The sequence below is a fragment of the Pan troglodytes genome, chromosome 1 (assembly GCF_028858775.2).
Source record: "Pan troglodytes isolate AG18354 chromosome 1, NHGRI_mPanTro3-v2.0_pri, whole genome shotgun sequence".
In the NCBI taxonomy this organism is placed as follows: Eukaryota; Metazoa; Chordata; class Mammalia; order Primates; family Hominidae; genus Pan; species Pan troglodytes.
In genome coordinates this window covers 157,215,252-157,359,430 of record NC_072398.2, presented here as the reverse complement: position 1 = coordinate 157,359,430, position 144,179 = coordinate 157,215,252, and the positions used below count along the sequence as shown (strand labels likewise).

Sequence of the window (144,179 nt, the reverse complement as noted above, 5' to 3'; positions counted from 1 at the left end):
GCAACCTATAATGTTACCTCTGAAAAATAATAATCTATTTCAGGTTCTTGATGACAACTGGCATGATGCTTTTTCTTATAATGATCCCTCATGACAATTGTTTTTGGTAATATCTGTTGGCTTAGGTGTTCTGCCAGTAGGAAACATCTAATTGACTAAAAATAAGTAAATAAATAAACAAACAGATAGTCATGTAATTTAAGATTACAATGACATAAATATATATGGCTGTTTGGTAAATTGTGAGCTACTTTTTTTCAGGAGCCAATAAAAGTGTGCTCTTGAGTAACCCGCAACCCAATAAGACTGCTTTAAAAGTCTCTCATGCTGTCCCTGTTGGTATGCTTTCAATCTTCTGTCCTAAAGATTTCAAGGACACAAGAAAATAAAATATAATACTGTGTCACATAGAGTTCTCGAAGCCACTGAGTCTGAAAGACAGTTTGTCATTGGTGCTCAGGATAAGATGATGATATGTCTAGTGCCTCTGACCTGATAATAGTTTTATAATCAGTGATATAGCTGTTTGCTCTGCTAAGTCAAAAATCTGTCTAAAATATCTGTATAATGCTTTTGTTTGTTTTTTGTTCATTTTGAAATTGTCATTACATTTATCAGATATTTGCTCCATAGTAAAAAGAAAGGAATCCAGCAATGTAGTTAGCTCTCAAAAGGCGCAATAAAATCTCTTCACAACCACTGTGCTGACCTTAGAGTGTCAGGAAAACCAAAGGGGGAGAGATTTTGATGAAAATAGCAGTGATGGCTCTTGAATAAATTTAAAAATTATGAGATATGGACAAGAACAAGCCTTTCCAGTAATCAAGCACATGCCTTATTATTTCTTAGTCCCAGAGTGATACAAGTTCAATGTATTCAATTTTAGAAATATAATTGCAGCAAATTCAAGAAAATACGTATTTTACTAAGCAATAAATAGAGCCATTTCTTTTTCTTTCTCTGAATGATAAAAGGATCAGTGCTAGAAAACAGCTGCAACTCCAAAAAGATAAGCTTAGCATCTCAGAATACATGGTTTGGATTTTTCTAAGTGGTCTAAAGGAATAGCCAGTTCCATTTCTCTACCCCCCGGAAAAGGATGCGAATGAAGGGTCCTTTCAGACAGCTGCAAATGTGAATGATTAAAGTGGCTCAGACAATGGAAGAATGAAACCTGCATTTGCAGATGTCACCTTCAAAATAGTGTGGAGTTGACAGCATTGTTTTTATCTGCTCCTAGCACCTAAGAACAAGCAAATTGATTTTAAAATGAGGAACCAATATGTTCATTTTCATGAAAAATACCAGCCAAGTCTGGACTCTGTATTTTTGTTGCTTATCCAGAGGCTGATGCACAGCAACAGTATTATTTTCTATAACCATAGAGTTGATTTTATCTTTTGCAGTCAATTGAATGCAAAGATATGTAAACAAAGAGATTTTGATTCTCATGTAATTTCATAAGGTTTTAGTATCTTTCCAAGATTTTTTGTTTAAATGCACTTTTCTGATCTTCAAATTTATTTGGAATATTTTTCTTTTTAGATTTCTGCATGTCTACTATGCCAACGGCAGCCCTTACTAATGAATGAGTAGGGATCCTCTGATTTTACAAATTTTAATTCTCACTGTTTCTAGGACAAACAGAGGTATTTTGTGGGGTGGAGGGTGAGATAGCTGTAGCAGAAGGTATTTTCACCTTGCTTCTTAAGGTATAGGCAACACTGTCTGGAACTACGTTTTCTGTGAATTCCTCATGTTTCATTATCTTACCTCAGTTCTATTTCTGTTAGTCTCTGTTTTATATCCTACAGCTGGTTTTGTTATCTCCAGGCCCACATCACATCAAAATAGCATTCAACACAGGCAACTGTATGTAACACAGTTTTAATGGAAACTAAGGTGTAATAGGTATATGGCACCAATTAGAACAGAAAGTTGAAAATTAAACATTAAATCTTTCAGTTTTTCAAAAGACCCCAGGTTTTTCCATTAGCTTGATTCCAGCATTCTATAATGTCTCTCCGTCCTCACTTTCTCCTCTCTTCTCTGCTCTTCTTCACCTTTCTTCCAAATTCTTGTTTATTCCTTATGCAGAGGTGTTCGGCTGTTTGTTCTTGGCCTTTCTCCAGAACACTCTGAAGTTCTCACCTTATCTTTCTAAGAAGATGAATAGATATTGTCGTGGGTTTTTTTTTTTTTCTTTTTTTTTGAGACAAAGTCTCACTCCATTACCCAGGCTGGAGTGAAGTGATGTAATCTTGGTTCACTGCAACCTCTGCCCCAAGACTCAAGCAATCCTTCCACCTCAGCCTCCCAAGTAGCTGGGAACACAGGCATGTGCCACCACACCAAGTTAATTTTTGTACTTTTTGGAGAGATAAGGTTCTGCCATGTTGACCCGGCTAGTCTCGAACTCCTGAGTTCCAGTGACCTGCCCACCTCAGGCCTCCCAGAGTTCTGGGATTACAGGTGGCAGCCATCATGCAAGGCTGGACTATTGTTAATACAAAAATTTTCCTCATATCACACAACGAATAAGCTCTACCTCATACCATTCTGCTTCACTCTTATTATGGATTGGCCTTTTTTTTTCATCCCTAAATGTCAGCAAACTGATTTGCTTCTTAGAGTCTTTGCAGTTACCATGTCTTCCATTTGATCATTCAACCCTAAATTATGTTCATGTCTTACATCATCTTGCCATCTAAATCTCACCTCAAAAATATATTTTGAGAGATCAGTCACTGATACGCTATTTAAGTTACACTCACATCACATACTCATACTTGATTTTTAGGATATAATGCTGTGTTTGTAGCACTTATTCTTACATAAAATTATTTTGGATGTAAGGCAGCAGAAACAATACAGAAAAGGTTCCAATGTTACCACCACTACTAAAGTACTCCAAAGTCTCTGCTGTAGCACATGTGGCATCATCATGTCACCACCACGTGTTTCCATGTGTGAAACCCAACCACTCCTTCATACCCACATCAGACACTCCAGACCCAAATTCCTGTATGGGATTTCAGATTATCTTGGCTTTAGATCACGGGCCTTCACCTTGGCTGCCATGAGAAAATTCTCACTGGGTATCCCTTCTTCATTTTCAGTAGATGATAGCAGAGTACTATATCTCAATAACAAGCTGTACAGTAAGGGACTTCTCCCACAAAATAGCAATGATATTTAGATGCTGAGAAGCCAAAAAATGATCAAATATCAAGAGGGGATATTGTAAGCAATATACAATGTAAAACAACATTCCTAAAATGCAAATAACTAATATACATATATATGTAATATAGATACGGTATATTGCTTTGTCCCTGAAGTTTCCTCTGGAAATAGTGAAGTTAGCATAGCAAATTTTCTTTTAATGCCTATTACATTATTAGAGGTGGAATAAGCAAAAAATAAAGCTAATTGTCCATATTTCTCTGCTAAAAATACTTAAGTGACTTCTGTCCTCATAGAATTATTACCTTTGGACACAGAATTAATTTCCTACATATAAAATTCAAAAGTAGAGGGCATTCTTCTTATTTTTTTAAAAAATTTGCCTTTTCTGTACCATCAAACAGAGAAAAATGGAACAAAGTCACTTTTAGAGTTTCAGGACAGTTTTTAGATGAAATTAGGCAAAGCTCTTTCAAAATCTAAATTACAAAATCTACCAGCTCATATACATTATACACTGATGAAATTTGAATTTGTGGATCAGAGCTATGCAAAAATGTTTAGTTCCTGATAAGTTTGCTGCAGTTACCTATTATGGAAATTCCACCTGAATAGTTCATTTGTATTCACAGAAGTTATAGAAGGAAAGAACTACACAATTACTAGGTCATTTAATCTGTTTCCTAAGCAAGAGAAGGCTATTCCCTACACTGTGTTTTCCAGAATTTTGTGATGAGTATGTGATTGGGCCTAATTCTTGCCATTTTTCTGCAAATCTCTAAAGTTGTTTCTCATTCTTAAGCTTTGGAAAGATGAAAGAAATGTTTAAGCATGCACAAAGGAAATGATTCTCATTTGAGTCTCCTTGGTTTGTGATTTAATAAATCTATGCTGTCTAAAGTTAGATTATATGTATTTGAACAAAGATATCTGGTGTGTTATTATTATACCTAGTTAAAGCTACCATTCTCTGTACTACAAAAGGAGGAGAAAATGGCTTCATTATTAGAAGTCCATTTTACTTATGTTGTAAAACCAGTTAACATTTATCTATTCAGAATATTTTGTAATTTTTGTTGTTGTTGTTATTGCTGTTGTTTTTCCAATACAGACTCTTGCTGTTGCCCAGGCTGGAGTGCAGTGGCTCAATCTCAACTCACTGCAACCTCTGCCTCCCAGGTTCAAGCAATTCTCCTGCCTCAGCCTCCTGAGTAGCTGAGATTACAGGCACGTGCCACCATGCCTGGATAGTTTTTGTATTTCTAGTAGAGATGGGGTTTTACCACGTTGGCCAGGCTGGCCTTGAACTTCTGACCTCGTGATCCACACAACTCAGCCTCCCAAAGTGCTGGGATTACAGCCGTGAGCCACCACGCTTAGCGTAGTTGTTAATACTGATAACATATTTAATCCTCACAACAAACCTAAAAGTTTGGTGTTTCTCTTACCATTTTAGAACAAATAAAGTTTAAAAGTCAAATTATTTATTTAAGATTATACCACTAGAAAGTGGCAGAACTGAAATTCGGACCCAGCCTCATTGTTTTCAGAGCCCATGTAACAGTCTATTAAATTGATTTATTTTCAATAATATAATAAATATCTGGTATCTGGAGTTTCCATTCAGTTGGTGCCAAATCTATAGGTCTTTCTTTAGAATTTTCTAGCTCATTAAAAGAGTGTCAAATTTATCAGACAGTAGGGAAATCATAAAGGTAATAAAAAATAAGCAGCTCCTCCTTTTTGTGTTACAGACTCTGTAAACCATCAGTGTATTCCTGAGGATTCCTACAGCAGAACCTCCTATAGTTTTTTGCACCACATAGAAGTTAAAAGTGACCCTACCATGTGTTGTATAAAGTCTAATCATTTCATAAATAAATTCCACCTTACCAACCAACCTAGTAGTACTTCTTGAATAATCCTTTATACTAGGCAATATGACCATGTCTCAGCCCCCTTTTTTTTGGTCAAGTATTAAGGAAAAGAGTGAAGAAAAGGTGAGGAATAAGGGCAACAGTTCCACAAACATCTCTTTGTGAAAAATCCACAGCCAGACTTTCTAATAATGACTTTAAGTATTTAGGTCATGTAAGGGGAGATTCTGAGTATATATACCTAGATGCCAAATAGGTATCTCAAAATAAATATATCCAGAAATTTCTGATGACACTCCTTCTCCCCGCACCAAACTTCCATCTTTGACTTTGTTCCATTTTAGTTGATGACTACTCCATCCTCCCAGTTGCTCTGGACAAAATCCTTTGGTATACCTGGAACTATTCTCTTTTCTCCCATACCTTACATCCAGTCTGTTGTAAGCTCTGGAGTGTGTACCTTTAAAATATACAAAGTTGCTTCAAAGTAACTCAAGAATTGGGAAGGAGGTTGAAAGTCAATGGGGTATAGATAAACAAGTTTATGTATGACTTGATAATTGAGCTGAGTGACAGCTACATTGGAGTACTTCCACTTAACTTTTTACTATCTGATTTTTTGATAATGTATACGTATATAGAAGTGTATGCATATTCTCTTTCAGAGAGACAGAAACAGAGATATAGTAAGAAACAGAGATAGTTCAATCTGAATCACCAATAGCATTTTGGGGACTAATTGCAACAGCCCCCTATGTAGTCCCTTTGTTCCCTAAAGTTTATTTTAAATAAAACAGTCAGAGTAATATTTTTAAATGTAATTTTCTGCTGAAAAGCCTGCAACTGCTCCTCATTTTACTCAAAGTGAAAGTCAAAGTCTTTACCATGCTCTTGTTCTTGTCTTTCTCACACATTCCTTTCCCCTTTCCCATCCTACTTCAGCCATACTAGCCTGCTTGCTCGTGCTTGCTCATAACAGCTCCTTACTTAGAGCCCCTGATTGACAGTTCTTTGCCCCAGAGAAGCTTAGCCTCTGTATCCTCAAGGCTCTCTCCTTTGCTTCATCCAATGAGATCTACCTAAATCCGCATACTGCATGCCACTTCTACCTCTGACGCCTTCAATCCCCGTTACCCTGCTCTATATTTTCTCTTTGCCGTAGCAATAACCATATTGTAACTTACTATATGTAATGATGTAGTTATATAGTATATATTTATGTTTATAGCTTTTCTCCCCCCTTCTAGAGTATAACTTCTATGAAGACAGAAACCTTTGGATCATCCTTGTACCCTAAGTACAAGGATGCACTTGATAATTTTTGTCAAATGAAAAGCTAAATGAATGATCCATGGAGAAAGTTTGGTTGCTTAAAAGCACCACTTAAAAGAAAAATTTGAAAAGTCACCTGAAAGAAAGTTAGCGTTAGCTTAAACCTTCCCTTAAATAAATCAAATAATTTACCCAATGCTCTTCTTGATTTTACAAGAAGTGATGTTTGAAAAAAACGGAATCTTTAATTAAACTTTATGATGGCTAAATAATTTGGGGTCCAACATTTGATCATATTGTTTTATATTCTGCATAACATCATAAAATAAAAATGAAGCCCCAAACATGAGGTACAATACTACTTAAATATTTATGTCTATTTTATAGTTGAAATATAGTTTTATTATTTTTCAGTAATTGAAGAAGATTATGAATATTTTATATTTGTTTTTTATCATATATTGTTGAGTATGCCTCTGGCTTGTTTTATGGTTAATACTTAGAAATTAACTCTTTCTTTTTTAATTTTGTAACATTGATTTCATGGGAGTCTGTATTTGCCTTCTGGTGACCTGATTCATAACAATGTTACAGGATGTATGATTATATAAACCAGGCGCTTTTGAACCATGTTTTTTTTTTCTACCATTTAATTTTAGCATTTGCTGTGATTTTGGAGATACAAATTACATATCTTTTTGATAAAGTTATCTGAATCGTCAAGCACATGAAAGCAATTTTACCCCATATTCTCATTATGCACTGTGTTTTTCTTTGTCACTAAAAACCATACTGTTTTATTATTATGTAACTCTATTGTGTAATGATCTCTAAACCAAGTCTAAGAATGTGCTTAAGATGGAAAAATTTAGGCTGGAGAATAAAATAGTAGTAACTTATGTTTCTTATTATTACATTTAACTAATTTTTTAAGTTTTTTTGAATCTAGATAACATAATAACATAATTTATTGCCACTGGAATTGTTAATATTATTTACAACAAACTAAAACAAATAAGAGAGACATGTAGAACTTTTAATGGTGATGTGCAACAGTCTAATTGTTTTGAAGGCCTCCAATTTAAAATACTTAAGAATATATTAGTAACTGTGGGTTCCAGTTATCTATTCTGAGGTTGCAGCAAACCAATGCAAAATTTAGTGGCTTAATACAATTTTTTTCTTACAGTCTGTGAATCAACTGGACTCAGTAGGGTGGTTCTTATGAGATTACTGTTGTAATATGGCTGTCTTGTATTATTAAACTGAATTAGACTGAATTATCTGAAGGATAGACTGGAAGGACTCCCATCATGACCTCTTACCTCACATGTCTGGTACCATACCACTCCTCCTGCTGCCTTTGTCTCCAGTAGGTAAGCATGAACTTCTTACCTGGTGTATGCATCTTCCAGAAGCAGGTAGCAGAAACTGCCAGGGCCCTTAGAGGCTCTTAGAGAAAAGACTCAGAACATGCACTGATATGGTTTGGCTCTGTGTCCCCACCCAAATCTCATCTTGAATTTTAAACCCCATATGTAGAGGGAGAGACCTAGTGAGGGTGATTGGATCCTGAGGGCAGATTTCCCCTTTGCTGTTCTCATGACAGTGGGTGAGTTCTCACGAGATCTGGTGGTTTGATAAGTGTCTGGTGCTTTCCCCCTGCTCTCTCTCCCTCTCCTCCCACCTTGTGAAGAAGGTGCCTGCTTCCCATTCTCTTTCTGTCATGATTGTATGTTTCCTGAGGCCTCTCCAGCCATGAGGAACTGTGGGTCAAATAAACCTCTTTCCTTTATAAATTACCCAGTCTCAGGCTGTTCTTTATAGCAGTGTGAGAATGAACTAATACATATACAGAAGTGACAGGACAGGCCACATTTAAGGGCTTGGAGAAATAGACTTCACCTCCCATTTGGGGAGTTACAAATGCACTGTGAGTCACAGGATTGATGGCAGACTTATTGTAAATAAGCTTTGTAAATAAGCCACAATTTATACTTGTGAAATTCACTTCTTCATAAATCAATTTTTCTCAATTGTAGAGTGGGAACAATAATAAAGTCTACTTCTAGCATAGTTATGAGGGCTAAATGAGATAATGCTTGTGAAGTCCCTAGCACTGTGCCCATAATAGAAGCTCTAAACAAATTCTAGCTAACATTACCATCCTTTCCTATGGAACTGAGACTTCCTTAAGGACAGATATTGCCTGTTTTCATCTATATATCTGGACATAATATAGTATCTGATAAATTGCAGACCATTAATAATCATGAAATTAATTAATATATAAATAAATGAATGTTAACCTAAATATTTCTGGATTATAGTGCCACAGGGTCTGTGTACTGGCATCAAGTGGAAAAACCTTAAGCAATCTGGGTCCAAAATTGTATGTTCAGGATTGTCTTTCCTAAATTAACAATACTTAATAGAATGGTTTACTATTGCTTTGTTTCTTATAGACACAGTCTCAGGGTGACAGATTAAAATATCCTCCCATACAGTGAAAAATATCTGAAGCTGGAAAATAAATATGGGCACACCTTGTTTTTGTTGGTAGACTAAGCAAAAGAGCAGTACGCTGATGTAAAATGCTTTCAAACAACTCAAATACAGGTTATATAAATGATCAAGAGGAACAGAATTGCAAAGCATCATGGGCTGCAAAGCACAAAGCTCTTCAAATTATTTCTTATTCATTTATAAAAGTATGGATAATAGACCATATCCAGTAAGCAATAGCTTTTCAGATATAGATAGACAATCTCTTAAAAACCAGTTTACGATTGAGAGGAGGACAATGAGAGAGGAGCTTGAAACATCACCTCCTCCGCCCACAGAGTATTCTGCGACATTTATGGCTCTGTTCTCAGATCAAACCTGAGTCTCTTGCTATATCCTGGCTGTAGGATCTACAACACTTCCCAAGTATCCAACCCCTTATTATCTCAACCTCTCTTTGCCAAAGTATATTAAATGTATCAGAACTTAGCACATGGTCCTTCCAAGCCTTTAAGCTCAGGTTATGACCTTGTAGTTATCTGGAAAAAAATACAGTTATAAATATTTTGGGATCCTTAAAGATCCAATAAACTGATTTTGAAACTATGGTAACCACTATGTGTACCTTTGTTATCATCAGGGAATATGATCTATATTCTAATCATTTTTCTTACCAACTTACGGAATATATATATATATATGAATACACCCTCTCCAACACACAAATGTTTTAAAGTAAGCAATGCCTTTTTTAAGCACCTATATTTCCTCATAATAGTTTATCTCCTTGATTGGCAATAAAATAAAAAGTACAGTCATGCATTTCTTAACAGAAGAACATGTCTCTGACTTCCTTTTTAAAGATTATTATAAAAATGCCTTATTTTAAGTTCTTTACTTTTGTATTGGTATACTTACACCAAAATGATATTTTTGATTATTTTTTGTGGTATTTAAATATGAAAAACACTTTAGAATATATATGTTTTCTAACAGTTGTCTTAATGATCAACAATGTGTATCTAAACAAAGGTTTAATCAAATGACAGTATAGTCGGCATTAAATAAAATGGGTAGAAGTAGCAACATCTTAAAAAATATATGGATAGTTTTTACCTGGTAAATAATGATAATCAGAATATTTTGTTTTCCTTAATGTAAAGTTAAAGGGATATAATTCTGAGGCACTGGATCTTGTGGGATTTCTCAGCTCTGGATTGTTTATACTTACTGCCAGGCAATCTCACCAGATAAAAGTAAGGGTGTGAAAGGCCAAGTATCTGGGAGAAGTATTATTCAAGAGCTCAAGCCACTTGACCTACTGACTTATAAAACAATAATAATTTGAGTATATTGACAATCTGTACTTCATTAAGAGAATAATGTTGTTTCAACTCCATTTAACTTTTGCATCTCTGAATGTTATGCTTTTCTACAAGAAAATGGGCTGCCATGGGAGCCTTCGTAGGTCCTGACTGAATGAGTAACTCCTCTCATTTATACTTGTCGTTAAGGGTCAGAGAATCTTTTCAACATAGACTAACCCACCAGGACACATAATTAGAGCCATAACATGGTTTGTGTCAAAATTAATCATACTTAGTGTTTAAAACAATCCGTCCTGAAGGAGGAGATTATATCGGCTTACTTTGTGATAATTTTGAGGATGCACTTGATAAATACTAATAAACTCTTTTTCAGAGGAAGACTTACAGATAATTGTACTTGGCCAAAGAAGGGTTGACATATGTCATTTATGTCATAGAAAAAAAAATAGGCCTAATTCTAAACAACATTGAATGTAGACTTCATTATGTGCTTTGGGCAAGTGTCCAATTTGACACCATTTTTTCCCCTATTAAGAGTAGATTTTCTTATTGAAAGAAACATTTTTTAGAAATGTGAATGGTTATAGAGTATTACTCATAGGAATTAAAAATGTCTTTTCTGCCCAAGGCAAAATGACATTGCCCATCCCATCATAACTCTAAGCAATTATAATATAATAGTAATTGTGTGCATGAAGATGAGTGTGATAAGTAAAGGATACAATGGTTGTTTAGAAATACACACACACACAGGCATCCACTATTTTCTTTGAAATATTACAAATTATTAAATATTTCTCTTGTAGTCCTTAAGGACTATATGGTACCATATTTGGCTTCCAATGCTGTCAATAAGTCACTGTTCTTTCACTGCCTATAGAATGGCAGAGTACAGAGTGATCATTTTTAAGGAGATTACCCAGAAGCTACACAGATCACCTCTCTTCACACACTGCCTTTTCTCAAACTTAAATAAATAATCCCTTATAGATTTAAGAGAGACTAGAAAATACAGCCTGTACCTAGGGGAATAAATTAATATGTGTGGTTAATATTCAAAGGGTCCTATTACCAAATAAAATAAGAGATATTCGATACTGAGGCACGTTTGTAGTTTATACCTTATGGAAGTTAGAAGATTTTTTGGCTGCTAAGTATCTGTCCTTTTTTCAGCACTCCAAATTTCCTGTGTGGAACCATGCTTTTTCCACTTTTTCTCTGGAAGATTTCATTTGATTTTCATTACCTGATTGCAGGAGTGGAGCATTTTACCTAGGTCTATCAATTAGAATGATTTTATCTTGAGGGCCATAGTGATTGATTCTGCACTGGGTGTTAAACTGACCTAGGTTCAAATAAATACTCTTTCATTGTTGACAGGAACTAAATTCTTTTCCATTTGATGTGACTATAAAGCATGATTGCTTTGATGCTATTAGGGGCCATTTAGCCATAACATGGAGCCTAACAATGAAGCCAATACAGAGCAAACCCAAACCAAACAATAGAGATAGACAAGGTTTTAATTACCTTCTATGAGCCCTGTAACCAATCCTTTTTAAACTGGTATTTATCTGCAGACATTTCAGCTATATAAGTCAAAACATACTTGTCAAGACTTAATTGATAAAAAGCATTATAAGGAAGCACGTAAGTGAGAAGAGAATTAATTTTTTGGTAAGTTTTTAGATGATAACTCTAAAATACAATGGAGTAAACTAAGTGTTTACCCCGTAAGCACTTTCTTCAATTATGCAGAATTTTGAAATTTTTTTCATGGGTTAGCTTAGTTCATCTGGGCTGCTATAACAAAATACCATAAACTGGCTAGCTTACAAACAACACAAATTTATTTCTCACGGTTCTAGAGGCTGGGATCTCCAAGATCAAAGCATCAGTAGGTCTGGTGAAGGTCTGCTTTCAGCTTCACAGGGAGGATTTTCTCTGTGCATCCTCCCATGGTGGAAGGGGCAAAACAACTCTCTGAGGCCTCTTTTTTAAAATAATTAGATTTTATTTTATTTTTTATTCTTCTAACCTTTATTTTAGGTTCAAGGGTACACATATGTGTTTGTTACAGGGTAAATTGCATGTCGTGGGGGTTTGTTGTACAGATTATTTTGTTACCCAGGTAATAGGTAGTTTTTCAATCCTCACCCTCTTCCCACCCTCCACCCTTAAGTAGGGCCCGGTGTGTGTTGTTCCCTTTTTGTGTCCATGTGTACTCAATGTTTATGTTTCACTTATAAGTGAGACGTGTAGTATTTGGTTTTCTGTTCCTGTGTTAATTCGCTTAGGATAATAGCCTTCAGCTCCAATCATGTTACTGCAAAAGACATGATCTCATTCTTTTCTATGGCTGTGTACTATTTGATGGTGTATATTTACCACATTTCCTTTATCCAGTCCACCATTGATGGGCATTTACGTTGATTCTATGTCTTTGTTATGGTGAATAGTGCTGCAATGAACATAATGCATGTGTCTTTATGGTAGAATAATTTATATTCCTTTCATTGTCTACCCAGTAATGAGATTGCTGCGTCGAATAGGAGTTTTTGTTTTATCTTCTCTGAGAAATTGCCAAACTGCCTTCCCCAGTAGCTGAAGTAGTTTACACTCCCACCAGCAGTATATAAGTGTATCACATAAATCTAACTAAAAATGAAAAACATATGATTATCTCAATAGATATCTATGGAGATATCTATTGAAATATTATCTCAATATTTCATGCATGAAAAGCTTTCAATAAAATTCAACAACATTTCATGTTAAAAACCCTAAACAAACTAGGCATTGAGAGAATATACCATTGAATAGGCAAAAGCTTAAAGCATTCCTCTTGAGAATTGTAACAAGACAAGAATGCACACTCTCAACATTCCAATTCAACATGTTACTGAAAGTCCTAGCCAGAGCAATCAGGCAAGAGAAAGAAATAATATACATCCAAATAGGAAGAGAGTAAGTCAAACTCTTTGCAGATCTTATACTTAGAAAGCCCCACAGTCTCTGTCCAAAAGCTCCCAGAGCTGATAAACAACTTCAGCAAAGTTTCAGGATACAAAATCAGTGCACAAACATTAGTAGCATTTCTGTATGTCAACAACATCCAAGCTGAGAGCCAAATTAACAATGCAATATCATCACAATAGCCACAAAAAGAATAAATATCTAGGATTACAGCTAACCAGAAGGTAAAAGCTCTCTACAGTGATAGTTACAAAATACTGCTGAAATAAATCAGAGATGGCACAAACAAATGGAAACACATTCCATGCTCATGAATGAGAAGAATCAATATTGTTAAAATGGCCATACTGGCCAAAGCAATTTACAGATTCAATGCTATTTCTATCAAACTACCAATGACATTTTTCACAGAATTAGAAAAAGAAGATTCTAAAATTTATATGAAACCAAAAAAGAGCCACAACAGTGAAATCAAACCTATGAAAAAAGAACAAAGCAGGATCCATCACACTACCCAACTTCAAACTATGCTACAAGGCTACAGTAACCAAAAAAGCATGGCACTGGTACAAAACAAACAAATAGACCAATGGAACAGAATAGAGAACCCAGAAATAAAGTCATACACCTACAACCATCTGATTTTTGACAAAGTTAACAAAAACAAGCAATGGGGAAAAGAATCCCTATTCAATAAATGGTGCTGGGATAAGTGACTAGCCACATGCGTAAGATTGAAAACGGACCCCTTCTTTTCACCATATATAAAAATCAAATTAAGATGAATGAAAGACTTAAAGATAAAACCTTAAACTATAAAATTCATAGAAGATAACATTGGAAATGACATTTGATGAATAAAAGACTTAAAGATGAAACCTTAAACTATAAAAACCGTAGAAGATAACATTGGAAATGACATTTTGGACCTAGGTCCTGGCAAAGATTACATGATGATGATACCAAAAGCGATTGCAACACAAATAAAAATTGACAAATAGAAACTGATTGCAGAGCTCCTGGAAGGCAAAATAAAACAAAACAAAACAAAAACAAAATTAAAAAAAACCCAAACCAACAACCAAGAACAACACAACAAAACCCTATTAAGAGAGTAAATGGGCAACCTACAGAATTGGAGAAAATATTTGCAAACTATGCATCCAACAAAGGCCTAATGTCTACAATCTAAAAGGAACTTAAATCAACAAGCAAAAAGCAAACCTCATTAAAAATGGGCAAATAATGTGAACAGACACTTCCAAAAAGGAGACATACAGGCATACAACAAGCACATGAAAAAATATTCAACATCACTAATCATTACAGGAACACAAATCAAAACCAAAATGAGATACCATCTTACACCAATCAGAATGACTATTATTAAAAAGTCAAAAAATAACAGATGCTGCCAAGGTTGTGAAGAGAAGGTGAGCCTCTTTTTTAAGAGCACTAATTCCAATCATGAGGGTTTCAACCTCACGACATATAATCACCTCTCAAAGGTTTCATGTCCCAATTCCATCACTTTGGGTGTTAGAATTTTAATATATAAATTTGGATGGTGGGATCAAAACACAAATAGATCATAGCATGGGTAAAAAAAACATTTTCAACAAAGACACTTCTAGCTCACCTTATATGAACTTACAATATTAAAATAGTATTTTTCTAAAGTGCTTAAATAAAATGATTCTTTTTTTCTCATATTAGTAACAATTCTACACTGTTGCAGCATGTAATACAATTATTTTAAGATTTAGCTCAAACAGAAAAGTAAAATCTCTTCCAAGAAGTTTCATTTGGCTTTTCTTGTTACTTAGTTCTCTTATCTTTTCTATGCTGTATGTATACCACTGTATTGTCACTCAATTATATTGAAATTACTTGTTTAATTGCCTGTTTTTATCACTTCCATGTGCTTAATACATCTTCATACTCTCAAGGCCAATAATAACGCCTGGCACATAGCAGGAATTCAATTTTTTTAACATAAACTGTTTTTGAAGCTGCTTTAGTTTCACAGTATAAAAAACTGAGCAGAATATACAGACAGTGCCCATACATATACTCCCTGCCCTCACGTACCTACAGCCTCCCTCACTGTCAATTTCCTGACACTCCCATAGTGTTATTTGTTAATAATGAACCTACTTTGTCACATCAGGATCACTCAAACTCCATACTAGGCATTAATTAGGGTTCATTCTTGGTTTTGTACATTCTATGGGTTTTGACAAATGTATAATGACATATATTCACCATTATAATATCATATGGAATAGTTTCACTGACCTGAAAATCAGTGCACTGCTTCTTGATTTCTTCCTCCTCCCAACACCTGGCAATGACTGATATTTTTAGTGTCCCATAGTTTTGTGTTTTCCAAAATGTTATATATTTGGAATAATATAGTATGTAGCCTTTTCAAATTGGCTTTTTTCATTATGTTATACTTATTTAAGATTCTTCCATGTCTTTTCTAGACTAGATAGCTCATTTTGTTTTAGCACTGAATAAAATAATTCATTGTTAGGATGTACCAGTTTCTTTATCCATTCATCCATTCACCTACTGAAGACATCTTAGTTTATTCCAAGTTTGGGCCTTTATGAATAAAGTTGCTATTAACATCCATATACAGGTGTTTGTGCAGATACAAGTTTGCAACTCCTTTGGGGAAAAATTGAGGGGTGTGATTGCTGGATCATATATAAAGAGTATGTTTTACTTTGCAAGAAACTTGCAACCTGTCTTTCAAGCGGCTGTTTGCACTACCACCAGCAATAAGTAAAAGTCTCTCTTGTTCTACATCCTTCCCAGCATTTGGTGTTGACGGTGTTTTGGATTTTAGCCATTTTAACAGGTGTTAGTGGCATCTCATTCTTGTTTTTGTTTGCAGTTCCCCAATGACATGGTACTGTGCATCTTTTCATATGCATATTTGCTATCTTCTTTAGTGAGCCGCGGTCTGTTCAAACCTTTTGCTCATCTCATTTTTAATTCAGTTTGTTTGCTTTTGCATTGCTTTAAGTGTTCTTTATGTATTTTAGATAAGAGTTCTTTATCAGATATGTCCTTTGCAAAGATTTTTCTCCACCCGCAACTTGTCTTATTATTCTCATGACAGTGTTTTTCACAGAGCGTAAGTTTTTATTTATTTTAATAAAGTCCAGTTTTTCCATGATTTTATTTATGACATGATATCTAAAAAGTATTCAGCATACCCAAGGTCATCTAGATTTTCCTGTATGCTATCTTCTAGAATTCTTATAGTTTTACATTTTACACTTAGGCATATGACCTTTTCTGAGTTTATTTTTGTGAAGGATTTTGCTCCAGCACCATTTGTTGAAAAGACTATATTTTCTAATGTTTTGTTGTTGATGGCTGAATTATCAATATTTTTTAACTTTTAAGTTCAAGAGTATATGTGTAGCCTTATTACATAGGTAAAATTTTGTTGTGGGGGTTCGTGGTACAGATTATTTCATCATGCAGGTATTAAGCCTAATACCAATTAGTTATTTTTCCTGATCTTCTCCTCCCTTCTTCCCTCCACCCTTTGATAGGCCCCAGTTTGTGTTGTTCTTCTCTGTGTGTCTACGTGTTCTCATCATTTAGCTCTCACCCATAAGTGAGAACATACCACACACCTACAACTATCTGATCTTTGACAAACCTGGCAAAAACAAGAAATGGGAAAATGATTCCTTATTCAATAAATGATGCTGGGATAACTGGCTAGCCATATGCAGAGGATTGAAATTAGACTCCTTCCTTATACCATATACAAAAATTAACTCAGAATGGATTAAAAACTTAAATATAAAACTCAAAACTATAAAAACCCTGGAAGACAATCTAGCCAATACTATTCTGGATATAGGAACAGGCAAAGATTTCATGATGAAGACAACAAAAGCAATTACGACAAAAGCAAAAACTGACTAATCATATCTAATTAAACTAAAGAGCCTCTGTGTATCAAAAGAAACTATCAACAAAGTGAACAGACAGCCTACAGAATGGGAGAAAAGTTTTGCAAACTACACATGTGATAAAGGCCTAATATCCAACAACTGTATTTTCTCTATTGTAATGCCTTCACTCCTTGTCAAAGATAAGTTGACTATATTTATGTGGGTCTATTTCTGAGCCTTCTATTCTTTTTATTGTCATTGTCTATTTGTCTGTTTTATGGCCAATACTAAATTGTCTTGATTATTGTAGATTTATAGTGGGTCTGAATTTAAATATTGTCTTTGCTATTTTTCATTATTGTGTTGGCTATTCTGGATCTTTTGCCTTTCCACATAAACTGAGGTCAATAAATTGTGAATAAGTGGAATTAAGCATTTGCATGTACTTATCTCACCGATTCTAAAGTCTTTGTAATAGAGATGGGCTTTCCCTCATGGAAAATACAATAATCCTGATTCATCATCAATGGGATATAGGAGTTAAAATTTCATGACCACTTTGTCAATAACAATAAAACAAGTGTCCTATTATCTCTCATTTAATAGTCTTGTATCTTATTTTGAGTTAGCTGGCTGAGCTAGACTTAGAGCTTAATTTATGTCTGTGCAAAGTAAAGGAATGGACAAAAATATGGATTGTAGCCTTATATATTGATAGAAGTGATTATATTTCAACTTTAATTTTGTATGCTTGAAGATAGCTCTGGTAAATGAACTGGAATAGAGTCCTGCACTTCCATTTAGAAAATCTGGTCCAGTCCTGCTATTTGCTGTATAATTAACTGTTTAATCTTAGAAAACTCCTTACCTACCCACACCCAGTTCAACCAAAAGCAAACTTTGTTTTATAGCCTGGAACAATGTTTTTTCCATAAAACAGAAGTTGTTTCTAACATTAGAATATCTAATACATGTGAAACTGTATCCTTTGGGTATAAGGGAGGTATACATAGGTAGTGATTTTTATTTGATTGGTTGCACAGTAGTATTCCTCAATCCCTTTGTTTTTAAATAGTACTGTTTCTGTGATGAGATAATATAGCCTCTTAGTAAAAATCTGTTCCTAAATGTCCCAAACTCTACCAAATATATGAAGAGTGGGAAGAACAGGCATCTTGAAACAGAGAGGCAGCTTTCTGCATTTACTATCATTTTGAACATTAAATTCCTGAGGAAAGCAAAAATCTGTATAATAGGTGACATGGTTTGGCTGTGTCCCCACTAAATCTCAACTTGAATTATATCTCCCAGAATTCCTACATGTAGTGGGAGGGAGCCAGGGGGAAGTAATGAAATCATGGGGGCCAGTCTTTCCTGTGCTATTCTCATGACATGAATAAGTCTCACGAGATCTGATGGGTTTAGCAAGTTTCTCCTTTTACTTTCTCCTCATTTTTCTCTTGCCATTGCCATATAAGAAGAGCCTTTCACCACCCGCCATGATTCTGAGGACTGGCCAAGCTATGTGGAACTGTAAGTCCCATTAAACCTCTTTTTCTTCCCAGTCTTGGGTATGTTTTTATCAGTAGCATGAAAATGGACTAATACAGTAAATTGGTACCAGTAGAGTGGGGCACTGCAGAAAAGATACCCAAAAAATGTGAAAGTGACAAATGGAACTGGGTAACAGGCTGAGGCTGGAACAGTCTGGGGGGATCAGAAAAAGACAGGAAAAAGTGGGACATTTTAGAACTTCCTAAAGACTTGTTGAATGGCTTTCACCAAAAGCCTGATAATGATATAAACAATAAGGTCCAACTGAGGTGGTCTCAGATGGAGATGAGGAACTTGGGAACTGGAGCAAAGGTGACTTTTGTTATATTTTAGCAAAGATACTCGTGGCATTTTGCCCCTGCCCTAGAGATTTGTGGAACTTAGAACTTGAGAGAGATGATTTAGGGTATCTGGTGGAAAGGATTTCTAAACAGCAAAACATTCAGGAGGTGACTTGGGTACTCTTAAAGGCATTCAGTTTTAAAAGGGAAACAGAGCATAAAAATTCAGAAAACTTGCAGCCTCACTATGTGAGAGAAAAGAAAAATCCATTTTCTGGGGAGAAATTCAAGCCAGCTGCAGAAATTTGCAAAAGTAGCAATGAGCCAAATGTTAATCCCCAATACCATGGGGAAAATGTCTCCAGGCCTTGTCAGAGACCTTCACGGCAGCCCCTCACATCACAGACCCAGAGGCCCAGGAGGAAAATGTGGTTTAGTGGGCCGGGCCCGGTGTCCCTGTGCTGTGTGCAGCCTAGGGACTTGATGCCCTGTGTCCCAGATGCTCCAGCTGTGGCTGAAAGGGGCCAAAGAGCTTAGGCTGTCACTTCAGAGGGTGGAAGCCCCAAGCCTTGGCAGCTTCCATGTGTTGTTGAGCCTGTGGATGCACAGAAGTCAAGAATTGAGGTTTGGGAATGTCCCCTAGATTTCAGAAGATGTATGGAAACACCTGATGCCCAGGCAAAAGTTTGCTGCAGGGGCAGGGTCCTCATGGAGAACCTCTGCTAGAGCAGTGTGGAAGGGAAAAGTGGGGTCAGAGCCCCCACACAGAGTTCCTACTGGGGCATGGCATAGTAGAACTGTGAGAAGAGGGCCACCGTCCTTCAGACCCCAGAATGGTAGATCCACCAACAGCTTGTACCATGTGCCTGGAAAAGCTGCAGGCACTCAATGCCATCCCATGAAAGCAGCCAAGAGGGAGGCTGTCCCCTGCAAAGCCACAGGGTCAGAGCTGCCCAAGTCCATGGGAACCCAGCTCTTGCATCAGTGTGACCTGGACGTGAGACCTGGAGTCAAAAGAGATCATTTTGGAGTTTTAAAATTTGCCCCGCTGGATTTCAGACTTGCATGGGCCCTGTAACCCTTTTGTTTTGGCCAATTTCTCCCATTTGGAATGGCTGTATTTACCCAATACCTGTACCCCCATTGTATCTAGGAAGTAACAAGGTTGCTTTTGATTTTACAGGCTCATAGGCAAAAGGGACTTGCCTTGTCTCAGATGAGACTTTGGATCATGGACTTTTGGGTTAATGCTGAAATGAGTTAAGACTTTCGAGACTTTTGGGAAGGCATGATTGGTATTGAAATGTGAGGACATGAGATTTGGAGGGGCCAGGGGTGGAAGGATATGGTTTGGCGGTGTCCCCACGAAATCTCAACTTGAATTGTATCTCCCAGAATTCCCACGTATTGTGAGAGGGACTCAGAGGGAGGCAATTAAATCATGAGGGCTGGTCTTTCCTGTGCTATTCTCATGATAGTGAATAAATCTCATGAGATCTGATGGGTTTATGAGGGATTTCGCTTTTGCTTCTTTCTCATTTTTCTCTTGCTGCCACCATGTAAGAAGTGACTTTCGCCTTCTGCCCATGTTTCTGAGGCCTCCCCAGCCATGTGGAATTGTGGAATCTCACTTCATTTCATTCATTTGATCTTCAATCACTGATGCCCTTTCTTCCAGTTGATCGAATTGGCTACTGAAGCTTGTGCATTCGTCACATAGTTCTCGTGCCATGGTTTTCAGCTCCATCAGGTCCTTTAAGGACTCTCTGCATTGGTTATTCTAGTTAGCCATTCATGTAATCTTTTTTCAAGGTTTTTAACTTCTTTGCGATGGGTTCGAACTTCCGTTAGCTCAGAGAAGTTTGATCGTCTGAAGCCTTCTTCTCTCAACTCGTCAAAGTCATTCTCCATCCAGCTTTGTTCCATTGCTGGTGAGGAGCTGCGTTCCTTTGGAGGAGGAGAGGCACTCTGATTTTGAGAATTTTCAGTTTTTCTGTTCTGTTTTTTCCCCATCTTTGTGTTTTTATCTACCTTTGGTCTTTGATGATGGTGACATACAGATGGGGTTTTGGTGTGGATGTCCTTTCTGTTTGTTAGTTTTCTTTTTAATGGTCAGGACCCTCAGCTGCAGGTCTGTTGGAGTTTGCCGGAGGTCCACTCCAGACCCTGCTTGCTTAGGTATCAGCAGCAGAGGCTGCAGAACAGTGAATATTTTGCTGAACAGCATATGTTGCTGTCTGATGGTTCCTCTGGAGGTTTCATCCCAGTGGGGTACCCGGCCTTGTGAGGTGTCAGTCTGCCCCTACTGGGGGGTGCCTCCCAGATAGGCTACTTGGGGGTCAGGGACTCACTTGAGGGGGCAGTCTGTCCGTTCTCAGATCTCAAACTCCATGCTGGGAGAACCACTACTCTCTTCAAAGCTGTCAGACAGGGATATTTAAGTCTGCAGAGGTTTCTGCTGCCTTTTGTTCGGCTATGCCTTGCCCCAAGGCAGGCAGGCCTCCTTGAGCTGTGGTGGGCTCCACCCAGTTCCAGCTTCCTGACCGCTTTGTTTACCTACTCAAGCCTCGGCAATGGAGGGTGCCCCTCCCCCAGCCTCACTGCTGCCTTGCAGTTTGATCTCAGACTGCTGTGCTAGCAGTGAGCAGGGCTCTGTGGGTTTGGGACCCTCCAAGCCAGGCACAGGATATAATCTCCTGGTGTGCCATTTGCTAAGACCATTGGAAAAGCGCAGTATTAGGGTGGGAGTGACCCAATTTTCCAGGTGCCGTCTGTCACCGCTTTGCTTGGCTATGAAAGGGAATTCCCTGACCCCTTGCACTTCCCGGGTGAGGTGATAGCTCACATTGCTTCAGCTCATGCTCGGTGCACTGCACCCACTGTCCTGCACCCACTGTCCAACAAGCCCCAGTGAGATGAACCCGGTACCTCAGTTGGAAATGCAGAAATCACATGTCTTCTGCGTCACTCACACTGGGAGCTGTAGACTGGAGCTGTTCCTATTTGGCCATCTTGGAACCTGCCAAGTGTTTTTTCTAAAGAAGTGGTATTTGTATGTCTTTTTATAAGCATTTGTACAGTTTTTTATATAAGTGATTTTAAAATGATCAATTTGGCACCTTTTCCTCTACAGTCATTTATTATTAATACCATTGATGATTTTAAGCCAAGAGTTCTTTACACTAGGTGTTATTTTATTTATTTGCACAAAGACTGTAGGAAAAGGCTAAAAAGAAAGATAATGAGCAAAGTTAACTACTGTATGTTTGGGGGTTGGAAATGCAAGCTTTTTCATAAGTTAATATAAAATGATGTATTTTATTATTTTATTTCTGAAAAGACAAGTAATAAATTTAAAATTATTCATCCAAAATACCCAATAAAAAGCATTTCTCTATCTTAGTGCATTGATATTATATACTCAATCTTTTAATACATTTCATGTCATTATTTAGAAAATTGCATTATTCCTTTCGACCAAAGGGAGAGTCAGAATAGCTTTAAAAAACTGATAATAAGAAATGGATGGTTTAGAAATAACCTTCCAATATTCAGATAATCTGTCACCAAAAATAAAATAATATGTGACAATTGTTGAGCTCTTACTTAATTTGGAGCAATGTGTTAAGCACTTTCTAGGTGAAAATAGGTGTTAAAAATCAGATCTGGAAGTACAAAAGAATATTTCTGCCTGTGGAGATATGATAAAAAAATCTTTTTGGAGGGTTTCTTTTTTTTTTTTTCCCAGGGACAAAAACATGGAAAATAGGGGTATATCAGATAAAGTAAAAAATGGACCTGAGGCTGAAAAAAACATAGGGGTCAGAAGTTTGAACTTGATCTTAAATGGAACAGGGAGACTCTGCAACTGTGGATGCATACACACAAATTTGTATTTGGAGATGACAATTCGTTATATTGCAACATTCTGAGTATATAGTAATATAATCCAGAATTAAAGCACTAGCCATAATAACTGAAAGAAGAGGGTATATATATATTTTTAAATCTCAAAGTAGAAGTGCAATTATTTGGTGACAAAATGGATATAGATGATCATGAACAACAACAACAAAAAGATGACTCTGGAGATTCTAATTTGTCAAACTAGAATTTCTTATTATTGAAAAATTATTAAAATCAAGTGTATTGATGGCAAAATAGTTTCATCTGAGATGTTTTAAACCTCTCAAATGTTAGAATTTCACATAGACTAGATCAAACGCAGCAGTAATTAGTAATGTTACTAAAGCATAAATGATTCCTCTGATTTGCCCTTGTGAATTATGAAATAGTAGCTCTCAGAATATAACTTTTCTCCTAGCAACTTAGTGATATTATAAGAATTATAAAGGGAAGATTTAAAAAATACACAAGTTCTAAATTATGCCCAGATTTTGTTATACCATGAGGGGCTGTGGAGTAGGAGGCGATGAGTGGTGATATTTGTCTGTATTTCTCTTCCTCACCTCCAGCTGGAAATTAATGTATTATAACAATAACAAATAAAATATAACAAAATGATGTGTATTCATCATGCAAAGTAGAGATATGAGTGTGTGTTTTAATGATCTAGTCAACTTCTGAATTTGGAACATATGGTGAAGATAGGAAAAAAATATGATCTGACTATAAATTTGCTGATCAGTTGGTACTATGCATATATTGCTCTACACATCTTGGGCACTTGAGAAATGTTCATTTAAAAAATGAAATTGAAAACCTGTGTTTTCAAATGTTCCCTTATCACATTCATACAATTTTGGTCATAGAGTATGCATATTAACAATTGCAAAGAAGAAATTTAATTATGAGAAGACACTGATGTGCTGAAAAGATCACTGGCTTGAAGTCGGATAGCTCTGGATTCCAGTGCTGGCTTTTTTACTAGAGTTATGTGACCTTGAAAAAATATGTATTGAAAGTCATTTTCTTCATTTAAAATGCTAGGATAGTACAATATAACTCATTGTCATTGGGTTCTTGGAAGGATTAGCTTAGATATCACACATAAAAAACACTTAGAAAAAATCTGTGCCAGATGTGGTGGCACACACCTGTAATCCCAGCTACTTGGGAGGCTGAGGCAGGAGAATCACTTGAACCTGGGAGGTGGAGGTTGCAGTGAGCCAAGATTGCACCATTGTACTCCAGCCTGGGCAACAAGAGCAAAACTCGGTCTCAAAAAAAAAAAAAACACCCAAATCCGTGCCCTCTAAATTAAAATAAAACATTACAAAAACATAGGTCTGAAATAACTTGTCAATAATGTAGCCATTAATATTGAATATTTACTATTAACATAATCAGAATGAATCTGATACGGTTCGACTGTGTGCCCGTGCAAATCTCATTTTGAATTGTAGCTCTCATAATTCCCACCTGTTGTGAGAGAGACCCTGTGGGAGATAATTGAATCATGGAGGCGGTTTCCTTCATGTTGTTCTCATGGTAGTGAATAAATCTCATGAAATCTGATGGTTTTATTAAGGGGAAATCCCTTTCACTCGGCTCTCTCTTTTCACCTGCCACCATGTAAGACATGCCTTTTGCTTTCTGCCATGATTGTGAGGCCTCCCCACCTACGCGGAACTGTGACTACATTAAACCTATTTTTCTTTATAAATTACCCAGTTTCAGGTATGCCTTTATCATTAGTGTGAGAACAGGCTAATACAAAATCATCTGTGTGACTATGGGTTTTTTGTTTGTTTGTTTGTTTTTTGAGATGCAGTTTCACTCTGTTGCCCAAGCTGGAGTACAGTGGTGCAATCCTGGCTTACTGCAACCTCTGCCTCTCAGGTTCAAGTGATTCTCCTGCCTCAGACTCCTGAGTAACTGGACTTACAGGTGCATGCCAAGATGCTCAGCTAATTTTTTGTATTATTAGTAGAGACTGGGTTTCACCATGTTGGCTAGGCTGGTCTCAAACTCCTGACCTCAAGTGATCCACCCACCTCAGCCCCCAAAATGCTGGGATTACAGGTGTGAGCCACCATGCTCAGCCTTCTGTGTGATCATATTTAAAACAAACATGGAAACACAAAGCAAAATTAAAATAAACAAACAAAAACAACAGCAACACCAAAAGAATGACCTCATCAGTTTTAATAAGCTCAAGAGATGGTTTCCATAATTCTATACTAAGACCACAAGTATCACTGGAAATATGTTGTTGAATATGTACAAAACACCAATAATAATTATGCCATTCTTCTTCTTCAGCTGTTCAGTTTGAAATAATGTTGGGTTTACTGAAAAGTCACAAAAAATATTAGGGAGAAATTCCATATACCATACACTCAGATACACCTATTTTTATTTTACTACATTTGCTTTATAATTCATATAAATATATATACATCACACTTATACATAAACACGTCAATGTATGACCATTTTATTTATCTATATATATAAATAGTTGTTCAAGTTTATTTTTTATTTTTGCGCCGCTTGAGAATAGATTACAAACGTCGTATAACCTTATCCATTAATACTGTAGTATATATTTCCAAGGAAGAAAGGTATGTTTTGTATTTCAAAATAAATTAATTTAACATTGATATGTTTACCTTATCTATAACCCACATTCTAATTTTCTCAATAACTTCTTTAGATTAACTGAATAAGTCTCCATGAGCACAGGTAATAATAAATAAATGCATAACCAACTAACTAAAGTAGTTAATTAACAATGAAGAAAGGAATGTGGATAAATTGTAGAATTAGATAAGCAACATTTTGCAACCAACATAGTAATAATTGATTTGGGCAAGAATTTAAACAGAAATTTGATAATCGCATGGGGAAAAAAGTCAAGCAAATTGAGCAAAATTGACATTACCAGAGAGACATCACGTACCTCCAGATAAAGTACCCTAAAAAAAGGACACAACAAAGTTTTTGTGGTATTTCTACTGGGGAAGCATAACTCAAACTTAATCATAAAATAATATTAAATCATTTATTTTTTTAAAAGAAACTTGTAGCAACATCAATTCAGCTGTTATCATCCTATTTTCTAGGCCTAGCACCAGAGACACTTTCCAGAGAAGAATTTGACTTTTCTTTTGCCCCAGACTGGAAAGCATTTAGCATCACGCTGGATGCAGATTATGACTGAGCTCTGGAAGAATTCTTTAAGGAATCAGAGTGGTAGTTGCTTATAATACTCAAGGTCTGTGACTTGTAGGCCTTTTCCTCAACTTGGAGAACGTAAACTAGAAAATAGGAAATCAATAGTTCCTAAAAATAGGCATATATTGCTAGCCATTTTCTCATTAATAATTGTTCCAGAGACAAAAATTTCAACCAAAATTTGCTCAAGCAGCATGTTGTATAGATGGAGAATGTATATGATTCTACCCGTCTGTCAAATTCATAAGCAAAACGACACTCTGCCATGCGAATTAAAACAAACATGCAATGCAGAGAGTGGTTAACTATATTCTCCCCTTCGAGTATATCATAGTCTTATGCACTTGAAAGGAGGATATCACTAAAATTATTTTGAAAATAAAAGTAGATCTTTCCAAATCAACATTCTTGTGTATTTATTGAACACCTGCTTACCTGTCAGAGGACTGTAAACTGTACTGACATCACTATTTAAACCAATTACAGAGATTACCGTTGGAAGTGGACAATCAGTTCTCACCAAATACTCTGAGTTAATATTCAAGTCAGCTCATACTTTCTAAGATTATTAAACTAACATCTTCCTACAAATAGCTTATTCTCATCTTTCATTAGGAGGAAAATTAGTCCTGAGTCCTCCTACCTCCCGGTACCTATCACTCACCTCTTAGTACAATGTTAGATCCTGGGTCCTTCTATCTTTCTGTACCTGTCACACTTATTTGTCATGGTTTGGTAGCGCTTAAGAAAATAATAGAATACAGGTTGCCTCTGTTTTATATTTATAATGAAAACTGCATTGTGAGTCTGGTCACCTGTCAGTTGTACAATACCGCCTTCCTATATGATTTGGGGGATCTAAATACTGACTATGACCTGCTGAGATTTGGGGTTGTGTAATTTTTTTTTCTGCTTCTTTGGCTCTCTCTGGGTCTATTATGACTTGTTTGTTCTCTGTCTGTCCTCTGCCTGTCACTCAAGACTGAAACGACACCTCTTATGCTAAACTGATAACATCAGTATGTGCACCTTTCCTGAAGTTTAAATATAGACCTCATGGCTATACTGTATTTTTAATAGATAAAAATTATTCATTCACTGTAATTACTAAGTGAACTTTTAATACAGGCCATTTCCCTTCTTACCCTCACAGCAATTACCCGCTGTACATGACTGAAAACAATAGCATCCTTTTAAAACCAAAATGGCGATTGATACATATTAGATGCAGAACTATATTGTTTGCAGGTTAGTAACTGTGGGAAGACTGTATTCTTATCTGTTTAATTAATGATGTAGGCTTTTATATTTGGTTTTCATAAGAAATCTGTTGCCTGGTAACAGATTTGCCTGTGGGCTCCCAGAAGAAGCTGGGCTTTCTAAGCAAAGCACCCTGTTGTCTTATAAATAGGGCAGTAAAGCTTGCTCAGACATGCCTTAGGCATTCAGCAGTTCTTTTCCTGTACAAGTATCTGATTCCAGCTGGGAGGTTTCCTTCACCAGACACACTCAAGTGGACAAAGAAAAAGAATAGCCCCAATTTCCATTTTAGCCTAATACTATGAAGAAGGAGAAGAGACCAGAGAGATATTTGTTCTCATTTCCCAAACTGGCAAAATAAACTACTTTAGAGAAGTATTAATTAGCTGAAAATAAAAATCAATTATAATTCCTGGACAATTTAGCTTTAGGACAAACTAAAGCACAGTGGGACAATGGCAAGCAGTGTAATCAAAACAGAAACACTGAAAAAAATCCTATTTATAAAAATGGATTCTATAAGTTATGTATCTCTGAGCACAAGAAAAGGTTTTGTTCAGTCGGGGTAACTATCCCCTAAGCTACCTTTTATCACTTGTATGAAATTACCTTCTATTTTTTTCTGTACAACTATTGGTTGGTTTGCTTGTTCTCTATGCCAATACAAGTTCCAAGAGTGTAGGATGCTTTCCCTGTTTTTCTTCATCTATGCTCACAATACCTAGAACAGAAGATGACACAGGTATGTGCCCAGTAAGTGCTTTCTGAATAAAAGTACTTTAAATAGTCTATGAGCTCTTTAAGGACAGAGGCAATGTAAAATTCCAAGGTTTTTTAAATTGGTTTTAGTTTTGTTTTATTTTTAAATTTTCACTGCCCAGCACATGATTGTTTTTCAATTAAGTTCTATTAAATGAATGGTAGCATGAGTGAATGGATGGATAGCTGAGTGGGTGGAGGGATGGATGGATGGATGGATGAATGGATGGATGGGATGAATGAATAAATGAAGAAATAAATGAGTGAATGAAGAAAAGAAAGAAGGAAGGAATAATGAAACCTCTTTCCTGGTGAAAACTGAGTTAAAAGCTACTAACATAAAAGGACACCATCTAGTGGTGACTAAATAACAACAGGTGAAAGTAGAAAGCAGACAGTACTGAGGACGTGCTCGAGAAACCAATTTTGACATAATCACTAAATGACTGTGGGTGGGTGGAAGGATCAAAATTGTTGCCATATATTCTAAGAATTTACTATAATTCATATAATCACTAAAATCTGTTTCAAATACGTATTTTTACCATTTTAAATTTAGCTACTACTTACTGAGTGCTTAATATATTCTAGGTACTATTTTCAAATTATTTCTAATCTTTAACATATATCTTCTTTCATTCACACTGAGAAAATTAAGACAGGCAAAGACTAAGAGATTTGCAAAGCCTCCATATAAACTAAGTAAAATATACCTGTGCTATGTAAAATATACCCATGTTTTGCAAAATAAATTGAGGAGAAGCATTCTATATATATATGTATTTAAATGATATCAAAATCCAAGTAAATGTTAAGGGTCTAAAGTAAATTTAATATTTAGAATTTACCTGCAACATTGAAAAAATATTGACCATAAAAATGCTAAATCTTTCTTTATCTTAATACCCTGGAATATTTACTTAAGAAGGCAGAAAAATCTTACAAGAATTATATACTAGGTAAGCATGTGTGATGTTTTGTTACTGTTGTTATTGTTATTTTTGTTTTTTGGTATAAATAGTAAAGATTTGATGTCTACATGAAGTACACATAAAAAGTTTAGTCAAATTTTTGGCAAATTAGAGCATTTATTAAGAATGGTTAAAGTCTCAATTATAGAGTATCGAATTTTGGGGGTACTATTAAATATTTCAATACTACCTTCAATTCCTATAATTACTGCTTAGAGATTTACTAGCAGTTATTTTGTAAAGGGGAGGAGCTTTATAAACAAATGTAAATGACTTTAATGTATCCTATGCTAGCACCACAGCAATGATTTATATTAATATCACTTGTGTCTCAAAGTAAATAATACCTTCTTTTTCTTAAGGCAAGAGTTATTTCTTAAAGTACATTTGTATTTCTAAGCTATATAATTGGCTCTGTTAAAACAGTGGAATAGAAAGAAGTGAAAAATTAAACTCATTTAATAGAAAATATTTTCTCTGTTCTTGAAAATATCTAATCACATCATATATACTAGTGTTGCAACCTGCATGAAGTAGCAAGTAAAATACCCATCTTTCTTTCTATACATTTATAATAGTTCACTCCCAAAATAGCCATTTTGTTGCAGCTGTCATGTTGGAAGCACATCAACTTACTAGCAAGTCTAGGAGGGGATAGTAAGAAACGATGGCAAAGCAATGGTTTCAGAAATATAATGTCACAGATTGAGCCACGTGAAACAGAGCAACCCAACTCATTTAATGTAGTATAAGTAAAACTGTTTTATATAAATTTATTTCTTGAAATTCAACTCTTGATTTTGAAGCAAAGCCCATAATCTAAAACTCAGTACCCTCTAAAATGTTATAATACTTTATCATTTATACCATCTGGCCCTTCTGAAAATAGGAGTCTTTCTTATTCCTGGAACTCATAAATCTGTTCATTCAAATATATATCATCATTAATAAGTAATTAATAAATATATATCTATCAAATAAGACTGAAAGTCTTCATTTGCTTTTATTATGCCCTTAGTGATACATCTTTGTAATGCTAAATAAGCTGCCACAGTAGTAGTAGCACTAAGTCATGGTGGTTAAGCATGCAGACTAGAATCAGGCTGCCCCAGTTCTAGCACTTGTTAATATTGTGACCTTAGCATTACCATTTTGCATTTTCACAGGCTCATAAAATTAAGATAATAAAAATATATCTGTCTTATGGGATTGCTCTAGAGATTAAGTAAGACCAATGATGTGAGGTATCATTATTAGCTAATTTCAATAGAATAAAAGTAGCATATAAAATATTTTTGGTATATTCTACAGAAAATAAACTTACTCAATTTAATCTAACTGAAATTTTACAAAAGTCATGGGCCTTGTAGTTTACTTCTCATGTAGATACCAATCAAGAAGCAATTTGTCAAGAAAATAGCATGAGCTAGTTCTCTTAGAATCTAGATACCATATAAGTGCATATATGAGTTCAATAACAAAAAGTACCAATACTCAATTTTATTATGATTGAGCTAGAATTGTGAGCCCATTTTTCACAGAACAAAAACAGAAGTCAGATAGGAAGAGTAATTGTAAATGAAATAAGCATTTCACAGAGATCACTTAGATCAAGGACAAAACAAAATTCTAATACCTGGTACCAATTTTCTGAACTTTAAATAAAACCAATTTTTTATACTGGGCCATGAATATTTCTTCCAAAGCATATTTCCTCCAAAAATATTTTCTCTGAAACAATAATAAAAGGCAGGGAGCCAGGCATAGTTGTGCATTTTTAAAACTGTCAAGTTGTAACTTAAAAGAGTAATCCAAATTAAAAAGAGCATTTCAGAAAAAATAGTTTATCAATCCATAGTTAAGTCTCTTCTCTAGTCATCTACAGATGAATATTTTGGAAAATATCAATTCTTTTCAGTTATCAGATCCTTGATTTTAGACAATACTTAGTATTTGCAGACATTTATGCCAGTTCACTTGTTCGACACAGAAGGCTAACAGACCACCAATATTCATGGTCTTCTACAGTACAACATTTGCTGTCTCTCTTGTATCTAGATGGTGCTATGTGACTAATTCTGGTTAATGAAACATGATCAGAAGTGATAAGTGTCAATTACAGACTGTCATTATTAAGTATACGTGCTCTGCTCTCATTTTTAATCAATTTAAAAACCTAGTTTTACAGATGGTAGCTTCACAAAATGAATGAAGCCTGAATTAGTGAGAGACATCATGTGAAAGAGAGCCACCCTGTTGAGCTACTTGATAAGAACATCAGCATTGGAATTTATATAAACAAAAAATAAAATTTATCATGGTAAACACTTTAATTTGCAGCTTGCTTCTTTAAAAAAGTTAGTCTACCTGAATAATAAAGATGTCTAGACATTTCAGAGACTTTGGAGTCAATTTTCATATAAAATTGATCAATTATTAACAAGAAAGTTGTTCCTAAGGAACATCATAGGAATAAAAGACCTGTTCTTTGATATGAATTTCTCTAGCATCTTTCCTCCTTTGTATGTCAGGCTTCATTTCATAAAAGTTTTGAAAATTTATGTCTTCGTTACTAAGTATATATATTCAGACTCTATCTTTTAGGAGCTCAGAGACATGTTAAAGAGATGCTGGAAGTACACACAAAGGGCATAGAAGAACAGAAGAGTTGAAATTTCAACCTTCTTTGGTGTATCAGGGAAGTTTTCATCTGATAGTTAATTTTTAAGCTAAAATCTATGAACAGGAGTTTGACAGATGGCCAAGAGGAGTGATAGATATTTCAGACAGATGGAACCATATGAAAAATGACAGAAAATTAGAAAAGGAATGGCATGGAGATAAGTTCAATAAGGATAAAGTCTGGAGTTCTGGTGGGTAGTACTGGGGAGGGGAAATAGAGAGGTAGAGAAGTGAAGGTATGGTTATCAAATTAACTGGCTAGATTGGAGTCAGGGTTGTAAGATGGCATAAGTCTTACTAAAAAATTTATTTCCACAGACCTTATATAAGTTTCTTTTATAGTTCATGAAAGGTACTTCTGTAGCTACTTGGTCCATTTGTCTGTCTTCCAATATGAGATAATTCACATTAAAGGCTCTGAAATTATCACTTGTGTATTCATAATGATATACACAATGGTCAGTTGCTCAGTAGATTAAAAATGTTGAATAACTATTTCTTCAAAAAATGGATTTGATGTGTCATACAACTGGATTTTGAAATAGTCTAAGTGATTATAGGAGTTGGAAAAGAGGGAAAACTGTTCAAATATGTACCCAAGTCCTCTTCAAAAGAAGGTGAAAACACTAGAGGCCTATCTACATGACCTAAGATGATGGAAAGTAGGAGGGAACATGGTCATAAAGTATATTTACAGAGGAAAGGCTATTTTAGGAAAAAATAAATACAAACCACAAAATTTCAGTGGAGCACTGGAAGACAACTGCTTTTCCTGTTGTACTAGGAAATGTTGGGAGAAGAAAGGGCAGATTGGAAGGAAGAGGAGGATGGCCAACTCCTAACTGCTAGTTAAAAGTGAAGAGAGGTTCTGTGGACTTTTTGAGGTCACAGGCTAGATGAGTGTTCTAGGAAAAGAATGATATGTGAGAGAAACTCTTGTAAATAGGACAGGAATTCCAGAGGATACAGTGGAAAATGTTAGTTAAAGGACAGTACAAGGAGTTAAAGCAAAGTACAGGGAGTGATAAAGTTCGATCCAATGGCAATGAGCATATTCTAGCAACACTTCTTGACTTTTCAAGAATAAATCATTTTGAAACCAACTGCATAACATATTACATCAAATGTCACCCTTGATCAGTGTGGAAACTTTGAAAACTTAATTGAAGACGGATTTGGTACATGATCCTCCATTATGTATATTGTTTTATTGTTTTGTGTGATTCTGGAAGATCAATGTTTCACTTTATCTCTGTGGTTATGCTAGCACACTTGCACACCACAATGTGACTACTATGTCTTCACCATTAAACATGAGGCCCTTTGAAGACAAGGCATGTACTTCACTCACCATTACCTACTTTTCACATGAATAATGAAAGTTGATTCCTTAGGATTACTGATATTAAGAAAAGTTATGATTAAAAAGTAAACTCACACTTACTTCAAGTCTCTGTGTCATTTATACAATGGAGATTAAAAAATTGAAGTATTTCAATTAATTTTATTGAAACGGAAATTTGAAATAATTTTTTAAAAAGATTCCTTGTTCATTTGTCTATAAATATCATTTTCTGCACAGTGCTTGAAAATTTAGCCATGTTTATGAAATAATCACCATGAAATGAAACACCTGCTGCATTTTTTCTAAAGTACAGGGGAATGATAAGTCAACCAGATAATTCAATTGACCAATTTTTTTGACATCAGCAATGATAGATTCTTTTTTTCCCATGATGTTAGAAAGATGCTGATGAAGTATATATTTCTTTTGAAAATTTAAGACATGAAGTTCTTATAATCAACTAATATTATGAAAAGTGCATTTTCCTGTATTGCAAAGGCTCTTAAATTCAAAATTCGAGATAGCATGGTTAATAAGAGAACTAATTGTGAATTTAGCCATGTCTTTTCAGAACTGACAGCTTTGCCTCTTCTAATCAAGTACTTGGTTTCGCTACACTGTCAATCCAAAAAAAAAAAAAGATAAATAAAAGAGACAGTGTCCAGTTTCTATATTATTAATTTACAATACATGGCTAAAAGTTTTATATAAGAATCTTAAACAAAGGCAAAAAAAACTCTGATTAAGCAGATTAGAAATAATTTATGGCAGATTATAATAAAATTGTATGATAACAACTGACAATATTATGGAATTGATAGTGTTTTGTTATAAGTGAAAGTAGCCATAGATTCTCTCTCTTTTAAAGGCTGCAATGAGATCATTTAAATCAGATTGTCATGTGGCCAACTCACCATCTACAAGACTATAATCCTATCTAAATGTGCCACAATAGATATCACCATGTAATTATTAAATCAATAAACTAATTTCCCCCTCAAAAATAGAAATTATGTTAATTCTTATGATATAGTGCCAACAAATGTAAGTTTCTGCCTTAAATAATAAGTAATAGACAAATGATTAAATTATTTTATTATTTTATTATTTTTACATTTACTCCTATAGTTCAGCAATTATATAGTACTGAATCTTGTTTCTAAGAAAGGAACAATTACAATTTAACTGCCTAATTAAATGTTGATTCAGAGATTTTAGATTTGATAAATTATTATTACTATTTGTAGAATATAAGTAGTTCCTATATTTTTAAGTGTCAGTTTTATTCATTAACTCTTATTAAATAAGTACTTACTAAGTATCTACAAAAAATTTATTAAAATATATGGAAATAATAAATTGGCAGATAAATGTATTTCATTTTATGATTATTTCATAAACATGGCTAAATTTTCATGCACTGTGCAGAAAATGATAATATATTTATAGACAAATGAACAACATACTAAAATATGGTGAGATTCACTATATTTGATTGTGTTATAGGAATCAAATATTTAAATATTTTTTTATGTTAAAAAAGAAGATATAAAGCAAGTGGCAACTTTTAAAACCTTTTTTAGATTTAGCATATATTTATACAATCATCTAGATCAAGATTTTGAACATATTCAGCACCTCAGAATATTTTCTGGTGTCCCCTGGTGTCCTACTCATTAATTACCTACAAAGGTAGCTACTATTCTGATTTATTTTTACGGTATATTAGTTTTGCTTATTCTTGAACTTCATGTACATGAATTTATGTGATATGTACTCTTGTATCTGGCTTTTTTTCAACATAATGTTTATGGGATTTCTCTTGTTGTTGCATATGGTAATAATTTATTCATGTCATTGTTCCATAATTTTCTGTTTTATTAATATGTCACATTTTATTTGTCAAGTTTGCTGGCATCAGGCATTTGCTATTTGCAATTTGTCTTTAGCTATTACGAAAATAAGTAGTCATGCGTATTCTCACACTTTTTTTTTTATAGACAGAATTTTACTTTGTCACCCAGTTGGGAGTACAAAAAAATGATCACAGCTCATCACCATGTCTGGTTAATTTATCTATGTTTTTTGTAGAGGTGGGGTCTCACCATGTTGTCCAGGCTGACATTGAACTCCCGGCCTCAGGTCATCCTTCTGCCTTGTCCTCCTAAAGGTTTGAAATTATAGGTGCAAGCCACTGTCCCTGGCCTCTTGTACCTATTTTTGATGAAGATATACACTTATTTCTGTTAAAAATACACCAGGCAGTACAATTCCTGGGTCAGTTCATAACATAAACCTATGATCAAGTTTTAGGTACTATGAAGTGATTTTCCAAAGTAGTTTCGCCAATTTATACTCTCACCACCTATATATAAAAGTTCCACTTATACCATCCTCTTGTTATTTCTTGTTATTATTAATCTTGTTTTAAAAAAATTTTTAACTTTTATTTTAGGTTTAAGAGTACATGTGCAGGTTTCTTATTTAGGTAAATTTGTGACTTAGGGATTTGGTGTACAAATTATTTTGTCATCCAGGTACTAAGTATAGTACCCAATAGTTTTTACTTCTTGTTTGTTTGTTTTTTTCCTGAACCACTACCTCCTCCCGCTCTCCACCCTCTGGTAGGCCTCAGTGTCTGTTGTTCTGTTCACCTTTGTGTCCATGTGTTGTCATTGTTTAGCTTCCATTTATGAGTGACATCATAGGGTATTTGGTTTTCTCTTCCTGCATTAGTTTGCTAAGAATAATGGCCTCCAGTTCCATCCATGTTCCTGCAAAGGACATAATCTCATTCATTTTTATGGCCACATAGTATTCCATGTTGTAGACATACCACATTTTGTTTATCTATTCTACCACTGGTAGGCATTTATGTTAATTCCATGTCTTCGCTATTGTCAATAGTGCTGCAATAAACATGTGTATGCATGTGTCTTTATGGTAGAATGATTTATAGTTCTTTGGGTATATGCTCAGTAGTGGGACTGCTGGGTCAAATGGTAGTTCTGTTTTTAGTTCTTTAAAGAATCGCCACAGAGCTTTCACTAATAGTTGACTAATTTAAACTTCCACCACAGTGTATACACGTTCCCTTTTCTCTGCAACCTTGTCAGCATCTGTTATCTGTTGGCTTTTCAATAATAGCCATTCTGACTTGCTTGAGATGGTATCCTGTTGTGGTTTTGATTTGCAACTCTCTAATGATCAGCGATATTGAGCTTTTTTTCATATGCTTGTTGGCTACATTTTTGTCCTCTTTTAAAAAGTGTCTGTTCATGTAATTTGACCACTTTTTAATAGAGTTGTTTGTTTTCTGCTTGTACATTTGTTTAAATTCCTTATAGATTCTGAATATTAAGCCTTTCTCAGATGTATAATCTGCAAATATTCTCTCCCATTCTGCAGGTTGCCTGTTTACTCTGTTGACAGCTTCTTTTGCTATGCAGAAGTTCTTCAGTTTAATTCAGTACCATTTGCCAATTTTGGCTTTTGTTGCAATTGCTTTTGGCATTTTCATAATGCAATCTTGGCCAATTTGTACATCCAAGATGTTATTCCTAGGTTATATTCCAAGGTTTTTATAGTTTTAAGATCGACATTTAGGTCTTTAATCCATCTGGAGTTGATTTTTTTATATGGTGTAAAAACGGAGTCCAGTTTCTTCTAATTGTATACTGATATCTCATTGACAATTATTTTTACACAGGAAAAGTAAGCCTCAGGAAAAAAAAAGTAATCTGAGAAAAATGACAATTTATGTTTTTATAATATCATAATTGTTTTAAAATATCCCAATGAGTGTAGGCAGCAAAATCATAAACTATACATATTATTTATATTTTGAATGCAAAAACAAAATATTTTCTATTGAGTTTTTTTAATTATACTTTAAGTTCTGGGATACATGTGCAGAATGTACAGGTTTGTTACATAAGTATACATGTGCCATGGTGGTTTGCTGTACCCATCAACCTGTCATCTACATTAGGTATTTCTCCTAATGCTATCCCTCCCCTAGCCCCCCAACCCTGACAGGCCCTGGTATGTGATGTTCCCCTCCTTCTGTCCATGTGTTCTCATTGTTCAACTCTCACTTATGAGTGAGAACATGTGGCGTTTGGTTTTCTGTTCCTGTGTCAGTTTGCTGGGAATGATGGTTTCCAGCTTCACCCATGTCCCTGCAAAGGACGTGAACTCATTCTTTTTTATGGCTGCATAGTAGTCCATGGTATATATGTGCCACATTTTCTTTATCCATTCTATCACTGATGGACATTTGGGTTGGTTCCAAGTCTTTGCTATTGTGAATAGTGCCACAATAAACATACGTGTGCATGTGTGTTTATAGTAGAATGATTTATAATCCTTTGGGTATATACCCAGTAATGGGATTACTGGGTCAAATGGTATTTCTGGTTCTAGATCCTTGAGGAATCATCACACTGACTTCCACAATGGTTGAACTAATTTACACTCTCACCAACAGTGTAAAAGCATTTTTGTTTCTCCACATTCTCTCCAGCATCTATTGTTTCCTGACTTTTTAATGATCGTCATTCTAACTGGCATGAGATGGTATCTCATTGTGGTTTTGATTTGCATTTCTCTAATGACCAGTGACAATGGGCTTTTTTTCATATGTTTGTTGGTCACATAAATGTACTACTACCCCTTTTGTACTCCTTGTTTGAAACTGCTTGAGAAATAAAATCCAAGATACAGACAATTAAAAAAGTAATTGTCATTTTATCATATGGCTAAAGCTATTTGAACACTATGGCTCTAGATTTGCAACCACATCCCTCACCATATTTAGACAGTTATGCCCATTGATGTAGATGATCACATATCTCTCTAAGAGACAGAATCTGCCCACCTCTCTGCCTGAAAGAAAGCTGATTAAATACATTCTCACTTCAGGATACTTTTTCAGCAGGCCCTGAACAAGAACAAGAAATAAAACAAAAAACAAAAAGGAATGGGCTCAGCATACTCTTTACTTCTTCCAAGAGTAACAATTGGATAATTACAAAGAAGTGGAGAGAGTAGAGAGTGGAAAATTTTTCTGGGAGTATTGGGAGTACTAGCGTATATGAAGTCTCACCACACGGCTACACAAAGCCAGAGAAATTTCTTTCTCCTATAATTTCCTAAAAGGGCTACTTCTTCATAATACAGCATTATTTAAACAACTGCTCTTTGCATTATCAAAGTACGTTCTTATGTGTACACTTTTGATAAAGATAAGCCTTTGCAAGATAAATTGTCATTTTTTAAGTTGGCAGACTGATCATTATACCTACTTCTTTTCTTGCAGAAAATAAGAGGTTTATTATTTGAAGAGATTCAATCAGAGAGAACTTGGACCCAAGGGCCCAAGACACAGTTGAGGTAGAAATATCATATCAAAAGTAGTAGTATTAAATAAAAGACTACATATTAAATAAAGAAATCTCTAGCATTTTAACTTCATTCAATGCACAGCAAGCCAGGCTTCTCCCTTTTATATAGAAGGTTGGTGCCTATGTAGGAAAATGGAGAACCAAGAGTAAAGGCCTACAGCCATTTCATTCTGTAATGAACTTCATGACTCAACAAGTCCAGCCAATATAAACCTAGATTCCCATTAGGTTTTTACTTATTCTGACAATCTCCTTTAAGCTATTTAAGTTTAACATGTTGTTATGATTGGATTTAGGCTTATTGTTTGTTTCTTGTTTAGACTTTCTTTTTTGCTCTTTTGCTATCTTCAGGTTAAATAACTATTCTTTTTAAGTAATTTCATTATAATTTATGTATTGGCTTTTTGCTGCAACTTTCTGCAGACTTTTTTCTTTAGTGTTTGCTGTAGGATTATAATGTATAGCTTTTATAGCCCACTTAGTGTTGCTATTACATTATTGAAAATAAATTGTAAGAATTTCACAAATCAGTAAGTATATTTACCACCACCACCATCATTTATGATCTAGTTTTTATTTGTATTATATCTATATTTGTTGTAAACCTCATAAAACAAATAGTTTTTCTTTAATCATATGCATTTTAAATAAATTAAGAGGAAAAAGTATTTTATATCTATTTATATAATTACAATTTCTGGTTATCTTCATTCTTTCCTGAGGATGTTTCCACCTGGTATCAGATCCCTACAGAATGAAGAATCTCTTTTCATTTCTTATTTATTTATGTATTTATTTATTTTTATTATACTTTCAGTTCTGAGATAAATGTGCAGTACCTGCAGGTTTGTTACATAAGTATACATGTGCCATGCTGGTTTGCTTCACCTATCAACCCGTCATCTAGGTTTTAAACTCCGCATGCATTAGATATTTGTCCTAATGGTCTCCATCCCTTTGCCCCCCATCCACTGACAGGCCCCAGTGTGTGCTGGCCATGTGTTCTCATTGTTCAAATCCCACTTTTGACTGAGAACATGCGGTGTTTGGTTTTCTGTTCCTGTGTTAGTTTGTTGAGAATGATGGCTTCCAGGTTCATCCATGTCCCTGCAAAAAACACGAACTCACTCTGTTTTATGGCTGCATATATTCCATGGTATATATGTGCCACATTTTCTTTATCCAGTCTATCATTGATGGGCATTTGGGTTGGCTCCAAGTCTTTGCCATAGTAAATAGTGCTGCAATAAACATATGTGTGCATGTGTCTTTATAGTAGGATGATTTATAATCCTTTGAGTATATACCCAGTAATCGGATTGCTGGGTCAAATGGTTTTTCTGGTTCTAGATCCTTGAGGAATTGCCACACTGTCTTCCACAATGGTTGAATTAAATTACACTCTCATCAACAGTGTAAAAGTGTTCCTATTTCTCCACAGCCTCACCAGCATCTGTTGTTTCCTGACTTTTTAGTGGTCACCGTGCTAACTGGTATGAGATGGTATCTCATTGTGGTTTTGATTTGCATTTCTCTAATGACCAGTGATGATGAGCTTTTTTTCATATGTTTGTTGGCTGCATAAATGTCTTCTTTGGAGAAGTGTCTGTTCATAGACTTTGTGCACGTTTTGATGGAGTTGATTGTTTTTTCTTTTAAATTTGTTTAAGTTCTTTATAGATTCTGGATATTAGACCTTTGTCAGATGGGTAGATTGCAAAAATTTTCTCCCGTTCTGTAGGTTGCCTGTTCACTCTGATAATAGCTTCTTTTGTAGTGCAGAAGCTCTTTAGTTTGATTAGATCCAATTTGTCAATTTTGGCTTTTGTTGCAATTGCTTTTGGTATTTTAGTTATGAAGTCTTTGCCCATACCTAAGTACTGAATGGTATTGCCTAAGTTTTGTTCTAGGGTTTTTATACTTTTGGGTATTACATTTAAGTCTTTAATCCATCTTGAGTTAATTTTTGTATAACGTATAAGGTAGGGGTCCAGTTTCAGTTTTTGGCATGTGGCTAGCCAGTTTTCCCAACACAATTTATTAAAAAGGGAATCCTTTCTCCATTGCTTGTTTTTGTCAAGTTTGTCAAAGATCAGATCATTTTAGATGTATGATGATATTTCTGAGGTCTCTGTTCCATTCCATTGGTCTATATATCTCTTTTGATACCACTACCATGCTGTTTTGTTTACTCTAGCCTTGTAGGATAGTTTGAAGTCAGGTAGTGTGATGCCTCCAGCTTTTTTTTTCTTTTTTTCTTTTTTTGTTGTTGTTGCTGTTGTTGTTGTCTGTTTGTTTTTGCCAAGAATTGTCTTGGCTACATGGGCTCTTTTTTGGTTACCTATGAAATTAAATTTAAAGTAGTTTTTTTCTTTTATTATTATTCTGCAAAGAAAGTCATGGGTAGCTTGATGGGAATAGCATTGAATCTATAAATTGCTTTAAGCAGTATGGTCATTTTCACGATATTGATTCTTCCTATCCATGAGCATGGAATGGTTTTCCATTTGTTTGTGTCCTCTCTTGTTTTCTTGAGCAGTGGTTTGTAGTTCTCCTTGAAGAGGTCCTTCACATTCCTTGTGAGTTGTATTCTTAGGTATTTTATTCTCTTTGTAGCAATTGTGAATGGGAGTTCACTCATGATTTGGCTCTCTGATTGTGTATTGTAGGTGTATGGGAATGCTTGTGCTTTTTGCACATTGACTTTGTATCCTGAGACTTTGCTGAAATTGCTTATCAGCTTAAGGTGTTTTGGGGGTGAGATGATGAGGTTTTCTAAATATACAATCCTGTCATCTGCAAACAGAGACAATTTGACTTCCTCTCTTCCTATCTGAATACCATTAATTACTTTCTCTTGCCTGATTACCCTGGACAGGACTTCCAATACTATTTTGAATAGGAGTGGTGAGAGAGGGCATCCTTGTCTTGTGCCAGTTTTCAAAGGTAATGCTTCCAGCTTTTGCCCATTCAGTCTAATATTGGCTATGGGTTTGTCATAAATAGCTCTTATTATTTTGAGATATGTTCCATCAATACCTAGTTTGTTGAGAGTTTTTACCATAAAAGGATGCTGAATTTTATCGAAGACCTTTTCTGCATCTACTGAGATAATCATGCGGTTGTCCAATTTCAATGTAGTTGTGTGGTTTTGAGTGAGTTTCTTGATCATGAGTTGTAATTTGATTGCATTTGGTCTGAGAGATTGTTCGTTATGATTTCCATTATTTTGCATTTGCTGAGGAGTGTTTTGCTTCCAATTTTGTGGTCAATATTAGAATATGTGCTATGTGGCATTGAAAAGAATGTATATTCTCTTGATTTAGGGTGGAGGATTTTACAGATGTCTATTAAGTCTGCTTGGTCCAGAGCTGAGTTCAAGTCCTGAATATCCTTGTTAATTTTCTGTCTTGTTGATCTGTCTAATATTAACAGTGGGGTGTTAAAATCTCCCACTACTATTGTGTGGGAGTCTAAGTCTCTTTGTAGGTCTCTAAGAACTTGTTTTATGAATCTGGGTGCTCCACTATTGAGTGCATATATATTTAGGATAGTTAGCTCTTCTTGTTGCATTGATCCCTTTAATATTATGTAATGCCCTTTGTCTTTTTTTGTCTTTGCTGGTTTAAAGTCCCTTTATCTGAGACTAGCATTGCAATTCTTGCTGTTTTTTTTTTTTTTTTTTTTTTTTTTGCTTGCAATTCGCTTGGTAAATATTCCTCGATTCCTTTATTTTGAGCCTATGTGTGTCTTTGCACATGAGATGGGTCTCCTGAATACAGCACACTGATAGGGCTTGACCCTTTATTCAATTTGCCAGTCTGTGGCTTTTAATTGGGGCATTTAGCTCATTTACATTTAGGGTTACTATTGTTATGTGTGAATGTGATCCTGTCATCATGCTGCTACCTGGCTATTTTGCACACTAGTGGATACAGTTTCTTCATAGTGCCATTGGTCTTTATATTTTGATGTGTTTTTGCAGTGGCTGGTACCAGTTTTTCTTTTCCATATTTATGGCTCCCTTCATGTGCTCTTATGAGACAGGCCTGATGGTGACAAAATCCCTCAGCATTTGCTAGTAAAGATTGTATTTCTCCTTCTCTTATGAGGCTTAGTTTGGCTGGATATGAAATTCTGGGTTGAAAATTCTTTTCTTTAAGAATGTTGAATATTGGCCTCCACTCTCTTCTGTCTTATAGGGTTTCTGCAGAGAGATCCACTGTTAGTCTGATGGGCTTCCCTTTGTGGGTAACCCGACCTTTCTCGCTGGCTGCCCTTAACATTTTTTCCTTCATTTCAACTTTGGAGAATCTGACGCTTATGTGTCTTGGGGTTGCTCTTCTCGAGGAATATGTTTGTGGTGTTCTCTGTATTTCCTGAATTTGAATGTTGGCCTGTCTTGCCAGGTTGGGGAAGTTCTCCTGGATAATACCCTGAAGTATGTTTTCCAACTTGGTTCCATTCTCCCCATCACTTTCAGGTACACCAATCAATTGTAGGTTTGGTCTTTTCATATAGTCCCATATTTCTTGGAGGCTTTGTTCTTTCTTTTTCATTTTTTCCCTCTAATCTTGTCTTCATACCTTATTTGAATAAATTGGTCTTCAATCTGATATCCTTTCTTCTGCTTGATTGATTCAGCTGTTGATACTTGTTTATGCTTCACAATGTTCTCATGCTGTGTTTTTCAGCTCCATCAGGTCATTTATGTTCCTCTCTAAACAGGTTATTCCAGTAAGCAGTTCTTTTACCAAGATTTTTATCAAGGCTCACAGCTTCTTTGCTTTGGGTTAGAACATGCTCCTTTAGCTCAGAGGAGTTGGTTATTACCCACCTTCTGAAGGCTGCTTTTGTCAGTTCGTCAATCTCATTCTCCATCCAGTTTTGTGCCCTTGCTAGAAAGAAGTTGTGATCATTTGGAGAAGAGGCACTCTGGTTTTGGGAATTTTCAGCATTTTGCACTGGTTTTTCCTCATCACCTCTTCTGCATGTCTGCTGGAGTTTGCTGGAGGTCCACTACAGACCCACTTCACTTGGGTATCATCAGTGGAGGCTGCAGAACAGCAAAGATTGCTGCCTGCTCCTTCCTCTGGAATTTTCTCCCAATTTATTTATTTTTTGAGATGAGGTCTCACTCTGTAACCCAGGTTGGAGTGCAGTGGTGCAATCTTGGCTCACTGCCGCCTGGACCTCCTAGGCTCAAATGATTCTCCCAATCACCTCAGCTCCCTGTAGCTAAGACTACAGGGTTGCACCATTACATCCAGCTAATTTTTTTTTTTTTTTTTTGAGACGGAGTCTCGCTCTGTCACCCAGGCTGAAGTGCAGTGGCGATTTCGGCTCACTGCAAGCTCTGCCTCCCAGGTTCACACCATTCTTCTGCCTCAGCCTCCCAAGTAGCTGGGACTACAGACGCCCGCCACCATGCCCAGCTGATTTTTTTTGTATTTTTAGTAGAGACGAGGTTTCACTGTGTTAGCCAGGATGGTCTTGATCTCCTGACCTTGTGATCCTCCTGCCTCAGCCTCCCAAAGTGCTGGGATTAAAGGCGTGAGCCACCATGCCCGGCCACTAATTTATTAATTTTTGTAGAGACAGGGTCTCACTGGGTTACCCAGGCTGGTCTCAAAATCCTGGCCTCAAGTGATCCTCCAGGCCTGGACACTATAAGTGCTGGGGTTATAGGTGTGAGCCACCATACCCAGCTTAAGAATCTTTTAGTACAGGTCTGTTGGCAATCAATTTTCTTAGTTTTGATTTATTTAAAAATGCCTTATTTTGCTTTTACATTTGAAGGATGTATTTCCCAATATATAGTTTTTTTCTTTCTTTTAGTCCTCAAGAAGTAGTTTCATGATCTTCTGAATTCCAATGTTTCTAATGAGAAATACCCACTTTTGAAATTGTTTATTGTTATTTTTTCAAGCTTTTTTTTTTAACTTTTACTTTAAATCCAGCAGTACAAGTGCATGTTTGTTACATAGGTAAACTTGTGTCATGGGGGTTTGTTGTACAGCTTATTTCCTCACTTAGGTATTAAGCCCAGTACCCATTAGTTATTTTTCCTAATTCTCTCCTTCCTCCCACCCTCCACCCTCTCAAAGGCCCCAGTTTGTGTTATTCCCCTCTATAGTTAGCTCTCACTTATAAGTGAGAACATGCGGTATATGGTTTCTGTTCCTGTATTAGTTTGCTAAGGATAATGGCCTCCAGCTCCATCCATGCTCCTGCGAAGAACAAAATCTCATTCTTTTTATGGCTGCATAGTTATTCCACATCCTCCTGTTTTAATGTAATATTTTTCTAGCTCTTTTTAAAATTTTGTCTTTATCCTTAATTATCTCAGTATAACTATGATGTAATTTACTTTGTATTTATTCTGCTTCGGGGCTAATGACTTTTGAATCAATAGATTTGTGACTTGTACTAAATTTGGGAAGTTTTTGGCAATTATTTGTTAAAATATTTTTTTCTGCTTTTCTTTCTTCCCCTTCATTTCTGAGACTTTAATAGCTTGTGCATTAGAACTTTTAATATCACAAATTCTTTAGGCTCTGTTTGTTTATGGGACCATTTTTGTCCTCTGTGTTCTTCAAATTCTATAATTTGTACTGATTTGTCTTCAAGTATACTGATTATTTACACAGTACCTATATTTCTTTTTTTAAGCCCAACCAGGTATTTTTATTTTATATATTCTAATTCTCAATTTTCAAATTTCAATTTGATTCTTTGTGGTTTGTATTCTTCTGCTGATATTTCCAAATTGTTCATTTATTTTAACCATATTTTTATTTATATTATTGAACATAGCTATAATAGCTGTTTTAAATGACTTTTCTCTCAAATTTTGCATCTTTCTGTTGGTTTCTATTGATTATCTTTTGTATGAAGTACTGTTCTCATTCAATGAACAAAACAAACCCATAATCTTTCCTTGTGGAATTTATATTCTAGTAAGAGAAGGCAGACAATAAACAAGTAAATTATATTACATATGAAAAGACAGTAATTACTACAAAAGTGAACAATAAACAGATAATTTTAAATGCGACAATTAGAGAAGACGTCACTGAACATGATTGGGGCAAATATTTGAGGATGATGAGGGAACAAGACATTCAGTTCAAATAGCTAAGATGAAGGCTTGAGGCTCAATGAACAAAAAGTGAAAATGCCATTAGGAAAAAGCATGAATGGTGTGCTTAAACACCATCAACCAGGCTTGTTTGCTTAGAGTGAAATGGGCAAGGGGAAAGTGCATTAGAAGCAGGTATAGATAAGTAGTGAGGATGCCAAATTATGTATTGGCTTGTAGGCCACTTTAAGGACTTTGGTTTTTACTCTTAAAAAGATGGAGAATCATTAGAGGGTTGTAAGTAGAGAAATAATATTATCTGATTTCATCTTTAAAATATTATATTCATCAATATATTAAAATATTTTCATTAATATATTAAAAATATTTTCATTAATATATTAAAATAGACTATAGAAAAAGAAGGTTATAAGCAAGAGGTCAGGTAAGGGGCTGTCGTAAAAATCTGAGAAAGAAAAGGTAATGCCTGGGATCAGAGCAACAGCACCTGATTTGCCGGAAGAAGTGAGCCCTGTTTATGTTGAAGATAAAGTGAAACACATTTTGTGATGATATTGTGAGTTGTGAGAAAAAGAGAAGAGTAAAGCTTAACTTCAGGGTATTTGGTTTAATTGCCTGGAAGAGCCATCAATACTAACTAAATAGGGAAAGGCTTTGGGTAGTACATGTTTAAGGGTTAAAGAACAGGCCTGAATTTAATTTTTGCCTTGTTACATTTGAGATATCTAACAGACATTCTAATGAAACTTTAAAGAGAAAAGCAAAAACAAACAAACAAACAAACAAAAAACAAAACTTTGGAGTTCAAGTTACAGGTCCATGTCTGATATATGTGTTCAGAAAGCAACAAAGTGTAGAATATTTAAAACCATATTGCTAAATTAGGTTACCTATTGAGTTAGTACAAACAGAGAAGAGAACCAAGAGTTGGGTCTTGAGATACCACTACATTAAGAGGCTTAGGGAGATGAGACAAATCCATTAAAGAAGATTGATGAGAATCTGCCAGTTACTTAGGTGGAAATACTAGAGAGTGACATCCTAGAAGCCAAATAAAGCAAGATTATCAATGAGGAGGGAATAAGCTTTTGACAAATACTGATGACAGGTTAATTAACATGAGGGCTGAGAACTGGCTATTTAAATTAGCAAAAATTAGGCCATTAGGAGCTTGACAAAAGAAGTTCCAATAAGAACAAAAAACTAACCTACTAGCAATAAAGATATGTTTCACATGAGTTTAAGGGAAAATGAGATGAGAAAAAATAGAGACAGTGGGTATAAATACACTTTTCAATACGTTTTGCTGTAAAGGTAGAAAAAAATGAGTGGTTAGCTGAAGGATGGAGCAGGGCCAAGAGTGTTTAAGATGGGATAACTTATTGTATGATGATACGTTGATAAGAATAAGCCTGTATAAAATGAAAAAAATGATATAGACAAAAGGTTTGAAAATTCCTGGAGGGATGTCTTTCAGTATGTGAGAGGATATGGAGCATTTGAAAGAAGCAGGGCTAATTCATCTATAGTAATAGGTAGGAGGCAGAATAAATATGTCCAGGTGGTGGTATCTGGGTAAATGTCATTCTAAAAGTCTGTAAAACCTTTTTTTTATACAATATTTTCTATCTTTCTCAGTGAACTAGGAAGCAATGTCTTGAGCATAGGAGAGAAGGTCTTGTAAATTTGTATTCAGGGGTTGAAGAAGAAATTCATCATCTATTAGAAAAATTGAATGGACTGGGGTATCTAGTGTGATTGTACAGCAGTATTAAGGATCTGTAATAAATAGAAGGCATTAGAAAATAAATATTTAGAGAAAAAAGGAATTCATAGAAATTAACTTATGATAGCAAAAATGCAAACTTCAATTGAAAATCTAGAAAAAAATTTGAGGAAATATCCTAGAATAAGAAGTAAAGAAGTAAGTGGTTATAAAATAGGGAGAAAGTTTCAAATATAGGGGTGCATAATATCTAAATAATAGAAGTTTTATAAATAAATAAAAAATAAAACGTACAGGATTATAAAAGAGTGAAAAATTCATGAAAATTATTGAGATAATTTTCAAGATCTCAAGATTAGAAAAGATTTAAAAATTACTCCCAAACAGGAAGGAAGCACAACAGATAAGAAGGAAGAAAAAGATTCACACCAAAGCCCCATTGACATGATATGAAAATTTAATAGAGGAAGGCTCAGGGCAAAACAATAATGTCTTCAAACTTACAAGAGGAGTTAATTCTCAGTATATATATATATATATATTTTTTTTTTTGAGATGGAGTCTCCCTCTTGTTGCCCAGGCTGGAGTGCAATGGTGCAATCTCAGCTCACTGCAACCTCTGCCTCCCAGGTTCAAGTAATTCTCCCACAACAGCCTCCTGAGTAGCTGGGATTACAGGCACCCGCCAACATGCCTGGCTAATTTTTTTGTATCTTTAGTTGAGACGGGGTTTCGCCATGTTGGCCAGTCTGGTCTCAAACTCCTGAACTCAGGTGATCCTCCTGCCTTGGCCTCCTAAAGGGCTGGAATTACAGGCGTGATCCAGCACGCCCCAGCCAATGTATCCATTCATTGTGAGGCTGCAATAAATACATTTTCAGACTTGCATATACTCAAAAAAGTAATTTTGTTGTGTTATTTTTCAATAATTTATTTAAAAATTTGCTTCACCAAAAGGAGAGAGTCATGAATAAAGAGGAAGACTTTGGATAACATACAGGATATTTATTACAGGCAAAGGGCATCCTGCAGATGATGGTTAAGGGAGATTCCAGGATAAGCACATTCGTTAGGACTTCCATTCAGACTGCTATATGAGGGCAAGAGCCCTGGCAATAATGATTTTTAAAAAGTCCAAAAACCTTAGAGTTCCTGATATGTGTAAACAACAGAAAAAACAAATATCTCACCTGATTCCCTGTAATTGCCTCCTAACTCTTCTCTCTGTTCCACCCTGTTTGCCTCCCAATATAGTCCCCACTATTCTCAACCCAGCTGCCAAGCAAATCCTCTTAAAATGCTTTTAAAAGACTTTTAGAAACACATTCTTTTAAAACTCAAATAATATCACTTCTCTGCTCAAACCCTGAAAACTTATTTCCCATAAAATAAAATCGAAGTTTGAACAGTGACTTACAAGTCCCCACATATGTAAACCCCATTTCCTAACTTTATCTCCTACTCCTCAACTCCTCATTCTGTCAGTTCCTACCACACTTTTCTCCAACATGCCAGGCATGCTTCTAGATTGGGTCCTTTGCTCTGACTACTTTCAAGGATGTAAAGGAGGTCCTTTAAACCTCTTCTCTAATGTCAGCTTTTCAAGGACACCTATGAACTCTGCTTTCTATTCATCATAGCCTACCCTACCTTTTGCCCCCATAACTTCTAGCACTTCTAATGTTGTAGATAGTACGTGCCTTGTTACAATATGGTTTACTATATGTCTCACTGGCCAGATTGTGAGCTCCAAATAGTCAGAGAGCTGTTTATGAGGATACTGTTAGGTTCCAGATTCTCAGAGAAGTACCTAGCAATTTAAAGGCACTCAGTAAATATTTCTCAGAGAATTGTTTCTGTGCCAGATTTTGAGGATGAAGTAGCAAACAATATGTATTAAACAAAAAATGCTCCAGTTATTAATTCTAAGAAAAATAATATTTGTACAAAAAATAAAATAAGCTCATAGTCTACTACCTCACTCAGCTGTGGAAATATTTACACAGTATTTATAATATAAGCTTTGCTTATATTATATTATATATTATATAATAAAAGCTTTGTTTATATTACTATAAACAAAATTGGTGATATAAACTTAAGAGAAAGGTTGAAGGAATAGTGTGTATGTGTGTAATAAGTAAAAAAAAAAAACCTAGGTCTTCCTATAATTCTAGGAAATAAAAGTATATATCTAACTAAAATATCACAATTACAAAAATTGCGAGAACAATTTTAATAAAAAATAGTGGCAAAGGGCCGGGTGTGGTGGCTCATGCCTGTTACCCCAGCACTTTGGGAGGCTGAGGTGGATGGATCACTTGAGGTCAGGAGTTTGAGACCAGCCTGGCCAACATGGTGAAACTCCATCTCTACCAAAAATACAAAAATTAGCTGGGCGTGGTTGCAGGTGCCTATAATCCCATCTACTCGGAAGGCTGAGTCCAGAGAATTGCCTGAACCTGGGAGGCAGAGGTTGCAGTGAGCCCAGATTGGGCCATTGTCCAGCCTGAGTGACAGAGTGAGACTCCATCTCAAAGAAAAAAAAAGTGGCAAAGTTTTTTTTTCTAGTGGGTAGAAATTTTGGAATTTGGGTGATGAAAACTTTTTTTAATAGTGAGATATAAAAATAATTTTTAAAACTGTATCCATCAGTAACTTGGATTTATCTTAAAAATAAATGTATAAATATTTTAAAATGTTATTCATCATTTTGTGAACTATTCTTCCTTGTCATGGTCATAAGCTTTAGGTTAACACCAATGAATCAAAACCACTAAATAATTTAAGCCCCTTTTTCATTTAGAGGTCCAGAGCACTGACAAACCAGTTTAGCCAATTTGTATTAAAAATGGATCCACTGGCCGGGCGCAGTGTCTCACGCCTGTAATCCCAGCACTTTGGGAGGCCGAGGCGGGCCGATCACAATGTCAGAAGAGCGAGAACATCCTGGCTAACACGGTGAAACCCCGTCTCTCCTAAAAAATACAAAAAAAAAATTAGCCGGGCGTGGTGGCGGGCGCCTGTAGTCCCAGCTACTAGGGAGGCTGAAGCAGGAGAATGGCGTGAACCCGGGAGGCGGAGTTTGCAGTGAGCTGAGATCGCGCCACTGCACTCCAGCCTGTGTGACAGAGCAAGACTCTGTCTCAAAAAAAAAAAAAAAAAAAAAAAAAAAAAAAAAAAAAAGATCCATTTATTTAATCATAATTCTCTCCAAAGCTATGGCACAAATAACTCATTTAGTGTTTATTAAAACATTTTACTGGAACCATACCAGTCTAATTTATGCAAAATTTGTCTTGATTACAATACGTGTAGTTCATATGGCTCTTACATAGTACAAATGGGTTTGTAATTATTTGGCTGTTTAAGGGGATGATTTACAAGTAAATTTTGCATGGTTATAACTTAGATTTGACTTAGAATGAGTTGCAAATTTAACCCTCTCACTCAAATAACAAGAAAATACAACATGGCAATTCTAGAAAGACTAGGACATTTAAAATATGGAACGAAGTTAACTTCTGAAAGATAATGGAAACCTCAAAGACAGAATCATTTTAATGTTGGGATATTTCTGCAAGTGTTTTGTAAATGTGCTCCTTAGCTTCAAAATCAAATCTGCTAAGTGAACTGAAGTGAGAAAATGAAGTGCATTGTTCAAGTTCCTGAATGTCAGGCTACAAGTTTATCATTTCAAAGCTTAAAATGCTTTATAGCTTTTCAACTGGCCTGTGAATAGAGGTGAATATATTAGTTAAGCCAAAGACATTTTTTATAATCTCACTTAATTTTATTTTTTCTAAATCGGGTTCACAGAGAAAAAATATTCTTTTTCAGCAAACTTTAATCATTAACCAAGTACCAATAAGAAGAAATATATACTCTTTACCCTATATTTGAAAGGTCAGCTGTCTGTCATATATTCTTTTTTGCCTTGAAAGCAGCATGAGATCACACAATCTTATTTTACTTGGCTTGCTTCAGATTTATCACTTCTCCAGCTATCAATGGAACACAGCTTATAGCATGTTGTTCACATAAGCTGTGATATACATCTGCCAGCAAAACATTCTAGTTTCTAGGATTTCTCTCTCTTCTTCATAAGAAAAATTCTTCCATTTCTCATTTGCTTACTTCAGAAGCATCCCTTTTGAAACATTTCCCTGTTGTAATACATGTCTGGTTGCAATCACTTGTGAGACTTGGCTTTGGATCATGGTACAGTAAAATACAATATATGCTCTAATTCATTTAACATAATTTCAATGAACAACCATTACATGCAAAACTTTTAGTGGATGTAAAAAGATGTGTATCGTGTATTATATGAAGTCTCAATATAAATAATAATAAATTTTCCAAAGATAAAAGGGATCCACGTTAGAAGTAGTTTCCCATCACCAGAAGTATCATACATGGGAAAGATGACTAATTAGTACATGATGAATTTTTCTGAGTATTACATATGAGGAAGAAGAATCAATCACCGAGTAAGGTGGGATATTGTGTAGTAAAGAATTTAATCTTGCCCCCAAAATAGTATGGGCCTTGCCCTTGATTTCTAGGAGGTAAACTATAAGCCGTTGGAATATCATGGATGATAGGATTATTTTTATATGCCTGGAGGCCTTGGGTCATGCCAGACAGTCTAACAATGTTATTCAGGAAACCAGCCACTTTGTTGGCTTCTAGTGAATTTTCCTGTAAGTGCACTAATCCATTGTCCACTTAGATTAACCCGACCCATAAAGACTGGAACTCAACCTGCTGTATTTGTCTCATAGATAACTTAATTTGTCTTAATAGATAACTATTCACAGAGCTCCAAGCATCAGGATGAGGCCTACCTGTAGGACTGGCTCCAAACAGGCCTTCCAAGTCCCCAGACACCAGCAGATTAATACATTCCACAAATCATCAGGATCTAACTTAGAAATCTAGCTTCATTTTTTCTTTCTTCAGTTTGTGTGTTGAGTTTTCTATGGTTTTTGTGTTATCCCCTTCACTCGGCCCAAGGTAGAGCAGAATGTGTTAGCAGTTGCACAGACTCTGCATTGACCAGCAAGAAATAATTCTGGGGAAAGTCTATTGTTCATCATAACCCTGGCCAGTGTTTTGATGCTGAATTGAATGCCATGTAGGGATAAAAGTGTACATGGATTAATTCAGCTACAGTCAGAGACAAATTTTACAACATATTTTCCTAATGGGAGAACTCACATTGTATAGATAACTGACTATAGTATGTAAATAATAAGCTAATTATTCTTCCTGTAAGTTTTCTCCCAAGTAACTAATGGCAACTTCATTTTAGAGAGACCTCCACAGTCATGGGAGGGATATAAGTTTACTGGTGACATTCCCTTAAATAAGTGAACGCCTCTGGGACAATTCCTAAAGTGCCAATTTCTGTGTTTTGGGGAAGATGGCAAGATAATGTCTGGCTTCCACACAAGAAGCACAGTCCTGGAGTTACATATGGGAGGAAATTGTTGCTTACATTTGTTGGGACACCCTAAATAGGAATGATATGAGTTGGGTGACAGGTTGACATTTCTTCCAACACTCCTCTCAACCAACTGATATGCCTTAGAGTTGCCAGTTCAGTTTGAATATTTTAGTCTAGTTCTTGTTTTGGAGGGAATGTTTGAAGATAGTTGGTTCAACCTGTCCTGTTTGTTCATGTCACCAGATGGGTGGTATATCCTGTTTCTTCATGTCACCAGATGGGATGGCTACTCTGTGGAAAAATGGAGAGAAGAGAAGACTACAGTGATGGGAGCAGGTACTATATCCAGTGGTATTTTTCTTGGGAGGTGCTGGAGTCAGCCTGCTGTTTCCAATATACTTCTTAGTAAGATTAAGAGAAATGGCAATCAAATTATGGTCAGACCAGAGTCATGATGTCATGGTGAGAGGGTAGGGAGGGGATGGCAGTCAACCCAGCAGTCAGTTACATTTAAGGTGCTTGCCACAGTGTGGGAGAGCCACACAAGGCATTTTCCTTTATTAGAAAGGGTGAAGGCAAAAGAGCTTCTGAAAGACAAATTATCATTAATGGTTCTTTCTCTTCCATACCTCCCAGGGTCTAAGGTATTCTCTCCTCAGATACTAGGGTTACTCTACTCCACTAGCTCAAAATCAATCTGTTCCTCTCCAGTAGCTATAAGATCACTGTTTTTCCAATAATTTCCTATTCACACCTAGAACATTTGTCCATAAGAGTCAATTGCAAGAGAGGCAAGAGCATTATTATAAAACTCAGCCACAATTAAATTTGAATAACCTCTTTTGGCTGAACTGCCACTTGGAGGGTGCATCGGTTATGCCTGCCTAGGGTTTCCATTAGAGGGAAAGAAGTACCCATCATGCCCAGAAATTGTCAGGGTGGAATCCTGAACTTTCATCACTTTTATAAATATTTTTACTCTTGTAAGACTATTTTTCTCCCAGTCCAGTCTCACTTGGCTAACTCCCACTATTTCTAATTATAAGTATTTCCACCAGAAGTTCTTTCATCCCTCTTGACTAAGTTAGTTGCTTTTCTACTTTCTTCCAAAAAGTATCTTCCATAATACATAAAATTGCCTACATAGATTCCCAAGTTCCCTACCCTAGTCTTTACTGGCTTAGATTATGTTTTAATCAATAGTGCATCGGCAGCATTTAGCATAGGGCCTTGCACGTAACTGATCTTAACAGTGTAGAATAAATGAATAAAAGAAACCTAGAAAAATAAAATCTTTGCAGGATAGTTTCAAATCGTCAATAGAGAGAAACTAAGGCTCAGCAATCTCACTGTCAAGTCCAGAAAATGTGCATTTGTATACTGATTGCACTATTGTTCGTAATAACAAAAATTGGTAACTAAATATTGAACAGTGAAAGAATTGGTTAATAAATTGTGAGGCATCTCTGTTGTAGAAAACCATGCAGCCACAGCAAAGAAGATGTTGGACCTATATACATTTTATACATTGAAATAATGTATCATTCACATATTTAAAAAATAGCAAGTTACAGATTCTTACATATAGCATTATCCCATGATTATGATTATTAAGAAACAAAATGTACACTTGCACATAGGTCAAGAGAAGACAGAGAATGAGAGAGACAGTGAGAAAGATATGAAAAAATCCAATTAAAACACAGGAATGCTGTAGCCATCTCTAAAGAGGGGTTACTTCTGAAGGTGAACTGGAGTTGGTGGAAAATACTTTTGTTCATTTCTTTATATCATGCAAAAAAAATTGGAAACAAGGGTAGTTTCTCGTATTTTGTTATTTCTATTGTTCAAATAGCTTAAGCAATACATTTTTAAAGAGGAAACCAAATAAAGTATTAACAGTGATATTTTAGTGAAGTTAGATTGAAGGTAATTTATCTTACTACTTATATTCTGCTGTATTTTTCACTTTCCTGCAATAAGCATATATATTAAATAAAAGTTATGTAAGAATCTTTCTTGGCAAAGCCTGGAAAAGCAATGAAGAAGATTGCTAGAGCAGAATATGCTGTTATTTTATCTTCTACTCAATTCATCTTGAAAGTAAATAGATTGTAATGTAGGCCATAATTTTGTGTTTAATTGCCACCTATATATGTTTCTCTCACTGCAATTAAAATGGACATAATGAAGAAAATGTTTATACTTTCTGTATAAATCATCAGAAAGTGTCCCTCTGGAGTTCTCTGTCAAGAGTAGTTGTAATGTTTGTATTTTAAGTATTTATTATAATAGTGTGAAAACCCATCTTGCTTATTCCCACAGTGTCTGGGCTTGTATTAGGCACATGTAGATTTAATAAATGTTTATTGAACACCAAAATCATTGAATAACTCTAAAACTATAAAATCAAGTCAATTAAATAGAGAAAGAAAGTTAATTCCCCTAGGGAGCTTTTTCTGAAACAAAATTTCACAGCCTGGGGAAATATCCATTTTGGAGTTGAACTCTTTATGGCTTAAACTGCATGGGGTGTCATGATAAATACGTTTCCTTAAGGTTGCCTTTGTCTGACTGTTAGCAACTCACTAGGTGGCTGCAACTGTGGAAAAATATTTAGTTCTTTAAAAATTTCAGTCATGCAGTAGTTCTTTAAACAGTGACAAATAGCCAACATTTCTCCATAGTTTATAACCTTTTTCTTAATAGGTTTTCCAGTGGGAGTGAGAGCTCCTATTTAGTCAACATTTAGTTAATGTTATTTTTTTAATTATCCAATATGACTAATTTAAAATGTCTTAACTTTTAATCAAATCAACTTTCTGCACCAGCATGGCTACTTTTTCAAATGCATAGTTTTATAGTTCTCAGTCTACTCAACTGTTCAGAAACAACTCTCCTTTAAATTGTGAATTTAGCAAACATTATTGACTACCATGTTCTGGTCCAAATCTACACCAAAATAACTCTATTAAAGCTATCAAATTGTATACTAGTAATACATGTAAAACTTTAGAATATTTGCATTTGACAATCCATTTGATCTTTGCTTTCATCATTCCTCTATTCTAAAAGTTAATCTTCACTTGTTAAAATTTATTTCATTTATAAAATCTGGCCAAATACCACTTCTTGATGCTTAATTGATTCTCCTTATTTAGAAGTCATTTTTCCTTCCTTTGAAAATTCATGGTATGCTTTTATTTACGTTCAAACGTGTTTTTATATTGTGCAATCTGTTTTCACCTACCTATTTTGTTGATTATCATTTATTTGATACTCCGTAAAGTATTCAATAAGCATTAATTATGCGCATTGTACATGATGAGTACCATTTTTAGGCACTGAAGAAGTTATAGCAAATATGAGAGAGTTTTGTCCTTAAGGAGCTTACTATCTGGATTTTTCACTTAATGCATTCCAATTTATGTTAAAATTTCTCTGGTCTTAGAATACTAAAATGAAAGCATCTTAAGTAAGGAGATATCAATTTATTTATTCTCGGATACCTCTTTGCTCATCACAGAGTACATAATGAGCTTTGCAATATTTACACTAATATAACAAATTATTATTGATCAAATATGTTATAATATATTATCTCTTTTAATCCTCATTGCAACTATAAGATATGTACAATTAGCCTTATTTTAAAGATCTTACTAGAATTTCATTGGTTATTCATACCAAATAGTATATCAAAAATTTCCAAAGATTTCTTAAATAGTAAAAATTGTAAAAATATGCAACTCAGTGGTCAAGAAATCAGAGGCTGTATGGACCAAATAGCATGACCATTGTTTTCTCCCTAATAGCAAATGTAAGGATGCTAAAATAGTCATGATTATTTGAAAATAAGTATTATTGCCATATAACTAGACATGTTTAAAACATTTCTCACAGAAACAGTGATGAAACATAGAAATAAGAGCTCCCAAAATTGATATAAAATGTGATAAGACACTAATAATCACTATTATTATTATAAATATTTAACCTTATAATTGCCATAGAACATGGGATATTAATATTTTAACTTTTATAACTATATTTAAAAACTTCAATGATTGCAGAATACATCCAGTGCAGGATCAGTCATTGAATTAATTTACACATATGTAAGTCTAATACTAGCTTCCTGGGGTTAAAAAAATATGATTCATCTACATAACCCAGAGCTCTCATGACACTATACTCTTTTGATCTCTGTCATTTACTTCTTCATTTCTTGAGCTAGTCTTTCCAACCTCACTTAATCATCACAAATTAAAGTTTCTCAGATTTCTTGCTAGGCCCCTTATCTCCTGACTTTATTTTCTACAAATGTAATCATAGTTACCCCCATAACTTTAATTATGTGGCCATACTTCAATCATTGCCAATTTTCTAGCTGTAACACTTGCTCACTAATTTATGAGGTTCAACCTGACTGCAGAATGGGTTCAAAACTATTTTTTTTTTTAAAATCCAAAGGCTATTTTCCAAAGAATTCTCCATGGCTCACTCTGGCAGATATTTTAATTTAACAGAGTCATAGAGCACCATGTAAGCTGTTGTAAGAATTTGTTTTCACCTTCATATGAAATGGTGACTGTAAAAAAATATGTGTTTTGGGGTCAGGGGTGGGGGTGGGGAATGGGCAGCCTCAAGAAAGCAAGAAGAGAGCAGTTAGGAAAGAAGTTTGAACAGACATGTATTGCTGATGTGAATATTACAAAAAGAGAGTAATCAAGGATTAACATAATTTTTTTCATCCAAGTATCTAGAAATTTGGAGTTGTCATTTACTGAGATTGAGAAAACTACAGAAAAAGCAGCTGTGGAAACACAAATGGGATTACACTTTAAAGTTAAGTTTTAGAAACCTATTTTATATCCAAAAGAAGATGTATGAGTCTCTATTTGAAGGGAGATGTTCAAATTGAAAATAGAGACTTGGAAGCCATTAAATGGGTTTTAAAGCAGTGAGATTTGATGAAATGCCCTCTTGAGTAAGGGACCAGAGGGGTAGATCTGACTTATTTGTGACTTAGCCCTTGACATGTCTCAGAGCAAACATAGATGAGGCTGTGCAGATACCACATAAGTCAGTGCAATCTAGACTGTTAATGTGAACACGATTTATTTCACTTACAGACAAATTAGGACCTCAAGGAACACAGATTAGAGTCGAATAGTTGAGTATATATTTGTCTCATTTACTAGACTGGGGGTTTCTCAAAGCTAGAATTCATATATTATTTAATAATTTCAGCTAAGACTATTTCTTGAATATATTAAATGTGCAATCATTGTTGAGTTAAACAGAATAGGAAAGTATTCCTATAGAAAATGCAGTTGATGCCCATGCAGATCTTTGCAAGCCAGGTTTGCACATCCTTCAGCCTTTGCATTGTTTCTGTCTTCACTATTCTCTGGAGACTTGCCCTTGGCAGATGAGAATGACCTTGCAGGGAGAAGCAGGTTAGACCCCATCCCCTTCCAAGAGTTACTAGTAGTCAATGCCTGACTTGTGAAGCCCTTAAGAGTCTAGCACCTTTAGCTCTGTGGTGTAATTCAGTTACCAGAGCTCCCCAAATAATCAGACCTGGGCTACATTTCTCCTGAAACCATATCTTTGCATAGCTTCTTCTCCTGCCCTATCACTTGAGTTTCCCTTGAGAGCCCTCCTTCAATGAGTCACATGTGCAAAGATTTCTGCCCTAGACCTTACATCTAAGAAACAAGAAATAAAGTAATAGCCAAGTCACAAATGGACACATATGACTCCCCAGGCATTTATCTAATATAATTAAATTAATCTAGAACTTCTAAATTATTAAACCTTTCTGGTTTGGGGGATGGAATGGAGAAGGGATTCTATTCTGTATTATTTGTGAGCTTTCAAATATAAATGACTCTGGAAATTTCAGGTCATCGCTTATTTTTCCCCCATATCTCACCCCAGCAAAATGTCAGACTCCTCTTTTTTTCCAAGGTAAAGAGCCACTTATAGGTGAATGTATAAATATGTAAACTTTCTAAATTAAAGTCATATTTCCAATGTTGTAGAGAGAAATGCATCGTCAGGCAAATTCATCTCTATGTGAACATCATAGAGTGTACTCATACAAAGCTAAAGGGTGTAGACTACTCTACACCTAGAATGTATTGTATAGTCTATTGCTTCTAGGCTACAAATCTGTACAGCATGTTACTGTACTGAATAGTATAGACAATTGTAATACAATGGTAAGTATTTGTGTATCTCAACATATTTAAATATAGAAGAGGTACAGTAAAAATATGGTATAAAAGAAAAAATGATAAACCTGAATAGAGCATTTACAATGAATAGCGTTTACAGGACTCAAAGTTGCTCTGGGTGAGTCAGTGAGTTAATGACTGAATGACTGTGAAGGCCAAGGACATTACTGTACACTACTGTAGACTTTGTAAACACTGTACACTTAGACTACACTAAATTTATTTTTTAAAATTTTATCTCTTCAGTAATAATGTTATGTGTCTTATTGATTTATGTACTTTGAACCATCTTTATGTCGCTGGGAAGAATCCTACTTAACCACAGTCAATTATCTTTTTAATATATTGTTTAATTCAGTCTGCTGGTATTTTGTTGAGAATTTTTGCATTTATGTTCATCAGCGATATTGACCTGTAGTTTGCTTTGTAAGTTGTGTCTCTGTTTGGTTTTGTTATCAGGGTAATTGTGGCCTTGTAGAATGAGTTTGGAAGTATTGCCTTCACTTAATTTGTTAAAATACCTTGAGTAGAATTGGTATTAGTTCTTCTTTAAATGTTGGTATAATTCAGCAGTGTAGCCATCTGATCTTGGGCTTTTCTTTGGTGGGAGGCTTTTTCATTACTACTTCTATCTCATTCCTTGTTATTTATCTGTTCAGGTTTTCTATTTTGTCGTGGTTCAATCGTATTAGGTTGTATGTGTCCAGAAATTTATCCGTTTCTTCCAGGTCTTCCAATTTATTGCCATATAATTGATCACAGTAGTCTCTGATGATAGTTTGCATTTTTCTAGTATCAGTCATAATGTCTACTTTTTCATTTCTGATTTTATTTATTTGGTCTTATGTCTGTTTTTCTTAGTTTAATTAAAGGTTTGTGATTTTGTTTCTCTCTTAAAAAACAAACTTTCCATTTCACTGATCTTTTGTAGTTTTTTTAGCCTCAATTTTATTGATTTCTTCTTTGATATTTATTATTTCTTACTTTATTTAATTTTGGGTTTGATTTGTTCTTGCTTTTCTAGTTCTTCAAGATGCATCATTAAAGACTCAGTTTTTTGGATGTGGTCATTTATTACTATACACATCCCTCTCAGTACTGTTTTTGCTGTATCCCACAGGTTTGGGTATGCTATGTTTCCATTTTCATTTGTTCCCATTTTTTTTAGATTTTCTTCTTAATATTTTAATTGACCCATCAGTAAATCAGGAGCATATTGTTTTATGTTCATATATTTGTATAATTTCCAAAGTTCCTCTTGTTTTTGATTTCTGATTGTATTCTATTGTAGTCAGAAAAGACACTTACTATGATTTCATTTTTTTTGAATTTGCTGAGACTTGTTTTATGGCCTAACATATGGTCTATCCCGGAAAATGTTCCATGTACTGTTGAGAAGAATGTGTATTCTGCAGCTGTTGGATGAAATGTTGTGTAAATGTCTGTTATGTCCATTTGGTCTATATTGCAGATTAAAACAGATATTTCTTTGTTTATTTTTCTGTCTAGATCATCTGTCCAATGCTGAAATCCCCAATTATTGATGTTGAAGTCCCCAGTTATTGGAGTTAAATAATAAATGAGCCCTAGCTTATTTTAACTTTTTTACTTTATACAATTTTTAATTATTTTTAACCTATTACCTTTTCTGTAATAATACATTTTAAAACACATACATTGTACAGCTGTCCAAAAGTATTTTCTTTCTTTACATCCTTATTCTAAATGTTTTTGTTTTAAATTTTCTTATTTTTATTTTTTACTGTTTAGATTTTTTGTTGAAAACTAAGGCACAAACACACACAGTAGCCTAGGCCTACACAGGGTCAGGATTATCGGTATCACTGTCTTCTACCTACACATCTTTAGGTAGATCTTTAGGGGCATTAATACACATGGAGTTGTTATCTCCTATTATAACAATTCCTTCTTTTGAAATGTCTCCTGAAGGACCTGCCTGAAACTGTTTAACAGTTAACTTATTTTTTAATGAATAGAAGGAATACACTCTTAAATAATGATATAAAGTATAGTATAGTAAATACATAAACCTTTAACTTAGTTGTTTATTACTATTGTCAAGTATTATGTACTGTACATAATCATAAGTGCTATACTTTTATAAGACTGATAGCATAATAGGTTTGTTGACACCAAAATCATCACAGTCAGGCAAACATGTGAGTAATGCATTGTACTAAAACATTACAATGACTCTGATGTCACCAGGCAATAGAAATTTTTCAGCTCCATTATGATCTTATGGGACCACCGTCAAACGTGTGGTCCCTCATTGGCTAAAATGTTATGCAGCATGTGACTATACAGCAAAACCATAAAGAGTTCAGGAAGTCTTTGAAATGTTTTAAAATCCCTGATGTTTAGTTGAAGTTATACTATTTAGAAATAGAAACAAAATCCTAAGCCCCTCAACTGACTGAAATCTCCCCTCTTGGCCAAGGGGTCACCAGGAAAACTTTGGAAACTAAGTTCTCAGCCATGACAGGATGAAAGGTCAGACATGCCTGTTATAACCTCTCCCTTGCTAACTACCATTAGGCTTTCTTCCCTAAGGGCCAAACAGAAAACAGCCCTTTCAAAAGACTCCATCCCTGCCATCAACCAACCGCCTGACTGCCGGCCTTCCCTTTTGGAGTTTCAACAAAGCTAGTGACCACCATTTCTTCCTGATGAGAGACCATTAACCATTGGTTGTTCTGGCCAAGGGTTTTCGTGTCTTCTGTTTCACCTTTTCATGTCAGGGAGTTGAAAATTCCACCCTTGAATCATGCCAATGCCACTGATTTTTTGTACATGGAACCCCTGAAGAGGCATGAAGCTCAATTGTGCACATTTCTCCTCTCATAAATATCAGGACTCCTCCTGTAGCTTATTAAATATGTGTATTTGGCTTTCCTGCTCAGTATAAATTTCTATTCCCTTTACCCCTCCCTCAAAGTATGTTTCTGGCTTCTGGCCACAGGCTATGGTTCTCAGCCTGTCAGAATGGCCATCCTGCAGGCTGCACCCTCTTGTAAGAAATAAAGCTCTCCTTTCCAAATTTATGAACTTTGTCATTCTTTAGTGGACACTGTGCTATTATAACAAATATTTATTTTGAAAGACAAAGCCAATACCCTGTGCTTTGACTTTGGAAATGTCTTTATCTTTTCTTTCTGTAAATCATAGGTCATTATGCTCTGCCCACGTGCCCATCTGTTCACACGTATGTAATATGCAGCATGTGCCTCACACTGTTACCCACTGGAGTGCCTATGTGACTTAGCTGACTCCTACTCTGCTTGTTTTGGCCCAATCAATATCTATGTGATATAGCTGAATTCCTACTCGGTGTTAACTCTGCTTATTTTTAGGAAACAGGATATCTGTGGTCAGAAGTTGCCTCTTAGGACTAAACCAGTGAAAGATGGGAAAATCCATGATGGAAGCTTGCTTGAACTCTGAAGAAACACTGGCTTCTTTGTAATCCAATTTCCATATTAAATGACAGTCCAGCCAGTACAATGAAAGTTGAAAATCACCATGACAATGACAAGAAGAGACCAAAAAAGGGCAGAAAAGGGGCTCCTTGATTCCAGGGAAATCTTCAACCCTCCTTGATTCCAGGAAAATCTTTATCCCTTCCTAAGAAAAACGTAAGTATTCCTGCCTTTGCTTTCAATTCCCAACCCCTTCATTAAAGTTATCCTATATCTGTAACTTCGTGGTTCTCAGGAGCCAAGAAGTTGATTGGTGGGCCACTCTCCCACTTCTCCATTTTATGACCATCAAATAAAGCCTGCACTTCTCAATGCTCCTTTCCCATTTCATATACTGGCTTCACAACACCAAACATAAAAGACCCCACCTTTTACGGTAACTGGGAACCCCTAGTAACAATAATGGTTAAAGTGTCACAGAAAATATTAGGCCCAGGCATTAACATAACTAGAATCCAGAGAGAGAACAAGGAAGGTCCTCTTGGGGGAAGGAAGCAAGAAGGAAGAGAAAATGAAAGGGAGATGAAGGAATGAAAGGACAGAAGTATGAAGGAGGGAGGATGGCTAAGAATGAAAGGATCCTAGAAAGCTGGCCTCCAAAGAAATTTAGGCTCAGCGTCTGCAGAAAATTTATTTCCTTGGCCCAGGGAGTCCCTCTTCGGTAAGGAGGATTATTAAAACTTCGATAGGTCTCCCTTGGCAATGTTCGTATATTATTTCCCAACTTATATGAAAGAAAACAAAGAGACAGCTTGCCTTGTGAGAAGACAGTGTGGATGTGGCAATGAGAAGATGAAATGTAAATCCTTTTATATTGTTACAAGTTAGACATAAAGAAAGACTTCACTGGTGTGTCTAACAGTCAGTGATTTTGCAGAGACAGCTTGTCTGGCTCTGCCCCTTGCATGGCATTGTGCTGTGGCTAATTAGACCAGGCAGCTCTTTTTCATTAGTGTTTTTAGTTCCTGCCCTAGTAATGTAAAGGTAAATCTATTTTTATCTTCTTGGCTGTATCTATTGATATTTAATGACAGGAAGTTCACCTTTCAGTACAACTAAAAATATTATGCCTCTGAGGATAACTGGTTTTCTTTTTATTCTTTTTTCATCTACACTGAACAGAAAGATCACCATAATAATCATATGCTATTTTAATGATAGTGTAAATGTATTGGCATTTTTCCTCTCAGGTAGAACTCAAAGTGAAGCTTTCAGGTTTCTGGAGAGAAATATTTTGGTCTCTTCATAGTTCGCACTGTTACACCCCACAGTCAGCTGCCCATTATTCATTCCCTCTGCCCAGATGATAAAATAACAAGCTTTGTACTCCATTGCTGTGTGTTTTGGTGCTTCAAAGATGGCATGCTGAGAGAACCTGCCCTCTCCTAAAGCGAATGTTAGAAGTTTCAGGAAAAGGTCCAACGTCCTTCAAAATCTTACCTTCTCTAATAAGGGAGGTGAAAGATGTCAAGAAAAGGCCACTAGCAGTCCACTGTGAATTATCTGTTTCCTCACCAAGAACTAATGGTCTGCACTGGGATTCCTCATCTTCTTTTAACTCTCATGCCATAGTCAGGTTTCCAAGAAATGCAACATATAGCATCCTACAGAAAAAAAAATACCCAGTATTAGTTATGTACAGATTTCTGTCCTGAGAATGGCTCTAGGGATCTGGGATCAGAGTATAGGAGAAAAATAAGAAAGTCATTTTCCTCCATTAATTCTAGAGCTTATCCAAGTTATCAGGTTCCTTAGTCATACCAACTTCCAAATTTTTCAAAATTAAAGGTAATATTGAATTAATTTAATCTTGTAAGAGAAACAGGTTGATAATACTAAACTTCGAGTATATAGGTGCATTAACCTTGGAATATATACGTTCTTTCTATCTCCTCAAGTTCTTCTGATTGATTCTCAACTTCACTAAACAAGAATCCGTAAAGGCAGAAGACAAAAAATATGTGACTATAGTCAAGTGGGCTCAAAAGTCTTCACTCATATTTATAGAGTCCTTACAATGTTACTGGCATTGAGCCAAGTATTTTATATGTATTATCTCACTTAATTCTCACCAAATCTGATATGAATGATGTTATTTTCCCCTCTTGTGGATAAGAAGATAAGAACCAGGGAGGATAAATAACTGGCCCACAAACATATAAACAGTAAGTTGCAGAGTGAAGTTTAAATCCAGAAACCAGAGACTTTGCTCTCAACTGCTGATCTGAAATAAAAGTTATTACTCTTCTAATGAGGGAGACATTTCCTTCAAGTCTTGTTTTTCTGCATAAAAATTCATGCAGATATTATATGTGACAACTTTTAATATTTGTTTCAAGAATAAAATTTGTTTAATGCAACCTTTTGGTTACCAGATAAGACACTGTTGCATTTTAAAAATTAGTTTCTGAAATTTTGGTAGAATTGAAAAATATAAATATTACATATCGAATTTTCTTATTATTGTATACATACACATAGATTTGATGTAAAAAGCGATCAACTGATGAAGGAACAAATGTGTGATCTATTAATTCTGTTGTCTTCCATTGTACATTCCTAAAAATTGGGTCTAGTCCGGCTTAAGAAGCAAAGCAAAATAACGCTCCACAGATTAAAATCCTCCAGTGGCTTGTCTGGAATGTAAAGTCCCAACTAGGGAAAATATAGCCCTTGATGATCAATTCCTGGCTAATTCTCCAGCTTTACACCTAACTCTAGTCATATTCAACTTCACTTAAAAATCCATACACTATGCTCTAGTTACTTCTAATTTTTCCTAAATCCCTGCTCATGTCCAGAGCTTTTTGCAATTCTCTTGCTCAGTTAATCACTCTTCATCCTTGGACTTCTATTTAAACATTTCTTTTGGAACATCTTTCTTAATTCAGTTCTCTAAATTAAAAGTAGATGACTTTCCTATGTATTCCCATATATACTATAATTCTCCATTTAGTACTTGACCCTTAGTATTGAAATCGACTTACTATTGATCTGTATTCTCCATTATATTATAAACTCTTTGAGAGCAAGTGCAATGTCGTATTCAGCTTTATTTTATTTTATTTTATTTTATTTATTTTATTCAGCACTTAGCACAGTACCAGACCTTCATAGTAAATGCTTAAGAAAATATTGACTATTGAATTAATTATTTTACCTTTACTACTGATGAAGGGAGTTGAAAAGTAGTTATTAGGTAAAACAATTGTAGCAGTAAATATCAACTCCTTTTACTAACCTAAAATTTGGGACATTTCACAATGTTATATAATTACAATGGTGCTCAATGAATTTATATCTTTCATCATTATTTTATCCATTTATCTATTTTTTTAGAGTCTCTTTACTCTTTTTGTCATATCTTCTTCCTCTGACATTGGCCTCTATATAGAGCTCTGTCTGAGCAATCTGAATGAGATTTGAATAGAGGTGACAACTTGGTTTAAGTTCAGGCCTATCCAAATCATTGCTCTCAGTGGATTCACTTCTACTTCTTAAACTACATAATTTGCTCATTTAATACACTTATAATAGTTTTATAAAAGTAGAGTACTTATTTGCCTCTTTGAGAATTGTAATTAGTTGTTATCTTTCTGGCATTATTGCATCATCTTCTAGATTGTGACTTCTACTTCACTTGATGAAAAGAGCAATGTCTGCCTGCTGACTCACTGTGATTAGTAACCCATTTTACATACAGGAAGAAACAAATAGGTTTGCTAACTATGTTATTGATTGGACAATTCATTTGGAAAAAGCAATTCTTTTCTTTTGATGTAATTTTTGCAAAAGGGAGAGAAAATGCACTTCATAAAGAAAAGACCAGTATCTGTCCTCCATAATTCTGTGTATGAGAGTCACAAAAGCAGATAGATGGGACATTCAAATCGAGTAATATGAGAAGAGCTTATTTAATGTACTGTTTATAGAAGTACTTTCATAACCACAACATAGGGCTAGTGCGGTGCCTAAAGTTAGTAATAGTAGAACACCAAGAGGGAAAGATTACCAAAATCTGTAGACAGAAAGAGAGAGAGATGTGTGGAGCGATCTTTCCTCAAAAGATCCAGCCTATTTATGGCATATCCACAGGGAGTAGGTTTACTCCTTTCCTCCAGTCTCCAGCCAGTACTCTGGAGTAGTTTAATATAACTGGAATCCAGAGACAGAACAAGAAAGGTCATGGAGATAATTCTTATAGATTATCCTCTTGGGGTACACAGCAAGTCAGAGAAGGTTAAAGAGTAGATCTGAATGTCCAAACAGAACTCGTGAATACATCTAGTTTCCAGTTGAGCTCCACCGATTATTATTAAGTAACCTTTAAGTTCATAGGAAAATAACATAACAAGCTTAGACTGATCCATCATTCACCCAGCTCCAAGACCTTTTGCTGAACTCAGGGACTCTGCCCTTCTGCTAGGGGTATTCTAGCAAAATTACAATTTACAAATTGACAACTTCTAAAATTGACAGCTCTTGCATGTGTATTTTCAAATGCTTCTTAATGCTACTACATCATTAATTTCTGATTATTACCAAGCTTTCTACAGTTTAGAAAGATGTGTAGTCTCACAGCCTATTTCCATCATCCAGAATGTTTATGTCATTGTAGTTATAACTTCTCACCCTTCTATATTGTGTCGTTCAATGTGTGGTTTCTCTGGGGAGATGGATTACATTTTCAATAGATCCTAACTAACCTCTGGTCATTAGACTGAAAGTTCCAAGAATAAAGGATTCACGTTAGGATATATTTTTGGATATTTAACCTTCTATTTCAGCAAAAGTTCAATAAGTCTTTTTAAAATAAAAATGAATATAAAACATATTTACCTTTTTTCCATTTTGACAATTAAAATCATTTACCATAATGAAATACTTTTGAATTTTTTTAAGTGTGGCCAAAGCATTTTTCAGGTCTTTATCAAGGCCTTTGTCTCAATATATTTTTCTTATAAAAGATAGACTGAAAATGATTTCATATAGAGCTTGAGATTTATTGGGAGGTACATTACTAAGGCAGCAAAGGTGAGAGAGGGAAGAAGGTAAATCAAACACAGGATATATATTTCGAAACTGTTCAAACCTCCACAAGAAAATATAACAGTGACTTAATCACATGAAACAGGTAAGGTTGTTCAGAGCTATGCTGCTTTGCAAAAGTTTCCTGGGGAAATAAAGGAAAATAATTTATCTTCAGATTTCCTGACCTTGTCTCCTCTTTCTCAGTGGCCAAAAATTGACCACAGGCATTAACAAAGCCTACAAAAAAAACCTTTCAGGTTGTGTCAACCAGACACTCCAGCAAGCTGCTCTGGAAGTCATAACCATGCTCTGACATGTGAGGCTTTACCTAAGTCCAGAGTGGTGGAAGGAGCCAGAGCCTCTTGAGATCTGTTTATTCCTGGCCTGGGCTCCTAAGTCCTAAAGTTCCTCATTATGTTGGGGCCAAGGGAAGCAAGACATTAGTCATAATCTTGAGGCCAGCAGAGACAAGTGGCAGTATTATATGATGGAACATGACTTTCCGTTGGGCAAGAGGTTTGGGGCCAGGAACTTAACTATTTAGCAATTAACTGTGAAACAAAGTGAATCTGGGGAACATCATAAATTGAGTCTCTGAGATTCACATACATACTCCCATGATACCTGGCTTTGTGGTAACAAGAGAAATAATAACAAAATGTTAAAACTTCTTCTGTGAAACAGGAGGTACAAGTTCAATCTCTGAAGATGATGGAGGAATATATCTACGCTTGAATCCATCTGGAGTCACAACTTTACACCTCTCTCTTCAAAGTCCTCTTTCCCAAGACAGGCGCCCCTTTCTAGGGTCATTCATTCTAAAATCTATGTGTAATTTCAGCCTATTTGAACCGGAATAGGAGTAATCAACCAAATCAGTGTTGTTTTCAACAGTAAGCTCTAAAGATGAGATATATTTTAATAAACATGTATCTTTTTTATTATACTTTAAGTCCTGGGATATATGTGCAGAATGTGCAGGTTTGTTACATAGGTATAAATGTGCCATGGTGGTTTGCTGCACCCATCAAACCATCATCTACATTAGGTATTTCTCCTAATGCTATCCCTCCCCTAGTCTCCCATCCCTGACAGGTCCCGTTGTGTGATGTTCCCCTCTCTGTGTCTATGTGTTCTCATAGTTCAACTCCCACTTGGGAGTGTGAACGTGTGGTGTTTGGTTTTCTGTTCCTGTGTTAGTTTGCTGAGAATGATGGTTTCCACTTTCATCCAAGTACCTGCAAAGGACATGAACTCATCCTCTTTTATGGCTGCATAGTATTCCACGGTATATATGTGCCACATTTTCTTTATCCAGTCTATCGTTGATGGGCATTTGGGTTGGTTCCAAGTCTTTGCTATTGTGAATAGTGCTGCAATAAACATACGTGTGCATGTGTCTTTACAGTAGAATGATTTATAATCCTTTGGGTATATACCAGTAATGGTATTGCTGGGTCAAATGGTATTTCTGGTTCTAGATCCTTGAGGAATCGTATAGTATATATTCTTGTCCTGACAACAGAGTAAGATAGTAAATAAAACACATACCTGTGACAGACTTTCCAATGGAAAATATTCTAAATGGAAGACACTGACTAGAGCAGTCCTTGTTAGTTTCTCTGTAGAATTCTTCTAAAATTATAGAAACACTCAGTGCATAGGCCAATCACAATTATACTTACAGCTTGTGTTTATGAAACACCTAAATTTCTGAATAATAATATCATTAAGGAAACAAAAAATAATTCTGGCATTTACCTATTTCCTAATATTCCTGATGGCATATATATATTTTAAAAATTCCTTTTGTATAAACTCAATATGTTTTATTATTTTGTTCTTTGTATTTTACACATTTACTTAGTAATTCTGTTTTTAAAAGCATATTTAGCATGCCATAAGATATCACTACAAAAATAAGTACCTCATTCTTTCTCTCTCTTTTTACTGCATGCTGTCTTGAAACCAATCCAATTCAATCTAAATGGAGGTGACTCCACAGCACCACTATTACGGCTAATGCAATACTGACTAGTGTTTTCCACAATACTCTGTTGATGGTCTGACATCCTATCTGGAACTATCATACACAGGTGATGGAAATGATCATTCTTTCCTTCTTAAAGTATTCTCTTCACTTGACTCTAGGACACAATATATCTAACAACAGCTTTTTACCTCAAGAGCAGCCTATTCAATGTCTCATTACCAGCTTCTGCTCCTCTTGCAAACTTCTCAGAGAGTGTTTCACTTCTCTCAATTCCTGTCTTCTCACGTACATTCAGATACCTAAATAAACTCATCCAATCCGATTAAAAAAATACTACTTCTGCTCTGATGATTTCTAAATTTCTATGTCTAGTCTGAATCTTTATTCTGAGCTGCATACTTATATACCCATGTGTCCAATTGTGTTCTCACATCTCCATCTCATATCTAAAAGGCCTCTCACATGTTATTTGGCCAGAACAGAATACTTTTTCTCCGTGTAAATTTTTCTTCCCTCAGGTTTCCAATAAATTGAACCATTTCTTCAGGTAGTCAGGCCCCAAAACTTAGAGTCTTCCATAACTCTTCTTTTTCTTCTAAATTCCTTACTCAATTCATAAGCCAGCACTAATGTATTAACTTTTAAAAATGCGCTGAATCACCATTTCTTGATCCTACGTTACCACTGTCCTGGTCGATGGCACTATCCTGTCTTCTTTTGACTGCAGCACTGAGCTGCAAATTTTGCCCCCATTCATGTACATTCTTTACAGAGCAGAATGGAAAATTTCCTTTTTTCTCGCCCAGCCTTTTTCCTCCTCTATATCACTCTTTATCAGAACAGAACAGAGAAATATGATTCATGCTGCCACTTGCATCTCTCCTAAGACTCTGGCAATAAGTAACTGTTGAATTTTTTTTTCATATTGCTCCTATCTTCCTAAATTTTCTAAGTTACTCCTCCTTTCTAGGGCCTTTAGTTGACATAAAAGGAATTTAATTAACTAAATTTTGCATTTTAAAACATTACATTACTTAAGATCAACTATAAAGCAGCTTCTAACTAAAGATCTTATTAAAGGTATCCAAGTGTTTTCTTACCGAACATTTTAAGCACATAACTAAACATATTTTAAAACTAGTGTTTTGGTTACACTCTATTCACACTCCATGCAAGTTCTAGAAAATTTGCATTTTAGTCAAATATGTGTAAATCAATTCAAATTAATTCAGGAGAAAGATTTATTTAAGGAAATTGTACAGTGAGTCCTTTTAAAAGACTTTTTTAATTAAGTGAATCATCACTCTCTAAAACATCTCATTTTAAAATTCAGATTTGCATTTATAAGGTTTACTTATCATAGGAGCCCCTGTATCTCCAAAGTTCTCTAGCTTAAAAATATTTTTGGCTTGGTTTTTCTCTTAGTAATAAAAACATTGTTTTACTGTTTGGTTAGTATGTATCTTAAACTGACTTCAAAACTGACACATTTCCCTGTCTTAATTCTACTGAGGGTTAATCCTCTTGGTCACATTTGAACATCCTTCCAATCACTGTTATCTGACATAATTAAACTAAAAAAGTCACCTCTTTTTATTTTTATTCATTTTTACAATTCATTATGTAATAATTTAAGCATATGTAAAACTAAACAAAATCATTTTTACTTATAACCACTTGTTTCTGAACTTCAGCAGTGTTGACATTTTAGACCAAATAGTTATTTTGGGGAAGTGCTGTCCTGTGCATTTAGGAATATTTTAGAAAATTTAGCAGTATCCTTGGCCTCTTTTTCTAGATGTCAGTGGCATCTGACTCCCAGCCATCACAATAAAAAATATATCCAGATCTTGCCATATGTTCTCTGAAACAGGGCTTCTTAACCCCCGAGCCATGGACTGGTACCAGTCCATGGCCTGTCAGAAACTGGGCAGCACAGCAGGAGGTGAGCAGTGGGCAAGCCAGCATTGCTGCCTGAGCTCTGCCTCCTGTCAGAAACAATGGTGCCATTACATTCTCACAAGATGGCAAACCCTATTGTGAACTGCACATATGAGGGATCTAGGTTGCACAGTCTTTATGAGAATCTCATGCATGATGATCTGAGGTGAAACAGTTTCATCCCAAACCCATCACCTCCAACCCCATCTGTGGAAAAATTATCTTCCACAAAACTGGTGTCTGGTGCCAAAAAGATTGGGGACCGCTGCTCTGAAAGACAAAATTGATCCTGCTTAAGAACTACTGCAAAGGCCATCCACCACTCCCTTACTTTCCAGATATATGATTTAATCCATATATTCTCCAGTCATCCATCTATCTATTTATCTATCTATCTATCTAAAGACTTATAAACAATCACAACACCATCACCATAGCTACAAATATGTAACAACAATTCTCAATATCATTAAATAGCCAGAATCTTCTCCAAATTCCAATTCACTCATATATAACACATTTTTCTTTCTGCAGTCTATTTTTGTGTGTTACATTCTGTCTCCTCTCTTTTTCAATCTCTAGATAGATAAATGTTAAAAGATAGATAGATAGATAGATAGACAGATAGACAGACATGTAGGTACATACGCTTATCTCTGGAAAGATAAGTACATACTCACACGCACACAGACAAAGAATACACATATATTTGTGTGAGTGTGGGTATGAGTGGGTGCATGTGGATAGTTTGAATTAGAGTACAAAGTAAATATAATATAATTAGATTTAAGTCTTTTTAAATCTTTATGGTTTCATTATCATTCTCTTGATGTTCCTAGGGAGTTATATATTAAAGAAACTGCTTCATTTTTCCTATAGAATTTCACAAAGACTTGATTTTCTAATTGTACCCCCATAGTGTAGATGACTCTGTTTTTCTTGGTATTTCCTGGCATTTGAATCCAAATGAAAGTCTTTGCACATCCATCTGAGGGGATTAACCCTTTATTTCCCAAGGAAACAGAAATGGCCTCCCTTGAGGCAACTGCCAATCAAAACATACAGCTCCTCCTCAGTACATATGTCCACCACAAATTTTTGCTTCTGGACTTATAACTAAACTCAAGACCCAGCAGACCCCTCAAGGTGAGGTGCAAGTGTGACCCATGAGAAGGTTTGTGACACTCCAGAAGCTCTAGATTTTTCCAATTTATACAGATAGAAATCCAGGGTACCTGTATGGGAATGTAAGCGAAGGATTTAGAATAATGATGAAAGGAACATAAAGTTGAATCGTGCTGAATTTACTTATATTGGCTCACTATGCAGAGATTTTACATTTAACGACGTAGCTCAGAGAATTTAAAAAGGGCTGTAATAGTTTATTTGGTTTGTGGGCTGAAACATGGATCAAAAGATGATCTCCAATGAGTGAATTAGAAAAGTCTAATCTTAGCCGGGCATGGTGGCTCACGCCTGTAATCCCAGCACTTTGGGAGGCCGAGGCGGGCTGATCACGAGGTCAGGAGATCCTGGCCAACATGGTGAAACGCTGTCTCTACTAAAAATACAAAAATTAGCTGGGCATGGTGGCATGTGCCTGTAATCCCAGCTACTCAGGAGTCTGAGGCGGGAGAATCGCTTGAATCAGGGAGTCGCAGGTTGCAGTGAGCCTAGATCTTGCCACTGCACTCCAGCCTAGCAACAGAGTGAGACTATGGAAAAAAAAAAAATAAAGGGAAGATGGAAAGGAAGGAAGGAAGGAAGAAAGAAAGAAGGAAGGAAGGAAGGAAGAAAGAAAGAAGAAAGACAGAAAAGAGCGAGCCTAATCTTCCTTAGTTTAATGTAGAGGGGAAAGGATTCAAAGTTCAAAGCCTTTAGGAAACTGGAATGTTAGAGTAGATTTGTCATTTAAGATACTCGCTCACAGTGGGAAGGTCTAGAAGACATATTTATTATGAATATTTTGAGAAATAACATTATGATAGAAGCCCTGCATCCTTGAAGAGCTTCATGATCATTATTCTCTGCAGGCCAGACCTTTCAGTGGGAACTGCAGCCACTCAATTGGGAAACCTGAATGCAACAGGAGTAATTGGACCTCAGGGTGGCAGCAGCCAAAAGGCAGCATTCAACTGCCGAAGGCAATGCGGGAGTGGTTACCATTATAGACTGCAGAGTCAATGAAGCAATCAGAATGGTATGGCTCATGCAGACTAATTGATCATAGTGTTTCCAGAAGTGAAATTGATAGGAAATCTACTAAATTCTTACATGATCCTCCATCAATGTCCAGACTTGAGTCAGGTTACAGACCCAGAACCCTTTGAGTACAGGGGAGGTCAAGTTCCCTTGAGGAAAGACCCTGGTATACTACGCAAAATGTATACTGTTAATCTTTCTACCAGGCTTTTCCGAAGGAATCAAAAAGCATCTATGGCCTTTTATAAGCATAACTGTATATTGGAGAAAAAGAAATAATTGGGCCTTTGGGAGACTACTTAACGTTGGCTCTGAACTGACACTGATTCTAGAATAACAAAAACATTATTGTGGCCATTCAGTCAGAATATGGGCTTATGAAGCTTTACCTCATGTTCATCACATACTGGGTAAAGTGGGTTTGAAAATCCATCATGTAGTTATTTCCCCAGTTCCATAAGTATAATTGGAATAGAAATACTTAGCAAGAGGCAGAATTCTCACATCAGTTCCCTGATCTGTGGAGTGAGGGCTATTACGGTGTGGAAGGTCAAGTAAAAGCCATTAGAACTGACTCTACCTAAGAAAATAGTAAATCAAAAGCAATATTAAATTCCTGGAGAGATTGCTGAGATTAGTGCCACCTTCAAGGACTTAAAAGATGCAGGGTGGGCAATTTCTACCACATCTTTGTTCAACTCTCTGATTTGGCCTGTGCTGAAGACAGATTAATATTGATGAATAACAGTGGATTGTTACAAGCTTGACCATGTGGTGCTTCCAAATACAGCTGCTGTGCCATAAATAGTTTCATTGCTTGAAAAAATTAACACATTGCCTGGTACCTAGTATAGAGCTATTAATCTGGCAAATGCCTTTTTCTCCATACCTATCCCTAAAGTTCACCAGAAGCAGTTTGTGTTAAGATGGCAAGTCTAGCAATACATCTTCACTGTCCTATTTGAGGGGTACGTCAACTCTCTAGTTTTATGTCGTAATTTTGTTCACAGGGATCTTGATTACCTTTTTCTTTCATAAGATGTCAAACACTGGTTCATTTCATTGATGATATTATGCTGACTGAACCTAGAGAGCAAGAAGTAACTACTGTAGACTTATTGATAAGGCACTGTATGTCAGAGGGTGGGAAATAAATCCAACTAAAATTCAGGGGTCTTCTACCTCGTGAAAGTTCTAGGAGTCCAGTGGTATGGAGCATCTTGAAATATCCCTTCTAAGCTGAATGATAACTTGTTGCAGTTGACTTCTCCCTCAACTGAAAAAGAAGCACAATGTTTACTGAGCCTCTTTGGACTTTGGATACAACATAGTTCTCATTTAGGGATGTTACCTTAGGCCATTTACAGAGTGATCCGCAAAGCTGCTAGTTTTAAGGGGAATCCAAAGGAGAAAGCTCATTGTAACAAGTCCAGCTTACTGTGCAAGCTGCTCTGCCACTTGGGTCATATGAACCAACAGATCCAATGGAATTTTAGGTGTCAGTGGCAGATAGATATGTTGTATGGAGCTTTGGCAGGTTCCTAGAGATGAATCCCAGTGCAAGCCTTTGGGATTTTGAAGTAAGATCCTACCACTAATTATAGATAACTAATTTCCTTTTGAGAGTCAGCTCTTGGTCTGTTACTAGGCCTTAACAGAAACTGAGCACTTGACTATGGGTTAACAAGTTACCATGCCCATCATAAACTGGGTAATATTTCACCCACCCAAGCCATAATTGGGCATAAATAGCAGTACTTCCTCCTCAGATGGAAGTGATATCTATGTGAGCAGACCTGAGCAGGCCCTGAAGGCACAAGTAAGTTACAGGAAGAAGTGGCTCAAATGTTCATGGTCCCCATTCCAGCTACACTGTCTTCTCTTTTCCAGCCTGCACTTACAGCCTCATGGAGAGTCCCCTATGATCAGTTGACAAAGGAAGAGAAGACTCAGGCCTAGTTTACAGATAGTTCTGCACAGCTTGCTGCAGCAGTGGCAAATGGACAGCAGCAACACTACAAACCCTTTCTGGGACATCAGTGAAGGACAGTGATGAAGGGAAATCCTCCACTGGGCAGAACTTTGGGGAATGCAACTGGCTGAGTACTTTGTTTGGAAGTATATATGACCAGATTTAGAATTATAAACCAATTCATGGGCTGGAGCCAATGGTTTGATGGATAATTAGGGTCTTTGAAGGAGCACGGTTGAAAAATAGGTGACAAAAATATTTGAAGAATAAGTATGTAGATTGACTGGTCTGAATGGGCAAAACACTAAGATAATTCTGTCTCATGTGAATGCTTAGCAAAGAATGACCTCTGAAGAGAACTTTAATAACCAAGTGGATAGGATAACCCACCCTGTGGATTCCAGGTTCTTTTCCTAGCCCCCTTTGTCATTGTTCAATGGGCTCATTAACCAAGTGGCCATGGTGACAAGAATGGAGGTTATGCATGGGTCCAATAACATGAACTCCCATTCACTAAGGCAGATATGGCTATGGTTCCTGTAGAGTGCCCAACTTATCATCAGCAATGACCAATACTGAGTCTCTGATATGGCTTTATTAACCTGGGTGATCAACCAGCTTCCTGGTGGCAGGTTGATGACATTAGACCACGTCCATCATGGAAGAGACAGTGTTTTGTCCTTACTAGAACAGACACTTATTCTGAATTTGAATTTGCCTTCCCTAGACTCATTGCTTCTGCTAAAACTACCATCTGTGGACCCATAGAATGCTTAATCCACCATCTTGATAGTCCACATGGCATTGCTTCTGATTCAGGAACTCAACTTTGCAGTAAAATATGTGAAGCAATGAGCTTATTCTCATGGAATTTCCTGTTCCTATCATGTTTCCCACCATCCTGAAGCAGCTGACTTGACAGAATGGTGTAAGGGCCTTTGAAGATGAACTTACAGTACCAGCTAGTGGCAATACTTCTGATGGCTGGGGAAAAGTTTTCCAGATGGTTGTATATGCTCTGAGTCATCATCCAATTTATGCTGCTATTTCTTTGATAGCCAGAATTCATGGGCCCAGGATTCAAAGGGTAGAAATGAGAATGTCTTCATTCACTATTACTCCTAGTGAACCTCTCTCAAAATATTTGCTTCTTTTTCCATGAATTTATGCTCTTTTGGCCTAGAAGCCTTAATTTGAGCAGGAGGAATGCTTTCACCAGAAGAAACCACACTGATTCCACTAATAGTGGAAGCTAAGATAGCCACACAACCACTTTGGGCTCCTCATGCCTCAGAATCAACATGCAGAGAAGGGAGTTAGAATGTTGTCTAGGGTAATTGAAATGTACTACCAAGGGGAATTGGACGACTGCTTTAAAATGGAAGTGATGCAGAGTATGTCTGGAAGGCAGAAGATCCCTTAAGATATGTCTTAGTATTGTCACGCTCTTAATTAAGGTCATTAAAAAATTACAATGACACACTCCAGGCTGAACTACTGACAGCCAAGATCCTTTAGAAATGAAAGGTCGTATAACCTTGCCAAGTGAAGGACTACAACCAGCTGAAAGGAAAAAAGAAAATACAGAATGGGTAGTAGAAGGTGCTTATAAATGCCACATGCAACTACATAATAACTTACATAAATGATAACTGTAATTGTCATGAGAATTTCCTCCTTTTTCATTATGAATACATTTGTGTTTACATATATATTATATACATTAAGCAAGTATCTTTTTTCCTGTTATTTATCATGCACCATAAGATGTATTGACATTATATCAATATTTAAGTATAATATTTTTATTATATTTTTAAGTTACAGGATAAGTGATGAGTAAACATCATTCAAAGATGTTAACTCCCTTTTTGGGGAAGGGACTAATGCATTTTGGTTGTGCTCAAAACAGTTTGTTTTATGTTAGGTAGAATTATTACTTTGTCAGTGTCTTTATTTGGGGTTTAGGTATGGTTCAAGGAGATCTATATGGGTGCCATGATGACAAGTGATAGACTTATAATAGTTAATTTTATGTGTCAACTTGACCAGGCTAAGGGATGCCCCGAGAGCTCATAAAACATTATTTCTGGATGTGTCTCTGAAGGTGTTTCTAAAAAAGCTTAGCATTTGAATTTTCAGACTGAGTGAAGAAGATCACCCTCCCCAAAGTGGATGGGCTCTATCCAATCCACTAGGAGCCCAAAGGGAATAAAAAGTTGGGAGAAAAAAAGCAAATTACCTTCTGTTTGAATAAAGACATCTACTCCTGGCTTTATATATGAGCATTCCTGGTTCTAAAACCACAGGACTTGGACTTACTTGCAACACTGCATTTTCTTGTTCTCCAGCTTTCATAGAGCAGGTAGTGGAACTTCTCAGTTTACATGGCCATGTGAGCTAATCCCATATATAATATATGGAATATATATATACACACACGCACACATATGTATATATATTCTATTGGCTCTGTTTATCTGGAGAACTCTGACTAATACAGATGACATCACAAGGTTTTGTGTCCCTCCAATAGAAGGTACATGATGCCTGAATGTCTTTCTTTATATAATGCTAAAAGTGATTGATACTCAATGTTTGGGTACTTTAATCCATTAAAGGTTGAAAAACTGCTATTCTAATTCTATTATTCCTTCTTTCATTTATTAGCTGGGATATTTCTCTAAATAGAATTTTCTCACAACTACTATTGGACTACTCAGGGGTGGAAAGTGTATAGAAAGAAGAGGATAAAAGCTAAATTATTTCACCTTATGGCTGCTTTTCATAATAATAACCAATTTCAGCAGAATCTTCCAATGGTGATAGGCCAGGTTTCTTTTGTTAATATTATCTTTATATACTCATGGATTTAAATATGCTTTATTCATTTCAACTCATTACAGTTATTAATTTTTGTTAATGTGAAGTTTTCCCTTATATTTTCAGTAGGATCTCTTCAAACTGACTCCAGAATCCTCTTGATAGGGCTCAAGAATCTTTGAAAATATTTTACTCCGTGGTATGTTCAGATGTCCAGGCTCATCTTGCATATTTCCAAACCTGAAGTCAGCCATTTCTTTAAGCACAGAAGAACACAGTTCTCACGACAATTAAAATAATGTCTTTCCATGTCACTCACATTTCATCAAATCTATATCTACATCTACTCAATTTTTCCATGCATATGATGTATGAAATTTACAAGTCGACCGGGCACAGTGGCTCATGTCTGTAATCCCAGTACTTTGGGAGGCCAAAGCAGGCTTCTGTCTGTAATCCCAGCACTTTGGGAGGCCGAGGCAGAACTTTGGGAGTCCGAGGCAGGCAAGGTTAGGAGTTCAAAACCAGCCTGTCCGATAGGTGAAACCCCGTCTCTACTAAAAATACAAAATTTAGCCAGGTGTAGTGGCAGGCGCCTGTAGTCCCAGCTACTCGGGAGGCTGAGGCAGGAGAATTGCTTGAACCCAGAAGGCAGAGGTTGCAGTGAGCCAAGATCGCACCACTGCACTCCAGCCTGGGCGACAGAGCAAGACTATGTCCCCCCACCCCACCCCCGCAAAAAAATTTACAAGTTAATGTTTATTGAAAAAATCTCAAAAATATGCTAATGAAAAGTAGTGAGAAAACTATTACTGGAGTATCATTAAACAGCAGAGACTTTGGAGTGCAACAGTAGTTTTGGATTCAGCTCCTCCATTGACTAATTCCTTGACCCCGTTAAGCTACTTAATCTCTTTGAGCTGATTTTCTCATCTTCAAAATGGAAATATAATGTTTACCCTTTTTTGGTGTAGCAATTATTAAACTTATCAATTTATTTTACCATGCCATGTGCTGATGTATTTTCTGGTGCATGGACACAATACATAATCTTCGCTATTATTATTATTCCTCTCCTTTTCTAATTGACTCTTTTCTGTTAGGAAAACCTATTTCTTTGCTCTCAGAACCTTATAAGTTATTTTGGCAATAGGTGTCTTATTACCTGTCCACCACATGGTAATAATTTTTGTCTGCAATACAGAAACCACAGATTTCTGAGGTTACTATGGAAAATAGGAATTAGCTGTAGTAAAAAGGAATTATATCTGATTGTTCCTTTCTCTCTTGTTACTAACATAACCTATCATCTTTACCTTCCTTGACTACTACTGTGCACTGAACTGAGTTTCAATGTTTCCTTTATAATAACTTCCCAAATCCTCTTACTGGTCAGTGTGCTAACTAATTCTTCCATTTAACATCTACTCCCTTGGCTTGATTTCCAGCTCCTAAAGAAATAAAGACTCAAGCTGAACTCTAGCAGCAATCTGCTTGTCTGGATTATAAACCAGATTACTTGTCAAAAGAACCTGTGAGAAGGAATAGAGTGGTTATGATTTTTGAAGCTAAGACTATTATGCCAATTTAAATAGGTGAGACCACTTGCCCTATATTCTTACTTATTCCATCAACAAGAGCACTTTAAATTTTCTTGCAAGACTGAAAAACATTCTCCGGTTTAGTGACACCTTTAGGAAAACCAATATCTCAGTTCAAAGATTCTATTGCCAAGAGGAAAAAAAAACTGTTTTAAAAAATAAAACAAAACAAAATAAACCTAATGCCTGTTTTTATGGGGACTCTGCACTTGCCTTGTTTTCAGCCATGCACAAGCTAAACAGATTTAATTGCCTTTTCATATGTCAAAACCAGCCTGTCCAGAGGGACGCAATAAGAGAAGCTTGTACAGGAACATTTTATGCTGTATCTGTTCCTGGAGCAATGGTGCTTATGTTTCCAAGACTGTCAATTAAGCATATTTTTCCCCAGCACATATTCATTAAGACACAGTTGCCAAGTTCATTGCCACTGCATTTTTTATTATATACATTAGTTCTGGTTAAAGGACAATTTAGGAATGTTTTTATGGGGAATAAAGAGGGCCTCTGGCTGGATGATTTTTCTATCATTTATTACATTATAGTAGCAGAGAAAAATGGCCCTGTGTCCCTCATGATACACACTTATCTGCATTTAGCTTAGTCTGATCCTTTGAATACCTTTATTGAGTAATGTTTTATCACCATGTAATTTGTTCAAATACACAGTAAATATGTGTGTATTGGCCTTTCATTGGAGATGTCTTACTAAATATTAGCTAGCAGGGATGGGAATATGAAGCAAATGACCAAAGGGATGTTATAATAAATATGATATAGGTATATTAAGAAATTCAAGCAAGTTGTTGTGTCTAGATGGTCATAGGTATGGAACAATGGCAGAAACTAAGAAACAGAAAAAGTAACCCTCCCATATTAGGAGAGTCAATGATGTTCTAAGGACAAAACAGATGGGGTTGAGTATACCTTTACATATAACTTGTAGTTTGTCTTCCAGTCCTGTTTCTATGCACTCTGTCCTAGTCCTAAAGGAGTTAAACAATACTGCTCTTTGATGGATTGTGTCCTGATTTGAGGGGCAGACAGTTTCCAACCTTTCAACTTGTAAAGAAGAATACACAAGAGTGAGCATGTGTCAGAAATCACCATGTGCACATGTTTACATTCAGAGAGGTATACATTTCTAAATGGTTATTTACATGATATACTCACATTTTGTCAATTACTTTAGCGTAGTAAATTGGAAACTCTATGTGGAGCTATCAATAAAAAGGGCAGAATGAAAGGACGCCACCAGAATGTCTTGGTTTTTGAGGCTATGTGAAACATCTCTGTAGCCCCTAGGATGTTTTTGCTTTTCCCATCTGAGTCATGACTGTTGGAGAGAAACAGACTCCAAGACTGATAAAACCATGCAGGAAGTTTATTAACGAGTGATTTTTGCATCGTTATTTATGAAAAGAAGGGAAAGAAACACAAATGGAAAGAAAAAGAAGTTAAACTGTGATGCAACAGAACCTTAAGTGACCCTGCAGTGGTCTCTGAAGATAAGGTGATGCTTCAGAGTTATATGGAGTTGGGTGGAGAGATATAGGTCTTTATAACATTAAATTAACTAGCCATTCATTTTGAACAGTGAAGGGCTAGTGAGCTTGGGTGAAGCAGCTCTCTTCAGCTGGGGCAATGCTCTACAGGGGCTGGGAGCTGCAGGGTATATTTCTGGACAGCATTCCCAGAAGATGTGAAGATTCTGGGTACTGTATTACAACTTCTACAATGGTGGAAATGGTGACAATTTTTTTTCAAAATACTGCTGTAATGATTAAATTTGATCAACCTATTTCTTGGCATAAGGCTGGGGCTCGATAAATATTAGTCAAATTTGTCCTTCTAATAAAATTCAAGTAAGAGTTTTAAAAACTTTTAAAATTTATAAAAATTTATGTGGAAGGTATTTCTGCTATAATATGTTTCTTTCCCCTTGGAGCGGGAACAAAAGTTTTTGAGTAATAATATCATCTCATCTTATAATAACTTTATAATGCAGGTGTGATATACATTTTATTTTACAGGACAGGAAACTGAGATTTAGATTAATTTAGAAATACTTGCACAAAGTCACAAAAATCAACTGTAAAGAACCCAAGATTTTATATGACAGTTTGTTTTCTTTTTATTGTAAAATGAGAAGATTTGCAATAAGAAGATCTGATTTGCTTTATAAGTTCTTGTAATTGGGCAAACTTAACAAACGCTAGTTTTAATTTTTTTATTTATGCATGCAACTGAATCTCCAGGCTCTGTAAGCCATGTATGTCAGGGGCACATCCCAATGCAAGTGACATATAAAGAGACACTTTAAGGGCAAAGTAAAGAAACATAGGCTGTATATGTCAGTAACGAGAAAGTATGGTATATTCAGATATTTGAAGACAGTTTTCTATGCCAAGAGCATATAGTGTGATGACATGAGAGAAGTAGGGATGGGTAGGAAAGAAAAATAACCTAACATGACATGATTATGAACTTGGACTTGGAGTCATAGACAATGATAAGCCACTGAAGAATTTTAAGCTGGAGAGTTGCATTATGTCTATTGATCTTAGAAATATCACTCTGGAAGTAAATGGGTGCTAGATAAAAGGAGAAGAAGCTGGAGGTGAAAGCCCTATTCAGAATTCCGGAATACTATTCAGAATTCCATGTCAGAATTATTAGTACTAAATTGGAAAAAAGTGAGTGATAGTATGAAGAAGGGAGGGTTTAGGTTCAAAAAATACCAAAGATATAAAATAAACATGATTTAGTAAAATCTTTCATTTATTGATTCATTTAACAAAGTGTTGCTGAGTATCTTCTTTGTGGCAATAACTTTGTGAATCCTTGGAGATTTCTCCATGGTTGAGTGGAGAAAAATATATAAAACGATGTATAATTTTTATTAATATTTGAAGAAAACAAAAAGTACATATCCATTCAACTCTTTTGTACAACTGTGTTTTCCCTTACTGTCCTCTTTGAAAAGACTCCCTGCTTTATAATTTTAATTTTTCCTCTTTCTTGGCTTTTTCGTTTACTTATATTTTATCCAGAATTAATATATGTGTATTAATTCAAGTATCAGGGTAATCCTAGCTGCTAACAGAAAGGAATCCTATAATTTATATGGCTTAATTCACTAAGAGTTTAATTCTTATTTACATAATATTCCATTGTGGGTGCTTCTGATTGACAAAAAGCCTCCTGCTTGAATTCTCCTCAGGATACTTTCACTCTTGTAGCTACATTCAATTTTAGGTTTTTGGAGTTCTATGCCTTCAGCCATAAACTGAGAAAATATTGGGAAGATTAAAAAAAAAGGAAGTTGTTATATAACCCGATGAGAATAGCACACACTATTTCCACTTATAATACCTAATACAAATGCAAATGCTATGTAAACAGTTGTTCTACTCTATTGTTTAGGGAATAATGACAAGAAAAAAGTCTGCACATGTTCAGTACAGATGCAACCAACTTTTATTTTTTCAAATATTTTTGATCCACACTTAGTTGACTCCTCAGGTGCAGAATCCATGGATACAGAGGGCCGAATATATTAATATTTCAAAAAGTATAAAATATATTAATAATAAAAGAAAAGACATGGGGAATCTCAGTAGAGAAGTAGAAGCTATAAATAACAAACAAATGGAAACTCTACAGCTGAAATGGATAATCACTGACATAAAAAATTTACTTGATTGGTCTCAGAGTAGACCAGAGATCGCAAAAGAAAGTCAGTGAATTTAGGCCAGGCGCGGTGGCTCATTCCTGTAATCCCAGCACTCTGGGAGGCCAAGGCAGGCAGATCATCTGGGGTCAGGAGTTCAAGACAAGCCTGGCCAACATGGTGAAACCCCGTCTCTACTAAAAATACAAAAATTAGCCAGATGTGGTGGCACAGTGGCGTGTGCCTGTAGTCCCAGCTACTCAGGAAGCTGAGGCAGAAGAATCCCTTGAAGCTGGGAGGCAAAGGTGGCAGTGAGCCAAGATCATGCCACTGCACTCCAGCCTGGGCAACAAGAGTGAAACTCTGTCTCAAAAAAAAAAAAAAAAAAAAAGAAAGAGTCTGTAAATTTAAAGATAGGGCAATAAAAAAATTCAACTGAAAAAAAGAGAGAGTAAAGTTGAAAAAAAAAAACAAACAGAAAAAGGCTTAATGTGCTGTGGGGTATTACCAAGTTATAAATATGTATATTAGAAGTAGCAGGAAGATACAAGAGGGAGAAGAAAGCACAAAAGTATTTGAAACACTAATGGCTGAAAACTTCCCCATGTTGGTAAAAGGAAATAAATATCCAAGAAGCTCAATATATCCAAAAGAAAACTTACTCAGAAAAATTCAAGATAAACTCGTAGTTCTTTTTGATTTTATATTGTATATCAATATATACAACCAGAGCAACATGTTCAAGATTTTCTTGAATCAATTATTTTCTGTTTAGTTATGCTCATTTAATGTAGTTATATTTTTGTTTGCCTTTTAACTTTTAAGTTTATGTTTATAAACTTCTTTATTGAATGTTATTTTTAAATATATGAAATATTACCATGTTACAAAAATTAAACAAACCCCTTTTCTGTACCAACCCCCTCTTACCATAATATCAGTTTAAATAGTAACCCAGTCTCTGTGCACCTCACGATACATGAATTTCGAACAAAGTCAAATTGTGCACTTACTCAAAGAACAGGCTTGCAATGCAACATTTATTTATATATTTATTTATTTGTGATGGAGTCTTGCTCTGCCACACTGGCTGGAGTTCAGTGGTGTGATCTTGGCTCACGGCAACCTCCATCTCCCAGGTTCAAGCAATACTCCTGCCTCAGCCTCCCAAGTTGCTGGGATTACAGGCACCCGCCACTATGACTGGCTAATTTTTTTGTATTTTTAGTAGAGACGGGTTTCACCACGTTGGCCAGGCTGGTTTTAAACTCCTGATTTTAAGAGATCTGCCCACCTTGGCTTCCCAAAGTGCTAGGATTACAGGCGTGAGCCACCACTCCCTGACAAAATTCAACTTTTAAACTAATATTTGTATGATATCTGTATCAAGAATACATTAAAAGAATAATAAAGAACTATCATGAACAACTCTTTGCCTGTAAACTTGATAACCCAGGTGAAATGAACTAGTTCCTTGAAAGACACCCTCTACTCAAATTCATACCAGGAGAAACTGACAATTTAAACAGGTCTATATCCATTGGATCAATAATTAATAACTTTCCCAAAATGAAAGCACTAGGCTTAGATGGGTTCACTGGTAAATTCTACCAAACATTTAAGAAAGAAATATACAATTCTCTACAATATCTCCCAGGAAATATAGATTGGAGAAATACTTCCTAACTCATTCTATGTGGCCAGCATTATCTTAATACCCAAATCAAACAAATATATTTCAAGAAAGAAAAACTACAGACCAATATCTCTCATGAACATATATATAACAATTGTCAACAAAATATTAGCAAATCAAACCCAATAGTTTGTAAAGATAATTATACACCACAATCAAGTGGGATTTATTTCAGGTATGCAAGACTGGTTGAACATTCAAAAATCAATGAATGTAATCCATTACATCGATAAACTAAAAAAGAAAAATCATATGATCATATCAACAGATGCAGAAAAGCATTTGAGGAAATTCATCAGCCATCCACGGTAGGAACTCAGCAAAATAAAAATAGAGGGGAACTTCAACTTGATAAAGAACATCTACCAAAAATCCTACAGCTAACATCACATATAATGGTGATAAATTAGATACTCTCTCACTAAGATCAGAAACAAGGCAAAGACTGTTATTCTCACTACTTGTATTCAACATTGTACTGGAATTTCTAGCTAGTGCCATCAGGCAGGAAAATAAAATAAAACATGCAGATTATAAAGAAAGAAAACTATCTTTGTTCATAGTTTTAAACTATATGCTATATAATATCATTATAAATAATATAAAATAACAAGAGACAATCTATGTCATTTTGGGTTTTGTGATTACTTTAGATGCACCACCACAATTAAAATCTATGAAAAAAAGATAGATTAAACATCATTAAAGTTAGAAACTTCTCTGTAATAGTCACTGTTAGGAGAATGAAAACACAAACCATGGGCTGTGAGAAAATATTTGCAAAACACATATCTGACATTTTAAAAACCCTGGTATTCAAAATCTGCAAAGAATGTTTAATGCTAAATAATAAGAAGGCAAACAACCCCATTAATAAATTGGCAATACATCTCAACAGACACCTCACCAAAGGAAATTAACCAATGAGAAATACACATATGAAAAAATAATCAACACTGAATGTCATTAGGGAATTTCAAATTAAACAACAATGAAATATCACTATACACCTATTAGAATGGCCAAAATCAAAATCACTGACAATAACAAATATTATGGAGAGTGTGAAGCAACAAGAATTCTTATTCACTACTGGTAGGAATGCAGAATGGTACAGCCACTTTGAAAGATAGTTTCATAGTTACTTACAAAACTAAATATACCCTTACTATATGATATCATTTGGTTCTGTGTCCCCACCCAAATTTCATGTCGAGTTGTAATCCCCACGTGTCAGGGGAGGGACTTGGTGGGAGATGATTGAATCACGGAGGCGGATTTCCCCTATGCTGTTTTCATAATAGTGAGTTCTCATGAGATATAATGGTTTAAAAGTGCAGCATTCCCCCCTCACCTTCTCTTCTGGAGCCTTATGAAGAAGATGTTTGCTTCTCCTTTGCCTTCTGCCATGATTATAAGTTTCCTGAGGCCTCCCCAAGCATGCAGAACTGTGAGTCAATTAAATGTCTTTTTCTTATAAATACCTAGTCTCAGGTAGTTCTTTACAACAGTGTGAAAACAGACTAATACACCATATAGTTCAGCAATTATGCTTCTTGACATTTACTCAACTGAGTTGGAAAACTTACAGCCATACAAAAACCTGTATATAAATGTTTATGGAAACTTTATTAATAATTACCAAAATGAAAGTAATTAATGCATTCTCTAACAGGTGAATGGATAAACAAGTTGTAATACATTTGTATGATATATGATACATTCAGATATTAAAAGAAATCAGCTATTAATGTAAAAAAGACCTGGACAAACCTTAAAAGCATATCTCTAGGTGAAAGAAATCAATCTACAAAGTCAACATACTGTATGAATCAAATTATATGACATTCTGGAAGAGGCAAAACTAATGAGGCAATACAAAAATTAGTGGTATCCAAGTGTTCAGTGTAGCAGTAATGGAGTGGGGAGAAAAGACTTGGTGAGAAACAAGAGGTTGTTGGGGCAGTAAAACTATTCTGCATGATATTGTAATGGTGCATACATGCCGTACATTTGTCAAAATTTATGAAATATACAATATGGAGTTAACTGTAATATAGACTATGGATTTAGTTAGTAATGATGTATCAATATTTGTTTATTAGTTGCAGCACATATACCACACAAATTGTAAGATGTTAATAATAGGAGAAACCAGGTGGGGGGTGAGGGACTATATGAGAACTCTATGTATTTTCTGCTCAATTTTTCTACAAACCCAAAGCTACTCAAAAATACACTATATTAATTTGTTTAAAAAGAGGCTTTCTGATTTTTAAGCATCTCAGGCTTGTGGGTTTCTGTGATGAGTTTTCTAAATTATAAAATTCTGGTGTCCTTTAGTAGAACTAAATAAATGCACTATTTTGCTCATGTTAACTATGGTTTTTGTTTCTTTGTTCTTTAATTCTGAGATCAGTATTTGGAGACTGAGCCCTCAGAGAGTTCTATTCTGTCCAAGCAGGGATTCATATTAGTGAATAGAATACTGTGACTCTTTTAATTAGCCTGTTGCTTTATTCTATGAAAAAAGAATTACTTTACTTCCAGGGTTTGATGTATGAACTGAGGATGGCCATATTTATTCCCTGATGCTCTGAAAACAGAATCTTATAAGATGTCTGCTACAAGTGTGTGAATAGGAACAGCCCAGAGTACAAACACAGTTTGCACTTACCTACTGGCTATTATAAGGCTGACTGTACACACGTGCCAAGATTTCTTAGGGCAGGCAGAGAGAGAATGTCAGTCACTCAGAAATTATTACAGGATATTTTGGGGCCTTGATTTTTTTTTCTACTGGGATTTTGCTAACTTGCCTTTTATCCTATTTGGCTAAATGCTTTGTTCTGTTGATTCACTCATACTATCAATATGAACATGATTGTTGCTTTCTAAACATACCTGAAAGGTAAAGCCAAAGAGATCACAATGTATAGAAAAATAGATATATCCCCAGGGTCATAGCCTGCTGGAAACTGATGTGTTCCTTTTGAAGAGATTAAGTATAAATTTTCCTTAGTCACAGGTCTGGAAGAAAAATTGGGGAATAAATAGCACCTTTTCTGATTAAGAATAGGATACCTAATATAAAAAGAGTATAACTTTATCCATGTAGTGGGATGTAATTATTGAAATAATAGCAATGATAATAATGTTATAATTTATAGACCATGTATTTTATAACAAATAATTGATTTGCCTGCCTTGTATCATTTTAACATTTGCCGTGTAGTTTTGAATATAATGTTCCATAATTTTACACATTATGTAATTGAGTCTTTATATATTTATGTAACTTGTCTATAGTCACAAACTAATAAGGGATAAAGCCAGGATTCAAATTCAAGTTTACCTATTGTGAGGTCAAAGGTGGCAAAATTAATGGTACTTTAGCTAAATCAAGAATGTAAACAGTCCAATAACTTCCTATAAAGAAGTTTATTAACGGCCCATCTGTATTTGCAGGTATACTTCAGATGACAGCATGTGATGTGATGGAAATCTCTACTATTCCCAGGAAAAATGTCCTGTCAAAGTTATCAGATCCATTGCCTAACAAACTTCTATCCTAGCCGATTGACCAACTGAAAGATTTCTGTTGTAAAACATATTCTCCCTTAGATTTTATGGGTTGATTTTCTTTTCTTTTTTTTATGTTTCTTCAAAACACACACAAAAATCATTTCTTGCCACCAAACAAAATAGGATTTAATATGATTGATCGGAACAGGATACAATTAAAGTGAGGATATCCAATGACAATTATAGTCAGGGTGTTTGAACAGATTTCCTGGTATCTCTAAGAATCCCTTAATGATTCACAATTACAAATTTATGTTAAATCCAGGTTTCTCATTCTCTGGACTAAAAGGTAAGAAATGAGACATCAGTACTTTGCTGGTTTGAAGATATGAGGAGTTTAGTACTCTGATTATAGCACTCTACAATAAGTTTGCCTAGTTCTTGAAAACATTGAGCTGTCACTGCAAACGAGAATTTTTCCTTTCCCCTGTAGTTTGAACATATGATGCAATCAGTCTTCTAATTTTTGACAGAAGAGGAAAAGGAAGTGATGTCAGCTATTGACTGGATTTCATAGTCGTAAAGATTAGACTAGGACTGGTTCCTGACTAAAAAAATACAGCAAAGATTTCTAGTTTAAGATGATGGATTAAGCACATATGGTTATCAGATATTCCACTTAAGACTTCAGTGAAATAATGGTAAGGGAAAAAATAATAACAACAAAGAAAAGGAGAGTGGTAATGTTTCAAACAATTATTATAAAATAGAATACAAATAATTTCTAACTTAAGAAGCTGAGGGAAAACACTATATCCAAGGATACGTAAGAAGGGAGCTGCAGCCAAGAAATAAATCTATTGCCTTCAGTACTGTAAAGAGGTTCAGACACAAGACACCTCAAGTATTTCAGAGCCAGAGAAAGAGAACTGGAATTGAGAGGATTCAGGGCAGTACAGGTGAAAAGGCACTTTCCCAAACGTCATCAACTTGTGACTACATAATACAGCAAGGAGGCATTTACTCCTCAGCAAAAGCTATATAAGGTTTTTAAAATTTTTATTTTATTTTTTATTTACATATATTTATTTATTTACTTATTTATTTTCTTAAAGAAACACTGTCTAGAAACTCTGGGAAGAACAAGCACTAGCACACCAGAGCAAAGCCCAGCGGCTCCTCAGGGCCACAGGGCACATTTTCCAGTGCCCTGCCTACCAACAACAAGGTCAAGCCTTCAGGTCTACAACTCTTTCACTGATATATGGAATAATAAAGGTGTTCAACTGACTCATTTTAAGGTATAGAAGTTTACCCAGGCATTAGAAGAAAGTCTAAAACATAAATACCTTTATTCAGAAGTAATAATTAAATCCTAATCATGTGCCAGGCGCTATTCTAGGCACTAGAAAAAAAAACCAGCAGTGAACAGAAAACAGATGAAAATCTCTGATCTCATGAAGTTTGGTGGGAGATAAAATACATATATACATATATATAGACAATTTACAAAATAGCAGAATTTCATAAGCATTCTGGAGGAGAATAAAAAACAAAAGAAGACAGTGAAGAATGAGGAATGTGGCAATTTTAAGTGGTGTTGTCATGGGAGTCCTCACTGAGAAGTGGTATCTGTGCAAAGACCTGAAGGAGACATAAAAGCCAATCTCAGTAGATATTAAAAAACAAAAACAAAAATATGGAAGTAAGAGTAGTAAAGTAAAAAGCCCGAGGTCAGATCATACTTTAACATTTAATAAAAGCATGGACGGTTGTGTGTCTTGGATGCAATTGCATGTGCAGGCAAGTATTAGATGAGGTGCAAACGAATAGAGTGAGGCTAGACTTCAATAGGCCATGTAAGTCATGGTGAAGACTTTGGCTTTTTCACATTCAATAAAGTACACAAACTTTAAGTATACAGCTCAATGAATATTGACAAATGAATAGTCTGTGTAACCGTGAGCCAGATCAAGTTTAAGAACTTGCCTCTCATCCCAGAAAGTTTCTTGTGCCTCTTTTGATTCAATTCCCCCCAGCCAGGCAACCAATACTATAATTTCTATCACCACAGATTAGTTATTTATGTTCTTGAACATTCTGTACATGTGTTCATAGAGTATGTACTTTCTGCTGTCTAGCTTCTTTAGCTTTACGTAGAATGTGAGGGATAGGTATGATTACATTAGTCGCTCATTTTCTTTTATTGCCGATAGTATTCCATTGTATAAATGTACAGAGTTTGCTCATCTTTTGTACTGTTGATAAACATTTGGGGGCTACCAACATTCTTGTTCACAAGTCTTTAACTGAATGTCTTTCTCGTGGGTAAACACTTAGGAGTAGGAATACTAGGATCTAGAGTGTTAACTATATTGGAAATTATTCAAAGGGTTTAGCATTTTGCAGTCCTGCCAACAATGTATGAAGCTTCCAGTTGCTCTGCCTCCTCCTCATTATGCCATATTGTCATTCTTCTCATTTTTATCCATTTTCCTGAGAATTAATGATGCTGAGCATCTCTCTATGGTTAGCACCCTATGGTTAGCATATCTTGATTGTGAAGTGTACTTTTCATGATAGTTTTCTCTCATGTTTAATTAGAGTGTCTGATTTTATTTATTGATTTGTGTAGATTGTTTTTATTCTGATATTAGTCCCCTTTTGGATATATGTATTGCAAGTAATTTTCTCCCAATCTGTAGCATGTGCTTTCACTTTCTTAATAGGCTCTTTGGGTTTGTTTTGATGTTGATGAGAGTTTTATTATGGATAGGTTTTGTTTGTCAAATTTTGTTTCTCTACTTATTAAAATAAATATTTGGTTATGACCTAATTTTGGAGATTTTTATTTCTCTTTGATTACATTGTGGTGAGAAAGTATATCCTGTGTGGTTTCAATATTATGAAATATATTGAGATTGAGATTTATGCTTTTGGCATATATATTTTCAAGTGCAATTAAAACAATATGAATTCTGACATTAAATGTAGTATTCTATAAATGCAAATTGTTCCAAATATGTTAATAGTATTGTTCAAATCTTCTTAAGATCAGTAATAAGGCAAGGACTTCCAATCTTAAGATATCTACTCAACGTTATACTGGAAGATCTAACCAGATTAATAAAGCATTAAAAATAAATAAAAATTATATAGATGGCAAAATAAGAAAAACCGTCACTCACATCAAAAAACATGATCTTGTGCATAAAAACTGTGAATCTACAAAACAAAATTGCTGAAACAAAGTAAATGTAGTTATTTACTAGTATATAAGTTCAATATACAAACATAGACAGTATTTGTATATATTAGCAATAAATAATTTGAAAATTAAACAATGTCATTTAAAGTGACATCAACAATAAAATACTTAGTCATACATTTTAAAAATGTGTACAAAATCTGTACAATAAAAACAACAAAATATTAATGAGAGTAACTCAAGAAAATCTTATAAATGAAGAATTAGGTCATGTTCATGATTTGGAAGACTCAATATTTTTAATACCTGACTTTTTTTCTAAACAGATACATAGATCTAATGCAATTTCAATCAAGATCTCTGCAGAATTTTTGTTAAAATTGATTAATTTATTCTACAATTTATATGGTAATATAAACAGAATAGCAGAATCAATCTTTAAAGTAAGAAAGAAAAGGATAAAAAGCACTATGTAATTTCACAATATAAGTCCATAGTAATTAAGGCAGTGAAGTGTTGGCATAAAGATATACATAGATCAGTGGAAAAGGCTAGAATCTAGAAATAAATATACAAATTTATGGTCAATTAACTTTCCAAATTAATTTACCAATTTATGGTCAATTAATTCAAATCATACAGGAAAAACCACCCTTACATTGGGAAACAAATTAAATCTTTATTGTAATCTCACACCTTAAAAAAAAAAAACACAAAACAAAACTCAGAGTGGATTATATACCTAAGCATAAACAACAAAACTATAAAACTTTTAATGGTAATGTGGGAAAAAATCCCTAGAGTCTTGTGCTAGGCAAAACCCATTTTGGTAAGTCACCAAAATTAATACAAGAAAAAAATGATAAATTGGACCTCATCAAAATGTGAAACTTCTGAACTTCCAAGGACACTTCTAAAAATTAAAAATCAAGTCACATGCTGGGAGAAAATATTCACAGCATAACAAAGGATTTGTAAATAGAATATATAAAGAATTTTCATTAAGAGGATAACAATTTAAAAATAAGCTAGGACTGTCATGGTGGCTCAATCCCATAATAAGAGCACTTTGGGAGGCTGACGTGGGCAGGTTGCTTGAGTCCAGGAGTTTGAGACCAGCCTAGGCAACATGAGAGAACCCTGTGTGTGCAATAAAATATTAAAAATTAGCAGGGCATGGTGGCATGTGCCTATGGTCCCAGTTACTTGAGAGGGTGAAGTGGGAGAATCACCTGAGTATGGTAGTTCAAGGCTGCAGTGAGCCATCATTGCATCAGTGCATTCCAGCTGGGGCAACAGCATGAGAATGTATCTCAGAAAAAAATTAGAATTAAATAAAAACAGGGTATTAATATGAATGAATGCTTAGTAAAAAATACATATAACCAATGAGGATATGAATAAATGCTTAACACCTCTAGTATTCACAGAAATGCAAATTAAATTAACAATAAGATAGCAATACACACCCACTAAATAAGGAAAACTTAAACAACTAGAAATACAAAGTGTTGACAAGCATATGGAGCAACTGGAATGCTCAATATTTAGTGGTGGAAACATAAAATGGTATAAGCACTTTGGAAATTTTTTTGGCAATTTATTATCATTTAAGCATTTAATAATTAAATAGCCCAGAAATTCATTTACTTGACAGACACAATAATATATGTTCACAAAAAAATTTCTAAGTCAATGTTCATGAAAGCCCCAAATTGGAAACAATAAAGATGCTTCTCAACAAGTGAACAGATAACCTAATTATGGTTTATATATACAATTGAACACCACTCCACAATAAAAACAAGGAACAAACTGCTGCTACATTCAACAACATGGATGAATCTCAAAAACATATTAGACAAAAGAAACGCTATGTAATCTACATATTCCAAATATGTAAACAAAGTCATTGAAGTTTTAGTTGCCTTTATAATAAGGAATGATTATCTTAAAAGGAAGTATGTTCTACCTATTATAAAATAATAGATGGAAGTAAATTCCTCTAAAAAGGTGCCAAACACTAAAATTTAATATATAATGGGGAGCTCATTTTACACCTACTTTCTAATGAATTGAAGAGTAAATAGATTTTAGAAAAATTTATTCATTTCATTATAATCAACAAATATTTTCTGCATTCCAACTACAGCCCATGCACTAGTTTTATAGCAGATTTCAAAAAACAAAACAAAAAACCTATTCTCATGTAACTTACAAGCTAATGGTGGGGTTAAGAATGAGAAATAAGGAAAACCAAAATAAACTAGTAAAATATGTAGTACGTTAAATAATGATATGAGTACTTTGGAGAAAAATAAAACAGGAAAGGAGGAAATGAATATCTTGGGGTTTATAATTTTAAATAGAGTAGTACTGGGGACCTCACTAAGAAGGTAACATTTGAATAATTAGAATAAATGAGTGAAAGTGCCAAGTGGCCATTTGGAGACAGGGCAGTCCAAGCAGAAATGTCTTCCAAGAGTTTAAAGCATCGTTATAGAAAAGTATATCTCTACATTTCTAACTCAATCATTTTCAGAAGCTATTTAAAATATGCAGAAAATAATTTAAAGGATTTGGGAGATGATAATCAAGGGGTACAAAATCTCAGAGAAAAGGAATATGTTTGTTTTGGGATCCATTGCACAGCATGGTGAATATAGTTAATAATAGACAATTGTACATTTCAAAATTGCTAAGAGAATAAATTTCCCATGTTCTCAGAACAAAATTTTTAAATATTTAAGGTGATAGATGTCTTCCTTAGCTTGATTTAATTACTTACAATGTATTCATAAACATGACACTACTTTGTACCCCATAACTTTATACAATTACATATTGTCAATTTACCAAAAAAAAGAACTTAAAGGATCTGATTTTTAGGCTGTTCTTTCCTTCTTATCAGAGGAACATCCCTGAGACAAAGAAAAGAAGGCAGATGCTCTAATTTATCTTCTTGTTAACATAATTATTAGACCTCCGAGTATATAGAATAGCTATATTTAGTAGTAGGGGGGTTTACTTGGAGGTATATCTGAGAAACGTTCCTAACATAACATGCCTGGTTGGCAATTGCTTATAGAAACAGTTTGGCGATAAACTAAAAGTTTGGACCTGTGTCCTTGCCCAAATCTCATGTTTAATTGTAATTCCCAAATATGGAACAGGGGCCTGGTGGGAGGTAATTGAATCATGGGGACAGACATCCCCCTTGCTGATCTCCTGAGAGTGAGTGAGTTCTCACAAGATCTGGTTGTTCAAAAGTATGTAGCACCTCCCCCTTCACTGTTTTCCTCCTTCTTGGGCCATGTAAGACATGCCTGCTTATCCTTCCCCTTCTGCCATGACTGTACATTTCCTGAGGTCTCCCAACCATGCTTCCTATACAGCTTGTGGAAGTGGGAGCCAATTAAATCTTTTTTCTCTATAAATTACCCAGTCTCCATTATTTTTGTATAACAATGCAAGGATGGACAAATACACTTAGAATTTATGCATTATAAGGTGTGGATCTCGGGAAAATTTCATCACTTCTCTGTTATAAAAAGACTGAACACTTCTTGCTATGTGAGGTAATAAAATTAGTACCTCACTTGGAGGCCTTATCTACTCTGAGACGACAGGGTGCCTCCATGCAGAAAAGAAATATTCAGAATAGCCCTCAGTCTCCAAAAACATTCCATGCTTCTTCTAGCCTCTTGATTTCTTGTATCCTTGAAATTACTCTTAGAATTTGATACTGCCAAGCACAGTGGCTCAAGCCTGTAATTCCAACAATTTGGGAGGGTGAGACAGGAGGAATGCTTGACAGGAGAGGTTCAAGATCAGCCTGGGCAACATAGTAAGACCATGTATAAAATAAAGTTTAAAAGTAAAAATAAATTTATATGTAATACCTAATAATATTTTTACTAGATAAAAATCTTTGAAACTCTTCACGGAGTAAAAACCTTACTAAGTGTGAATCTTGAAAATTTGACTTCAGAATCCAATCATTTTGATAAGTTAAAGATGATATACAGTGTGATATATGTTCATAGTTGCCAAGATAACTCAATGTTAAACCATATATTCCTGAAGTGTTGATTGTACTGAATAGTAAATCTGTATAATAGACATTCATCATTTATATCTAGCCAACATCTCTTCTCCTTTTTCAGTAGCAACATTCTGCTTTCTCACTGGAGAACTCTGTTTTACTATTTCTATGGTTCTACTGGGATTGTCAAATTTTATTCATCTATTCCAATTACCTTCACTTTTTCAAGGACAGGCACACAAATCAAGATACTCTATTCAAATTCTCTTTTTAGGGATTTATTTATTAAGCAAAGTAACATAGGGAGAAAAAACACTTTACGGCCACTGGCAGTGTTCTGAAGGCATTGTTCATTTATTCCTCTTCTTTAGTTTCCTTAAATTGACTTGATTCCAGTAGTGACCACAGTGAAAATAATTTGTACCCTCGACTTAAAGTGGATGTTTTGTATGTATTTTAGATCTCAGATTTATGAGAGGAAATGTGTAATCACAAATAGAAAAGTTTTGTTAGTTGAAATTTATTATTCATCCATAATCACCTACATAGTGGTGCATTGCTACACAGAGTATGTGTTTTAGTCAATTTTCATACTGCTATTAAGAAATACCTAAGACAGTGTAATTTACAAAGAAAATAGGTTTAATGCATTCACAGTTTCACATGGCTAGGGAGGCCTCACAATCATGGACCAAGGAGAAAGAGGAGCAAAGGCACATCTTACATGGCAGCAGGCAAGGCAGCATGTGCAGAGGAACTGCCTTTTGTAAAATCATAAGACTTCAAGAAACTTATTCACTATCATGAGAACAGCATGGGAAAAACTCACTCCTATGATTCAATTACATTCCTCTGTTCCCTCCTATGACCAGGGGATTGTGGGAGCTAAAATTCAAGATGAGATTTGGGTGGAGACACAGCCAAAACATATCAGTATGTCATAGTATTATGATACAAGTTAGTTCAAGTATTAATGAATCTAAAACTTCAGTTCAATTACTGGAGAGTTTATTAAAATTCAGAATTATGCAACCCATCTCATTCAGTTGATCTGCCTTTTTAACAAATACCCTAATATTTCCCAAGGAATGGGAACAATGCAAGCAAATTGAACTGGATAGGTCTCACAATTTTAGTGTTACTAACAGAGTACATATCAACTTTCAAATAGCCTATAAATAAGTTCCCTACTATCTCTGAGAATGTGGGATATGATGGGTTGGGTGGGAAGTGCTTAAGAGATTCCATGTAAAGAGCAGAGAGGAATGGATTAAACAAAAGACATATTAAGTTTTCCCCATAAGATTAATTGAAATAAATCCCAAAGTACTAAACACAGATGAAATTTCCTTTTAGAAAAAGGACTTGAAAGTGTATAGAACAAGAAGTGGCAGCTCAAGAAATGTTAATTTTGAAAGAGAGGAATATATATGGAAGAAAAAGGTATGGAAATAAATGGAACAAAGAAACTAAGAGACAAAAAAAGAGTGAAACAAGAATCATTAATACTTCACTTCAACCACCTCCCAAGCACCGTCACTATCTGTAATAGAAACTGCTGAGTGGGGCTCTCAAACTAAGAATTCATTATGGGAAATTAATTGGAAAAGAGAAAGTAGACCACATCCATACAAAAGTAATACAAAAAATTAGAAAATACATGGAAAAACTTTCCTATTAACAAAGTCTCATTACCCCAAAAAACACAAAATTGAAGAAAACTGAAAAACAATACCCCAACTGAATTAAATATCCTCAAACAAGCCTTTAGGTATGTGAAGAAATACTTTGAATCTGAAAATCAAAAGCAAAGAACAACAACAACAACAACAAAAACAAAAACAACAGAAAAAGCTGGAAGGAATAAAACAAGAATTAAATTTAGCAAATAAATAGAAAAGAAAGATAACATATTGATCATACTCTCAGTATGAGATATATTAAGTAAATAACTAGAAACACAAACTAAATTATAAGCCACCATAGGGAGAAATGATTAAACAAAAATTTAATTAAGGCCAAAATAGAAAAGAACAAAAACCGAAAGGATTATAATGAGGAAATAAAAAGCATTAGAAAGAAAATAGCTGAAATGGAAGGCCAGCAAAGAAGGTAAATCATATGTATAATTGATATCCCTAAAGAACAAAATCAAAACAACATAACAGAGGTAATAATTAACACTTTTAAAGAAAACTTCCAAGAATAAGATCTGAATTTATACATTGAAAGATCCCACTAGTTCAACTGGGTATTGACAAATGTTGACCCAGAATAATAATCTCTAATATATATTGCAGTAAAATGACTAGAATTTAAAGATTTAAAAAAATTCAACAAGCAAGAGATTAAACTTTCAAAGCAACATAATTATACTGGCATTAGATTTCTCACAAGCAATGTACAAGGCAACAATGGAAATGTAATTTCAAGAACCTTAAGCAAATCAGTACAAACCACCTAGGCTGTTAGCAAGTGCAAAGGCAATAGGAAAAACAGTATTAAGAGGAGCCAGAACTCAGTGAATACTGTAGACATGTGTCCTTCCTGAAGAATCTATTAAAGTAGAGATTAGCACACTATTCTATGACACGTTTGATAGTAAATATTTAAGGCTTTGGGGATCATTTTGTCTCTATCAAAACCACTCAACTATGGTATTGCAGTACAAAAGCAGACACAGATAGTACATACATATTACATAATGAAATCATTAATGCATTACAATAAAACTTTTTAATTATAAAAACAAGAAGCAAGCTTAATTTGACCTGTTAGCCTTAGTTTGTCAACCCATACTAAAGGATAAGCTTTATCCAACCAAACAGTGACTGGAAAAGCTTTCTTAAAGTTACTAATAATGAACACTTTTCTTATTTAAAACATTTATTTAGACGGTTAAGACTAAAACAATGTTAGTGTCATTAATATATATGTATGTAAACAGCACATGTTTTGAAAAAAGTAGAAATGATTCAGAATTATTTAAAAAGAGAAGAAAAAGGGAGAAGTAGGGACATGGATGAAATTGGAAACCATCATTCTCAGTAAACTATCGCAAGAACAAAAAACCAAACACCGCATATTCTCACTCATAGGTGGGAATTGAACAATGAGATCACATGGACACAGGAAGGGGAATATCATACTCTGGGGACTGTGGTGGGGAGGGGGGAGGGGGGAGGGATAGCATTGGGAGATATACCTAATGCTAGATGACGAGTTAGTGGGTGCAGCGCACCAGCATGGCACATGTATACATATGTAACTAACCTGCACAATGTGCACATGTACCCTAAAACTTAAAGTATAATTAAAAAAAAAAAAAGAAAAAAAGAAAAAGGGAGAAGTAGGATAAGATCATAGTTTTTTAATAGGAACTAGGTTGGAGTCAAAAGAATGCCATTTATAACTGGCATATCAAAGGGTTAAGGTTATAGTTAGGTTAGATAGAGGGAATTAAGGGTACTAAAGGTAGTATTCACACAAAAGTAACTACTAGTATATTTTTAAAAACCTTCCTAAATAGTAGAAATACATTTAAAAACAAAATAGGCATATAAAATACAGAAATAAACACAAATATAAATCACACAGAATATATACAAATAAGATAATATGATAGAATTGAGACCAAATATAATTGCAATTTGCTGAGTAAAGCAAAACCTATTTTATAATCTATACAAATGACCTAATAGTGAGGGACAAAGATTTGTCAGGTGAATGGGAAGAACAAAAAAGTAAGGGCTGAAATCCTGACACATAACAAAGCAAAATCTAATCAAAAGCATTAAATGAACCAAAGAACACTCTGAAGTTAAAAGCCATGTCCCACTGTATTAGCTTGTTTTTGCATGGCTACAAAGAAGTACCAGAGACTGGGTAATTTACAAAGAAAATAAGTTTAATAGGTTCATGGTTCTGCAGGCTATAAGGGAAACATGGCACCTTCATCTGCTCAGCTTCTGGGGAGGTCTCAGGGAGCTTTTACTCATGGCGAAAGGTTAAGAGAGACCAGGCATCTCACATGGTAGAGAAAGAGAAATAGAGAGAGAGTGGGTGGGGCGGGGTAAGGTGTCACACACTTTTAAATGACCAGATCTCCTGGAAGCTCAGAAAGAGAGCTCACTTATTATCAAGGGGATGGCCTAAGTCATTCATGAGGAATCCGTCCCCATGATTCAAACACCTCCCACTGGGCCTCAGCTCCAACATTGGGAATTACATTTCAACGTGATATTTGAATGGGGACGAATGTCTAAACTATATCACCCACAGTAAAAATATGAATATATATGCACCAAATGACACAATAATGATTTATATAAAACAAAAGTTTAAAAATAGTAAAGAGAAATAGATAGAAACAGAATAACAATAGTAGCCTTTAATACACCACACTCAATATGTGATATATCAAGTGGACAAAAAATAAGTAGGTAGATCCAAACATATATTACATTCAGATAGTAAAGAATACATCTCCTCAAGTTTATATGGAGCATCCACAAAAAATGACCATCTATAAAATAAAAATATTATAACCATTCTGTGTGACTGCCATTCATAAAACTGAAAATTAAGAATTCCTATTCCTATTCTTTGTCCCCACACAAAAAAATCCCTTCCAACTGGAAACTTAGAATATATTCTATTAAACAACTCTTTGGTGAAAGGAGAAATGCAGACAGAAATTATAGAGTATCTGAAAATAATAACAAATAAAATACTACATGTTAGAATTTAACAAGTGCATTTAACAATAATTGGACATTTTCTAGCTCTAAACATCTATATCAATATAAAGTAAATAATTATACATAAATGCTTATATTTCTAAGTCAAAGTGCTTGACAATAAAGACTACTGTAAACCCAAAGTAAGTACATGGAATAATATAGTAAAGATAAAAATATAAAATAAGATAGAGAAAGTAAAAATAATAGATTAAATTAATAAATCAAAATCCTGTACCTTAACAATTTCAACAAAATGGACAAACAGTTGTTTTAAAAGAAATACTGAGATAAAAGCATACAAAATAAGAAATTACATTGGTTATTATAAAGATATTGTAAAAAAATTTTTTTAATTACACAGGGAAATAACCATTGATATAAAACAATTTAAGAATGAAGGTTAATTTGCCTATCTCAATGCAAACAATCATTGTTATATTATTACTTAGATTGTAAAGGTATGTTTATATACTTTGTACACTTTTATTTTATTTTATTTCATTTTATTTATTTTGTTTTATTTTATTTGTTTTGTTTTGTTTTAAAGACAGAGTCTTGCTCTGTCTCCCAGGCTGGAGTGCAGTGGCACGATCTTGGCTCACAGAAACCTCTGCCTCCCAGGTTAAGGTGATTTTCCTGCCTCAGCCTCCCAAGTAGCTGGCATTACAGGTGCTTGCCACCACGTCCGGCTAATTTTTGTAGTTTTAGTAAAGACGAGGTTTCACCGTGTTGGCCGGGCTTGTCTCAAACTCCTGACCTCAAATGATCCACCCACCTTTGCCTCCCAAAGTGCTTGGATTACAGGCATGAGCCACCACAACTGACCTATTTATACATTTAATATAATTCACAATAAACAAGAAAATACAATATTAAGTATGAGCATTATTTAAGACAAAAAGTGATATAGCAATAATGTGACATCTTAGGAGAGAGTAGCCTAACTTAGTTGACATGTTTTTGTTACTGAGATTTGAAATGTACCAAGAAAAGTGGCTCCATTTTTTCTACAAGAAACCCATTTGACAGGAAGTATGGCTCGCACCTATAAAGGTGAGATAAAAGAAGTTGAACTGTCTAAGCTTCCCTTGGGGTCAGCATTTCTCAAGATTATTATATTTTCAGATCCATTAGAAACAACATAAGCCTTCTTTATCTCTTTGAAAATAAAATTTTTTAACAAGTTCTCTAGCTCTCTCAGAACTTCTGGTTACCTTTGGCATGTGTTTTTCTACTTTGTGCCCATCATTCTGCATTTTTATCCATAGTCCGTTACTGATGGTTACTTAAACAAATTATTTAATTACCATAAATTGGTAGTACTTCCTAATAATTTCTCCAAGATTCAAAATTATTTCTGTGAATTCTGTATTTTAAATCTGTAAAATATTTATAGCAATCAGCTCTAGTGAATACACTAAATGTTTGAGTATATATTTTAAAATACCTTTCTAGCACTATGAAGACTAAATTTTTTTTTTCAGGCAGGCTCTGTCTTTATAAATGTTAGATGATGAAAAAGGACATAAGTCCAAGTTAAATAGTCATTGAACAAGTCTGCACTGTAAAACTTCATTAGATTGAAACAAATTCAGAATGTGTTTTTAAAAATCACTTACTATATAGGAATTATGCATGCCATATTTTAAATTTTGCTTTATAAAGTCATTTCTAAATTTAAAAATAAATCTATGTAAGAAAACTATAAATCTTCAAAGGAAAAAAATGTAGTATGTTTTCAACTTATTAAAAAAGTTGTAGCTGAATTTTTCTTTTCCTTTATCTGTATAATCATGACTTTCAAATGTAGAACTATTTTAGTTGTTATTTATTATAAGCATCTTTTTTATTAGTAGCAGTTAAACATTTTGACTAATATATGTTCTGCAATGAAAGTTTATAGCTGTAAAAATGTTTCACAATTTTCAATTGGTCAAAATATTTTCATGCACCCACTGAAATTGATCAAATTTGAAATAATATTATCTGGATTATTATTAAAATCACAGATAACAATAATATATTAAATTTATATTAATAGTTTTAGTTTGAACATATTTTCTCCCATCCAAGTATTAACTAGGCCCGACCCTGCTTAGCTTCCGAGATCAGATGACATCTAGCGTATTTCAGGGTGGTATGGCCATAGACTGAACAGATTTTCTCACACAATTCTCAAACTTTCCTTTCCATAGTCCTTTTGATCCCATTTCGGTGAATAGCTCTCTGTTAGTTCCACAATATAATAGGCTAAGCAAGACCAAAAGAAAAATTTTCTCTTGAAGTTTGTATTTTATTTAAAAATTTATGCAACATTTGGCTTCTACTATCAATTATGTCCATATCCGTTTTAATATAAATTTAGCATGCGACTTCATTACAATCATTCATTTGCATATATCTTCAGCTCCCTTGCCTCTCTTTAATTCTTTGTCCTCCCCTGGAAAATTCTAACCCTGATTAAATCTAATTCTCTTCTCACTTCTGGCGTGCTCTTCTGCAGCTAAAAATAGCTGGAGGATTAAAAAAAAGAAGAAGAAAAACTCATACCCATGCTGACTGATTAAATTTTAAATTTACAACTCCTAATCTCAGTTGGGTTATCTCTTCTACATAGCTATCCATTCAGTCTTCCACTATCCTAAAGAATGATTTTACACATTCTTCTCTTTCATTATACTTCCAACTCATCTCAGTAGTTGCAGTGCCAAAAGTCCTGTGGTAATCAGACCACCTAAGGCTGGTTGTACTGATTGCCTTATCCTATTGTGCCAGCACAACCCTAGTCCATATGGTAATGTAGAATAAAATAGTAAAAAAGATGCCACTGTCTCAAGACACTTTAATAACATCTGCCCAAATTTTACTGTTATAACTGTACAAATCTAGGATGAATGTGAGGTGAATGTGTTCTCTAGAGTTGTGCAAAACATAAGTTGCACAATCACAAGTAGCATCTTGAACCCAGCCAATCTGATGTGATCATTTTTTCATGTGAACCAAAATATGAAAAGAAAATGGAAATATTACTACCAGAAAAATCTTAACCATTTCTAAATTATGGAAAGAAGGAAAGCAAGCCAATCAGCTCACTGGACATAAAAGGGAAGAAGGGAAGGAGTAAAATTATTCTAATTATCTTCTCCTAATTGAGAGTGGTGTTTAGGACTATAACATTGTAGTAGGAAAAACAATGCATCTTGAAGAGGAAACGACTGCTACTATCTTTAAAAATATAGTAGAATGCTATGTGTTCCATTAAAATAAAGAAAGCAAAAGCAGTCATTAGCAAGAAAAAGTGTCAGAGAACTTCAAAAAAGCAAATGAAAGAAAGAACAAACCAATTAGATCCAGCCTTCAAAAATGGGGAATTGAAAAAAAGGAATCGATAATCTAAATTTGTTTACAAATACAGAGGCTATCAAATTGAATTAAAAACTAAAACCTATACAAATGCTGTTTATCATAAGGACACTTAGAAAACAAATCAGTGAAGTGAGATCTATTGAGAGATAACTGCAAAAATAACTCCAGTTTTCCAACCATGTTATTTCTATACCCTTTTCCTATGTAACTCCTCTGAACTAGATGTGGAGTCTATCACCTCACTCCTTCATTCTGAGCTGTTTCTGGGACTCAGAATCAAGGGGAGAGCTGTTCCTGGGACTTGCTCTGGCCAAATGAATTTGATAAAAGCGACAATCTTGCATGTTTCTGACCTATATTGAAACCTTACCACCATCATGGAAAAGCCTATGCTAGCTTGCTGGAGGGTAAAAGTCCACATGGAATGAAAGTCCAGTTTTCCCATCTGAGACCATCCTAGATAAGCCTATAGCCAATTCCCAAATATTTCAGAAAACTGGTCATAGATCAGCAGAACCACCTACTGACACTGCAGTTTACAACAGATCCATGAGTAGAACAGCCAAAGTAAGACAACCACCAGCTGCCTCTTTAAGAATATACAGTCGTTATTTTAAGCCACTAATTTTGGGGATAGATTGGATTATTTTGTATCAATGGCTAATTGGTACATATTGAAAATAAAGAAAAGCAAAAAGATAAAACACAGGTACTATCTAAAAATAACAGAATGGCAATATTAATATCAGACATGGTGATATTTAAGTTTGAAAATAATAAATAGGAGATAGTGAACTAATGATGAAGACACAATTTAAGAAGCTCTAGTGTTAGTGAAAAATGTAGAGATTTGAAAGGCCACTTTCTCTAATGTCAATAAAATTGGAATTATTTTTTAATTACCAAAATATTCCATAAAATTAATGAACAGCTCCCGGATAATACTTAGGTAAAAGATACACACAAAAAATAAAAATTCTAAACTATCTAGTAAGAAATGAAAGGAGAATTATTTGCAAGAAATCTAAAGAATAAGCAAGACCTGTATTTAGAGGATAAAAGTATAATTTTAATTGTCATGCTTATCAAAAAAGAACAAAATAATAAATTCAGTGTCCTTCTCAGGGAATGAAGTTTCTCTTTTCACTAAATAAACCAAAGAAAATCATAAAAATGAATTAATAAAATACAAAAGCTAATTAAATATAAAAAAGATTAAGACATGTATGAGAATATAATATTGACAGAGCTAATTCAATACATTAGGAAAAGCATGAAAGAATTTGAACAGTACTGTGACAATAGACTTCCATCTGGAAGAAAAAATAAAATAATTCAATAAAGAAATAATTTCAATTGAATTAATGAAAAGTAGAGAAGAAATGAAAATCTTGCAAATAAAATAGAAAGTTGCATGTATAAACAATATGATATTTTGCTCAGTCAAGACTGAAAACAAAGAAGCCACAAATAATAGACATTATGACATAACAATTTTAAAACTTTACATCATTAAAGATACCAAAAACTTCAGTGAAAATAAAATGAGTCTAAAAAATTTGTAATTCAGATGATAAATGAAGGAGTTAATATCTATTTGGAACTAAGTGATCTGAAATAAAATCATCTAGGAAAAAACAATGAGCAAAATATATTAACAGAAGTTTTTTAGCAGAGTAAATTTAAATGGCCAACAGAAATATGAAGAAATACTAAAATTCAGTAGCAGGCATGCAAAAGAAAATTAACAATGAGAAATTATTTTACTCCCATTAGACTGGCAAAATATTTGAAAATTGTTTTAAAATGTATTGTTGACAGGTATGTGGTGAAAGGGATTCCCTCATACATTGATGGTAGAAAAGTGAATTGTTTACCACTTGGGGGAAGCAGACTTTTAGCCCCTTGAGTTAAAACCTGATACACTAGTCAATCTAGCAATTCTATTTCAGGAAATATACCCCATACAAATAAAAATACATATAAAGATATAGGTAGAAATAGATCTATTGTTTGTGGGGGAAGAAACCTTGTGGGGGCAAATGTTTGTGGAGGCAAAACCCAGGAAGCAAATAAATGGCCATTAATTTCTGAATAAAATATGGCACAGACACCTATGAACTATTATGGAGCTATTAAGCATGATTAGAGCTACTGAAGAATATAAATTCTTATTTCCGTTACGTAGTTTTGAAGAAGAAAAAACAAAATTCAAAGGATAAATTATATGATTAAAATTGGGTAAATGAAACCTAATTTTAAAAACCATATTTATATGTTTGAAAATACAGGCTCATATACTATTATGAGTTCTAAGGAGTGTGCATAAGGAGAATACAGACTGTTTGTAAGGACAGAGAAAAGAGAAATACATGGAGAGATGGAAAAGCTCAAGGCTCCTCCAACTCCAGAAGCCTTCTTCATATCCTAACTTAATATAAATAGCACCCTTGGGTTTATAAATAGCACAGTTTGCACAGTTGTACATGGCAGCTACACATTGATCGAAGTTCTGTTTAGAGTAAAACTAGGAACCTCATCTGAGTTTAACAATAACAGATGCTGAGGTCATCCAGTTGTCTGCCATGTTCTTATGGACCTAATGTTTGTGTTCCCCTACGATGCCCTAACCTCAGAACTGATGGTATTTGAAGATGGGGCCCTTGGGAGGTAATTAGGTCAAGAGAGTGGAGCCCTCCCGATGGGATCATTGCACTTATAAGAAGAAACTCTGGAGACCTAGCTTATTTTCTCTGCCATGTGAGGACAGACCAAGAAAGTGGCTGTCTGCTAGCCAGGAAGAGAGATGTTGTTACCAGAACATAACCATTCTGGCACCCTGATCTCAGACTTACAACCTCCAGAAATGTGAATAAAATTCTACTGTTACATCACCTAGTCAATGGTGTTTTGTTGTGGCAGCCTGGGCAGACTAATACATACGAGCTAAAAGTAGAAGGTGGTAACAAGCATATCATATTTTCTTGTAAATTTCTGCTTTAGAATATAACCATCATTTCTTGTAATGCTTTGTGGGAAAATCAGCTCATAATTTTAATTTGACACCTCCATCAAGGAGCTCATAAAGAGTTCAGGAGGAGCAACATGCAGACACCAATTAACTGTGACATAATATGATGAATAATGAAGTTCTAATACTCTACTATGGAAGGAGGGAAGAAACAATAGTTTTGAGTTGGGACTTAGAAAATATTTCAAAGAAGAGACACATTATTAATAGATCTTGAAATATGAATGTTTTCCCCCAAAAGCAGAGAAGTAAGACATTAGAGATAAAGAGGAATGTATAAATAAATGTACACAGATTGGGAATTTGTTTACTTTAAAAAGATAGATAGCTTTGATTGAAATAGATTATAGGTATATGGCTTAAAGTGGCCTAGATGAAGTTGGAATGCTCACTGGGAAAGACATTTTTCTTAATTTGTGTTCCCAGAATCAGATGATGAGACAATAATTTGAATACAAGTGGTTACTTGGAAGGGGTGGGCACCAGCAGAGGAGTGGAGAAGTGATCAAATAAGAGAATGCAGCCAATGGGTTTGCATTATCAAGCTAATTACCACAGCAAGAGTGACTGGGTGTCTGGAGCTTAATCTCATGAGAAACATAAGAAATGGTGTAAAACACTCACTAGGATTGTCCTTCCCAAAGTGTGCATGAGATTTGAGGTATGAACTTATCAGCTCCCAAGTGGCATTATTTGAGAGCGGTTCCTGGAGAGTGTTAATTCTCCAGCTATACCAACTTCATATATGCATCTGCAAATTGCAGAAAAATCAATATTATCAGGAAGAGTATCCTGAAATAGTTAAAATCAGATTAATATGGCAAAGGACTTACAGCATCTGATACAATCTTGCATATTATGCAAAAGAGTTGGAACTTTATATGTTAAAAGGAATGAGTAAGGTTTTTCTGAGTAAAGGAAAGTGCATGATGATCACAGGTGTCTTGTAAATTAATTATAACAACAGCATGGAAGTTCAATTGTATTATGTGGAGAGTGAAGCGTGATGGTGAAAGTTTAGGTGAAAGATGAACTAGTGCTCCAACAATGGCAATAGGAAATAGGAAGGATAGATGTATATTAGTGACATCCCTTTAATTTTTAATTAAAGTACAGACTTGGAAATTCAGTAAATAGTTAATCTAGGGATAGGGAATACTTGAAACGATCAGTAAAATATATATTTGAGTGGCTGGTTAAATGGTGATAGCATTTAACCAGCTAGGGAATTTGGGAAAAAAGACTGGTTAGGAGTGAAAATTTTAAGTGTGGCTTGTGCTGTATTTACTGACTCAGAACTCACTTTGGAATATTCTGGTACAGATGATCAGTAGATAATTACGTTGGAACTGGGGCTCAGAAAATAAGTAGGACTTCTAGAAAGAGGAGATGTATGAAGTCCTAGTGTTGTATGAGTGAGTATGTGGCTGCCTCTCCGCTTTCATGTACTTTGAATAAAAAAATCTTGATTCTAATTTCCAACAAATTAAAACTCTTGTGAAAGGAAGAAAACAAGACCTGAAGTAACAAAATTTGGATATGAGTTTAGATTTGCCATCAATTAGTTTTAAGGTTGAAATGGAGGGACTTCAAAAGGAAAACACTATAATAATAAGGGCATGTACTACAAGTTTCTTACGGGAGATGGGTTGCTGGAGAAGAGGGATAGATGTGACTCTGTTTGTGTTACATTTGGTAAAACAGGTTCTCTAAAGATATAGGGAGAAAAAAGTACTCTTTCCTACACTACTCTCCACTCAACACAACACTTCTGACATTAGATGTTGGGGAGTTTCCCCACGCACTAACCATGCAATTCTCCAGCTGGCCCCAGCTGGGTGCCCTCTTATTAAATTCAATTCTGATACTGTCTACCTGGAGACAGCATCAGTGCCACAGGTTGAAGGCTCAGTCCCACAAGACTGCTCTCCACTTCAGATGCCACTTGCAAGTAGTTGATTGTCACTTATACAGTACTTCTGACCTCCCTGGCTATAAACTGGACGCTCCCATAAACCTCTTCTCAGGTTTATTAATTTGCTAGAGCATCTTACAGAGCTTAAGGAAACACTTTACTTACATTACTCAATTCTTATAAAGAATACTCCAAAAGATACAGATGAACAGTCATATGGAAGAGATGCATAGGGCAAGGTATGGGAGAAGGGGCATGGAACTTCCATGCCATCCCCAGGCATGTCACTCTCCAGGAACCTTCACATCGTCAGCTATCTAGAAGCTCTCTGAAACCAATTCTTTTGGGGTTTTGTGGAAGCTTCATTACATAGGTATGATTGATTAAATCATTTGCCAGTGGTGAGCACCTCAACATTCAGCCTCTCTCCCTGCCTGGAGGTTGGGGTGGCTTTGGTCCAATCATGCCAACATTAAGTTGATTGGCTTCGGTCCAATCAATAATGCCAAAAAAACAAAACAAAACAAAAAAAAACTATGCTTTGGCCTTTTTGGTGACCAGCCCTTATCCTAAAGCTATCAAGGGGCCCCAGCCAGCAGTCATCTCATTAGCATATAAATGTGCAAAATACACTAATCATTAGGGATTCCAATGATTTTAGGAGCTTTATGTCAGGAACCTGGGACAAAGACCAAATGTATATTTCCTAATCTCACACAGGTCATGTGGTTAAATAAACAAACAAATATGTAAAGTATAACTTTGGCAAACTTACATAAGTGGGGAAAATAAATTCTTAATGGCAAGGCTTGATCTCATGACTTTGCCTAAATTGTTTAAATTCCAAATGTATATTGCAAAAATTAATAGAATATCAGATAACTTTTAAATTACATCTTCAAAATTTAGCAAATTTTGGTGATAGAAAGCTATATTCTACCTTATGGTGTAGTGTGTATGCATTTTTGAGTGATATGGATTAGGTCTGTATGTTTTATTTCTCAAAAGGAAATTATCCCTAAGAAATGCAGAGACAGTTTGCAGGAATTTGACATAGATTGAGAGCCCTGTGTACTACAAATGAAAGAGTTCAGAGCTTTCAAATTGCACTATGTAAACTGAAGAGGCTGGTTAAATAACAGATCCATCCTTCTTTCTCTTTTCAAATAAATTGAATACAAACAAAATGCTGACTTAGTAAAACTGTTGAAAAAGCTTGTTTCCTGAAGAAACATAAAATTTAATTATTATTATGTGAAACAGAGAAAATGTGACTAGTAATGTTTTACATGAGTGAACAGGATGGTAATTTTGAGACACAGTAGTAAATATCCAGAAATCAAAAAAAAAATAGGTAGCAATGCTATCTATGATGGGTGACTTCCCATTAGAACTAATTGTCTATGTCTATTTGATATGTAATAAGACAGGCAAAGGAGATGCAGAAATTCATTTATAAGTGGTTGTCTCACAACTGTAGACAAAAGATTTACTGAGAAAACGTATGCATTAAAAATGTAAGTTCCAAGGCCTCTTTTTGTATTAACTGGTATTCATCTCCTCTGAGATCTAATCTGCTCAACAGACTTCAACCACGTTCTTACACGGCAACAATAAAGAACTGCAATTAAAAGCATTTTAAATTTGACTTAGCAAACTGTTTAAAGCTTTTCCAGAGGAAATAATGTGTGTCCTTTACAACAGTCCATTCTTCATTCTCTCCTAAATTAGCTGCATAATATGTGAGCAAATTTCCATGCCTAGTTAGAGCTCATTATTCAGTGAAGTCTCTGGGAATTAGGATTTTTTTAATCAATTGTTTTTTTGCCTTTGCCCTTTAAGCATCTTTCCAATTTAAACAGCCCTAAAGAACACTGATATCATAGTACCCATTAATTTCTTCTTGTTTTTGATGAAATGGCAAGAAGCATTGATTTTTTGCATTGACGATCTATGTGTGTATATGTTTTGAAATATATTTATTATTGTAAAAAATGCATAACTTGGTAATTGTAAATGTGTAAATATAACATGTGGAGATTATGAGTCAGAGAAGATTAAATGTAGAATAAATAGCTAACAGGATAAAAAGAAAAAAAAGGCTGCATAGAATGAAGTCTTAAATTGCCAATCTATTACTTGAATATATTAAGTTTCTTTCTTTGGGGTGATCATTTTCTAGATTTGATTTAAAGACGTTCTAATCATTGTTTGCTGCTGCTACTGCTGCTGCTTCAGCTGTTTGCAACCTCAATATGTGTCCATGTCAAATCGTAATGTGGTACAGTCAAATTCATAAATGGGAGCCTTTTCTTTTGTTTACTTTTGTGTCCAGGATTTCCAGATGCAAACCTAAGAATTAAGGAATTCACGAAGAACATATCTGTTTGATCTAAATCCTAATATCTGCATGTGATTTTGTGTTTCCTACTTATTTTTAAGGTGATTTGTAGCAGGTCAACAGCCAAAATTAAAATAATTGTGTTTAAGGAAAATGGCTCTTTTAATCAGATCCAACTGGGATAATGAAGTATTTTTTATCAGAAAAACAATATATGGAAAAAAGGAGAATATGACAAAATTGTTTTAAATATGTGTATGAATAACCATTATTATTATTAAGGACAGTTAGGAAAAAATCTAAGATTAGAATTGGCTTAGATTAAAATCCAGCTGTTGGCATTTACCAATTTGCAGCACTTAATCTCAATAAATTTCAATCATATTATTAAGAAAGTGGTAATATCACCTAAATCACAAAGTTAATGAAGAATTTAAAGTAACTATAGTATTTGAGAAGTGTCAATGTATTTATTACATTTCACTTAAATTCTTCAATTTAGTATTCAAATTAATTAATCAACTCTTGTTATACTGATAACATTCAAAAGGCGATAAACTGAAAAAACTGCTATGCCTCTGAAGGTGTAGTATCACATGAACATGTAACATTTGCTATTGTCAGGGTACAAGTTTCGGTTTTTAAATCCAACCTCTAAGTATTTATTGATTCATTAAAAGAAATAAACTGATCATTGGGGTATGCTACAACCATATGGCAATAGATACTTTAATATCATTACCAAAATGCAAGAATCTGGTGTTAAGATTATTATCATGGGTCTCTAATTTCTTTGCTTTTAAAATCATGAGAAACTAATGATGAAAAATCAATGCAATGGAATTAAAAAGAGGTCAAACATGTGCTGGCCTCTATTGCTTTCCATCGTGCTGAATGCCATCTCTCTCTCTCTGCTATTTCAAGAAACAAAGCTGCCCATGGCTACTTTTTTTTTCAATTGGAGGTTTGTTCAGCTATATTTCTCTTCTGAATTTTGAGAAGCATTGTTCCTCAAATTGCCTTTTCTTTTCTAATCACTACATTAGTAGCAAGCAATGGTTGCCTTAGCAACTCTTTAATAGGCTGCAACTCTCAAAACTTGCTTTTTCTGGAGAGAGTCTTCAGACAGGCTTTCTAATGGAACCAATAGCTCTTTTTAATAAATATGCAAAAACATCATTTCTGACTAGAAAACTAATCTTGTAGCTTAAATATTTAAAATATTTTATTACACATTTGAGAGTTAGCTACAAATATTTATCAAAATCTTAGTTTTTATTTTACAAAGTAATAGGTGATAATGGTAACGTCTCTAATTTGTTAATTATTGTATTATCTAATTTTTTTCTACCTAAGAGGTATGTATATGCAGCATTACTTTTTATGTTTATCAGATGAGAAAACTAAATTTTACAGTAGTTATTTTGGTATCATGCTGGTATTTAACAACCAGCAAGCAGTCCTCTGAAAAAAAAGTATGTATTTATAAAATTTTATTTTAATATATTACTGAAATAAAGTATGTATTGCACACATAATATAAAAATAATAATTACCTTTGTTTAACACTGGGTATTTTATTTTATGTTTATGTAACTTAATTTTTAATAAAGGCTGTATTTCATGATTGGCTTGCAATTTTCCTGAAAATTAAAAAATAGACACTTGCAATCTAGTACTAGTTATCTCCAGCTTACCATTAGGTTAGTTACTAACTCAAAGTCACACTGCTACTGAGGACTGGAATATGTAGCAGTAACAGTAATATTTAAGAAAGATACTTTAAAAAATATGGCTACAGAGATGTCTCAGAAGTTCAAAGAAAGATTACCCTGTTGACACAAGCTACTCACATTTAACTTAAACTTCTTCTGTGTATTTCTCTGCACTTGTGATTTCCCTGGTAACATACTGCTCAGGACCCAGCACTTACTGTAACTATAATTTTCTGGCACAAAAATATTCTTAACTCATTCATTCTTAACTCATGACCTACTGCCCACTTCCACGGTTGGCCTGAGAATTTGCCTCCTCAGTTTCGACCCTGTCAACTACCTTTCTTGGAGATCTCTTCTCAGTCTGACCTGTTCTTCTGGCTTTGTTGTGCTGTTTCCAACACAGTTTTGTTCTTCAGCTGCCAGATTTCCACATGCCTTTACAGAAAACAGGTGCCCTTTGAGACAGCACTGACAAAATGAAGTTAGAGCATGGAACTCTTTGGACCTGAGGACTAACCCCAAAGTACCAGTGGCACACTGACCAACAGCCTCAGCAGTGTTTGCTGCTGGCAAAGCTGTGAAGAAGGTGAAACTTATGTTTCACATTTCTTTATCCTCTTTTTATTACTCTCCTTTTATGTATTCTTAAGTCACCTGACTCCTCTTTTTCATTTAATTTCCTCACCCTTTACTACCCTTCCCTATAAGTAGATCCTCAAGGCTCAGCTCAAATGAACACATTCCATTAAACTTTCTCCTTTAGCCACCATCTGAGTTAGTATCAAACAACTACGTCTCTTCCCTCCCACAACATTTTGCTCATTCCTACACTATAATCAACAGTAATACCTTTCAAGAAAAATGTATGGATTAATCCTTATGTGCTAAGCACCAAGACGTGTGCTAACAATACAGAGCTAAATATAACCAGAAAGTACACCTTGATGTAAAGGATAATTTTTGGAAATGCAAAGTACTGGGGACAAAGGAAATTGTTTTGAAAGGGGAGTGAATACGTTTGTTTTTGTTGATCCTCAAATCTCACATCGTGGCCACCTAGTCTTATTCTGCTTAGGATCAATCTTAACATCAGCTAAAATAGAATAGAACGTTAATTTCTTCATTGAAAGAGAAAAGGCAAGTGCTTTTTTTATCCACTTTACTTCATTTATTAATGCATCAATGGTATTATTTCCAAGTACTAAAAGCAGAGTTGGGGTAGGAGACCCTATTTGGATTGAAAGTATCCTAAGGGGAATCATGTTTTAATTTAACAAATATTTACGGAACATTTACTCTGTGACAGGTACTAGGCTAGAGATTTTCAAAATGACATTTAATCCTTCCCACAACCTTCTCTTTTATGGGTGAGAGAACTTATCTTATAAATGAATCCCGCAGCTCCTTAGAGCTTGACCATGACAATTGGGAAAATAGCACAAATACCAGGGTCCTGTCTATATAAGAGATGACAGAGTATAATGTCATTAATTCATTGTTATCTTAGCCAAACATAGAAAGCCATGCATATTCACTAATAATAGCATACTGTCTCTGAGGAATAATTCCATGGTTGATTCTACAGGGACAGCATGTGTTTGTTGTTGTTAATGTTGCTTTCTAAAAAGATGATAAGTATTTTCCTTTTATTGTTGTTTTTGTTCAATTGTTTTGTATTTATAGAAAGAGAAGCACTATGGGCACGGGCTGATGCAGGTGAAGTCCAAATAATTGCCTTGAAACTTGCATGGCATTCCAATTCAATCTTAAATGCTCATGAAATTTAAAGCAGAAGGATCTAGCGTGAGGCAATACTTAGGCTTTAGCCCTCTCTAGTTTTGTAATTGTTTGCTTTTCCTTGCTCTATGAATACTTTATGACTCAGGATATCAAAAATGCACCAACAGTTGCAGTAGATAAAAGACTCTCCACCATGTGCAATCCATGGGGAGAACGCCATTGGAGACCAAAGGAGCAGTCCGACCTTTTCCAGAATATTCACTCCTTGCAGGAAGTAAGGATTTCATAGTAGTGGTTTCAGTATCATCACAAAGCACCTCTTCTCTTAAATATCTGGCCCTCTCAAGGTTAAACTTTTGATCCAATTATCAAATATCTATCTAAGATATTTCGCTTTTTACTTTGTATTTGGTTGTGAATTTTGTTACTTATAAAATACGAATCTTGAAATCCAGGTAGATATATATCCTTTGTATTTGCCCGACTAGCTTGCAGGAGAATAACTTACCTGTAATCTCAACAGGGTTTAATCATTTGTTATGCTTCTCAAAAGCCTTAAATATATAGGAGTTTATACTTTGAGTATACATTTACATGCAATAAAACAAATCCAGTATTTATAAAATGTCTTCACATGGTCCTATTATACACCCTGAATATTTTAAAGGGTTTAAAGTAAATTTAAAACCAATTAACCTATAAAAAAATATCGTGTAATTAGTGTCAACAAATAAATATCTCTAGAATTACACCTGCCCAAAATAGTCTCACAGATATTTAAAAATGTTTAACTGTATGTGGAGTCCTTCTAGAGAATCATGAATTATAACTTATATAAGATTTGTAGTAGGAAATGAATATATAAATGTACAACACATAGAAAAATAGGTTTTTTGATATTTAACGTCATTAGAAAAAGACAGGGCAGATTTTTAAAGAATCCTCATATCTTGTTTTCTCTGATTCCATGGTGTTCTTTTAAAGAGATTGAAAAAGACTAGAATTCATTACAAGTTCTTAATTGCCAGTTTCTCTACAAAATAGATGTTTATGTGCAGGCTTCAGAATAGCTACCATTCATTTGAGGGAGATCTTGTACAGCCGAAGTTTAAATAAACAGCAATGTTTTACTAAGTTTGTAAAAGCATAATTAGTCCTAGAGGCACAATATTTTTAAGCATCAAATACTTGTTCTCCAGCTGTACTCGTTGGTTCTGTAGTTTCAGAAGCAGCTTATAGCCATCTCAATGAAGTCCAAGCCTTCTCATGACTGACAAGCACTTTCACTGTGTGTTGTGCTCACAGAAACAGAACAGTATATCACCAATACTTCTTTGATAGAGGCATCTGCTACTCTTTTTGTTGTCCAGTAGTGCATATAAACACTGCAAAATGGATTCCATGGGGGCCTTGTAGCATTAATTTGTGTTTGTTCTGTCATGCAATTGTATTAGAGAAATAAAAGAGCTGATGAGACAATTCCCAGGGGGCAGAAATGGTAGTTTAAACATATCTTTTCTACAATTCTGTGTTAGGATCTACAGGGGATTATAGTATTCATTTCTTTCCTCTAATAATACCCTAGTCAAAGTCATTTTTAGGTATTTGAAGATTTTTGTTTTTAAATAGAATTTTTTTCCATGCATATTATGAATAACAAAATCAGCATTTATAAAGCATCTTCACCTTAACTGCTTTCTAAGTAATGCACCCTTCTTATTACAGCTAGTTCAGGTGGTACCTTTATGGAGTTAATGAGACACAAGTCACTGGCCATAGCACTAAGTGTGGACCACATTTAAACCAGTAGACTATGTTCTGTACCTTGAAATGTGTATATATTTGTAACCATATTTACAAAACATAAAGATTGTTATTGCTCCTATAAAGAATTAATATATTGCCAGGTGTGGTGGCTTATGACTGTAATCCAAACTACTTGGGAGGCTGAGGAGGGAGGATCACCTGAGGGCAGGAGTTTGAGGCTAAAATGAGCTTGATTGCACCACTGCACTCCAGCCTGGATGACAGAGGGCGACCCTATCTATAAAAAAAAAAGAATAAAAATTTATGCCATATAAGTTAGTTCAAATTCATCAATGCTATGTGGAATAAAAATAGATATAAGAAAGATAGATGATAGTTAGATGATAGATAGATAGATGATAGATAGATAGATAGATAAATAGATAGACAGATTATATCGTTTTGTAGGTGGCAACGGCCATTTCCTTCCCCTTCTTTGTGCACTTGCTGACACTGTGAAGCTTGGAATGCTCTTTTTCTCCTATTTCAAATATTCAAATCTTATTCATATGTAAACATCTACCAAATGCTATCTTTTCCATGAAGTTTCTTGTTTTATCCAAGTGGAGGTAACTTCTTTTCTCTTTTGACACTGAACAAGGATTTTGAGAACAAGGATTATATCATTTTGTTATTTAGTTCCTTGTCAAATACTAGATGTTCAAAAAGACTCTAGGTACGATAAATTATTTTATCCCTATTCTAATAAATAAAGAAAAGGAGATTTTATAAGGTGTCACATAGTCTTGAATACAGTTCCCTTATCATATATCTATTAAAACACTTTTCAAATATGAAATGGGCTTCTGGCTCTGAAGAGCAGAATGATATCTCTGATTTATGACAATTCTTCAGATGACAGTAAAGGAATAATAAAAATATAAATGCACAACAACAAAGAGAATGGCAAAGAAGATAAAAGCAGACAAAAATCAGATAAGGTGTCGGTGACTGATTAGGAAAAACCAAAAACGTTTTATGTGGGAATACAAAAGACTGAAATATTTGCAATGGTAAGTAGGGGCAAGGAAATGGCCATATTTTAAGAGTATAATTTTGCATCTGTAGAGCAATGAGAAGCTATTGAAAATTGTATTTTGGGAGGTTGACATAATAAGATCTACATTTTGTAAAGACAAATGAGACCTGGGGAAATATTTGGAATATATGTTAAAGATACAGGCTTATCTGTATATAAAAAGCATATTAAAAGTTCTTATACATCTATAAAAATGATTTCTAAAAATGAGCAAATGTTATAAATTGCCAATTCCCAAAAAAACACATGCCCTATACATAGAAAAATAAAAATTTAAATATCAGTGAAACATGGTTTACCTACAAGACATCATAATTAGAAATTGCTAGTGTCCATGCTATAATACTCTCTGCGGCCATTGGAAATGATATTAACTATATATATTGGTATGAATAGATGTCAATGATTCATTATAAATAGAAAACATGAGTTTCAAAAGTCTCTGCATTGAATTATTCCATTTTTTGTAATAGTTGTGCATGTGCACACACACACACACACAGATTAAAGTATATAGAGGTAAAAATATAGTAATTATTCCTTTATATATAAGAAATTGCCAAGCCTGTGCATGTCTTCCATTTTTTTCCATTTCATCAATGTCTATGCATGCACTGTAAGCTTTCTTTAGATATTTTCATTGATATTTTACATGTATGTATAACTTATTTAAAATAGAAAATAATTTGTATTTTACATGTATGTCATTGGCATGTATTACTTATTGTTGACATGATAAATTTTCAATCCAATTACATTATACACGTGTGTGTGTGTGTGTGTGTGTGTGTGTGTGCGCGCGTACACAGGGCCTTATCAGTGAGACAGTAAACAGTCTGTTCCCAAAAAGTTAAAGGGATGTGCCGAGCTGAGCATTCTCACTACATAATGCATCCAATCATATAAGTTGCTCTACAGCTTACTTATATTATTGTGTGTATTTTGATGTGTAGTCCTTCTTCGTATATTCGTCTATCTTCCTTTTGAGATCGTTGAGGTCAGGAACTCTATTTTACATTTCATATTTCCAGGACTTACCAACAACTAATAGAGACTGGGAGCTCAGCATTTTTCAATGACATGAATAAACTAATCTTGAGCATTCCACCTGAAAATCAACAGTCATCTCTCCTGTGAGTTTAGGTAGCACATACCATTCCCTCATATTTGACAATGGTTTGAATTGGTTTAGTAGTTTTAAATGCACTTATTCTTCTCTCTTAACTAGAGTGACTGCTCAAAGACAGAAAACATGTCAATGTTTGCTTACCCCAGTCCATTTGGCACAGTGCTAAGTGCAGCCTGCAGCTCAGCATATTCAACATTTTGATAATACGCATTCATTCTTTTAACAATGAGAATTGCTTTATGGTTTTTAGGTTTCAAAAGTAGTTTTCCCATCTAACAATGACCTGATATAATCATTTCTTCCAGTCTTTTATTCTGTGAAGACACACACACACATACTCTTTCTTTCTCTTTCTCTCTCTCTCTCTCTCTCTCTCTCTCTCACCACATTACATAAGCCTTTGACGGGTGAAATTCTCTAATTTCTCACAGTAGACTACATACTCCAATTTATTCTCTATTAGTATCAGTCTCACATTTTGTCTTAATTCTCAACTGATTCAACACTATGGCAGTTATGGTGCTCATTCAAATTGCGAGCATTGTTGAGAAAGAGACAATCTCAAAATGAGGGTAACATGAAGTGAAATTGAGCAAGCCATAATTTGACGAAAAAAGTTGACTCTTATCTTTACACCAATGTGGTATTTTCACAGTAATGATTAATGGTGATTTTGGTGTGATAGGAAATAAGCTTGAGATATTTCTATGTATTATTTCCTATAATCTTCACAAATATCCTTAGAGAGTACTCCTTCATTTTAAAAATAAGTAATTTGTGTACTTATTTTACAAATAAGTACACAAATTACTCTCTCGTTTTACTTGTTAAAGACAACCAAGTTAAAGACCATCAAGACAGTAAGCAGTCGGATTACGGTTCAAACCCACTACTCTCTAGCATCAGAATTCATGCTGTTTAATAGTAAACCACATTAGGTTTTTAATAACTCTTTTCCAAAATTTCTTCTTTAACAGCATAAGCTTTTTAAGCACTTAATATATGCTAGACACTTCCTAAGTATTGTGAACAGAAAGATAAATAAGTCAAAATCTCTTATTTAATAATTTCACTTTCTAACCACTTCCTCTCAATATACCTTTTTGCCTTTTCCTTATTGCTATGAAAATACCACTAAATAAATGAAACAACTATTTGTACAGAAATGACTGAATAGATGTAGGAAACTTTGAGTCTCCAGACAAAAGCATTCTATGAGCTTACGGTATTGTAATTATTATGAATTGGCGCAAAAAAGTTCTATGACTCATTTTGTTGTGGACTTTGACTTTATTTTCTAAGTGTAACCTTTCATACCCCAATTTTTCTAACTTTTAGAAATTGTTCATTTTTAAAAGATGAATTAAATACATAGATTTCCAGTTCGCTTACACTTCAATTAGCATGAGATCATCCATAAAGGGTGATGAGACTTAGAAGCAAAGGACACATGAGCCCTACTACAAAAGAACTTGTACACAAAGAGCAGTCCAGTGCTGAGCTGCACAGCTGCAATTCTGGACATATTCTCATCTTGGCAGAGGGCATTTTCTTCTTGTAGACACAGTGTTGAGGAACAAAGATTCCATGTGGATCAATTATGATTTATTATGTTTCAATTTAACCTATAATTTTTGGCGCTCAGGAAAGGTTTGTAAAAACCACAAGTGATAAAAATGCACACTATTTTATAAAAGAGGACTTAAGGATAAAAGCAAAGACAAACCACTTTTCTAACAAGCCACTTTTTCTAAAATACTGATGGAGTTTAATCCTTAATAGTTCTTATCTGGAGAGATAAAAGTATAGTAATTATTCTTTTATGTATAAGAAATTTGCAAGTCTGTGCATATCTTCCTTTTTTCCCATTTCACCAACGTTTATGCATGTAAGCTTTCTTTAGATATTTTAATTGATATTTTACATATATGTATAAATTATTATTATTATTATTTTAAATTTTATTATTATTACACTTCAAGTTTTAGGGTACAGGTGCACAATGTGCAGGTTTGTTACATATGTATACATGTGACATGTTGGTGTGCTGCACCCGTTAACTCGTCATTTAACATTAGGTATATCTCCCAATGCTATCCCTCCCCCTTCCCCCCACCCCACAACAGTCCCCGGAGTGTGATGTTCCCCTTCCTGTGTCCATGTGTTCTCATTGTTCAATTCCCACCTATGAGTGAGAACATGCGGTGTTTGGTTTTTTGTCCTTGCGATAGTTTGCTGAGAATGATGGTTTCCAATTTCATCCATGTCCCTACAAAGGACATGAACTCATCATTTTTATGGCTGCATAGTATTCCATGGTGTATATGTGCCACATTTTCTTAATCCAGTCTATCATTGTTGTAAATTATTTAAAATATAAAATAATTTATATTGTACATGTATGTCAGTGGCATGTATTACTTTTTGTTGACATGATAAATTCTCAGTTCAATTACATTACAAACTTCTGATAAATAGAAACTATCAGGGTTTTTCCAAGGTCACTGAATTTGAAATTTAAAAACTGCAATCAAGCTAAAACCCTAATAATTTTAGAATCAGTATGTAAACAGAGGCAAGTAGTAAAGGGCATGGCTGTTAGGTCAAATGGTTCTCCCCAAAGATAGGAACTTGAACCAAAAGCAGATAAAACCATTTGAGAACTGCTTTTAAGCAGAACGATAGCAATATAAGAAAGACCCTAAAATGGTATTCAAGAGAAAAAGCCATATTAAGCATGATAGAGAGAGGATAAAATATTTAAATGAGTCATATTTTGTTTAGTTCTGTTTTAACCAAGAAAGTGTTGACACATTGAAGTTGTCATTAATGTGGAGTGAGTGCTCAAGATTTTGGATTCATTCAGTATAATCATAACATTGAAGACTTCAAAAAGTTCTATACTTGGGAGACTGAGTTATGTTTGCACAGTTGTTTTCCCCAAACTTATATATACACAATTCTTTACTATATATGACTAACATAGATTAAAATAACACCACACCATCATAAGTGACTTGATGAAATAGAAATACATTCAAGTAAGACATGCCAGGACTCCAGCTAAATTAAAATTCCAGAAGAGAAGTTATGTCCTTTTTGGTTACTGATAAATTCTAGTACCACTCACATGCCAGGCATGTAAAAAGATGTGCAGTAAATGCTTATTAAATGAATGAGTAAAAAAAGAATGTAATAAGTAAGTGAAGGAAGGAAAAAACATAGATTATTTTGAAATAACTACCAATGAAGACTATGTCATAGGGTTTTGGGTAAGATTAAATTAGCTAATATATGTACCATGCTTATAAAAGCATCTAGAAATTTGTAAGTGTTCTAAATTTTAGCTATAATTATGAGTTATTTACAGAGAAGGTAGAAGTTAGGGCCAATTAGATTGGAAAACAAACTGGCTCTTAAAGTTGCTGAGTTAGATTTAGACAATAAACTCTTTATAAAGAGGGTGAGAAAATGTTTATGGATTACTAAAGGCATTGGTGTCTGAGGTTTAAGAATCCAGCAGAAACTGTATGACTGTCAATGAGGCAGGTTTCTCACAAATCTTAATTTGAGAGTTGGTATAAATGATTGTAGGGGATGCATGTCCAGTTCCAATGAGAATTTTACTTCGTGGCTGGGAACACACAAAATGGATCAAGTTCTTAAAAAACAGCATTCACAAGAGCGTGATGCTGTTCCCAAATGATCTACAATTAAAAGTCTTCCCTGAAAAGTCAGTAAAGAACCCATTAAAACATAACTTCATACTGTACCACTGAGACTTCCCTCCTGTTCACACTTTTGACCTGCTGCTGTTTACTTTTACCCATGCAACAATCCCTGACCATCAATTACCTGAGGGTAGTAGAGAAGGCTTTGATCTCTTTCTACATACATTTGTTGAAACACTTGCACAGCATCCAGGTCTGCTCAGTTATGAAAGAAAAAGAATGGCTGTACCCCCAAAGGTATGTTCTTTTAGTATTGGTTTGTTCTACTCATTTGGAAGCAAGTCTGCCATTTTAGTTACATGTTCTCATGATTCTTGGATTTTACTGTTACACTAAGTTCCTACATTTTTGTATTCCCACCTAGCTGCCTTTTTCGTTTGCCACTGTCATTTTTGGCCAAGAAAATTGCTCTGAAGAGATTTGTCCTGTCTCTAGTACTGATGGCAGCAGCTGACTGTCTGGAGCAGCCACTGCCATCACCAAACCACTGCAGGGAGGGTGTGGGGAGGAAGCAAACCCCCCTGCAGCCCGCCACCTTGCTGACTGCCAAGATAGGGCTAAGTCATGTCACCCTCTGGCAGGGAAGCAGCACCATCAGACAGAGAGGAGCTCTGAGGTACAGCTGGGCCCTGGCAGTGCTGTGCTTGTACACAGAGATCTGGTACTGCCCAGGGAAAGTGGAGCTGGAGCCATGCTTCTGGCCTGGGGTGGAAAGTGGGAGCTGCGATGCTTTAGGGACCTGGCCAGTAGTACAGCCACTGTGCCCACCCAGCCAAGGCTGCTGGGATCCTCTGCCTTGGGAGGAGGCTCTGCATGGAGCCACCAGAGGCCATACCCCTGGGGTCAACCCACATCGGGGGTGACCGCCAAGCCTCACACTCCCTATGGCTGGGCCCAGGGATGATCTGCTCTGTCCTGGGTTGCCCGTAAGCACTGGGGTAAAGGGGAAGCTCTTAACAATGTCACCCCTGCCCCAGACACCAGCCCAGGCCCAGCGAGGACCTGGAGACCCCACCCCAGGCTGCGAGGGGGCACTGCTGGGGCTGCGTGCTCCACGGAGCTGGCAAGATCTGGGAGCATGTGGCAGCCCCACCCTCCCAGGTGTGGCTACAGCTATCTAACTCAGAGTTGTCATGCCCATTCCAATCTCAGAGCACTGTGGGGCCGAGCTCTGGTGCTGTCACAGCCAAGCCAGGGGTACACACACTTGAGGTAGTGCTGACATGCCAGTCGCCTGCTGCCTCAACACCCTTTGGACTTTAGGTGCCAGTGAGTGTGGGTGGACAAGCCAAGGCTGAGGGCATCTCGGCACTGGCCTGCAGGTGCCCCTCCGCATGAACAGCCTGGGCACTATGAACAGCAATGGGAGGCAGACAGGATCTTGGGTGGAACGGAGTGGGTCCTGGGTTAGGCCCCACCTTCAAGCCAGGGAGGGCCTGAAGGCTGGGACCCGGGCTGCCAGTCTTGCTGACCTGTGTGGGGACTTGTGGTTCCTTTTCCAGGTGCACCCATGGCTGCCCATGAACCAATTGGTTCACACTTCCTTCCCTCTGAGGCCTATAAAAGCCCTGGGCTCAGCAAGAGAATAGTAGAGGATGGAGAGATGATAGGAGGACCAGCTGCAGAGAGCAGCTACACTCTCTGCTGAGAGCTGCAGACAATGGGATAACCAGCTGCAGAGAGGAGTTGCCCTCTCTCCTGACAGCTGAACAATTGTTAGATTGACCAGCTACAGAGAGGAGCTACCCTCTCTGCTAGGAGCTGAATACCTGTTGGGGCACCCTGGCTATGGAGAGGTGCTGCCCACTGAGGGTTTTCTCTGAGCTGTTCTATTGTTCAGTAAAACTCCTCTTTATCTTGCTCATCCTCCACTTGTCTGTCCACCTCATTCTTCCTGGTCGCAGGACAAGAACTTGCTACAAACTGAAAGATGAGGGTAAAAGAGTCACTGTAACACAAACAGGGCTGAAACATGCCCCTTGCTCACCATGTTGCAGGTGAAGAGAAGGAGAGAAGAGCTGTGGCCCTTTGGGGGTCCTAGACCTGGGAGCTCCCCAAGCCAGGACTGTGACTCCCTCTTTGGAGCCCTGTGGTTCCTGGCATCTCCAAGCTTCCAGGCACCACTGCATTCCCCGGTGCCAGCCAGGGAAGCTGCTTGCAGTGCGCCTGCTTCAGCCACAGCCTCACAGAGAGCTGGCACTCATGCCAGCACCTGTAGCTGCCTGCCCCATGTCAGCAGCCGGCATGTCTGACTACGCAGTGGCTGGACCCCATGCTGGCTCACACACAACTCTTGCCACTCCATGCCTGGTTCCAGTCACCCTTGGATGCATGGGATCCAGGCTGGTAGCATGAGCTGAGCACAGTCTGCCAGGCCGAATGAGTGGAACAAGCCCAGTGGACAAAGGTATCACCAGCCAAAGATTTCTAGACAGAAAAACAACACCCCAAAGATCCCATAATGGCACCTTGCCATAGGCTTAAGAAAATAGTGGCTCTGCTGAACATCTCTTCTAGTTCTAGCCATGAAGGTGCTATTTATCAGCAGTAAAGGGAATGAATATAGCCTTAAGGAGTGCATGCATGATCTTTCAACCATCCTAGTCTCCTTGCTCATTCTCAGCCCTCAGATTCTAGGGTAAAATCATAAATTGATTTTTATAGCAGTTTTCTACTCTTCCCCACCATAATTTACTGTACTTTCCATAAAGAAAGAGACATATATTCTTGACATTATCTTTTAAGGGTGTCCTTAAAAAATATTTCTTGCTCTATTTTATGTAATAGTGAGAAATTAACTTTTACACTTTTTGTAAACATATATTTTGGTCCTTTTATGGGATAGGTTCACAGGGGTTTTTAAAAATGTATTCACATAAATTGATGAACTGATACATTATTGTTACTTTTGTGCTACTTTGAAATAGCAATGACAGACATGTAGACTCCTGCTGATAACAGACATTATTTTTATTTTTACAAATAATATGTGGAAATGGTTTGATAGATGTAATAAAGCACATCTAAACAAGCTAATGATAATCATTTTTAATTTATTTTTAAAGGATCTATAAACAAAAACATATTACTTCTAAGCCACTATAACACCAAAAATTTACCCATGATCCTAAAGCAACAAACAAATAAAAAGAAAACACACACATACAAAAAACAAGCCTAAATCCACTTTGGTGAATATCTTTTATTTTCAAAACTTATATAAATATCTAATTTTTAATGGCATGTTATTCTTGTGTTATACACAAATGACTCCAAATATATATAGCACAATAATTAGAATTTAAAAGACAAAACATAATGGCACATATCAAATAATGATGTATATTGCAGTTTCATAGAGATTGACATATTTCATTGGAATAGCATTTATTTTTTCAACAGCTCTTCATTAACTTTTATTCATAAAAAGATAAGCCACATATTGGGAAGAGATATTTGCAGCATGTAAAACTTGATAAAATATTAGTATCCGTTGTACTTAACAACTCTTAAGAAAATGATAAATAATACAGTAAAAGTAGGTAAAATACCTAAATAGAAAATATAAAAGGAAACATTGAAACTTCAAAACAGGCTCTACACCTTTAAGGTAAAGGTTTTAAGGTGACAAAATCAAAAGTTAAGATTGCAATTAGATAGCTTTTATACTTACTAGATTGGTGAAAAAATTTCACAAAATCAAGTATTTGTAAGACTGGAGGAAGGGGAACACTGCTGGTAGACGTATAATTTGTTTAAACAACTTTTGAAAAGAGTTTGGCACAATTTGTTACTATGACATATGCTATAACCAGTGATTACGCTCCTCGGCATATACTCTAGAGAAATTTTTGAATTTTGAATTACTAGGTAATTAGCAGAATGTTTGTAATAGCATTATTCAAAATAGCAAAATCTTAGAATCAACACACATATCTGTCAAAAGGAAATTGGGGCTGGACACGATGCCTCACACCTATAATCCCAGCGTTTTGGGAGGCCAAGGCAAGTGGATCACTTGAGGTCAGGAGTTCAAGACCACCCTGGCCAACATGGTGAAACTCCATCTCTATTAAAAGTATAAAATTTAGCCAGGCGAGGTGGTGCATGCCTGTAATCCAAGCTACTCGGGAGGCTGAGGCAGGAGACTCACTTGAACCCAGGAGGCGGAGTTTGCAGTGAGCCGAGATCGTGCCACTGCACTCTAGCCTGGGCAACAGAGCAAGACTCAAAAAAAAAAAAAAAAAGGAAATTGAATAGATAAATTGGGATAGTGTCATACAATAAAATAGTCCATAAGAATGAAAAATTAATGAGCTGTAGTTTATGAACCAATATAGATGAATTTTGAAGGGTGATAATATTGAGTTAATAAAAAATAAGTCACAAAAGGCTGTTGTTATTATGATAACATTTTAACGAAGTTCAAAGCAATACCGAAAAATATATTGTTTCAGTATTGCTGAAAGAAAAATACATGCAGCCAATACTGAAAAATATATTATCTAGTGAAATTCGATGCATGAGATTAAAATCTATAAGCAAGGATATGATACACTAAAAATTCAGAATAAAGGTTATTTCTGTGAGGAATGAAGATGCATTGAGAAAGTGGTGTACTAGTAACAATATTGTTTTGATCTATTCCTTAAGTAGAACGTTACAACCATATCTATTTGTTTTCATTATTATACTTCAAAACTCATATATAAAGATTTTGTATATATAAGTTTTTGTATAATTACTTATTTTAGAGTTTTGTATGTATGTCATAAATACATAGCTATATGTATATATCAAATATTACATTATTATCATGTATTGTTTTTTAAAAAGAATATGATAGCTTATTTAAATGAATTACTTATGTGTGTTCTCAATATGATAAAAAATTAACTCAGTATTAGAAATTCACAGAACAAATAGTCAACAAATGGTATAGTAAGAACTGATAGGTTTGCACTCATTGAGGAGTTTTCAAGATCGGAAAATTTTTATTTTTTCACGATTATACTCCATGGACAGTCAAGTCATAGAACCTAGTTTGTTTTCATGCGATCTCCCACTCTGGGTCAATTCTCTGGCCACAGGAGTTGTGGGCCGGAGTCAGGGATGTGAGTAAATGTCAAATTACATATTATACAGAGAGGTCTATGAAGTGGTCTCTAATAGCATAAGTACCCAAAACAACTATAGGGAGAAAGTAGATAAATCTCAAGAGTGGCCATTAGAAATTATTACACTACAGCTGTTGAGCGAACCACACAGATCTAAATCGCTAGAGCTGCCTTGGATCTGGAACATTTCCACAGCAAAGTCTCCTTCCAATCTGAGAAAATTCTAGCTATATTACTGTTACCTTCTTTATGTGGGGTTTGGCTACCCAGCTAAGATCACTGCCTTCCTAATTTTCACAGTTATTTTATTTTATTTATATATATATTTATTTATTTAGAGACAGAGTCTCGCTTTGTTGCCCAGGCTGGAGTGCAATGGCATGATCTCAGCTCACTGCAACCTCTGCCTCCCAGGTTCCAGCAATTCTCCTGCCTCAGCCTCCCCAGTAGCCGGAATTACAGGCACCCATCACCACGCCCGGCTAATTTTTGTATTTTTAGTAGAGATGAGGTTTCACCATGTTGGCCAGGCTGGTCATGAACTCCTGACCTCAAGTGATCTGCCTGCCTTGGCCACCCAATGTGTTAAGATTACAGACATGAGCCACTACGCCTGGCTTAATTTTCACATTTATGTTTAGAATACTTATGATTTGAGACTGAAATGTTCTAAGAAGTCATCTTGCTGTAACTACATCAATATCTGGTAGAATGCTTCCCAATATATATGGACATATAATCCAGTTTCTTTCTTTAATGTGTGCATATATATGGTCACATATAATTTTTGTGTATTTATACATAATTTTAAATACAATATATTATTTACATTTTCTAAAAATTTAAATTAATATTTTACTTCAAAAGTAAACTTGTATAAGACAAAAAGAAAGCATAAAAGTAGAAAACCAGATGAAAATTAAAAGTATTTTCCAATTTCATTTATAACTCATCCTCCACGTGTAACCACATACAGCTGACCCTTGAAACAATATGATATTGAACTGCGTCGGTCCATTTATACATGGATTTTTTTTCAACGAATATCTTTTAAAAAATTTTTAGGGATTCATGACAATACGAACCATGTATCCTAGAAATATCAAAAAAGTATGTCATGAAATACATGTATATATACATAAAATACATGAATAGTGCATAAAATACATGTATATATTAGTCTATTTTATCATTTATTGCCATAAAATACACACAAATCAATTATCAAAAGCTAAAATTTATCAAAGCCTATGCACACAAATGCTTACAGATTGTACCTTGCACCATTCAAAGTCAAGATAGATGCAAACAAATGTAAAGATGCAGTATTCAATCTTAAGTGTATCACTGTCATAATTTTGTAGCCACCTCCTGTTGCCATTGAGGTGAGTTCATGTGTTGCCAGGATCCCGTGTAATGCTTACTCTGTGTGAGGAGTTTGTCTTTCCAGGAAATTGCATTATCACAGAAAACATTTATTCCTCCATGTTCCAGCATATGTTTTCTCATGTTTAGTGCAATACCATAAACCTTGGATAACACCATGAAACACATATGAAATGGCACTGGTGATGCTGGAAGTGCTCCCAAGAAGCAGAGAAAGTCATGACATTACAAGAAAAAGCTGAATTGCTTGATATGTACTGTAGATTGAGGTCTGCTGCTATGGTTCCCTGCCATTTCAGACAGATGGTCCATTCTGTAAACAGATGATGGAAATTTACAGTATTGATAAATACAATACAGTAGTGTAAAGGCATTTCCTCTTTCTTATGATTTTCTCAACTTTTTTTCCAACTTAGTGTATTTTAAGAATATTGCATATAATGCATATCATTTACAAAATATGTGTTAATAGACTATGTTATCAGTAACTTTTCTGGTTAACAGTAGGCTACTAGTAGTTAAGTTTGGGGGAAGTCAAAAGTTAGATGTGGATTTTTTTGATGCCACAGGGTCAGTACTCCTACCCTTATGTTGTTTAAGGGTCAACTGTAAATACATGTGTATGCACTGTAAATATATATGTATGCATATAGCAGGCTTGTCTGTAATAGCAAAATCTGGAACTGAACAAATTGAGATGGAAAGGTCTCTCAACAAATAAATGCAAAAAGGTATTGAACATTATATAAAGCATTGTATCATTTGTCCAAGAAAGAGATAAGCGCAGGTGCATATATTACGAGAAGACTATTTTTGGAAGGACATGTAAAAATTTTATATTCTTATATAGCCATACATATTTTACATACATACATATATACATATACATTTATATGTATACATGCATATATGCATATATGTATATCTACATATATGTGTAGATATACATATTTTACATACATACATATATACATATACATTTATATGTATACATGCATATATGTATATCTACATATATATGTATATCTACTTATATACATTTTCAAAATAATAGATTGAAAAGAATTAGATAAGAACTTTCACTCTGTATAAACATATACATATATACAAACATATACATATAAACACTGTATAAATACATATAAATATATATATGTGTGTTTATATAAGATTATACAATTTAGTAAGTACACAATAAATACTATTATTATTATTATTTGGAGTTAAAATTTAACAAATAAAAGAAGCTATGCTACTCCTCTGTACAGGAAAACCCCAAATGTTCTCAGTTTCATGTATAACAGAACATGGAAGATTTACACTTAATGAAAATTATTTTACTATTAGAGTTTCAGTACTCTATTTCACAAATAATCTAGCTATAGAAACCAAGTCTAAATATTAGTAATCCAATCTCTCTTCCACATGTTTGCCATTCTTGCATGATTCTGAAACCATAATATTCCTGATAGGCTTGCTATGTTTCCTCCTGTTTAAATGGAAATTCCAAATTCAAAATCACTGTGCATGTAACCCTGGAACAGAAATAGGACATTAGTGAAAGAATTGATGAAATCTGAAAAAAAGTTGAAGCTTAGTTCGAGACCAGCCTGACCAACATGGTGAAACCCCATCTCTACTAAAAATACAAAGAAATTAGCCGGATGTGGTGGTACACGCCTGTAATCCCAGCTACTCAGGAGGCTGAGGCCGGAGAATCACCTGAACCCGGGAGGTGGAGGTTGCAGCGAGCCGAGATTGCACCCACTGCACTCCAGCCTGGCGACACAGCAAGACTCCATCTCAAAAAAAAAAAAAAAAAGTTGAAGCTTAGTTTATATTTATATATCAATGTTGGGCTCTTAGTTTTGACAAATATAGCACAATAATATAAACTGAAATTTGGTTTGAGTATACAGAAATTATCTGTACAACATTTGCAGCTTTTATGTGAATTAAAATTAATACAAAATTAAAAGATTTTATATACATTATTTCATGCATAAACCTATTTTAATTTAAGTGGTTCAGGGAAAATTACTAGATTGAGCCTAACATAGACTCTATCAATCTAATATTGAAAGTATTCTGTTATATTTTTTCAGTCCTCTTATTTACTCAGTTTGAAAACGAATTAGAAATACATATATAGTCAGCAAATATTTATCAGATAGCTACTCTGTACCACTAGCTGGAGGATACATTAATGAATTAGGTATAGTTTATTTTCTAGCAAGAGCTACAAATATGTATATAAATAATAATGATTCAATAGAAGACTTGTTTCCTACAGGAAGGGTTTAAAGTGTTACTAGAATTTATAGAAGAGAAAATATCTTCTCTTTGCAAATATTGGATCAAGGAAAGTTTTAAGTAAGAGTTGTCATTTGAATTGGACCTTGAGTGATCACTTGTTTTTGGATAAGTATTGATTAGAAAATGTACATAAAGAAAGACTACAGTATACAAAGTCAGTAGAGTATATGGAGTTTAGGGGACATACAGAATTATAGTGGAAAATAAAGACAGAGACAGAAAGGTAAGTTTCCAGTATTTTGTAGAACACATTAATGACCAGGTTGTAATGTACTTGATTTTTCAGGGTTTTGACAAAAAAGTAATGTCAAGACTGTAATTTCAAAATACCGCATTCTTCTAAAGATACTGTCTTGTTTCCATATGGAATTAGAGAATGTTCTGACAACTTTTTCACTTAGTAGGATGAATTAGAACCCCTCAGGAGACAGATCCTGGGGAACAGAGCAAGCCAGCAGCTGGGAAAGTTTAGTGTGAACGCAGATAGTTCATCAAAAGGAAAATGTTGACATATGCCAAGTGGTTACGTGGGAAATCAGTTATTTCCAAGGACAGAAAGTAACAGATTTCTCTACAGGACAACAGAGTGTGAGGATATGGAAGCCAGGATGGAAAAATTGTGTAGCAAAACATATGGTCAACATAAGGGAAACAGATATCAGAGTCCAAGCTATTGTGCGCACATTTAAGACAGAAATCCAAATTTGCAAAGAAATGGAATTAATCAGACCAGTACTTAACCCTTGTCTAGAAAGGATAAAGCAGAAAGTTGATTATAATAACTAGATTCCTGTTTAAATCCATGGAAAACCCCACTTATTTCCTATCAATATTAAAGAAGACTCTAATCTGGCCTTTGACAATGATAGAAATTCATGAGTTGACAGGAGACACTTATACTATTGAAAGGGCACTTGGAAGAATGAGAAATGGAAGGACAAGGAAAGAGGTTCAGTAGGAATTTGTACTTCGTACTCTGAGGACCAAGGAGAAGAACGAGAGCATTGGACTGAGAACTGTTGGATTGTACAAAAATTAAAACCAAGGCTCCAAGAATAGCCAATAGTAGACATTTTAATCTCAGTTAAACTAAATCACACAAAAATACTTGTATGCATGAGGAAGCATACTGGTTAAAAGAGAATTAGAAGCCCTGCCTTCTCTACATCTATCTGCCTTCCAAACTTGGACAAGTTTAAACATTTCCCTCAGCATGTGCCACCTAGATTAAATGCACCTTCTTTCTCTAAGAACTGATGGTTCAAGTGGAAAGGCCATCATAACTCTCTGAAATTTGACCAGTCTAGTTCTGAGTCATATTAAATCTCATGACCCATGTGGATAGCCACAGTTGCAGGAATCACTGCCCCTGGAACAGTAATCAATACAGAGATTGGGTATTGAGGATATCACAGGTACACTTAGAAAAACCAGGTTATGCATCTGACAATGAGTCCGTAGAACAAGGCAGAACAAAGTTTTCCAAATTGAAGAGTAGTTTTTCATTTTTTCAGACTGTTGTTCAAGTCTAATATGACTGAAAAATGTATTGAGAGATTAACATATAAAACAAAATATGTAATAGTTTCTTCAGCATGACTGACTATATATCAGTAATATACAGAAGCAAAATAATATATACCTTACATCATGTATGTGAATACCAGCATTTTAAAATTTAAATTATCTATCAGAGGGATATATTTATGTTTGAACATAATGCTGTTCTCTAAAACTAAAGTCATGTAAATAACAAAAGGAAATACTTTGAGGTTGATAAGAGAAGCTACATTTTAAATGCATATATTATAAAAATGTAAAATACATCTTAGTTTTCCTAGCAGAATATGATTTAATTGCCTCTTTAAAAATCAACTGTTGTCTTCCTATAAAATGAATGTTCTCTCATAACATTTTAATACACTTAACTCTTCTGCCTCTTTCAGCATTCTACATCCATTTCTAGGTCAGGTGTTTACCATTTTCAAAGCATTTATTCTGTCATCGTTAATATGGAATTAATACAGGTCTTAGTTATTTATCCTCAACAATTTTCAAACCAATCATTTAGAGTGAAATACAGCTTAAAATTTATGGACAAAATAGTTGATAAATTAGGAAGAATGACAAGAAGAGTTGAGATGATTAACATTTCTGCGTTACTTTTCCGGAAATAGACAAAATAAAATAAGTTATTTTGATGAAGATGTAAATAACATGAATCACTTTGGTGGAATATAAAACAAGTGAATGTTTTTTCTTAGAACAGCTAAAAATCTAGTTGTTATTTTTCTAAATGAGCTATAAGAAAAAGTTGGTATTTTTAATTTAATGTAGCAGTGGAGTCTTTACCTGGTGTATGCACTTTTCTAAGCTCTATTCTTGTGACAGCCTATTAGAGATCCTGGAAATCTGTGAGGACCTGTTAGTGTTATTTTGTCAGGAAAAGATCTTTCTGAACAGTAGCCAGAGAAAAAGCTCTTTGATTTAGAGAAAATAAATGGATTCTTTCATTATAATGCCATTCTAAGTTAACACAGTGTACAATTTAAAAGTAAAACGTTTAGGAGGTTTAAAAAAAGTAATGCATTAGTTTTTGTTTGTTTTATACACTAAGAGATACATGGACTTTAGGTACTGGTATTGCAAATGAAAGTCAAATCAAGTGAAAAAGCCACTCAAAAGCATAATCAATATGGGGTAAAGATTCTAAAGACTGTGAACTAGGAGACTCACATAGAACTAGGATTAGGTTTTAGTAGATTTAGTCCAGGTTTAGTTCAAAAAGCTCTTTAATTGCACATTCAATTAAAACAGCTACATGTGAGTAATGACTATCATATTAGACAATGTAGTGTTAGATCATCCATTATATCTATAGTTTTCTTTAGATAAAAACCATTTTTATTGCTGAATCTTACCATCACCAATAATGCTATGCACCCAGTTTGACCATCATCTCTTTTTATCCAGGTCATTTCTTTCAGTGCCATGATCCAAACTAACCTTTATCCCTTTGAATTTATTAATCCTAACACCTTTTCACAGAATCCATCTTACATTCCATAACGTAGTGGTTAATTTTATGTGTCAATTTTACTGGTTCATGGGGTGCTCAGTTTCTATGAGAGTGATTTTGAATGAAATTAACATTTAAATTTGTCGACTGATTGAAGCAGATTGTCCTCTTTCATGTGGGTAACTCTCATCCTATCATGTCAACCCATGGATAGAGAGAATCCTTCCTGCCTGACAACCTTTGGACTGAGACATCAGCATTTTTCCTTCCTTTAGACTCAAACTGAAACATTGGCTTTCCTTGGTCTCCAACTTGCTGACTCATTCTGCAGATCTTTGGACTTGCTGGCCTCCATAATCATATGAGTCAATTCCTTATAGTAAGTCCCAATCTCTCCCTCTCTCTGTCTCTCTCTGTACATTTGAGTATCAATCTATCTATCTTATTCATTTTGTTACTCTGAAAAGCCTTGAAATAGTCAATTATTATAATTAGGCTAAAGTCTCTTGCTTCTCTCTTCATTATACTCTGAATGCTCTGTCTCTCTGCCTTCTCAGAACCTCTTCTTTGAAGATGAATGTAGAAGAAAAAAGGATACAAAAACAATAATCAGTGTCATGTTGGGTAGCAATCACCAACATCAGTGCTGTAAGAAAAACATTCTATACATTTCTAATTCATTTACTCTAGAACTCTTCTAAGTGAATATTTACAATCTTTTTTCTTTCCTCACATTTTAACATTTTTCTCCCATCCCAACTCTCAGGTAAGACTTTTGGAAGCAATTTCACTAATAAATTTATCTGAAAAACTTCTTCAGGTGCCCATTGTCACATCACCTACCTACCAGAATTCTTACCCATATATGCTGCCTCTTCACCTGAGATCACACATAGGGCCAGACTCCGAAAATAGCCAGTTCATTCTTTGTTTTTTGCATCACATGCCCTCAGCTATTACTTCCCTTAACTTCTCTTTTTTCTGAGTGAGAATGAAGATAAAGAGAACTTTTTAAAGAGATAAAGGCAGAGGCCACTTATCCTTAAAGAGAAAAAAATTCCCCAAGACTGAAAAGAGCATATGTTTTTTGAGGGTTAGATTTCCTAAATAAGGTGTACTATCATCATTTTTTATAGAACTTTGGAGAGTTAACTTCAGATCAAAATTTCTGTGGAGTGGTAGTATCAGGGCTTTAAAGTTACTCAAGAATATCCATGCTCAAAACTGACATGAACATTTTAAAGTTTTCTCTGTAAAATACATCGCAATCTTAGAAAATAAGTATCTCAGTAGTAACTATGAGAAACAGAAAAGTAATTATTCTTCTCTGACTTTTCTCATCACTTTAGTAGTCTTCTGATCCTTATATAATTCTAAGTAGGAGAGATCACTTCAAGATCAAGTTTGAAGTTCTTCCCATATTGATAAATATAATTTCATAGTCACATTTTATTTGATTTAGAAATAATAAGCCAATGTGACAGTTCTGAACTCAGATGTAGTGACTGAAAATTCATACTTGGTACATATATGAAAAAATTTCCAAGATTATTAAAAATTTGTATGCATCAGATAATGACACCTCAGAGAGAATAAAAACTCTAGAATTGGAGCTGACTTTAAAAACAGCCATGATCTGGGATAAATCTAGTGCATAAAAGTAACTGTGAACTCTCAAAAGTTACTGGTGACTTTGTAAATATGTGTAGACTGTTAGGAGTCTGAGTTTGCAAAATTATGTCAAAATGCTTTAAAACCCTTGAGAAGATACAGGGTGACAAGCAAAAGGACTTTCAAAAAGAAGAAGGGTGTGAATTGTTTCCTTGCTAGAATTTTTTGACAAGATTAATATCTGCACAATTCCCTATAAAGCAAGGAGATTAAAAGTGATCTTTCACCTTCATGTTTCAGACTATGGATCTAAACATCTTGAATCATCCTTAGAGGCACGAAATACTTAGTTGTGACTCATTCTAGTTTAAAGAATGCCCTTGTTTCCCTAATGCTGTACTTATCACCATATTTTGGATAGGTGGTAAAAAAAAATTGTTTTGCCTATTTAAGAAAAGTACTCCCAAATAAGGATGCGTTTTAGGAATAAAATGGCTCCCAAAGAAGAAGAGTACATTGACTATTAAGTAAGATACAATCTTAGTGCTGTAGCAATGGTGATTCTCTAGGCTAGGATACAGTCACAATTGATAGAATTTCGTGTTTTCCCATATTTTGTAGCCGTTTACATTCACCGACTTAACAATACGTCATTGACAAAACAGCTGAGAATATTGGAATATGTTCCTGGAATTTCAAGTAAATCATACTTTATATCAAATATTTGACTCACTGGGTGTTGCTCTGGAGAAAGTCAGACTCAGGAAGTTTGCCTTAACTACATTACGGTCAGTATGTAGGCAGGGCGAGTTAAGTGGCGTGCTCTGCTCCAAGCTCAGACAGCAGACAGCACTAACATCCTGCTCCTGACTTCTTCCAGCCACCAAAGCTGTTTACACATACACAAAGCAGAGGAGAGGAAGAAGTAATTGATTGCCTCCATAACGAGGGCAATCACACACACAGATAGGTCAATTTCAGTGGTACAAGACCAAGCCATGCCACCTGAGGTGTTATTATAACAGTTCAAAGTCTCGACTACTTGTCAAGCTCTTGAAAGGCCAGAAGAGAGTACCTTTCTACATACCTCCCGAAACTTTGCTGCTGAAAGTGTCGCCCATTATCCAACAGCATTAGCATTGCTGGAAGATTGCTAGAAATGCAGCAAATATCTAAGATTACCCAAAATGTATTGAATCAGAATTTGAATTCTAACAAAATCCCTAGTTTAGTCATATGTACATTAAGGTCTGAGAATCAATGCCCTAAATTCTGCCTTCCAGAGTGAGAGAACCTGCATATCATCCTAAATATTACTGTCCTTCAAGCACTTATGGTTATTATTGCCTACAGCTCCCAGGACTTGGAGTAAGAGAATAGACTATGTGCTAAGACTGCCTGAATACAAACACAGAATATTAGCATTTGCCAGGGAAGCACTACCATATGTTATGGAAATAGACAACTCAGAAATCTCACAATACGATAGAAGGTTTTGGTTTTAGATTTTTGTTTTCCCTCACACATGTTATAACTCAATATAAGTCAGGTGATCTTCCGCATGTTATAGCTTTGCCATCTGGAACAAGTGGCCTCCAACGTCACCGTGGCAGGAAAAAAAAGAAAAATTAAAGGGGCTCACTAGCTCTTCATTGCCTTAGCCTATAAAGGACAGATATTACCTGTTTGTGAACCACCAGACAGAACTAGTTAAATAGTGAAAAGCATACATATTTAGTGAGCTCTGCTTCAATCTTCCTAAATGCTTTTATAATTATATTTTATTTGGTTCAAGTTTTCATATTTCTCCTATAGCAGCTCAAATTCATCAGGGGTCACCTGTTTTGGGGTTCTTGTGCATTTTTTCCTCTCACTGGCTATTAGATCCCTATTTGATGGCCTGTTATTTTCATTTATCTGCTTATTGGGGCTCAGGTCCAGCTTCCCAGACAGCTTACGTATGGGGCTGCCAATGACTTATGCAAGTGCCCGTGTCTTTGCTCTTGTGAACCAGCAGGTATTAGCCATCAAAGAGGTCAGTCTCTGGTCGTCACCTAGCAGAAAGCCCTCAGTTCCTCCCAGCCCCAGTGCTTCAGAAGAAGATTAAACTCAGCCCATCTTTTAAGTTTCTCTTTAGTTCTTTATGAACCATAGAGACTATAAACACACATTAATGTCAACCACGTCAGATAATTTGAGATCTCTCTGGCTGGGTTATCTTTATAATCTTCTATGTTCCAAGGCTTACTCCCAGGGCTCTTAAGTGCTGTCCCCCAGGCTCTTCTCCACTGGAGCAACAAATGACTGAATGAGCTCTTTCTATCAGGAAAAGACAGAGACTGGTCTCATTTGCATTACCTCTTCTCGGGCAGCTGCTCAGCAACCTAAAGATATCCAGGAATACAGTACATCTAGGAAGCATCCAAACTATTATTTATCAGGATTTCTCTCCATCCTTTACAGAAAAATCGGCTTAATGCATTTCATTTCCTTTGTACTATATTAATTAAGCTGTAAAATGTAGAACAGGGAACAGAACCAAGGTTAGCTGACTACAGCTTCTAAGGTACCTGTATCTGACAGGTTCTACTGAGTCACATCAGCTTCAGTGTCAAGAGCAGGACAGAGGAGAAAGACAGATGTTGGAATCACAAAAGCAAGTTGATCACATCTCTATATACGATTGCCATAGGATCTGAGATGGGGGAGGAGTACTTAAGAAGGGTGAATGAGCCAGGAGCAGTGGTTCATGCCTGTAATCCCAGCACTTTGGGAGGCCAAGGCAGGAGGATCACTTGAGGTCAGGAGTGCAAGACCAGCCTGGCCAACCTGGTGAAACCCAGTCTCTAATAAAAATACAAAAATTAGCTGGGTGTAGTGGTGCACGCCTGTAGTCCCAGCTACTTGGGAGGCTGAGGCAGGAGAATCCCTTGCACCCGGGAGGCAGAGGTTGCAGTGAGCCGAGATCATGCCATTGCACTCCTGCCTGGGTTACAGAGTGAGACTCTGTCTCAAAAAAAAAAAAAAGAAAAAAATGGTGAATGAGGTCCCACTACATGGATAACCAGAGAATGGCTGTGGTTGCCTTTTGCTCGAACCTGTTTCATATCCCCAACTTCATGTGGAGGGGTCAAATAGATAGGTGTCAGATTTCCCTCTATTGCATTGATGGAAGGGCTAAATGAAAGAGTCAAGTGGGATGGGTCAAGAAACCCAGATGCCTTGATCCAACTGGAAGCCGGACTGGGTATCCTGCCATACATAACCTCAACCTCTACCTCCACCCAGGCCATGGCTATCCTAAACTTTCCAGCTAACCAGAACAGCAAAGTTCCAGTCAAGTATCAAGAAGACTGTAAGAAAAATCTTGGTATGGTAAATACATCAATCAGTCCAGAAAGACTGGCCAGACTAACAACCTTTACAGATAGACTAAGCAAATCTAATCAGACTATGGGACCGGGCACATAGCTTGGACCTTCTCAGATGTATTGAAGACTCTAAGAGACCATCCATTCTGCTAACGAGGATGGCCTAGATACTCGGGGTGCTCCAGAACACTGTCTCAACAAACCTTAACACACACAATTAAAGCAGTTTAGAGTCAATGATCACCTCAAAGCCTCTGACCGTCTAAAATCAGTGAGCTAAGGCAGACAGAAAATGCAGTATACCACCATATTTGACCTTTCCCCGACCCTCCCCTTGGCACCCAGGAAAACATCTGCCCTCAGTACCTTGGCTGCCTTGAGTTACACATAAAGGGCAGAGAAGGCTGAGACTACTCAGTGATTCTAGTTCAAGGCTGAAATTTTGCTATGTTTCAGTTTGGTGTGGTTTTCTCGTACACACATCAAGCTAAAAACACAAAACATCTGTGAGAACTACACTACATCTTGACAGGGACATTTGGCAAGAAGGTAGTAACTGTTTTTGAGATTTCCTTCCCTACTTAAGGGTGTGCACACCTCTGATCCTGCCATGGAAGCAAATGTTGAACCAGATTATCTAAAACATCTTCTAACCTGCCTTTATCTTTGGCAAATATACATTGCTCTTTCAAGAATGCTGTCATTATATCGATTTGATGTCGTATTTGAAGTTTTTAAGACGATAAAAAATTGAACGAAATGTGCTAATATATTAGTGACAACTATTAAAAATGTTCAATGTACAGATTTTATACTGTATAAAGATTATTCGAGTTACATTTTGAAGGGTGAAAGAGCGAGAGAGAATTGGAAAGAGACTCCTGGTATAGAAAGTAGCTTAAATAAACAAAACCAAAACCAAAAGCCTTTCCAAGGGACAAATGCCTTTGTAGAAAGTAGTGAGGTCAGTAGTTGAGTATCTCATTAATTCATTTGAGAAGAAATAGAAAATGGGTTGAATGAGGCAAGATAGTGCAAGGCTAAGGGCTTGATGAATGCCAGATTGAGGGGTTGAACAGTTGTGTTGAGCTCTTAACTGGGGTTAAACAGATAATTTTCATTTGATTATCTATCTAGTAAACAGTGGAAAGTTATGTGAGGATATTCACAAGGAAGGATATGAGAAGAATAAAACCAAAAAAGTAGAAGTGAGTCCATTTTTGTCAGTGTTTAATTGCAGAGGATATTAAAGAAATGAGAGAATAGAATCCTAAACATGGAAAAATATAATGAACTCTTAATAGTCATTTCACATAAAAATATATTCCTAGAGTAATATTTCTCTAAAACTATTATAAATAGGCAACTAAATAAATCATTTTATGTTTAACAAACAAGTATCTTTCAAAATACGATTGCATTTTTAACTTGGCAAAGCAGTTTTGCAGCTGTCAATGAATAACATAGAAAAATCTTACCAACTAAAGAGCCATTACATGGAAAAGAGAAATTCCAGAGGAATAATGAAAGGCTTACTTAAGGAAAAAATATGATTTTCAGTAAATTTAAATACATACTTAGATTTTTCAGCTGCATTTTTGTCTACATAAATGAAATGACTGATTTGAAGATTTCCATAAAGAGTTTAGATAAATGCTTACTATCAGATAAATAAATAAATATTAAAATCCTATGCTGCTGTTCTCAATGATCAAAGTTAGCCAAGAAAGAAAATGGACAATATTTCCAAATGATCTAAAATTTATGGAAAATTACATTTTCCAAGGTTGTGCTCACATCTGATCATTATAGTCATTTAATTATAAGGTTTTTGGGAAGAGCAACGGTAATTTTTTTCCCTAATCCATCAAAGACTCCATAGCATAGTCGTTAATATTACAGACTCTACAGGCCAGATTGCCTGGGATCACATTCTGATTCTGCCACTTACTAGCTATATGATTTACTTCTCTGTGCCTCAGTTTCTCATCTATAAAATGGTAATGCTGATCATAGTACCCATTGACCTAGGGCTGTGTGAAGCAAGTTCACTGTGCACTGGTTACTGACCTGTCTGAATCTGGTGAGGCAGTATACTTGTACACACAACATTACATGAAGTGGTTTTATTGCCTACAGATAGGTAGCAAGGGACAAAAGAAGACTGGCTGTGTCAAAATACCATCCCGCCAAGGTTTTGTTAGTTGTGGTTGTGACATTGTGCCACCTTAGACCAGCTAAATTAAAACAGGGTCCCTCTGGCTCTCTCCCATGTGGCAAGTATCAGGTCTTCACTTGATAATCCAGGGCTCAGCTTCTATAGACGCGCACTGTAGTATTGGGAATGCTGGTGTAGTTCACCACTGGCAGGATGTAAAGTTGTCTGTGATCTGGGACAGAATGATGTCCAGGACAGCAGATTCAGCATTTCTTCAGGTTACCTGCAGTGGCTGCAGCTTACACAGCCAAATCAAGGCATTTTTCTTCCAGGTCTCTGCTGTCACATCCTTGTAAAAAAAGCTGACTGACAGTTAGTACCTCACCCCACTTCCCTCCTGGGGTCCCAGATGTTCCCCACCTATCACATGGGGATTGGGCTGAGTTGGTGTAGTGACCCAGTCCTGTTTCAGTCTCAAGACTACCGCCTGTATAAGGCACCCATTGCCTTATGTTGTTTGACCAATAACTTTCAACCTTCAGGTTAAGAAGAGGTCATGTCCCATACTCATTCACCCAAATGGAAGGATTACATGCCCCAGAAGCTACTAGAGGGACCTTAGCACCTTGGTATTCCTTGGTTCTGTTCCTCACCACTGTGGGAGCTCATAAAAGGGAGGCACCTGGGGGAAGAAGTGCCTCCAGATTAGAGTCAGGGGTCCTTGTCTGGGGTACTACGACAATCTGAAATGGAAACCACCCCCAGGATGTGCACTGTAATGGGAAAAGGGGAAAAATGTTGGGAACACTGAAATTGATATTCTGCAGGCACAGCTTAATCAGGAGGCTGCCTGGTTGACCTCCACTCCCACCATGCTCAGTGTTTTCTAACATGCACTGTGTGCCATTTTTCCCTTGTGTTGAGTACAGTTTTTAGTGTACATACTACCTTGTTAGATGGGGGCACCACCCTTCTAACATTGGCTAGAATATTCATGTCCAGTCTCAGTCAAAACAAGGCCATCCACTGGCTGGACGGTGGCCATACCCCTGTGGACCCTATCTGCTTATTTCACAGAGCCATCAATAAACCATGCTATGCTGTTGGCATGCATATCTCTGAATCTTGGGTTGCAAGTACCTATGAAAGGAACTGGAGGATCCCTTATGGGTCATTTGGTCCCTTCTGATAAGCTAGCCATTTGCTTATGGAATCTACTAGTAACTTGGAGTCCTGGCTGGGCCTGATATCAAATGTACCATTTCCATTTGATAATTGAGCTCTGTGGAGCCTGTCTAACATTACTGGTTCCGTTTGTGAGGCCCAAGAGAGAGAATGAGCAGTTCAGGTCACAGCATCCCATGTGGCACTCCACCTGTAAGATGCTCAGTCTCCACCTGTGCCCAGTAGCAAACAAGGAGTTGCTGTTCGAAAGGGGATATATCTGCCTCAGACAACTTATAAGTCCCAAATTTGAGAGACTGGTATGCCCTGGTAGCAGTTTTCTGTTGTCACAGACTTCAATCTGCATGCATAAACATTGCACACACCAGTAATTCCATCAAGGTAGCAGACTCAAGGTTTTCAAGGTGGTGCCTGGGTCTTGACTTGTTGAATGGCTTCCAAGATCTGCTGCTGCAAAGGGCCTCATTTAAACTTGGCAGCTTTGCTGGTCAACTTGTCTAAGGGGGCCAAAAGAATATGCAGGTGAGTTACATGATGCCTCCAGTACAAAAGACACCTACTGGCTGTTGGGCCTCCTTTTCCTGAGTGGATACTGCCAAGGTCACAATTATCACTTGACTCTATCTGGGATACTTCTTTCGTTGCTCACCCAAGTAGCATTGGCATTCAGCCTGCAATAGTTCATTGTTAGTCTCCATTCCTCTGAAGACCTTTTTGATGAGCCAAACTGAGGTATTACACTGTGACAAGGTGGGTTGTAACATTTTTACCTGTAGCAAGTTTTGAATTAACCAAGTAGTATCCTCTCCTCCACTTAATAAGCATCACAGCTTTTATTGAATAGCTAAGGCTCAAATTCTTAGCTGTGAGGGGACACACACCCTAGGGTGGTGGTGATGTTCTGTGTCACAAGCAGCCGAAATAACAATGCTTAAAGTAATTCAGCAGTGGGAACCATGGTCATTGGCACCCAAAATGGCCCACAGAGTCCCACCCACAAACAGACAAGCATCATAAGCAAGTAAGCACAATGAATCATCACATTTGTCTCAAAAACCTCCTGATGTCATCAGTTTAATTTTTCTCCTAAGAAGCCCTAGAAACATTGTCATGTGGGCTCAAGTATCCAAAAACCCCAGAAAAGTCCTTTCTTTCTTTTTTCATCTTCACAGGAGTATAGGGTCACTGGCCTTGGATGGGGATCTGGAGACTTTGGCCCCATTCTTAACTGCACCGTTTGGTCTGAGACACTTGGT

The 144,179-nt window shown here is 35.4% G+C and overlaps 1 long non-coding RNA gene across 1 annotated transcript; it reads left to right on the top strand.

Annotated features, from left to right (window-relative positions):
- The first annotated feature begins 27,960 nt into the window (after window positions 1-27,960).
- On the top strand, window positions 27,961-91,766 carry LOC112208590 (uncharacterized). Its single transcript, XR_002943054.1, has 4 exons — window positions 27,961-28,058; window positions 52,991-53,083; window positions 62,367-62,648; window positions 88,893-91,766. It is a non-coding gene; the product is annotated as an uncharacterized LOC112208590 (long non-coding RNA).
- The last annotated feature ends 52,413 nt before the right edge of the window (window positions 91,767-144,179 follow it).